This window comes from Euprymna scolopes, chromosome 6, assembly GCF_053919585.1.
Source record: "Euprymna scolopes isolate OS-2025 chromosome 6, ASM5391958v1, whole genome shotgun sequence".
NCBI lineage: Eukaryota > Metazoa > Mollusca > Cephalopoda > Sepiida > Sepiolidae > Euprymna > Euprymna scolopes.
The window spans coordinates 92,405,361-92,549,539 of record NC_136487.1 but is presented as its reverse complement, the minus strand read 5'-3'; the positions used below and the strand labels follow the sequence as shown (position 1 = coordinate 92,549,539).

At 32.7% G+C, this 144,179-nt stretch overlaps 3 protein-coding genes across 5 annotated transcripts in view; 1 reads left to right on the top strand and 2 right to left on the bottom strand.

Moving 5' to 3' along the window:
* The window catches only part of LOC145277792 (dynamin-1-like protein), a 103,510-nt gene extending 84,341 nt beyond the window's left edge, over positions 1-19,169 (bottom strand). For both annotated transcript variants that reach the window (XM_080129608.1, XM_080129609.1), the window contains exon 1: positions 18,595-19,169. In XM_080129608.1, coding sequence (XP_079985734.1) covers positions 18,595-18,696 — 102 coding nt within the window. In that variant the 5' untranslated portion in view covers positions 18,697-19,169. The remainder of the gene's footprint in view (positions 1-18,594) is intronic.
* Positions 19,170-36,053: 16,884 nt separating this feature from the next.
* On the top strand, positions 36,054-118,678 carry LOC145277793 (CXXC-type zinc finger protein 1-like). 2 transcript variants are annotated; one of them, XM_080129610.1, is made up of 15 exons: positions 36,054-36,449; positions 76,260-76,489; positions 78,034-78,134; positions 82,912-83,048; positions 88,471-88,557; positions 90,949-91,017; positions 92,223-92,335; positions 94,146-94,194; positions 94,859-94,948; positions 95,821-95,993; positions 99,765-99,975; positions 111,007-111,105; positions 112,017-112,160; positions 115,818-115,970; positions 118,045-118,528. In XM_080129610.1, exons 1-15 carry the CDS (start codon positions 36,414-36,416, stop codon positions 118,189-118,191), a joined length of 1,839 nt encoding a protein of 612 aa, XP_079985736.1. In that variant the 5' UTR covers positions 36,054-36,413; the 3' UTR covers positions 118,192-118,528. The 2 variants fall into 2 exon arrangements, with proteins under 2 accessions (XP_079985736.1, XP_079985737.1); XM_080129611.1 differs by lacking the exon at positions 36,054-36,449 and adding an exon at positions 63,261-63,395 and having other exon boundaries at positions 118,045-118,678.
* A 22,993-nt stretch (positions 118,679-141,671) lies between these two features.
* Positions 141,672-144,179, bottom strand: part of LOC145277790 (solute carrier family 61 member 1-like) — a 125,101-nt gene continuing 122,593 nt past the window's right edge. The window contains exon 13 of the mRNA XM_080129606.1: positions 141,672-144,179. This exon is cut by the window's right edge and continues 1,043 nt beyond it. The gene's annotated coding sequence lies outside the window, so the exon portion shown is untranslated.

Below are 144,179 nucleotides of genomic sequence, written 5' to 3'. Positions count from 1 at the left end.
GCACATCAACTCAACCAGGAACATCTTTTCACTTTAAATTGTAATAAAAACAAAGACTACATTTTTTAGTCAATAAAAATTAGGATAAAGACAATTATAAACTTCTTGTCTAAATAAGATTCATTGATAAAGTTTTTAATATGAATTTGAGGCATAATAAAAAATACTGACACTGCAACATATATTGGTAGCAGGTGTGTATTTGAGTTTAATTTTTTAAACTAAAATCTAACTTTATAAAATTAGGTATGTTTATACATTTGTATACACACTAGGATTCATTCCTAAACTAATTAAATGATCATTATGAATTTTGAAATACAGCTGTTAGAAGTTAATAGTCCAAATGAGGGCTATATTTAATTATGTAAAGGGGGATAAAAAAAAAAGCAGTATAAGCTTTTGTGTGAAAATACAGATACTTTTGATTATGAAATTTTAAGCATATTCCTCAAATTTCAGTTCTTTGAGATATTTTAAAGGGTTTTAACAGTGTATAATATGGGCACAATCTTCCATTTAAAAATTTGAATATTTCAAATTTTGCATTGAATTTGATTCATAGTCATTAGACATGAATCAAATAAGATTCCCTAAATTTCAATTTCTTCTAAAGACCTTTTTTAAGCCTCATATTTCGGACATTTTCTCAAATCAAAATCCTATAATGGATTTGGATCAAACAATTCTAAACATATTAATTTATTTATTGCGAACTATTATTCTCATCTTTATTAGTTGTTGTTTCACGACGTTTCGGCCAATTATTCCTCTGGCCTTCGTCAGGTGATAACCGTGACGAATAGGAACTTTGAATCTCCTAACTGCATTCTCAGCAATCACTGCCATCCGTAGTTGTTGTCGTCTCACCACGTTTTGGCCAAGTAAGCCTCTGGTTGGCAATGATTGCTGAGAATGCAGTTAGGAGATTCAAAGTTCCTATCTGTCGCGGTTACCACCTGACGAAGGCCAGAGAAATAGTTGGCCGAAACGTTGTGAAACAACCAATAAAGATGAGAATAATAATCCGCAATAAAAAATTAATATAAATACTCATCTCAATAATGAATTCCAATTAAAATAATATATAATCCTAAACATGAGGTTTATTTTCATTATAATCTAAATTTTAATCTTATTAAAGGGAGATATAAAAGTGGTGTAAAACTGTTCCATTAGAATTAATTTTTATCATTCTGAAAGAGGTATTCTTCTAACTATATAAAATTGAACTGTGAAATAAAAATATTTGCTAAATAACTTTGCAAAACAAAACAAAAAAGACTAAAGTTTGAAAGATATTTATCTCTTAAGCATATTGTTGTTATATATTTATTAGGAGTGTACCAATTAATAGACAGGTAATCAGTTTAATCGGGCAAAATTGCCAATTAATCGGCCGATTAATTACTTTTCTCTTTTCTATTAAATTTAAATAATTTCATAACTGCCAAGTAACTCATCAGATAGCTTTGACACATTAACATAGTAACTGCTAATTTAACTCAAAATTTAATTAAGTGTCTGGTCACTATTATGGCTTTTGCCTTTATTAACCAAAATTACAAAATACAAGGTACAATTTCTAATTCTTTAAATGAATATAATTAAATAAGATCAGAAAAAAAGAAATTACAAACCAATTACAAAGTAAAAATTGTAACTTTTTAAGTGAATAACTATAAGCTGAAGTTCTGCACCTGCTGCTGCTCTACTTCCTCTTCTATTCTTGCTGCCTCCTCTGCTCTCATAGTCTCCTCAGTATTTAAAGTTGAATACTTCTAAGTTGTAATGTAGAAACAGAGTTTCTCTATTCTCAGGACACAGACGGTTCCTCATAAGTTCATACACATTACCACCTGTACTAAACAGCTTACTCTCCATGAATTAGATTGGACAGCTTTTGAAAGAAATAACCTCAAAACTAAAATTGTAGGTATTATCATTAATATGGTTGAAGTCCTGTGATTTGCTTCTTTAATGATTTCTTCAAATGGACTCAATAACTGGACAATTTTTTTAACAAGTCCTCACTGGTAAGTTGTTAAGGTAGGAATCGTCCAAAATTTTTGTATGAAAAAAATGAACAAATCTCTTATTAAAAAATTTGTGTGAATCATTCTATTTCATATATATGCTATGAAAAAGTCCTTTCTGCTTAATGTTTACCAGCTAAAAAATATTCTGTTATTCTGAAAAAAACAGCTAAGTTCATTTACTTATTTTAAAACTGGTAAAGATTAATCAGAAGGGCCCTTTTCTGAGAATTCAATTTAGAGCAAAATGGTCTGCATAAACCAGAAAAAAAATCATTTGTAAAGAATCACAGCGTTAATTTGAACAAAACCAATATAAAAATAAAGATGTTAAAACAAAAAACAATAGTACTTATGCAGAAAACTTATGCAAAGAACATTTAACATGTAAAAGGGTGTTTTTCTAACTCGTCTGTACTTTCACCTAACAATTTAATAAACAAAACAAGCATTGAAGAAAGACAATTGAGGTTTTTTTCTCTGTATGTGTTTGACTGGGGAAGGAGTTGAGGGAACCACCTCAAATGGACGAATGTGATCAATGCCAAACAAAGAATTCAACGAAATACCAACTGTATAAAGAACATGCCACTCTCTCTTTTATTAAAATTAAATTGATGTTGAACATATATATTTACTTAATTACATTGCTATGGTAAACAAAGTGAAAAACACTACATAAAATTATATTTTCTTGAGGATACTATTTAAGAAGTACATAGTATAGCATTCTACAATACGTATTGATTAGGCATGCAATATTCCAGATCTGTATATTTTTAACAGTTTTTGTGATGTGTGACTTGGAAATTAGTATATGTTTACTAACTTGCCTGGTCATAAAATATGCTTAAATATGATATTCTAATTTGTCCAGATTTCGTATATATTATTATAGAGCCATGATAAAAAAAAAAGTATTTGAGTGCCATCAGCTAGAATTATTACTGAAAGCAAAACTGTAGCATTCAAAGCTGGTGACGTTACCACTGTACCAATGTGACATGCATATGAACTAATTAAAATTAAAAATAAATTAAGATGAATATACAAAATGTATAACGATTTTTTCAATTTTGACCCATTAAAAACTATTTTAACCAGCTTAAGCTTCATAAAAGAACGGTCCATAAAAAATCCAATTATTTGAGGCTCCTAGCGCCGCTCTGCGATTTTTAGTTTCAGAAGAGATAGAGTTTGAAAATATAGTCGGACAAACAGACAGACATATAGCCTTTTATAAATTAGATGACTTTGGTACTTTATTTCTGCAATCAAAATTGAACATATCAGCATTTTTATTGAGTCAGTTGCAGTTGGAATTGTTTAAAAAAAAAAATAAATAAAAAATAGGCATAATAATCATTATGTATAGAACTAGTGAGAGGGGGGAGCGCCCATTTTTGCTTGGTTGTAAAATATGCTTAAATATGATATTTTAATTTGTCCAGATTTCATATATATTATTATAGTCATGATTTCAAAAGTAAAAAAAAAAAAAAAAATACATGGGTGCCATCAGTTAGAATTGAAACTGAAAGCAAGCTGGTGACGTTACCACTGTACCAATGCGATATGCTTATGATCTGATTAAAAGTTAAAAATAAATTAAATGTATGTACAACAATTTTTTTTCAATTTTGACTTATTTCTGACCCCTTAAAAACTATTTTAATCAGCTAAAAACCCATAAAAGAACAGTCCGTAAAAATCCAGGTAGGAATCTTATTTAGCAACAGCACACAAGAGCTTTTTGTTATTAATTTATTTTCAACATTTAATATGTTGAATTCCACCATGTGGTCATATCTTGAATGTTTGTTTTTCCAACTTAAACTGATCCTGTATTTCAGTTAATTTGCTAATAGAAAGTGATTAAAGTAAATAATTCTGGATCGTATTTCTGTTAGATGTAATGGTGGTCTTCAGAGACTGAATGTCTGAATGTTATTCTAAACCACATTCCCTGACACCAGCAGCCATATTTGCGCTGAATCTTGCAAGACTAAGAAAATTTTATTGAAGATTTTATACGGATCCAGAACATTGTGTAATTCCCTTATTCTTGCACCTGCATGTGCACCAGGGAATGGAACATCTCTAAGCATAGCTCTGCACAGTTCAAAGTTATTTGAAAGCCAATGACCTGTCAAACACTGGAAAGGAGCATTATCTGTTGTAGCTGTCCAAATGTCTGTAGTTCATGAAATGTTGCTAATTTCAGCAAGAGACAATTGAACTTTTGTTTTGCTTTTGTAAATATCGAAAATTATTTTGCAGTGAAGTACTTTTTTAATGGAATGCTGTAATTTGAGCAAAGTTTTGCAATAAGCCTATTAAATCCAGTGTCAGATGTTACAGAATATGGTTGAATAGCAACAGCATTTCTTTTATCAGATAATGGAGCTTTTGTGACCTGTGATCATTAATATCCTAAACTTTCTTTTTGGCCAATATTGATTCTGTAGTAGTTTAGCATTTCGCTGGAGGCTCGTAGTTGCTGCCACTTATTCTTGGAATGTCTGTCCTTGAATATTCATTGTGCTTCTTTTTTTTAGCTGCAACTTTTACTTCTTTTGAATGAACCTTTCTAAGATGGTTTGATGTGATGGTTTGACATAACTCACAAGCAACTGTATTCTTATTCTTGGAATTGACATCAAAATACTTCCAGCAGAAACTGGTTGCCATAATGTTTGAAGGTTGTTGTCAATATTTAGTTAATTTTTGCATATTTAAATTACTTATGTCTGATATCTAATTAGTAATTTGTCTCAATAAAATATACATTATCTAAACCAGAAAAATAAAAATATATATGTAATGGTAGCAAGAGCCAGAAAATGAGGAACAAGAATATGACTGATGAAGAATGTTTTATTTTCGGTTGGCACATCGTGGCGATTTACTGTATAATTCCTCAACATGAAAACTAAAAGATGCAGTAATAATTTTCTTTGACAGTGATTTAAAGTAAAATATAATAATGTTAATTCAACAGAAAGAGAAAGGAAGGAAATTTTCCATATGCTTACATCTGTTACATATATGAATGGCTATAATCATCTTGGTTGTATAAACGGACAGTAATTTCATTTTAAAATGAATACGAGACACTTTATTGTTTATAATACAGATTTGTTTATTTACAATTTTCACTACAAAATAATAGTTATAACTCTCTTCATAGCGCAGTGGAGGTTAGGGACAAGTGTGGGTCGCAAAACTGTGTCAACCTGTATTTTCGCTTTGTGTCTCTCTCCACTGCTTTCTCTCTGCTCTTTTATTTATATCACTTTGACCTGTTGACCTTTTTCTCGCCAGATTGTTTATTGTTTTGCAACTCTCTGGGTCATAGTTCCTGCTGATTGACCTGTTAACCTTATTTCCACTAGCTTTCGTTTATTGCAATTTTTGCTAGTTTTGGTCTGACCCATTTAATATCGGTTAGCTTTCCTGGCTGATTGATGTCATGGATATAGGTCGTTTTAAATCCTAGGATTTCCCATTGTGTTCTTTTGATCACCCGGATACAACTCCATAACACTAATATAGGTCACCTTTCCTGGGATTGACTTATTGTGTTCTTTGATTACCAAGACACCTCTCCCTAACACATCTATTTACCTCAAATTTAATACAGTTGTAAAAGTCTACATGTTAACAGCGGTTTATGATTGTTATTTGATAATATAGTGTAGACCATGAATGTCTCTGATAAATTTTCACTGGCAAGCAAAAGAGGGAGTTAACTTGTCTTCGTTTACAATATAATTAATATTCATATCATTTATGACAACAAAATTTGCTGATAAATCGGTATTAAAAAAACAATTAATTGGCTGCTTTGATATTCGGTACATCCCTTATATAGGGTATCCCAAAAGAAGTAGAGTCGTTACACCACCAAGAAGCGAATATTTATTGTAAAGTAGTACTTGCAGTTGAATTCAAATTTCAAATCCATCAGCTTCTTTTAGGACACCCTGTATGTATGTATGCATATATATAGATAGATAGATAGATAGATAGATAGATAGATAGATAGATATCAATGAAAATCTGATAGTTTTCTCTTTTGTTTATTTTATAAATTATTTTCACAACTCTGCAAGCTACTTTTTGTGTTCCTAGTGTCAATTAATGGATTATGGATTCAAGAGTTATTTTTCTGTTCATTTGATCATGCATTGCCAGGAGTTTTTTTGTTTTTTTTAATTCCTTTTTTTTTTCTTTTTGCTATAGTGTTGTTATTCAGACCATTTTATTAGTTTATTTAGTTATCATTGAAGAAAAATATAAAGTGTAATTTAATCTTATTCATAATAATGCATATTCATTGTTTTTATTAAATTGCTGTTTTATTAGTTTCATTTTCTGTTACATAATTTAATGTTATTTATTTATATACATTTTTTTTCATTGTGGATATAGTATCAGAGCTAATTCTGTTAGGTAGTTGTTTTTTAATGTATATTTTTTCTAGGATTTTTTACTATCATATAATTATTTTGTGCTTGATATTAGTGTGAGAGATCTAGGACTTTTATGATCACAGTGACTGTAGTGCTTTGCTGTATGTAATGATGTGGTGTTGAATTGTGCTAGTGTCTGATATATGGTAAGGTGTCAAGAGAGAGTCATAGTTATGTGACAAATGTAGATACTGGTGTTGGGGTGCTTAATCAAAACCGGAACTTTTGGGGTATTGGAATTGAGCCTAATTTCCAATTCCAAAACAATTCTTTAATTTTTTTCTTGACAATAAAAAGATGAAACGCATTTATTTATTAGTTGTTCATTTTCAACATAAGACTAAAAGCCACAGAATAAATCCCACTCTCAGATTTAACATTTATTCTCAAAGTCTAATTTATTTTATTGGTAAATTAAACATTCCTTCGTAAAGCTTTTTGCATATATTTTCTAAATGTGTCAGGGAGTCCACACTCAATATTAAAAGATTCAAAATGTTCTGGACAAGGTTTTTCAATTTTGTTGGCGCCATCTGGACACTGTTGTCCGTTATCAGCTTCTGAAATAATTAATGTTTACGGTACTTCTTTGCTTTGGACACAAGTGAAAAATATAGATAAAAATATCACAATGCGTTTATCAAAATCTTAGATAAAATACATAAGGGGAAAACTAGACTCCCTCCCACCAAAAAATTAGAAGGTGATTGGGGCATTTTTTATTGTAACTAACAGAACAAAATTGAGATGAAAACCAAATATGCAACAAATAAATGTTACTAAAGGCAAAACTCTTCTATCTACCTAAATAAGTTTGTGTTTAAGCTTATGATTTTAAAGCATATTTTTAATTCAAAACAGAGTTTACTGTTGAGTTAAATTTTTTTTAAAATGGCTGTCCATAACCTCTTCACAAGGATCCTTGATAACCGCTCAAAATCGAAAATTAAACAACACGTAATCATCTAAAACTAAAGTAGAATCTCATTTTGAGGAGTAATTCAGTTGAATGTATTAATTTATTTGCTATTATTATTATTTTTTTTTATCTTGTTTTTTTTTTATACAGTAACACAAATCAATCTAATAACTGGGCAAATCTTTATAATTGTGAGAAAAACAAACATTTCCTCATACTGGGAACGTAGAGAATAGTTAACAAATACCTGTCATAGTTTTCTAAACAATAACATTATAATGTAGAAACTCATTCTTGACATGGGACAGGCTTCATTTCTTTTCCTAAACTGTTTTATTATTTCGCATACCAATCATCGATTCTTTTTAATCATTGATAAAAATGTCAAATACAAATGGGATTTGTTTTAATATAAAAAGTGTATTTTTATGCATCACAAAATATATTCAGACATTACACAGGACAGGCATTTGAACATTTTTAGAAAGCATTGAATCGTTAATTAAATGTTAACAAATTTTAAGAGAATTGGAATCTGTACTTTTACTGGAATCAGCAATTTAGAACAGAATCAGTAACTGCATCGAAATTGGGAAAAAATGTTGGAATCTATAATATAGAATAAACATTTTAATTGGTTTGTTTTGCCACTAACATTTCTTTATTCTCTTAAACCATTATAGCTTTCTAAATTGTAGAAAATACCATTTCAAATGTAAATTTCAATAAATAATAACCAAATATCATTTCTGCTCTAGAACTCTGAAAGATTCTCACTTAATTCATGAATTTAGAATATTCACCCAAAAGCAGAAATGTATACAATATATTTTAGATATTGTACAAGAAATTTTTCTTTTTTGAACCAACAAAAAACTATCACAACTATTCAACTATAAAATCTGACAAATGGAACAAAATAAATCTTCAAATGAAACAATGGCAAAGCTTTAAACTAAAGAAAGAAATAATTAGATAATTATTCCTCCCCAATGTCTAATACACTTATGTTTTTGTAACTGTCTATTATTCAGTTAGTCTATTCAACTTCTGAGTTTTTTTTCAAAATTAGTTCATTAGATTTTTTTCACAAAATTTTTGTCAAATTCATGAGTATAAATCAAAGTCGTTTTTTGTGTTGATTTTGGGAAATCTATAGCATAACTTTAGAATTAGTTGCTACATGTGTAAATAGGCTTGGAAAAACATCCTACAAAAATTAGCCTTTCTTAATACAATAGACCAAATACAGGTAAATAAATGTGGTCAGCATGAACCAAAAATCAGAGAGAGAAATGGGCCACATAGGAAATTAGTAACGGAGTGCTTGCAAAAGCAACCCCAATGCAAAGAGGCTCCTTTATGCATAATCCTAAAATTATGACATCAATTTTCCAAACAGCTTGTATATCAAATGTGCTTAACTTTTTATCAAAATCCAGTGAAAGTTAGGATTAATGGTTATTAATATGAAGAAAGTATTAATGACAAAGAAAACTCTGGGCTGAATACTGTTCATCCCAAATTGGCAAAACTTGCACCTTTTCACAAATATCTAAAATTATACTCATCAGCAGATTACCCCCCCCACCTCCCAATTTGAATAATGGTTCTTAATGCTATTCAAGTACTAATAACCCTAAAAAAACACCATTTTGTATCCTACAAAATCATAAAATATTCCAATTTTTAACAGGTCCTGGATATGAGGCCCCACCTTGTTAGCCTTGGGGAGTGTGGAGCCACCCTTTAATTGCCATTGCTCCCAGGTCTACTCTGACCCGGAGTGGTAGTACCTGTTAGGGTCCCAACTATGGGTTAAATACAATCCGACTTAAAAAAACAAATATACTCCATTAAAAATCGTTCCTCAAAATAATTAGATTCTGCATTAAATAACCTGAAAAAGGTTGATATGCCGTAAAACAAAAACAACCAACCAACCAAATTTTAACAAAATCTACCAAATGGTTGTTGACCCTATTCAGTCATAATTGACCAAGAGAAATAGTTTCTCATCAAACTCCAAATGTCCTCAAAAATGGACAAATTATTTACAAATATCTAAAATTATATTCTTTACTTTTTTGCCACAAATCTAACAAGGAAAAATCCATCAATAACACCTGATTTGCTTGTCTTACAAATAGTTTTATCTTCAACCTTTAGTTATTATAAAGTAAATTCAGTTAATGTGAAACTAATGGTCAGCTCTCTTTTCTGTAGTTAACTCTTCTCTTAAAATAATGAGGATGGTTTATTATATTTAACTATTTACACTTACACTATCAACTGTATTCATTTTTATGTTGAGTTTTAAGAAATTAAGGATGACACAAGAAATCTACCTTTTCCTGATGATTGAACCTTTATGCCACAAAAATCACATACAACAGGTACAATGGGCTGGTTTGTAAAGGTGTAAGGAATGTATACAGTTAAAAAGAAAGAAGAGGTTTTAAGTTTACTAATCTGAAGTCAGGTTGATGAGGCAATATGATCCCTTTGTCTTGTTTGTTTTTTCTGACGTCTCATTTTATCGTAGTAGAGTTACTGATTTTTCTTTTAATGTATCAAAGTACTAGCGCATATATATATATATATATATATATCTCCAGCTGCATATTTTTGTTAGGCTCAGTGGATGATATGATGAATGAACTACATACACTGATTCCCACAGGAGAAGAGAATTACTGAAAGGATTTAAAAATGTCTAGTCTTGGCATTTTGATTGTGATCAAAATATTCTTTTCTCCTCACACTTAGAGATTCACCTGCTTGTTTTTTTATTCAGAACAAACTGAAAAACAACAGACAGTTTATTATTTAGAAAGGGTTGGAACGATCTCACTAACATAACATTTTGTTTTTTCCCCTCACTCCCTGCTTCATTCTAATGAAATTACTGTGTATATATGCATATTTATCAACAATAAAATTTTCAAACATTTCGGATTATCATAAGCAGAACGGTTCCTGGTGTAAATATAGTCTCACTTGTGGTGACGGAGATGATTCTAGTTAAAATTAAAATAGATATCTTTAGTAATTGTGATCAAGGATAGCCAACAACTTCCATCTTCCCCACATTTTTCAATGGCCTTATACCTAATTTGTTCCAAATGTAATTTTTTTTTAAAGCTGTTTTGCAAATTATTTTAAAGTGTTGTTCTCAGCAACATCAGACGTTTTACTATCAGTGGAACTATTGCATATATATATATATATATATATATATATATATATAATGCAAATTATAAATATATATTACAGAATATTAATTTATTAGACACACTCAAAAAATAAATATGCAAATTAGGAATACACTCAGTATATATTAAACAAAACACAATTTCTATAAAATGTACTGGAATAAAATTCTCTACTTAAATAGCCTAGTTTTAACATTTATAACATTTTATTTCTCCTATAATATCTGCTTCCTGGGCATGTGACATTGTACACTGGTCATACATTGCCTACAGTTGTTGGCCACCATCAAATGTTGATTGTTAAGTAGGATCCTCCAATGAAACGTGAAGAAAGAAACACACAATCAGTGACATCAGCAATTGTGTTAATTATACAAGGCTTTCAATAAGTATGAAACAGCAGAAGTGGCATAATTTTTTTATAAAAGTTTTTGTTTCACTTTTTCAAACCTAAATGAATAATGGGAGTAACATCTTTGTTAGATTTGGAGACTAAAAATTGTTAGCTTTGGGAACTAACAGAGAGAGCCTATCTAAACGAACTGGAGAAAGAGAGTAAGCAACCATTTGCGTGTTAATATTCATTGGAACCACATCTTGATGTCTAATTTCCCACAAGTCCCCCAGGGCTATATGTACAGTATAAATATTCTTCATTTTCTTCCTTTGCTAAAACATAACTTTTATGCCCCAATGTTGATTTGGTACTTGGCCATACACAAAGACATTTCAAGATAGCCTCTACCAAAGTATATAAATTTTGATACTTTAGAGTTTTCATAGATTTCTTGGTACGAAAATGTTAAAACCATTTTTTTTAAATTGTGTTAATCAACAATTTTAAAATTGCAATTAGTCACTTTTATATTATATTAATTTTTTTTTTTTTTTTTTTGTAACACTATTCGAATTTTTTGATTTAAAATCAACCTTTTCAAATTTATTGAAATTAAATCATTTAAATCTTAGAAATTAATTATTTTTGAGAATGTTTTGTATTTTTGCAATTTATTGAGAAATACCAAAAGTTTTTTACAAAACATTATATAATTGAATTTATTTTCATTTTCTAACTACAAATTCAAGGTAAGTTTTAAAAAAATAAATAATGATATTTATGCATAAAAAAATTAAATAGTTAAAAAAAATTTAACTTTTCAGTTTTATAATATATTAAAATTTTGCTTTCCAATATATTTTGTTCAAATTTCGTAAAATGAAATAAAAGAGCATGAACATGTATCAAAAAAAAAAAATTTCCCCTCACATATTTTTAAAAAACTGCATTTTAAATATGAATTACTTGAAAAGTGTTGAGTATTGAAAATCTCATGAAAATCTGATCATTGTAATTTTTGCTAGATTTATTAAATACTATTACATGTTCATCTTCAAAATGGCAAATACATAGGAACACTGTTTTGCAGCATCGATAATGTAAACATGATCTAAGTCTTGCATTTTCATTATTTTTGCACAATGAAAAGAAATGTCAAAAAATATTACTAATTTATTTTAGGCTTCTTTTAAATAGCACGGAAATTATGATGATAATATTAACTTATAATTAAGTTACATTGTGTTATACATGGGAGGGTAATTTTGTGACACGTTTTGAAGGTGCCTATGAAATTTTATAGAAGTATGAAGTAAAAAAATGTTATAAACGTTAGAACTAGGCAAGTTTGGTAAAGAATTTAATTTTCATGCATTTCCTATGAATTATAGTGGTGTTTTTATCGGTTTACAAATTATTGAATGTTAATTATTCTATATTTTTACCCATGATCATGAATGCAAAAAAAAAAAAGATTTTTCAGAGAAACTCTGGTTGGCCCTTCATAGCAAAAAAAAAAAAGAAGGGCATTTAACTTTTTCTTCTTCAAATATCTAAATTTTTCTTCATTAATTTTACTTGAAACCAAAAGTTAAGATGATTAATTGATTTTCTGTGGACCTCAGGAGACCTGTACTCATCCACCATGAAAGACTGAAAAATACATTCTAAATAGGCAAGAATTGCCCCTTTTCACAAATATCTAGAAATACACTCATTAGTTGCCCCTCTTTCAATACAATAAAAATTTTAACTAATGGCTGTTTACATGAATCAAGCACTGATTATCACACAGGACAATATAGGTTGGTCCTCAAGTGACAAATTTTGAAAATGCCTGCAATTATAGGAAATAATTTATCTACAAAAAAAAAATAATCTACCAAAATTCGCACTTACCAATTTAATTAATTTTTACTAATAACAGGTAAAAGTACAGAACAGTTAACACCTTATATAACTGATAGACCAAAAAAACTCAATTTATATCAAACTCAAATTCTCTACCTAACTAACCTAGTTTTAACGTTTACAACAGTTATTATTTCACCATTTTCTTTTCTATAAAAACGTCTTCTCTACAATTGAAAGTACACTTATTTGCCACTATGCCTACAGTTGTTAATCGTCATTAAATGTTGATTGTTAAGACAGATCTGATTAAAGAAAAAATATGAAATAAAAAATGTTATAAACGTTGTAGATGAGTTAGATTGAGAATTTCATTCTAATGTGTTTAAATTATGACTTGTCTTTTTCTGGTTTTCGAGTGTTAACTATTCTGTATTTTTACTGAAATCAAATATTACATTAACTATTTACTTTTGAACGAGAACTAATGAATGTTATATTGTGATCTTTGTTTACATTATCCAAATAGTCATGATCACAAGAGGAGATAACTTGTTCTTTCTTTACATGTAAATACTAACTAGTTGCAGTTGAAAAGAAACAAATGTAATATTTACACTTCTCTTTTCACAGAATGGAAGGGGGGACACAAAGTTGCCTTTTTTACTAGTAGCCAAGTGTATCATATGTTCTGGTACTACCTTTTATTCTTTTCGTCCTCGGTCAGTGAAGGAGAAATCCTTCTAGACTGACACAATTCTTATTTTTGCCCCAATCCAAAATGCCTCTTTTGTGAGGAGAGGGAGCTGGATTTTCCTCCACATAAAAAAAGAAAATCTTGCATCTAACTGCCCTCATGGGGAGGCAAATAGACACATGAGAAAAATCCAGCTCCCTTATCCTCTCAAAAATGTTATTCTATATTGCTGCAAACGTGATCGAATTTGTTGGCAGAGCATCAGCATCAGACGACCAACAATAAACCAATTCCTCTTATTGAAGGAGGAGACAATGACTGGGAGGATCGTTTCCTGTGATGGCTAAATAGAGCCACACTATACTGGCATTAGCTGGAAGGCCTGTAAATTGGATAAGAATAGAAACGCAAGTGATTACACTAGAAGGGACTTTAATGATCAAGTACATATTTGTGGCAAGTGTTGAACAACACTAGAATTACTTTGATTAAAATATTTTAATGGAATTAAACCTAAAAGAGTTTTACTTCTAAAAAGAACGAGGCTAAACTAATAATTTCAGATTAAATGTTACCACAACATTTATTGGGTAGGCTACTACCACCAATTTGTTTCATTTCTTATTTTGAAGTGATTGTCGAGACTTCAAAGATGTAAAGAGACACTGTAGTCATTTTTTCTTGTTCCCTGACAGCGTTCAACAGTACTTGTTTTTTTAACCGAATAAACATTTTACATTGAATAAAAACACTAAAAACTTATTCAGTTAGGTAAAAAAGTAACGCATCTTGTCTTTGATTTGTTATATATTTGTTTTTTGACAACTTTTTCGTACCTCTGTGGATTATAAAACAAACCCTTCGTCTTCAAATAGAAATTTCTCAGTTTTTACAAACATCAATTCAAACAGAAAAAAAAACGGCGGATATGAAGGAGCTTGCTAATAATAAACTCTCTAATTTTTTTTTTTTTCGTCCTTTTTTTTTCAATTTTTTCTGCAGATTATTATCAAATGGATATTAGCCTACCAGATTATCAAGACAAAATCAATATATAAATATTGTAGAGGGTGCTCAGTTTCTAATTCAACGTTCTAGTAAATCGATATCCCCCATTTTAGAACCACTCGACATTTTTAGACAAAATTGCGCGAATTTAGGCTTTTTTTTTTTTTTTAAAGTAGTTTAGCCTTTTTTTAAATTTCCCTTTTTAAGAATATCTCTGAAAAAAAAAGCTAAACTACTTTATAAAAATATTTTTTAAAAAGCCTAATTTTGCGAAATTTGGCCTAAAAACGTCGAGTGGTTCTAAAATGGGAGATCGATTTACTAGAACGTTGAATTAGAAACTGAGCACCCTCTACAAACATTTATATATTGACTTTTTTTTTTTCATTTTATTTCATAATCTGGTAGACTAGTGTCCATTCGATAATAATCCGACGAAAAAAAATTGAAAAGAAAAAGATGAAAATAAAAAAAAACAGAAAGAGGGAAAGCTCCTTCCTTCAGTTCCATCAAAAAACGTGTTCTAACTGATTGAACTGACTACTATTGAAATGATGTATTCTTTTATGATTTTCATAATTTTATTTAAATAAAAAAAAAAAATAGAGGAGACACACGAAAGAGATGGAATAAATAACCGCTCCTTCTCGTGAAGGTCAGTTGTTATCTGTGTGTTATGGCTTGTTTTTTTTTAAGTTCGCTCGTCTTCTCCCACCACGACGAATGGAATTCGAATAAAGCATTTTTACGGCAAGTCGGTTTGAAATTTCTTGGGGAAACCTGTAGCCATAAACAATCGTTTTTGTAAGATGCAAGATCCGACACAATCAGGTTAATTACTCATTCACAACATCCTACATCATTTGTTTCTGGTTTCGATTTTCAACTGTGATAGATAATTAAAGACTTTGGATTTAAAGATAAAGACTTATTAAAATTGTACAATTAAAACGAAACTATTTGAATAATTTTTCTCAATTTTCAACGTAAAGATATTTTAGTGAAACTAAGGATAGATTTTCCGAAAATTAGTTTAGTTAAAAATATAAATAAATAAATAAAAAAATAAAATAAACTTCATTCATCAAATGACATTCAAAACTTCTAATAACACAAATCTGGCCTAAATTCTCACATTTGAAACATCTCAGATAATGAGTAAAATTGATCACCAACATTGTCAAAAAAAAAAAAAAAAAAAAAGATGAGTTTGTAATTAAAACTTTTTTTTTTTTTTTTGTTACATTCTGTTATTGACGTTGGACATTTTCTCCCTTTTTATATTAACGTTTTTCATTCGCTATATATTCCCATTTGTGTTTATTATTGTGATTATTTTTTAAATAAACCAAATTCAGTGTTGATGTATTTAATCAGTACAAAATTCCTGTTCTGTATAACTTTATAACATGACATGCTTTTTCTTTTCTAAATATTTGGCGTTTGACGGAATCACTAAAAATGGGTAATGTCAATAAATAGGGTTGAGAAAAATAAGGCATTCAAAATGTTTCTTTCTTATCTTAAACATTATTACACGAGGAGTCATTTCGAATGTGTTCAATTAAACTGAAATGTCCAAACTGTAATAATTGTGATTTTTTTTTTATTAAAAAGAAAGAAAAAAAGCAAATAAGGTACTTATATAAAAGGTACGGGGCGCTTTTTTTAAAATAATATTTTCAAGTTAAATTCAAGTTTTACGGTATCTTTTTTGTTTATTCTTATGGTACTCTTGCATAATTTGACACGAATTCTAGGTAAAAGTACAAAATAGTTACAAACCCCTACCCTCCCCGATGTTAAGAATAGGTACGTTATAATGTTCCTATTTACAATGTCTCCCCACGGGACAGAATTAGACATCATGGCGGTTGGTTAATGTGGAGAAAAGGAACAAAAATAAAAATTGTCTCAGTTGTGAAGGATTTCTCCTCCACTGACAGAGAACAAGAAATTGAAGTGCAGCATCTGAAGAACAGATACTACACTTTGATCTTGAATGTTATTAATTCAGCACAGTCAGTACCTTCTCTGCATAAGTACCAAAAATACAAGTAATTTAGAATTTAAAGTGACAAATCAGTTTCACGTATGAATTTAAAAAAAAAAAAAAAGATCCGGGTAACTACTTTTTTCAAACAGGTATGTTTCGAGGATGGGGGTGGGGTGGGGGCTTCGCCAGAAACTGACCACTAAATTAACACCTTCCCCTAAATCACCCCCTAGAACTAGAGTTAGTGGTAGGGTTAAGTTTTTTGTGATGGGGGTACCAGTCGGACTTAGGGTTAGTTTTAAAATAAAAGTTCTCTTCAAATGTTTTATTTTCTAATTTCTTTACGATACAATTATGTTTTGTTGATAACTAATTTTTTGAATAATGAAAATCATTGTTATATTAACTTATCATCATGATATTCCGTCAAATAAATTTAGACTCAAAAAGGATCTCGATTGTTGGTGGTGAATCGAAAAGACAAAAAGAAATGTACATGATTTTTTTTAATAATTAAATAAACATTAGTTTTTAATAATCAAGTAAACATCCGATTGCAATCAAGTGTGGTTGTAAAAGAATTTTCATGCACTTATCAAAGAAAAAAAAAATCAAATTTTATGACGAAGCGAGACATGTTGAATAAATAAGAGGGGGACAACTCAGTCTGAACTATCGAGATCCAACCAGAATAGTATTAAAATCGTTAAAAATCGTAATCTTTTTTCTTAGTTAAAAAAAATACTTGATTAATTTACGTAATTTTTCGAATATGATATCTTGGTGTCTGCATTTTTTCCTTAAGTGTAATTCTAAATAAGCACCGAATTTTTCAATTATAATGACAATGTCACTCATTCATAGATATTTTATTTTTAAATGATTACATGATAATACCAAGGTTTGTTATGGCTTAAAATTAAGTTATATTGAAACTGTTAGCTCTTAAGATGGCTGCCAAATTTTATTGAAATATTCTGATTTTCAAAACAGTTACATGGCAAAAATACACAATTTTAATTTGTTTTTTCGAAATTTTCTTTTGCAAATATTAACAAATAAAATCCTATAGTTTTTATTAAAATGAAATATCACAAATCAAACATCGATTTATTATTTTTACAGCAATGGCCAATGCACATTGCACCAATGCAGTTTATCAAGCAAATTTACAAAACCATTCTTAACTTGGGGAGAGCAGGCATTGAAACTTTTCTCAAATGAAAACAATTTTCGGTATGTACTTATGTTACAGTGTTAGTTTCTTTATATATATATATATATATATATATTAGTATTTTCAAGTTAAATTCTAGTTTTACGGTCTATTTTTTATTAAATTATTGGGTGAAAGTATAGAATAATTACAAAACACCCGCCCTTATAAGGTTAAGAATGGCTTTAACGTTATTATTTCAGCACGGTAACATAAGTGCATAAGTACTCAATTTTCTTGCAGGTGCTAAAGTTTAGCAAAACTGCTAACTGCACTAGTGCCTTTCTCGCAGTCGTCGTTTTTAAAGTCAAACAGAACTAGTCGATAAAATATGGCAGCCATTTGGGAGCCAAGCACTTCAATATAACTTAAAATTAAATCGATGTTGATATCTTCATTTTATCGTTCAATTATTTCATTTCACTCGATGATCATTCAATACTGGTTTGACGAGTTATATTACTTTCAACTGGTCTTATTTTTTTGTGAACGTTGTTGTTCGTTTGTTATTTTCCCCCTTAATTAACTGAAAAACCAATTATTTTTAAACTAAGGAAAATTAGATTAACTAATTTCGATTTGAGATTTTAAAAAGAAGGCATGATAATAATAATAATAATAATAATAATACATTGGCACTAATCGTAACAGACTTACAGTTAATTAAATTTGATTTTTGCTCCCTACACAATTTGAACTTTTAGGGTTAGTTTACGATTTTAACAAATAAAACAATTACGTTCAAATTCAGTGGAAGTACAGATTTTGTTTTTCAACGTGAACCAGAAAAGAAATGATATACACTTTTTATGCACATAATATATTGAATGGGTTTCATTTTTACCTGACTGCCGATCACGACAATTTGTGGTAATTGAATGGTTTCCGATCCAACCGTATTGAAGACATCCTGAAGTTTATTTATAACTGGAATTAAAGTCTCCATTGCCTTTTTTGTTTGACTTTTCTTTTCTTAGGTGAAATTTTCAAGTCGATCACTGTGAAATTCAAATTAAAAAAAAAAGGGAGGAAAAAATAGGTAGTCGTAGAAAACTTTTGATCAAAGATCGGGGTGGAAGCTAGTTTTTCTGTATATTTTTTCGTTTATTTCCTTGCTGATCTTCATATATTCCTCATCTTCCACACCCAAAGGCACGGGGCCACCGCTCCAGTGCTCCACACCGAAGGAAAAGAAAACTAAAATAAACACTAAACAACCAAGAGACGCGTTTCGTTGAATGAATAGAGAAAGGTGCACTTATTCTATTTAAACTTGTCACGTAATTATTGTCAACTGGACCTAAGTAAATTTTTACACATTAAAAAAAAAAAATCCGAGCAGGGTTAAGGAAAGTGGCCCATGAAGAAAACTAGTCGTTCTAAAAGCGTCTGTTTAGTGAGAGGAATAGTCACAGGAAGAATTATTAGAGAGTGGGAAGAGAAAAATAATATTGAAGAGTTGTAGTATGAGCAACAAATAATATTGAAGTAGGAGGAATTCAAGTGAAGGCAGCTGACAGAAAATAGAGGTCAGAGAAGATGTCGCGTTATGATTATGAACTTCCGTTTCCGGGTCAATAATAGTGGAGGTCACATCACAATAAATGATTACGTTTACACACATTTACAAATGATTTTCTATGTGGAGAATTACACATGAAATTTTCAATTTCAGTTTCAATATTAATAAATTTTATTTACGAAGGAAAGAAAATAGCAAATATGCAGATGAGCATCTCCCCAGTGTTTTTGGTGATTACGTGGAAACAGCCTGAAAAACTTTGCGGAAAGAATAAAAAATATTTTAAAATTTCGTGTGGGGGATCAGTTTCGCATATTAATTTAACATGGAATGATCCCCCATTCCCCGTTTGTAAAGGCACTTTATCATACGATTATTATTTTATTTATTTATTTATTTATTTTTGCTATGGGATATAAACTCAGTGCTTTTTTTTGTTTGTTTGTTTTTTTACATTGAGGTCATTACTTATCAAGGCCCGGAAGCCACTCAGGGATAAGGGTTATTGCATGTACAGTAATCAATGGGATAGTATTAGTATTGGAGATTTGATAGAGTGTCTTACTTAAGGGGGCGATTTGTCAGGAATTTGTTTCTGTTGGACTTGAAGACATCCAAGTTGTAGTCAGGTGGGAAACAGACAAACGAAAGAGAGTTCCACAGTCGTGCATTCTGAGAAAGAAGCTCTGCTCATGGAATCTATGTTTGGATTTAGGCACAGATAAAGAGTGGGAAAAATTAATGACAGTAGTTTCAGCTAGATGGGTGTTTTTCGTGAAAGATTGACGAGGTGGGACCAGAGATTGGAGCTCAGACGAGCACTTGCCATGGAAATAATGATAAAACAAAGATAGGCTCGCAACGTCTCTTCGGTGGGAGAGAGGTTGCAGGGAAGAGAAAAGAGCATCCCCCACTAAGCCACAAAGTCTATTTTGTACTCTGTTAAGGCAGAATAGACTGCTTTTAGCAGCTCCTGCCCAGATGTGGCAGCAGTATTCTATCCTTGGACGTACTTGATAGAGAATTGCATCAGTAGTGAGATATCTTCTTGAGCGGTAGAAGGATTCCACCATTTTCCCAGCATCCTTGGCAACAGACCTGATGTACATGTTCCATTTCAGATCAGGAGTGAAGGTCAAACCCAGAAGCTTGTCAAAACATGGAGCCTCCCCAAGACGAGAGCCATCCATTTCAATTGTTGCCAGTGGGGATCAGAGCGTTGATGATGTAAAGATAGAAGCTTGGTTTTAGATGCATTAAAAGCCACCTCTTCCCTCACTGTACCACGCGCTCAAGATCAGAGGAGAGAGAATCTGAGAGAACTTTGTCATTTAGGGCCTTGGATGTGTTGCCATAGATGGTCGTGTCATCAGCATAGATGTCAACGAATGATTTAAGTATGTGTTTTGGGAGATCATTGATGTAGATCAGGAAGAGAGTTGAGCCCAGGATAAACCTCTGAGGGTCTCTGATTTCTCATTAATACTGTGGTCTCTGATTTTTGCCCATCAACCACTACTCTTATAAACCTATTGGAGAGAAATGATTTAATAATTGAGAAAACATTTCCAGTGATACCGTAGCTGGAAATCTTGTGAAGTAGGCCCTTATGCCATACCTTATCGAAAGCCTTTCTCAGACGTATCTCTTGACTGTACTGTATATCAATACTCTATAGCTGACTGGGATAGCTTCCGTACATTTATATCTGATATATCTTTGCATTCCATGTTTAAAAAGAATGTGTTCTCTATAGTATCAGACTTGACCGAATGATTAATTGTAGGCATAGACCGATTCATACCATCCAAAAAATTCCAACAAAAACCTGACAGCCAGCCATGGTTCTCCCCAGAATGTGCTGCTGCCATCACGCACAGAAATCACTTTTTCCATAGCTACCAACATAATAGATGCACTGAAACTAAAGCTGCTTTCAGGACCGCCAGCAACCACTGCAAAAAAAGTAATAAAAAATGCAAGAGAGCTATATGCTCAGTCCGTTAAATCCAAAGTAGCTGAGCAGCAGTTTGGTTCCCACCAGTTTTAGCAAATACAAACAGGATCCTAAACAGAAGCATGCGTTCTATCCCAACCATCATCAATGGACCTAAGGTCATCTCGTCAGCATCAGACAAGGCCAAACTATTTGCCAAGAACTTTGCAGCTAATTCTACCCTATGCGACGAAGGCCATCAACTCCCAGTATTTCCTCCTATAACAGACAACACGCTATGCAACATACAAATATCTGTGCATGAGGTCGCCAAGCTAATCCAGAAGCTTGATTCCAGTAAATAACTGTCCCTGACGGCATTCCAGTTATAGTGCTGAAAAAGCTCCAACCAGAACTTGCCCCCATACTTACAAAACTGTTTAAGTGTTGCCTTAAAGAGAAGTGCTTTCCAACAACCTTGAAAACCTCATTTATACTGAAAAGTTAGAAAAATAATTACTTACCCTACCAGTAACCCTAGGTCCGATTGGCAAGCCCTTCCTAAAAAGCTTTAACTCTATCATTTACCATAAGCCCGAGTTGCAAGTCCCCATATAAAAAACTTAACCTGAACACTAACTCTTGGTAAATCACTGAAGGGCTTGTTATGTAGTGGATAAAATACTTGGTAAAATTCAGTTATAAGTTACACTCTTCTGGAGTTTGGAGCTTCAATCTTCAGTACGAGTGACACTAAAAATACAATTGTAAATTTCTTAGGATTTCTGACATGGCTGACAGAACAAGAGTATGTTACCTCCGTTGAGGATCAGAGGAGAGAGAATCAGGGAGATCTTAGTCATTTATGACCTTTGAAGTGTTACCATAGATGATAGTATTATCAGCATAAATTATGCATGATCTAAGAATATGATTTGGGAGATCATTGAAGATCAGGAAGAGAGTTGGGTCCAGAATGGAACACTGAGGGACACCAGCATTAAACTGTGAGTTTCTGATTTCTGTCATTAATGACTATTCTTATAAACCTATCAGAAAGAAATGATTTAATTATTGAGAAGACACTTCCAGATATACCATAGCTGGAGATCTTGTGAAGTAAGCCTTTATGTCATACGCTATTAAAGATCTTTGATATATTAAGAGCAATTGCCTTAGAAACAAAGCCCAGTCGAGAGATTCGCTAATCCTATGAGATATAACTGTAAGCACATCTGCTGTAGATCTAACAGAACAGAAACCATATTGCATATCACTGAATTGACCACCTCTATTTAACACAGATTTCAGCAACTTACTCATGATGTACAGGAGACTGACTGGTCTGTACTGAAAGGGAGATGACCAATCACTTGAATTTTTAAATACAGGACAGACTAATGAGGTTTTCCAGGGTGTTGGGAAGCATTTCTACTTAAGACAACGTTTAAACAGCTTTGTAAATATGGAAGCTAGTTCTGGTTGAAATTTTTTAGCACTATATTTGGAATGCTATTAGGGTCAGTTGCTTTACTAGAATCAAGGATTTTGATTAGCTTGGCAACATTACACACAGATCTTTGTATGTTGCATAACGGGTTTTTAGAAACAGGAAATACAGGAGGTTGGCATCCCTGATCGCATAGGGTAGAATTGGTAAAGAGTTTTGCTTTGTCTGATGCTGACGAGATTACCATTGAAGATGGTTGGGATAGAGCACATGCTTATGTTCAGGGCCCTGTTTGTTATTCACCAAAACTCATGGGAACCAAGTTACTTTAAACTTGACAGACTTAGCATAGAACTCTCTCACATTCTTTATTACTCTTTTACAACAATTGTTGGCAGTACTGAAGGCAGCTTTAGTCTCAGTACATCTATTTCATTGAAAGCAATGGAAAAAGTGATTTCTGTGCACAATGGCAGTAGCACATTCTAGAGAAAATCACAGTTGGCTGTTAAGTTTTTACTGGAATTTTTTAGAGAGTATGAAGCAGTCTATACCAACAATCAACTATTCTGCCAGGTCTGATACTATAGAAAACATGTTTATTTTAAACATGGAACGCATAGGTATATCTAGATATAAATGTGCAGAAGTTATCTGTCAGCCATAAATTACTGATATACTGTATGCTGGAGATGTATATTTGAGGACTTACTACATTTTGTTTTTATCTTAACTCAGACAACTGAGTGGTTAGAAGATTTCAGTGAAGACAGAACAGAGAATGAACACAGCCCAGGGCAAGTTATAAGAAAAAGGTCTAGGAAACTTGCATACTGACCATTAGTGTCGGGCACACGGGTGGGTTTGTGAACAATATGAGTTAGGTCATAAGCAATGAGGAAATCATAACAGAACCTCTCTTCATCATCCGTCTTGTGTGAGTGGGTTAATCAATCCACATTGTGAGCATTGAAGTCTCCACAGACATGAATGTTAGCCGAGAGGAGCAGTCACAATGTGGTCAATTTTCTCAGATATGCTTTGCTGGTGTGGCGCAATAGAGGGCAAATATGAACACAGTGTTGTGAGCAAATGAAACCTGGAAGCACATATAGGGCAATTTAGGGTCTTCTCTGAAGATGTCTCTACCACATTGAAAGCCATCCGTAATGTAGGCACATATTCCATGCCCATGGCAATGTTGGGAGTCAGATTTTAATGTGAAGTTAGGGTATCCTTTAATCATAAATTCATCTTTTAAATTCAATAAATTCAATGCCAGTTTCACACAGGAGCAATAGATCTGATTTGGTCTCCTGTAATTGGGTTTCAACTTTTGGAAGGTTGGAACATAGACCCTTGATGTTGGAGAAAGAGACCTGGTAGTGGAGGTCTACATTGGTAAGTTGGAGTTCTGGGTTCTTGCATTCTTTCTTGAAACCTTTCATGATGGAATATTGGGATTTGCAGAACAGGTTGACAGAGTTGGTTAGAGCTGGACAGAGAGGGATAGTAAGGGAGAAAAAAAAACAAAGAAATATATTTTGTAAACCATGATATGGTAAAGTTGTAATATTACCCATTAATATGACATCGAGAAGAAGCCTCACCAAGAGCTACTGCATGATCCGGAATCCATTCACCAAGTGGCAATACAGCAGCATCAGTACTTTGCACCTGCTGATAGGATGCCCTCTTTAGTGGTTAATCCAAAGTTCAGGCCCTGACTATCAGGTGGATAACATCAGCTCAGTTAAAACATTTACCTCCAGCAACTCTTATTAGTGACATAGTCACAAGGATAGAAATAGAAAGAGAAAAATTAGAACATCTCAGGCAACTTCTCACGCAAAAGGACTACTGTTGAAATTGTTATTATTGGAATTTATTTTTGTCAATTTGCGATTCGCTTGCTATTTTCCTGAAAATAAACACATTCCCCATTGTATAGATGGTCTGGTCACGTGTTTTAGTTTTGTAGACAAGATGGAAGACCCAATGTCTACTGACTTAGCATATTTTTGTATTCTTGTCTACGTTTTCTTGACCATGTCTAGGATGAAGTATAGAATAAGAACCCTAAAAGCCGAGAGACTCAAAAGGACACATTTCAATTGAAACCAGTTGACTGCTAACACATGTGCCATTTGTAAACAAACATACACAACCTGAGCTGTTTGTTTTATTCATTTATTATATTTAAAAATATTAAAGAAAGATTTAAAGAAAAGTGTGTATGGGGGGGAGGCATATTTTTATGTAGGGTGTGTTGCTTTTGGGGAAGGAGCGCTTTCCTTTTTTTTAACAAAACTTTTCAATAAATAAACGTAGAGATAGTGTTGTAGTTCCGTTTAAACACATCTAAAAAAAATTGTGTACGTTTTCAGCATCTTAAATTTACTAATTAACAAATATTCATAAAATCATAAAAAATGTTTGCTTTCAATTATTTTTTGTTCCATATGGACTTATTGTGCTGTGCTAATCTTTAAATAGTTTTTTCTCACATTAAATTCAAGTTTTATGCATAATGAAAAATAAAAAGTCATGTTCGACACTTTGCAAACTGCGTAACATTCATAAGTGCATAAGGACAAAAACAAATTGGCCCTCTTGCAGTTTAGAGAAACTAAAATATCAGGAATAAACATGGACATAGTTAACGGTACACCACTTGTAAGGTCATTTGATTGGCTATTGAAATCTATTGTAAAAGAATTTTTAAAAAAATTAAATTATCATTAAAGAATTTAATTATTGTTTAGTTATTAATTACTTAACATTAACCCTTTTTGATCCAATTATATTGTCATGGCATAATCACGTTGACACACAGGTTCTTGCCAGATCACCGAAGTTAAGCAACATTGAGCCTGGGTGACCATTTGGGAAGGCGAAGCGCTGTATGTACCACAAAGTAAAATATAGGTTGAGGAACTGGTGCAGTCTATCCTTCTCTTGAGGGTAGATGGGACTCTCTTAAGCCGTGGTAGGCACCGCATCTAGTGACGGTGCAATGATAAAAAATACTCTTGATAGTCCTTGTGAAGCATCAAGTATTCAGCTACCACCAAGATTTGAATTACACTACCCACTCTTGTAGTGAGTTCAATCTCGGCTACAGCCGCACTGGATGGATAGATGGATATTGTCACACAATGGAATAGAGCAATTTGAACAACCCCCTCATCTCAACTAAGTATTACTTAAAACAACTAAAAAAATACACACAAACCGAACAGCTCAGCCAGAGCTTTATACTTGGTATGTTTATTTCAACCAAAATATTCTACACTCAACCCTATCGTCATGCAGACTTTTAAATTCTCTATATGTTCTGATGTTTGTAAATAAAATGTATATAAATTAATCTGTATTCATTGTGTTGTTAGTTTATTTAATGGTATTAATTCCTCTACACGTCTGTTCTTAAATAGTAAACAATGTTTGCTAATACATATCTGATGATTTTAATTTGCTCAGCAATGTTAACACATACACAGGAAGTTGAGGTCATCATATGCACTGTTGTAGCTAGAAACAGAGTGACATCACTTGACAAAAAGAAAGAGTGAGCGAGAGTTCATTGAGAAATTTTGAAACAGACAGCACATGTAAAGAAATGACTTAAGAATCGATTATAAACAAATGGAGTTGAAGTCCTAGATGTCTGTAGCTGGAACATACTACTCCTCCTCTACTAGCAGAAGAGAAGGCAACATTAGCAACTTAATAAATCGCTTTCTCCAAATTCAAAATATTCTTTACTTTGGTTGTTGTGAAGTCTTAGTTTTAATTCCATTAAGAATGCACTCTACAGAGATGATCAGGGATGAAATGTAATAGTCACAGGAGAAGTGCACAACACAAAGTATAATTTCATTGTGGCATTATAATTTGTTGATTTGCATTCGATAGCAGACATGTATTTTATTTGATCGTGATATATAAGACATTAGATCTCTTGGAGAAGAGGTATATGCAACACTAATACTTAGAAGGTTTAAGGATAATTATAATAAGAATGCTTTAAGTGGCAGAGTAAACACACATTGAAAACTGTAGATGAGGAAAAATAATTCATATCAAAGAACTATGATAAGTAAAATATTTGAATAATGAAGTCCTTGATTATATATTGTCACATATGACGAATAAGCAAGTAAAAATATTAAAAGCAGTTTTAACTGCCCTCCACCTTCAACAAGCATGAAGAAGGAAGACCATTTAAACAAATCTATTTTTGACATTTCTGAATTTTTGAGATGAGCATTGGTTATTTGTATTATTTGGATTCATCCAACTACTGTTCTCACCTTGACTGTGATTTTCACAATGTTTTGGTCGATGTAACCTCTGACCTTCTTCAGGTGTATCTTGTTGAACTCAGAAATATTTCTGTCGAATTCAGGAATTTGGACGGAATTTCTAGCCATAACTGGGTAGAGGTCCTAAGTAATTCGCAATTGTATATTCAGTCGCCTACACTGAGAACAGTGGTTAGAGTACTTGGAAAAATCATTTGTAAAAAATGATAATCTCCTGAAGGTTGAAGGTTCAATCCTCAGTGTGGGCGACCGAAAAATACAATTGCAAATTACTTAAGACATTCATCCAGTCATGGCTGACGGAACAAGAGCATGCTATCCTCATGAAGTAAATAAAAGGTTCCTCTTGAAATCTCGTCCAAATTCCCGAGTTTGACAGAAACATTCCAGAGTTCAATAAGATACATCTGAAGAAGGTTGGAGGTTACATCGACAGAAATGTTGTGACAATCACACCCAAGATGAGAACAGTAGTCGGATGAATCCAAATAATATGAAATCTATTTTTAGCCAACAGTTTGTGAGAAAAATAATTTCATCACACCTATTCTTATCAGACAGTGTATGAAGAGGTAGGGGAACGAATTTGGGAGGAGGGGGGTAAAAGACACATTGCTGTGAAAGTCCTTTTCCACCGATCATTTATTTTTTATTTTACCTAGCATAGTCAGTTGGTGACGGTTCAAGGGAACAGGTCACTCAGACTTGATGTAACAGAAAAAAAAAAAATAGAAGTCGGCAAACATGCCAAAAGAGAAAAGAAAAAAATGTCCTTAATCTCCAAATTTGCCCGTCACAAATTTGGATCTTGTCTGATTAGATTTCTATTGTGACCAAGAACAAGCAAATTTATCATTACCTGTTCACATGAAAAGAAAAACATCTCGAGACCACCCAGAAATTGTACAGCACCGACCCTTTTACTATAACTCACACACCTCTCCTTATTAAACTTTATTCCATATTACTCCTTGTGTCGCCCAATCAATATTGTGTAAATCAAATCCTTTTTTTGTACAGTGTTTTTAAAATTGAATGTAATCGTTTTTCTTCCTTTGCTCGTTTTGATACAATAAAAGCTAGATCCCCTCCGCACTTTATATCTCACATTTATTTTTGTTCTAATATATTCTTCTAATTATTTGCTGTTAAGAAATATCAATATTTAAATTATGCCTTGGTGGTTTTGCATTGTCTCTTGCATACTTGTTCTGTTTTATCTTTGTACACTCAGCACAGTGTTTTAAACTGGAGAATCCCCTTCTCTAATGTTCTGGTATTAACATTCGAACCAGAGACCTATGAGCCAATTCCGGATTTTCTTTTTTCATCATTGTCATGTGCACGCTACCATAGTCCCCAACAAAAGCTCAATGTAACAATATATATATATATATATATATATATATATATATATATACTAGCAAAGATAGCCACACTTTGCATGAGACTTTGCTATATGCTAAGATACCTGCAAAGCAGGTAGCCGAGCACATAGTAAAGTCTCAACATTAATCTTTGACCTTGATCTTGAAAAATGGTGTGCACCATCCTTAGTGGCATGGGCTGTAGAAGAGCTGTACACACAGACACACACGCTACTACTTTTATATATATATATATATATATATATATATATATATATCAATGAAATGTTTGGTTTGTTCGGCTCAAATAAACTAGAAAACTACAGGCCTGTTTTTTGTCATATTTTGCAACAGTGATTGTATCTAATCTAACTGTGTTTTTAAATATTAAAAAGTAAAAAATATTACCATATTAAAAAAAAAAACTTTTATTCAACATCGTTTCTTTTCGGTCGACTATTTTGAAATGACAAAAAATTATGGTTCTAACTACACGTGTATTAAACAAACTTTTTTTAACAATCGTTAAAAGAATAAAACAGAAATTATTAAATTCAAGAAATAAAGCATAACTAAAAATAAAATAATTTGTACTTATGCATTTAATGAACAAGATGTAACTCAACGTTTGAGTCGGATTTCTCCAGAACATGGTGTTCACAGCTCGGGTTTAGCTGCTCCTTGACGTAACATGGTGACCAGCCAATCACAATGCCGCATGCTGAGTTTGAACTCAACGTGCGTATGTGCGCGCTGAGCATTACACGATAATTCCGATAGCAATTGGGAGAGAGAAAAAAGAAACAAACAAACAATCCGATCAGTGGATATGTGTTCCTCCCTGGCATAACAAAATAATAAATAAAGAAAACTACTCGCCGGGATTAGGCAATATATATATGGTGTGTGTATATGTATATATATATATACACACACCAGTTTTGTTTACATAAATACTTGCAAAAAAAACAAATACAAAAAAGTTTGTTTCACTTTTTCTAAACTATAAAAAAATCCTTTAACAAGAAAGTTACTGGTTAACTTTTACGACTTGCCCCAGCATATTATAAACACCCTAACCTCCTCATGTTAAAAACAGCTTTCGGATTAAACATCCCTCAAACCTTGAAAGCCGTTCTTAACATGGGGAGGTTGGGAGGGGGGGTATTCGTTTTTAACATGGGGATGTTGGAGTGTTTATAATACACTGGGGCAAGTCGTAAAAATTAACGAAGTTGCTATTATTTATTGCAAAAATTGCTTAAGATTTATTTATTTGACAAAAAAATGACATTTTCTAAAAACATTTAATAAGAAATACAAATGAATGGTAGGTTTTTTGGTTTTTGTTTTTTTGTGTTTTTTCTGTTGACGTTTCTATAGTTAAAATTATACTTCACTTTTTCTTTTACATAGCGTTTTTATTTCATCGGCAATGCTCGGCTTTATTTGGCTGTTGCTGTCATGCGCGGTGGAAGCTGAGCCGAACACAGAGAAAATAATTATAACATTTAAAATTTAATTCATTATGGATTTATTCAAATGGTCCTTGGGAAAATAAATATTTAAAATAAAGTGGCGCTTATGCACTTATGTTACCGTGCTATTTTTTAAAATAGTATTTTCACGTTAAATTCAAGTTTTACAACATGTTTTTGTTTATTAAATTGTTAGGTGAAAGTACAGATAACCCGGTTAGTTTCTAAATGTATAGAAAATCTAGCTCCCGAAAAAAAAAAATAACAAAAATAAAAATTGCCTCAATCTCGAAGGATTTCTCCTCTACTGATCAAGGAAAAAAACGGTGAAGTGTAGTTCAACCTCTTTCTCTCTCTTCCTCTTTTAATATCTCTCTCCCTCTCAATCTATCTTTCTCCCTATATCACCCTCTCCATCTCTCTTTGAGCCCCTTTCTCTTTCTAACTCCCTCTATCTCTCTCTCCCCTGCTCCCTCTGTTTCTAACTCTCCCACTCTCTCTGTATATCCCTTAATCCCTCTATCTCTATTTCCCTCTCACTTTCTCTTTTCTATCTATATAGCTTCCTCTCTATCTGTCCATCTCTAATCCCTCATCCTATTTTAGTCTCCTAAATTAATTACAGTGAATAAAGCGTTGTCAAAACATGGATAAATCCTATTTTAGTCACCTAATTTACTTACTGTGAGAATAGAAGTTATTTGGAAATTACTGCTACCTTGAACAGCATGAGGAATAACTGGTACAACCTTTCTAATTAAACCGATTTTGGCAGCCATTTGGTGACAAAATGACAGCCTTAGCCCTTGCTGCATGTGGAATACATGTGACCTTGCTACTAAGTAGAAGAACTACTTATTCTACTTTGAAACTACTATTAAACATTCAATTTTTTCAAAAATTTCATGTTCAACATCTCCAAAACATCCAGTATGGGGAAAAATATGGCAGAAATGCAAACTTATTGTTTGGAATGAATGCACAATGGCACGCAAAAAATCACTTGAGGCTCTTGGTCAATCCTTGCAAGATTTGCGTGGCAATGTCAGACCATTTGGGAATGCAGTAATATTGCTTGCAAGAGATTTCAAACAAATGTTACCTGTAATTCCTCAATCAACACCAGCAGATGAAATAAATGCTTGCCTCAAATACTCTACTTTTTGGTGCCATATGAAGGCATTAAACTTAACTCAAAATATGCGTGTCCAGTTGCAGACTGTTCGATCTGCACAGAAATTTTTGCATCACTTGTGGGAAATTGGGTATGGAAAAGTGCTGGCTGATCCGAGTTAAGGGCGAAATTCTTTGACTCTTAACTTCTGTAATTTTATTACATCAAAAGAAGAGTTGGTTAAAAAGGTTTTTCCAGATATTCAAATTAATTATACGAATTCCACTTGACTGAGTGAATGAGCTATTCTTGCAGCTCATACAAAGACATCCATAAACTTAACGCTATTATTCAACATAAAATTCCAAGTGAGGTAGTCAAATACAAATCCATTGACACTGTGGTTAATTATCCAACAGCTAGATTTGCCAGGGATACTACCGCATGTACTGCAACTGAAATTGGCATACTAATTGCCATGTTGTGAAATACAAACCAATCCAAGCTTTGCAATGGCACATGGCTTGCAGTAAAAAAAAATAACAAACAATATCATAGAAACAACAATCTTAACAGGAACTTACACAGATAAATATATCTTCATTCCACGCATTCCTATGATTCCACTGGATACATCATTACACTTTAGGAAATTGCACTTTCCAATTTTATTGTTATTTGCAATAACCATCAACAAAGCTCAGTGAACAATCTTTACCATTGTGTGGCTTACAGCTACACACTGACTGTTTTTTCATATGGACAATTTATGTTACATGTTTAAGAGTCACCAAACCAGAAAATCTCTATATCAGCTAAGCGAATGGAACAACAAAACTGTGTACTCATACGAAATGGAAAACTAAACCTACAAGAAACATGCATTTTCTCATTTTGGAACTTTTTTCATTGCTCCGATTTGAGCCACAGCAACATGTGGCAGGTTATAGCTAGTGTGTATATATATATATATATATATATATATATATATATATATATATATATTGTTAGGTATGTGTATATGTATATATATTTATATGCACATATATAAACTAACTGATCATTATGAATTTTGGATCAAAGCTGCTAGGTGTAAGGGATCATAATGTGGGCTGTATATAGTTTAATTTAATTTTATGGAAAAAGGATAACAAAGAGTGGAAGCTCTTTGTGAAAAATCAGATACCTTCAATTTTTGTAAAATTTTAACAATAGTTATTAGATGTTAATAAATAATGCCCAAATTGCAGTTTCTGTGAGGTATTTTTTAAGTGGTTTTATAGAGTATAATACTTCCCATTTGAAAATTTAAATATTTCAGATTTGCATTAAATTATATCCATAGTCACTAGACAACAATTAAACAAGTTTCCCCGAATTTCAATTTCTTCTCAAGCTTAAACCTTAAATGTTACACATTTCCTAGAATTAAAATCATGTAATGGATTTTGATTAAAATTGAAATAAGGATTTTGATTTAGTATATCTTGATTTTAATCTCCATAAGGAGATATTAAAGTGGTGCAAAACTGTTATGTTCAAGGAATTTATTTTACCCAACCAATTCTTCTAGTATATTGATAAAATTATGAGAAGACTTCTGTGTGTGCATGTTTCTTGCATCTATATGACTTCAATATTGTTATTTTATTTAGTTGCTAAAAAAATGCAATTCCATAAAATAACATTTTTTAAAATCCTATTTAAAAACATAATTTAAGTACAAAGCTAAATCTCGCAGAATGCATTTTGATTTCGATTTCTTCATAAACAAATCATCCATTTTAATCTTTTGTACATAGTTGAACAAAATAGAATGAATTACTTTATAACCTTTCAAATTTTAAAGGAATTTAGAAGCATTTAAGCTATTGAATAAAAATAAAAATCTATCTTTAAAATTATGAGCAAATCCACATTTATAACAAAACAAGTTGCTGTATTTACATCTAATAAGCAGATCCCAGATTTTCTTTCTTTTTTTTTTTAATCATTGTCATGTGCATGCTACCATAGTCCCCAACAAAGGCTGAATGTAACTATATATATATATATATATATATATATATATATATATATATATATATATATATATATATATATATATATTAAAGATACCTGCACTTCACATGGGACTTTGCTATATGTTTGGATACCCACAAAGCAGGTAGCTGAGTATACAGCAAATCTCAATATTAACCTTTGACCTTGAAAAATAGTGTGCATCATCCCTTATTAATCTGGATTTAATGAGAGTGGTTACCAAGAGTAAGTAGTGGGTTTGCTTGAAAACTAAGATCAGAAGCTTCTTTGTCGAAATAGCTCAACGTCTCTCACTCAATAAGACTAAGGCGAAGAAGCATTTAGAAGAGAAATTAACCCAGGCAATGGCTGCAAGGTACTATAGGCATAGAACTATCTAGGACCTACAATGTGAGGCTAGCAAGCATTACAAAAGCCAAGTACCTAGACATAGATGAGCATAAGAAAGTTTCCAGACTTTGCTCAGATAGGTACATTGGAAAAGTCAAACACCCAAATGGACCTACGGTAGAATTTACTCAGGATTTATGGAAGAGAGTTTGAGAACATTTCGAAGAGTGCTTCACCCAACTGCTGAGAATCATTTATTTTTCTTGAATCCACTTTTCACTCCTTTCTTCCTCACTCTCCTCAATCTTTATTATTTTCTTTATTTACACTTTTGGTTTCTTTTGCTATTTGTCTTATCTTTATGTTACTCGCCTTTTGTTACGTTATCCAAAGTGAATTGTGACACACAAGCATGCAAGTAAGATCTACAGGCCTTTAGTAACATATATATATATAGACACACATATATATATATATATGTATATATATGAAAGAGGGAGAGAGAGAGAGAGACAGACAGACAGAAATATTTGATATATATTACTACTTCCGGTTGGAAATAGTTGGTGCAGAATTAAAACTGTCTGCATTTTAGGTTTTTTCATGCACCATTTCAATGTTTTAGGGGGTAACTGGTAGTACTTTAGAGCGTGCTTAATTGAAAAAGAACAGTTTTCATTCTAAAAGTCATTTAGAGTTTAATCTACGCACATTACTTTGTTGACTGTTATATAATCTATTTTTAAAAATACCCGCAGTGGTTATATAAATATGGAAAATGTAGTTGATGCCAATGTGGAAGGTAAAAACAGAAGTGATAAGAGAGAATTGACAAATTCAAGACGAACAGCATTGCTACAAAAGGTCTAAAGGGCGCATCCTAGAACGAGATGCAATTAAAGATGTTGCCACAAAACTCGGTATAGGAAGAAATACTGTAGGCAGAATTTGGTCCGATATATCGGTGCCAATGGATTCTTTGAGGCATAAGTTTCTCTGTGGGCGAAAAAAGAAGGACTATAGTTCACAGTTGGCAAAAATAAATACCATTCCTTTGAGAAAAAGAACCACTTTCAGGTCTACTGCTTAAGCATGTGGAATACCTAAGACAACGTTGATTGCAAAGATGAAAGATGGCGAAATTCGGGCACATTCAAATGCTGTAAAACCGCTTCTCACCATAGAAAACATGAAATGTCGCGTTGATTTTTGCCGTTCGCAGTTGGATTTAAATCGAGGAACTTTTAGAGAAATGTTTGATGCCATACATATTGATGAGAAATGGTTTTACATGACGCAAAATGCAAGGAAATTTTATTTAGGCAAAGACGAACATGACCCTTTAAGAACCACTAAAAGCAAGCATTTCATTACAAAGGTAATGTTTCTTGTTGCCATAGCTCGACCCCATTGGGATCCACATCGCAAATGTTACTTTGACAGGAAGATTGGAATTTGGCCATTTGTTAAACAAGAGGCGGCTAAACGTAACCGCAGAAACAGGCCTGCTGGAACAATGGTAACTAAAGTCATGGATACAATCACAAAAATTCAGATTCGTGAATTCCTTGTTGAAAAGGTCCTCGTTTCCACACGAAACAAATGGCCAAGTGGATTGATTGCGCAACAAATCATAATTCAACAAGACAATGCTAAGCCACACATACATCCAACAGACCCGGTGTTCAAACAAGAATCGGAGAGATTAGGGCTGAATATTGAACTGGTTAACCAGCCTACAAACAGTCCGATCTGAATGTGCTTGACCTAAGTTACTTCAATACAATCCAATCCATTCAACGCCAAAAGGCTCCAAAGAATATTGATAAATTAAGCAGTTGAAACCAGCTTTCAAGAATTAGAAAAATCAAAGTTGAACAATATTTTCCTGACATTGCAGGAGACAATGGAACAAATACTTTTGGCTGATGGTGGCAATACAGGCTTCAGCATATGTCAAAAGCACAGCTAGAAAGAAAAGGAAAATTTCCCATTTCAATTTTGATATCAGAAGAATTGAAAAGTAAATTAACACAATTGAATAAATAGATGTTTTAGCTTTTTGCATTATTTTTTTTGTATATTTATTTAATCATACATTGTAAGAATGTACGTACAATTAATTGTCAATTTAATTAAGTATAATTATTTGGTTAACCTGTATTTCCTTTCAAAAGTACTGCCTTATAAAACTTGAAACTTGCATGCACCAAGTATTTCCGACCAAACTGAAAATTTTTGTGCACCAACTATTTCTGACCGGAGGTAGTATTAGTGTAGACTCTCCCTAAAAAAAAAAAAAACATTAAAAAAAATCATCTTTTATAAATGTTGCTGTTTGCATTAATATTCATATAAAATCATAAAATTTAATTTTTCGTATATAAATGATCATCACTTCCGATGACCTAAAAAAAAAAAAAAAAAACACCCACTGTTGACTTCTGATTTAGAGTTAAGGATTTCTTTCAAAATTTATTTCAGACGACGGTGTAAGGTATAGGTAGCTGTCTTTTTTGCTTCCCCTCACCACATGAAATGATTTCATCTGGAAGTTAGAAAAAGGACTGTTTTACTTGGTAACTTCTATGTGACGGGACGAATTTATATTTATGTACATATAAATACACATTGGTATTTATTATTATTCTTTCCCTTTCAACCGAGATTCCTTGAGTTATCACGTCTTAGCTTCCATAGTATCATTACGTGATTATCTCCCCTGAATATCAATCACTTGCTTTATTTTTTTCAAAAATATTGAACAAAAACAAACAACCTTTTTAAACGAATTGATAAATCGTTCGGATGTTAAAAATGTATATCTTTTATCATTTATTTTTTATTGCTTTAGAAAAATAGGGAAATAACAGCATATGTTCAAACATTATAAAAAATATATATACGTCGTATCGTCCCTGTTGTTCGCTATTTTCCAAGGAGTGAAAAGGGTTTAATATGGTTACAAGCGCCTTTTGCTGAAGATGGTTCCTATACCGTGTCCATAGCAAACAGCAAAACATTGTTATTGTTAATTTTCTTTAAAACAAATTACTTTTGTATACGCCTGACCGAACGGATATATTACAAACAAAATGAACGATTCAGATACACAACTAGACCAGCAAACGGTAAGTTTATACATAGTGTTTTTGTATACCTGGAAAAACAACGAAAAAAAAAAAAAAAAAAAAAGGTCTATTCAAACTCTGGGCGATTTGAATTTGAAATTACGATTTTGTGTAGAGTTTAGAAAAATCGAGTTTTTTATTTGACTGTTTCGGTAATGTATAATTCTATAATAATTATTATAGAATTATACATTACCGAAACAGTCAAATAAAAAAATATACATTACCGAAACAGTCAAATGAAAAAAATAATTTTATAAAAAAATGAATAAATAGAAACGGTGTTTTAATTTTATTATAAAAATCGTAAAGAGAAAAATAACACCGGTTAATGGAAAATATATGTAAAAAGATCGGCTATATTGAAGTTTTTAGCTTTAAGATGTTGTTGCGAATTATTAATTTAAACAAGTTTAACCAAACTAATTTGGTTAAGATTTTTTTTCTGTTGCAGCCATTTTAAAGCTAAAACTTCAATATAATCAAAAGGGTTTAATTAACAAAAACAAAAAAGATTTTTTGTTTTGTTGTTTTCTAGATAGACATCTAGTGATGGTAAAATCCAAAGGAAAATACCTTAATTGCATAATATAACAGAAATATAAATGCAAAATAATAATAAAAAAATGTAACAATGATTTAAAGTACGAAAACAATCATAATTCCTTAATTACAAAAAAAAAAAAAAAAAAAAAATGGTTTTAAACCTTTTACTTAATGTTTTTGTTTAATTTTAATTCTCGCCAAAAAACAGAATTTCCTATGGAGAACACAAGCCGTACTGAAATAATAATGTTATTATCTAGAAATCCATTCGTAACATGAAAAGGGCGATTTGTTAACTATTCTATACTTTCCCTTATCAATTTATACATCAAAAATTGAATTTATCTGGAAAATCGTATAAAAATAGTACGGTTCGTATTCGACATAAATACCGATTTCCTTAATGTTTATTTATGTTACCATCTGTCAATATTAGGGACACGTATGTATTTCAAATAAAATAATTTTTTTTTTAAATTTCAAATGGCGATTTTTTTTTTTTTTTTTTTTAAGTGTTGGTTAAAAATCTCCTCAAAGTCCGTGGGATTTTAGATCGATTCTCTAACAATAACGTTTTTTTTTTTTTGTTTTTGTTTTTCCAAAACCAGAACGCTCTACATCCCCATCCGAGGGTAGTGGTGATGGATGTGCAGTGTGACTGCACTGTGCACCAGATTAAAAACCAACCTAGTGCGAAACTTGCCTCCCCATGATATGAAGATACAGCCCCATCCTCCAAAGAGGGGGTGGGGGCACTCTTGATTTGGATAAAAATAAAAATTGACCCCAGTCGGAAGGGATTTATACTCCTCTAAACAAGAACGGAGCAAATACTACAGTTCATTTCGAATCCAACCCGAAATGAGTATATCTTGCTCTCTAATCAGTAAATAAATAAATAAATGAAACAATCTTTGGTGCACCCGATCTTTATATAAACAAAACGGTATAATTGTAAATGAGGATCCTCAGACCCCCCCCTCCCCTCCCATGTTTTTTTTTCTTCTTCTTTTTTGCGATTAAGTGTAAACACACACACACAAAAAAAAAAAAATGAGGGGTTGTAAAAAAAATTATCATGGTAAATTTTTACTTGCTTTCCATCACCTTTAAAATTACGACTTTTATAGATTTTCGGGTATGCTGAAAACGAATATAGCATTTCAATTTTCGCCAGTTTTCCAGATATTAAGCAATGTAATTCCTTATGTTATTAGTGGTGGAATGGTGGCCATTGTTGTACGCGCATATTTTTGGCGTAAGTAAAAAATTTACCATTATCACTATCAGACATTGCATTATTTTTTATTTGCTATTAATTGAATAGTTAATAATTCGATGTGAATTTGTCAAAGTAACATATAGGCGAGAAAGCACACATACACACACGAGATCTGATATTTTTTAAACAAACCTTACAACCCACCGTCACTATAATATATAATCGTACGATTCCATTGTTGGCATTGGTTTCCTCGATATTTTATAGCCAGAATTCTTTGTAGAAAACATTGGATGGACCAACATCGTAAGTGAAAGTAAATTTTGTGGAACGAACTGGATTCGAACTTGAACATCGAAGTCGTCTGTTCGTGTCGTTAACCACTGGACACTGATACCTCCCTTCAGGCTGTCAGACTACGAGTTAGCTCTTCTTTTTTTTTTTTTTTTTTAAATTTCCGAACAATCAACAGACATTGTTTTTCAACTTTTCCAATATTCAGACATAGTCGAACCCGGATCTTATAACCTTGCTATTCTGCAATTAATAGTATTAATCGAATATTTATTGAAAAAAAAATAATAATAATAAATACCAGGAACCTAAAAACCCTTTTAAAATCCTATTTAAAAAGAAAATGTAATCATGGGTATATTTTGTTAATCATTTTTTTCTAAGTACCCTAAGCGGGCAATACCGAGTAAACACAATTAATTAAAACAGACTGAAAGGAATACTGATACTTCTACAGAATTTGATCCGAATGGTTTTGTAGTTTGGTTCGGTACAAATTCTGGAGAAGCACAAAATACCTCAAGAATAGTTTTGTTTGTGTAACATTATTGTCGAAAATAATCATGGTATGTACTTATTCATAACTAGCAGTGTGCCCGGCGTTACCCGATCGTAAAATATGTTTAAACATGATATTTTAATTCATGTAGATTTGGTATATATTATTATAGTCAGTTCTCTATCAATTATTATATATTATATTGTACCCAATAAATAGTAGTGGTTTGAAAAGTTTAAAAAAATAAATAACGTTGGTGCCATCAGCTAAAATCGAAACCGAACCCCAAATATATAGCGCTCTAGCCTTAAGTCATTACCATCTGAACTATTGTCATTTAGATAAGAAATAGTTAATAATGAACTAACGTTAACCTATAAATGTGTGTGTGTTTGTATGTATATATATATATATATATATATATATATATATGCATGCGTACAAGAGAACTTTCAGTCGACTTACGCCTGTCAAGTTTCAATTTCCTTCAATTTTGCCGCTTAGCAGCTATTTTTACCGATTAAAAATCCATGAAGAAAAAACAAAAACAACAACGGTCCACAATCAGTTGACCCATCTTATGCCGGTGTGCAACTTTGTCTTGGAGATACAGTTTGAAAAAATAGAAACACAGGCAGACATAGTGAGTTTTATAAATTAGATTAGTGAGTGAATAATATGCAGTATACACTTCATTTTATTGATTTTTAATGTATTTTTTACTAAAAAATGCTTTCGGTAATAAGCATTGTTTTAGTGTTACTCTAATTTCTGTGATTAAAATAGGAATTTCTTGAAAATATATTCGCAAACAAATAATTAAAAAACAAAACAAAAAAAAAACAGATATTTGTAAATGAATATCAGAATAGTTTCAGTACTCTCAGAACAATCAAAAATATTGACAGAGAATTCTGAATCAGTCCCAGAAATAGCCAAAACATTTTACAATTTGTAAGGCGTGAATAAATTAACAAATGACATGCAAAGGGTTAGGTTATGGTGAGGATTAGATTAAAAAATATTTTTTAGCTTCTTAAAAAATAGTTGACGTTTTCGTCCCCCCCAAAATATGGCTTTCAAATCATAAAATGCTTTGACCATTTCCGTTAGCAACTATTTTAATCGGATAAAGATCAATAAAAAACGGTCCACACAAAATACAAGGATTTGGCATGCTGGCACGCCATTCTGCAACCTTCCGTCTCGGAGAAGATACACTTTGAAAAAAAAAAAAATAAATAAATGTTGACAGTGAGTTCTATAAATTACTTTTTACTTCACAACAACAAGGATTTTCTTTTTGGTCTCAGTATCGAGAAATAAAATGAAATTGAAAATATGAAAATTAAATTAGACAATCACTTTTTATTTTTTAATATGACATTTTATATCACATTATTTAAAATATTGTAAAATGACATTTTATATCACATATTATAAATATATTTATTTAAAATATTGTAAATATGACATTTTATATCACATATTTAAAATATTGTAAAAGTAATCAAACATTATTTCTCTACAGCAGCTTTCTCACAGAAAATGCGTTGCTAGTTTTTTTTTTTTTACTCTGTCAAGGGAGGTGCTCAACTGAGCTTGAATCCTTGGTTCTTCCTTATAAGACAGTCATCAGAATTCATCCTACAACCATAACTGAAAAGAATTTTCCTTTCTTCCTCTGTGTGCCTAGCTTTAGGCAGAATTTCCTTGAACAGGGTTTCTTTCCAAGAACTTCCAATTTGTTGAACTCCTTCCCACAGCACTGCTTCCCTGCAGACTACAACCTGGTCATATTCAAATCCAATGTCAAATACTTTTCATAAACTATCCCCATAAATAATTAAACTTTGTTCATTCCATTCAACATTTTCAATCCTCTTATAATATTCTTCATTAATCAATTGACAATCCATTCATCTCATCAACTCAAGTGGCTTTTGGTGACTTGTGAGTACAAAGAAAAAGTTCCCTTTATAACTAGTCTTTTCTTAACACTAAAATTAAACTTTAATCTTATTGCCTTTTAGAACCAAATAAAAATTTGCAACCTTTAGTAATTACGGCTATACTTATAAAGTATACTTAAGTATAATTAGGCTGCTTTCGCATTTCATGAATTCTTTTCAAAGAATCATTGATCGAAGAAAGAAATTGTCTTACTCGCAATCAGCGCAGATTCATGTACAATAAACATCCATCTGTTCGAATGATAGAGAAATAACTGCAAGAAAAAAAAAGATTCTGTTGAATATGGCTTATTTTTGATAGTGTGCTACATAGTAGTCTGCTGTGATCTACCTGTGCCTTACATCTCAGAAGAAATAGGAAATTCTGTCAATGCACTATGACAAATCGGTCACTGGAACGTTGAAGGTGTGGCCTCTTTTTTTCAATGTTGTCATGGATGCAGTCATCGGGTTTCTTCAGTTGCCTGATGCTTGGACACTTCTATATATGGACAAAGTCATTCATGCTAGTTTTCAAGAATAAACTGAGTCTGCAATGACAAATATAATCTTGGAACAATCAGCTTGCATAGTTCAACTTGAGACAGACCACTAGGAAGGCTGAGTACTTATTTTAAAATGAGCAAGAGATCATCCAGGTAGATGGCCAGAAGCTTTCCAGGATCAATTATTTCAAATATCTTGATTAAACTATCAGCAGCGACTGTAGTATGCCTAGTGAAATCACTGCTCAAATCAATTGTTGTGTGGCTGAAATATAGTATTACTGATGTCCTCTATGATTTATGGACGTGTGGTTCACTCAAGTCCAGGATCTTCTGTACTGTCATGACTTGTTTTGTACAGTTCTTGAGTGCTGGTTTTATCTCATTGTGTTAAAAAAAAACAAAAAAAAAGACAAAATTAGTAACATCATTGAATTCCTTGCAACACTATACTCTAGAAAAGTTGTTTGATCTTGAAATAAGCTCTTTTTTTATTGCATCCCTGGACAGAGACATTAGGGGATAATGTTTGACAACGTTCTAACAGCCAGAATTGGTTTAATAATAAAGATGAGAATACTAAAATATTCTAAATGGATTTTTTGTGCGTAAACAAGATTTTTCTGTTTTAAACTAAATAAATGCAAAATTTCAGATTATGCCCCCTCCCCGCATTTTATTAAATTTTGGTAAAAATCTGCAATTACAGATCAATATTAATGATTATTCAGTAAAACTTAAGCATGTACATACAATTTCCTTCATTTTATATCTTGAGAAAAAGTTAAACTTAAAATAATTAAAGAGTTATTCTGACTATAATTAATTCCTAAATGTTCTTTAAAAGAATCCAATATTATCAAGTCTCCAGAATATTGTTTAAAGTTAAACTCAACAAGCAATAGTTCATTTCAATTTGAGCTTTGTATATCAATATTGTATATTTCAAAAGTTCAAAACATGATTTCAAATATCTGAAACATGTTCCGAGAATATATATATATATATATATATATATATATAATATATATTCAGGCATTTCATTTTCATACTTACCTTAACTTTTTCATACACAAAACTTTTTTTTTTAATGGAGATCATTCAATCAGCAAAGATTGTAATTAGTGATTAATCTGATGTCGTTAAGGTAAGCAATTCCAGCTATCGATTTTAATGTGAATTGTTCAAAAATTACACTGTCATATTATCAAATAAAATAGTTAAATTTTGAATAAATACATTTCAAAAATGATGTTCATTTAAAAATATTTAGCTTATAATTGTTTGTACAGAATATTGTTTTAAAAATATTTAAATTACTACATTTTTAAACAAATGAAGTGGCATGTTCATTTTATTTATTTGAAGAATATTCAGATCACAATGGCAATTATTTTTATAGAAGTTATTTACTTCTTTAAAAGGGGATATTATCAACAGTAAGTAATACAAATAGATGTCGAAAGTATTGTGTAATTTCCATGGGATCCAACTAGTATATATGCATTTGTATTGCCACTCAGACATAAGGTTAGTGTTGAGATAAATTAAGGGTTTTTTCAGAAAGGAAAAAGAAAACATACCCTTCAGTAACCGCAACACTAACCTCAAGTTTGGGATTGAAAGTTATAGTATACTAGTTCTGAATAAATTTGAAGTTTTCATTCAATTTCATTTTAGAAAAATAACCAACATTACAAGTTGATAGTGTATTTTTGTTGGACATTGGGAAAATTGAAAACTTAATATGCCATCTTTCTCTTATTTCTGGGTTAATTTTTGAAACAATTATATGAATGGAAAGAGAATAAAATAATAATGCTAATTTTCTGTGCTTTTGTTCATTTTGTAAGTATAAAAATCATTTTTTGAAGTATAATAATCAATATATACGTTGAATAATTTTAGACTCCAAGTTAAAAATGAAAAAAAAATGGTCAAAACTGATAACAGAATTAGAAACTTTATTTAATTTTGTGAATTTCATACATTTTATTTAAAATACACAGGATTAAATTTTGTTGAATATTGCTGATGACTAGTTTTACCAAAATCTGATTTGTATTTCTATGATCACTAGAAACAAATTTATGACCAAGCAAAGTTGAGAAAGAATATTAAGTTGACATAATAGTTTCAACATTTATTTTTATGTCTATGTAAATATGTATTAATTTGTAATAGTGTGTAAAAAGTTGCAAATTAAATGTGCTCAAGTAAAATACTGAATGTAAACAAAACTACTAGTAGTAATAACTGCAGCAAACAACGGCCATGTTTTAGTATCTCTTGCTCTTAATGAAATTTAAAGCATATATATATATATATATATATATATATATATATATATATATATATATGTATAAGACACTAATTCAGAGTTTTCCAAAACTTCAGTTTCTGTTATAACTATATTATGAGGCAAAGTGAGGTAAGGGTGGAGCTAGTAAAGAAAATGAATAAATAAAACAATGGTGTTATGAACATAGTGAAAAAGAACAGTGTTCCTCAATCAATCCTGGGCAACATCGAATTTTCCTGCTAGTTTATTATAAACTGTTTTAAAAATAATTATGCAAATTAGAGATACAAATAACTACAATTTTGAACACCTCAAAAGACAAACATTAACAATCATTAATCATCAGTTTAAGCAAATCTGAAGCAAAAACTAATTAAGTTTGCGATATTTGCAAATATTGAAAATTTGAAGGGCATTTTCCATTCTATAAAGACAACAAAACTGAAGCTGACCTTCCAGGACACTATATATACAAATGTAGGCAAATTCGGCCATATTTTATTGGTTTAAAAATATAGATTCTTTTTTATCAATTGTCAGAAAAATTTTAACGATAGAATACAGGATTGCTAACCTAGGATGCTGACTCCGACACCTTTGATATCTTCGACTGACTCCAGACTCCTTGACCTCTATGTGGAAATCTATTCTGCAGATCCATATACCAGCTGTTTATAAAATGCATGCTGAATAGCACCTATTCAGCAAGCATTTTATAAATACTTTTCATGTATATTTTTTATGTTTAACATTCACTTGTATGATAAATATATTCACATATAAACTCAACCAGTTTTATAGAATAAGTTAAGATAACAAAGGGATAAAAAAATTTACAATTAAATTTTATTATGCTATCAGCTCAAAACGGAATACAATATTTAGAAATAGGGAAACCTCTTTAGGCCATGGCCTTTCGAAGCCAAATGCTTCTCATTAGAAGAGGGGAGTAAAGACATATTATACAGAGAATAAATTTTTTAAAAGATGATGTTGCTTTATAGAAAGAGGATCAAAGGAAAAACTATGAAGCTATAAAAGGCTATAGTAGCATGGGTTGCTTCTTATTGATTTAGGCTGTTTTTGGGGGGAGGGGGGATAAGATTGTAATTCCAACTCAATCAATCCCGGACTAATCCAATTGTTATCTGATGTAATCCACAGTGATCTCACTCAGACAGAATTTTCATTGATTCTGTGTGAAGTCACAACCAAAATGAAAATAGCTGTCCAGATAGGATTTACAGTGATCCGATGAGCCAAAATATCTTGATGAAGTAGAAGCATTGCAACACCATACAATATATATCTCCAAAAATAAAAGCAAAACCATACAAAAACTGCTAAATTGTGCATTTGGTAAAACCAAACAGGAAAATCATGTAAAAATATGAATTAATTGGGCTTAAGGAGTCGGAGTCTGATAAAAAAATTTTGACTCTGACTTTAGCTAAAACCTCTGACTCCAGCAGACTAGTATTATAATCTTCAAAAAGCCTGCAAACTTTTATGTAGTTTTGTCCCGTAGAACCAAAGACATGAGCATTTCAATATTCAATTTGACTACAAGTGTAATATATATATATATATATATATATATATATATATATATAAAATTAGAGTTTATATGTTCATTGAAAAAGAATCGCTTTTCAAAATAAAATTTATTATTTGAACCAAAGAATACAATGTTTAAATTAATGTCCTTAATCCATAGATTTTCAATGTAAGTACATCTCCTCAGAGGAAATATTCTAGCAAAATATTAATATTGGTTTGCAATTATTTTGCTAAATAGCACATGCAGAGATAATATTAAAGATGAATGTCCCTTAAAGGCATTTCATCTTTAATATTTTCTCTGCTTGTGCTATTTAGCAAAATAATTGCAAAAACCCAAGAGACATTCCCTCTACTTGCAGATAGAAGGCTTTTTCAAGCGAATGTGAATAGTCTCCAAGATCTTTAGGTGATAGGTCGAATAAGCATGACTCAGAATAGTGAATGAGTCGGTGCTAAAGTTCGTAGCACATGCCGGGTTTTTAACCTGGCATAATAATGTAATTTATAAATTTAGATGTAGTTGCAGTGCTGAATACTTTGGTTTTCATACATAAATAAATTTCAGTGTATAAGGATTATTTGATACTGGAGATATTCATAACTGTAGTCTATTTCCAAAAGAGGGAAGATATAACATATGAGCAATATTTGGAGTCAAGTCTCCCCTTGCTGTTATTTCAGATCATTTGAAACCATAGCAGCAAGTTTTAGCCTCCCCTCCATCAAGGCTGGAGATTTTGGGGAAATATTTATAGGTGACGATTCCAATAACCCCCCCCCTGATACAATTACTAATTCTCTAAATTCCTGATTCCGATAAGAAAATTGCCCAAAAGAACACTGCCCCAACATAAAAATAATATAGACCCCTGATCTCTTAAGTTGAAAATTTGTCTATGTAGTAATTTTTCAATATTTGAAGCTGTAGTCATTCAAACTTTTTCATATTTCAAACTGATTTTTTAGAAAATTAACTAATAATTTGTTTTATGCCAGTTTATATATGTAAATTTTGTTCTGGAACAAAATCTAAAAAAAAAAAAAAAAAAAAAAAAGGACCCAAAACAGCTTTGTTCATTTTTTTTGTATCTTTTCTACAATTTATATACATATATACTAGCATTTCAGCCCCACGTTGCCCAGGTGTTTGGATGTGTATGTTGAGCAAAAAAAAAAAAAGTGGTAGTAGGAAGGCAGGCTCGAACCCGTACCGCGAAGGAGGAAAAGAACGGGAAAAAAAAAAACCCCTGACTTCTTTGCTGTTATGACCACCGCCAAACCAGAAGTGATGTAGGTTTAAATTAAGGCTAGACAATCGAAAGGAGGGGATGACTTTGAAAAATATTGGCGAAAAAAGCTAACCCCCCCCCCTTGTAGAAAAGTGCCCAGTTGCAGGTGAAGATATTAATGTTTTTAGCCAATTTTTCGATATTTGTTGTCTGAAAGGTCGAACTTCAAAACGACACTGATCTTGGTAAAATCCGTCGTCTCTGTCAAAAGTTTTAGGCAGACATGCAAACATACATACATACATTTATATATTGGTAACTAAAGATTTTCGACCCAAACCGATTAAAAAGCTTGCCCTATCTCTGAATACCTTTTATGTAAAATTTCAAATATTTAGACCAGAAATTGTCTGAGTAATTTGGTAGAGACCGCAGAGATCAAATTTTTTAAAACTTTGACCCCTATTATGACCCCTTAACATTTATTGTTTTGGGCTCAAATCAAGTTATTAAGTTAGATCCATGCCCAAGGAACCTATATCTAAAATTTCAAGTGTTTAGATCCAAAACTGTCGGAAGAGTTTGGTAAAGTTCTCAAAGGTCAAATCGTTGAACTTTGACTCTTTAACAGCCAAATTTCTGGCCGAAAATCAATGACAAAGATTTTCCCAAATCTCAGTACCCTGTATATCAAATTTCGAGTCTGTAGACTTAAAATTGACAAAGTTATTGCGTAGGGAAATGTACACAGACACGTTCACTTTTATATATAAAGCACACACACACACACACACACACACACACACACACACAGTGGAGAAACTTGTAAATACAAGTAAATCAATTTCATTTTATGTGATAGGAATTTATGCATTTAAAAACAATGTTATAAGGGTTTTTCCTACGAATCTGTCACCGGAAAGTTTATTCCGTGACCCCCAGATAATTCTACCCCAAAGAATTTCAGCAACCGATATATTTTTTTTCTGTGGTTCCATGCATTTATCTTTCTTTCTTTTTTTTCCTGTGTTCCATGCATTTATCTTATCTTTTTAAAAATCGTATTTTCAAGTTAAATTCGAGTTTTACAATATCTTTTTTATTAAATTGTTAGGTGGAAGAACAGAATAGTTACCAAACTACCTCTCCTCCCCATATTAAGAATGGCTCTCTAAATGTTAATTTTTTAGCATGGTAACATAAGTGCATAAGTACCCCCCCCCCATTTTTTTCTTATCCTGAGAGTTTTTAGGAAGGGGAGGGCAGATATTTTTTTATGAATTTTAAGTCATTGATTGGATATCTGACACTAAATACATTAAAGAATAGATATCCTGTAGCAGACGACGCCGCCTGGCGGTGCCCGGCGCACATTTCAACTAACACCGGTGATTCGACCATGACATTGGCACAAGCACATGGCGTCGGTTGTTTGTAAACACGTCAAATAGCATACATGCTCGAATATTCGCCAGCAATTTTTTAAAAAATATATTTACAAAACTTTTGAAGATTTAAAAGAAAAAGTATATATTTACAAAACATTTTTTTTAAATAAGTAACAAAACGAAAAAATAAAAGATATTTCAATAAATGGGTGTTATTTCCGTTTCGGATTTTTGCGACTAAGATTGATTTTTATGTACCGTGTTTTTTTTTGTTTTGTTTTTTTAGGGGGGGGGGTCTGTGTGCGTTTTTATACAATTCAATATTTATTCTTTAAAACATTAACTTCAGCGACAATTAATATATTTTGAAAATAATATTTTTAAATATTAAATTTTGACGAATATTCGCGAGCAAGATTTTTTTTTGTAAATAAGATATTTCAATAAATGGTTGTCTTTCTGAGTGCGTTTCTAATATATTTACAGAACTTTTTAATAACTGCTTGAATTGTCTTAAAAACACATGCAGACCCACCACCCACCCACCCACCCAAAAAAAGCACGGTACATAAAAATCAATCTTGGTCGCAAAAATCCGAAACAGAAAGAGACACCCATTTATTTAAATATCTTTTATTTAAATACGTTCGTTTTGTTACTTTAAAAAATGTTTCATAAATATATACTTTTTCTTTTAAATCTTCAAAAGTTTTGAAAATATATTTTAAAAAAATTGCTGGCGAATATTCGAGCATGTTTGCTATTTGACGTGTTTACAAACAACCGACGCCATGTGCTTGTGCCAATGTCAAGGTCGAATCACCGGTGTTAGTTGAAATGTGCGCCGGGCACCGCCAGACGGGTATACATATACAGGGTATCTATTCTTTACTTGGTCCAATGATTCTAGCTAAGAGTAAGGTAAATAGAGGATGAATTCCCACTTTGTCATAATTTTGATCACCTTATTTCATGTTATATGCTATAATTTTTAGCAAATAAATAATTCAAACCGTAGTATCTATTCTTATACTACACTTTATCTTTTTTCCTCTGTCAGTGGAGGAGAAATTTTTCTAGTATGAGGTAATTTTAATTTTTCTCGTTGGAGCAATAGATTCTGTACATTAAAACCCAACCTTGTGTTTAAATCTGCATCCATGATAGTAAATCGGATAAAACTTCATCACCTCCAAAATGAAGTTCTACTTTTTAGGTGATGCCTTGAAAAACTTAGCAGAAAAAAAAAAAATTATTTTAAGAATTTCGATTGGGAGATCGGTTTTGTATATAAATTTTATTTTAAGGGTATGTTTTATAGACAACAAATCTAAAAAAGTAAAAAGAAAAACAAAAAAAACAAAAAAAACAACAACTATGTATAAATAGACGACTGCCCAGCATTGTCCGGTCGTAAGATATGCTTAAATATGATATTTTAATTCATGCAGATTATGTATTTACTATTCTGGAGACAATTCTCTATCCATTATTATATTAAACCTAATATATAGTAGTGAGATCAAAACTAAAAAAAATATATATATCTGACTTGGATACCATCTGCTAGAATCAAAACCACAGCATACAACTCTCCACCCTCATTCCTTAGCCTCTGAACTACGCCCATATATATATATATATATATATATATATATATATTTGTAGTCATCGACATACAGTCCTGTTTCGTTGTATCACAACTCATTAGTGCTGCTAGACTAGCACCTCTCCCAAGCCAAGGATCGAACCTAGAACTGTCACGAAAGTGATGCCTGCAAATAACCCGTTCGAATGTTTATTTAAACAAACATCCGGCCGCCATTTACTTGTGTAGTGCTCAAACCGCTTGTTTGTAAACAAACTGCGCGAGCTTCGCTTTTTTCAGCCAATTAAGTAGGAGAATGAGATTTACGACAGTGCTCAACCCAAAGTGGGAGGGGGGGCTTTAAAATATATTTGTAGTCATCGACATACAGTCCTGTTTCATCAGTGTCGCTAGACTAGTAGCACCTATATTTCACCTGTCATCTTTTTTTTAAAAAGATGGAATCATCTGATCATTGAAGACAAGATGTAATCAAGTAAGGTTCAGAGTTTTATAATTGTATAGATAAATGTTATCAAAAAGATAATGGGTTCATTATATTATGTGATCATGAATTAATAAAGACTGAAAAGTTCATTAAAATTGGAGATTTCCTAAATTTTGATGAATCTTTAAGTGAAGGAGGGGTCAAAATGATTATACATTTTGGGGAACGACCGTTTATTTTGCACGTACCTAATATAGAAATTTCAAATGTGTGTGCGACTTCTTTAAAATATAATTCTTCAAAGAAATAAATTAGAAGTAATCAATTATAAATGAACATTATTTTAACGGTTTTCTTTTCAATAACAATGCAACAAAATTTAAATTGTAATGTGAAAACGTTCATTTTGGACATTGCAGAAAGCTGTTGATATGACGTCACGTCAATTCTCCGGAAACGAAACTTAGTTGAAAATGAAATAGATACTTGAAGTAGAACGAGAAAAAGAATTTCAATAATCAGTATTAGATTTCTAATGGGGGGGAATGAGTTACGTCCAGATCACTCTTTGCATGAGTACGAAAATCGTTATGAAATCAACTAAACATAAATAACTTGAGAGAGAGAGAGAGAGGGAGGGAGAGAGAGAGAGAGAGAGAGAGAGAGAGAGAGCGCCTTTGCAGGTAGATCATAACTCTAATTTGAAGTAAGGAAAGATAACTCCAAAAGTAACAAAATGATCAACTTAGTTCGGTGAATTATCCGATTTCTATGAAAATTTCCAGTGCATATTCTATTAATTTAATTTTTTAGTCACTTTGTAAAACTCAAATTTGATTTATCGTCGCTTTATTTTTATTTAAAAAATTTTTTTTTTTTTATTACATTTTCACCCCAAACAAGGCACATTGCCACTTTGGTGTAGGGGGCTACTATCAGGGGCAACAACTACTGGGGTACTATGTTGGGATTTGGGCAGCAAGATGTCGGTTCACGTTACACTTGAACTTCTGCATGTCAGTACAGTTGGGGAAGCAGTGGCCTGGAATGGAATTCCAGAGTTTAGCGGTTCTGGGGAAGAAACTACTGGAGTAGAAAGATCTTTTACATCTAGGGATCTCTACTGTGTGGGGGTGGAATTTAGCTGCCGTCGCGTTTGTCGAGGGTGTCTACGTCGTGGGGGCACAAGTGTCTGCAGTTCGCCAGAGCATTCACCATTAAAATACTTGTAGAACAGGCAGAGGGATGCAACATTTCATCGATGGGACAGAGGCTAAAGCTTAAATGACAGTTCAGGGCCTATCAGATTTGCGACTCTCTTTTGAACCTTGTCTAGGAGCGAGAGACTAGTAGCAGATGCACCAGCCAAAATGTGACAGCAATACCCCATACATGGGCGAATGGTGACCTTATAGAGGTACAGGATACTTTCGGGTGTTAGTAGTTTTCTAGCATGGTAGAGAGAGCCTACCTTCTTCACAGCGGCCCTGGCAATGCTTACAATGTAATTGTTCCAACTCATGTTTCCTGTGAACGTTATGTCAAGCAGTTTGAAAGATGTACTCTCAGATAAAGAGTCACTGGCCATTGCTATTGGTGGCAGAGAAGGTTTCTTGTAATTATTGAAGGAAACCAGTTTAGTCTTGGCAGCATTGAATGTGACCATCCATTTTTGTCCCCATTCCACTACAGATTGGAGGTCATCCTCTAGTGTTTTTGCCATTTCTTTAGATATATGGTCATTTGTTTTCCTGTCATGCCTGTTATAGAGTGTGGTGTCATCAGCATATATACTCATCTCAGAGGCAATTTTGTTGGGGAGGTCATTAATGAATATTAGGAACAATAGAAGTCCAAGGATAGACCCCTGAGGCACCCCCACATTTATATCATATTGTTTAGATGTACGACCGTCGAAGACAACCTGGATTTTTCTCTTATCTAAGAAGGATTTAATTATGTTAAGTATTCTACCAGTGACCGTATGGATCTAATTTTCCTGAGGAGACCCTCATGCCACACCCTGTCAAAAGCCTTAGATATATCTAGAGCTACTGCTCTGCCCTCCCAGCTTTTTCCAGTGAATGGTACATACGTTCAGAGATTACAGTGAGGATGTCTGCTGTAGAACGGGCTTGTCTAAATCCATATTGTTTGTCAGTCAGAAGTTTAGCATCCTTAGGTGATGGGCTAGAGCATGGTTTATTAAGGTCTCAAATATTTTGGCGAAAAGTGGAAGGAGGCTAATGGGGCGATAATTTGATGGGTCAGTTCTTTCGCCAGAATTCATGAATACTGGTATCACAGAAGCGGTTTTCCAACAGCCCAGAAAGCAAGATTCATTAAGGCATTTGTTGTAGAGTTTGGAGAGAACTGGAGCTACTTCGGTTGAGCACTTTTTTAATAGCACAGCTGGGATGAGATCGGGTCCACATGCTTTTGAAGTGTCAAGGTTTTTTATGATAGCATGCACCTGAGCAGGGGTGATTTTTAGATCATCTAGCGTGGCGTCTGTCCACAAAGGAAAGTCAGGCAGGGGGTGGGTGGAAGGGTCCAGTGTGGAGTTTGAGGCAAACCGACTGGCAAGCATATTAGCCTTGTCAGTTGCTGAGCAAACAACCTCGTGATTGTTGGTTAGTGAGGGAATTGTTGATTGCCCATTATTTACTACACTGTTGTAGATTTTCCAGAAGTCATGTGTTCCTAATTTTTGTGCTTCGATGCGTTTTTTAGTGGTTTCCGTAAATTCTCTCTTAGCTGTCGCTATTTCTTTCTTAATGTTACTTCTAGCTTCTATGTACTTCTGTCTGTTTAAACTGGATTTATGTCGGTTAAATCTGTGGTATGCATGCTGCCTTTGAGCAATGGCAGTTGCGCAAGTAGAAGTAAACCATTGGGGAGAGTGGGGCTTGCTATAAAATTTCCGCATGGGAACATGTGCTTCAATTGCCGTTTTGAACCATTCAGTGGTCTCATTTGCGCACTGTTCAGCAGGAAGAGAAAAATTATTACAGTTTGGCTAAATTAATAATTTAATTAACTAAACAAAACCGTAAAATTATTAATTGAACAAAATTTTGATAACACTAGAAGTAATTTAGTTAAGATAATTTTGTTTTAAGCCGCCCATTTCAAGCTGCCCCCCCCTCCCAATGTAAACAGAATTTTTTGTGAAATTCTAAACGGTATGCAACGTGGTAAATGTCGGCACGTTACTTACGGAAAATCGGTTGGTACTTGTACAGTTTAGTCAAGGCATTAAAAAATGAAAATATCGAAAAAAATGTTTAAATTGTATGTATCCCTTATGGAATGAAGTTCGATGAAAAAAAAATTTCACTTAATTTCATCAAATATTTTTTTTTTTTTTACAGCGAAAAAACAATTTGTTATGATAACCGAGCAAAAGATTCGATTTTTCAGAAGAAAAGCTAGTATTAAAGATGGGAAGAGTTGTCAGCGCTTTAACTGGAGTTATCTCCCTTTGGCATTTCTAAAATTCAAACAAAATTTTTTTTTTTAATCCAAGATGGCTGCCTTCAACGCGCTCTCATAAAAACGTGTTTTTCCGCTGTAAAAAAAAAAAAAAAAAAACTACTTGATGAAATTAAGTGAAATTTTTTTTGGGAGAACTTCATTCCATAACGGATACATACAATTTAAACTTTTTTCGGTATTTTCATTTTTTAATGTCTTGACTAAACTGTACAAGTACCAATCGGTTAATTAAACTGCAGCAGCACCTGTTAAACTACACAAGTTCTGTAATTTAATACCCCCCCCCAAAAAAAGAACGAAAAACATCACCTGTTAAACTATATAAATTTTATAATTGAATACCCCTCCCCCAAAAAGAACGAAAAACATTACCTGTTAAACTACATAAATTCTATAATTGAATACCCCTCCCCCAAAAAGAACGAAAAACATTACCTGTTAAACTACATAAATTCTATAATTGAATACCCCTCCCCCAAAAAGAACGAAAAACATTACCTGTTAAACTACATAAATTCTATAATTGAATACCCCTCCCCCAAAAAGAACGAAAAACATTACCTGTTAAACTATATAAATTCTATAATTGAATACCCCCCCCAAAAAAAAGAACGAAAAACATTACCTGTTAAACTACATAAATTCTATAATTGAATACCCCTCCCCCAAAAAGAACGATAAACATTACCTGTTAAACTACATAAATTCTATAATTGAATACCCCCCCAAAAAAAAGAACGAAAAACATTACCTGTTAAACTACATAAATTCTATAATTGAATACCCCTCCCCCAAAAAGAACGATAAACATTACCTGTTAAACTACATAAATTCTATAATTGAATACCCCTCCCCCAAAAAGAACGAAAAACATTACCTGTTAAACTATATAAATTCTATAATTGAATACCCCCCCCCAAAAAAAAAGAACGAAAAACATTACCTGTTAAACTATATAAATTCTATAATTGAATACCCCCCCCAAAAAAAAGAACGAAAAACATTACCTGTTAAACTACATAAATTCTATAATTGAATACCCCTCCCCCAAAAAGAACGATAAACATCACCTGTTAAACTACACAAATTCTATAATTGAATACCCCTTCCAAAAAAGAACGAAAACATAAAATGTTTGATGCTTATGTTTTTGTAAACCGCTCGTGTAAACTTTATTTTTTTTAGATCGATTAAAAAGCATTAAAAACTACGTAAAACAAAAAAAAAATTTTTAAATATGAACCACATATTTTTTTTTTTTTTACTTTCTTTTTTCAAATGGCCGCTTAAAGATTCCTATGCGAAGACACTTCACTACGCCCGTTCGCACGCGAACGTATCATATAAGAAAAACACTACCGAAAGCGGTGAAATGGCACAAAATAGTCACAAGGTCCAGGGGTTCATACCATAACAAACAGTAAATTTGCGACGGGTTTGATTATCAGATTCGTTATCAGCGACCTCGAATACCCCCTAAAAAAACTAAATTAGAGTGGTCGGTGTTCTGTTGTAGCGTAAGGTAACATTTCCCAATTAAATTATTGGTACTATGCACTTATTGAACCGTGCTGAAATAACGGGGTTTGTATTACTGTACACATAGATTCGAAAAAGTTGTCAAAAAACAAATATATAACAAATAAATGTTATCAAAGGCAAGATAAGTTACTTTTCTATGTAACTGGATATATTTTTCGTGTTTTTATTCAATGTAACATGTTTATTCAGCTCGAAAAACATACAGTGTTTACCGATGTATTGGAAAATTCAAGATGACGCCTCCGCCTCGCTCCCTCTTTAACATGGTAAGTTTGGGAAAAGGTGTTATAAATAAAAAACTAGAAAAATACTATTAAAAACCCGCCAAATATATGTCAAGCTATGTCACGGTAACATATTTTGAGCGAGTTTTTAACAGTATTTTATCCAGTTTTTTATTTATAACACCTTTTCCCAAACTTACCGTGTTAAAGAGGGAGTCAGACGCCATCTTGAATTTTCCAATCGGTAAACACTGTATGGTTTTCGAGCTGAATAAACATGTTACATTGAATAAAAACACGAAAAATATATCCAGTTTAGTAGAAAAGTAACTCATCTTGCTTTTGATAACATTTATTTGTTATATATTTGTTTTATATTTGTTTTTTGACAACTTTTTCGAATGTATGTGTACAGTAATACAAACCCAAATAACGTTATTATTTAGAAAGTCATTCATTCTTAACATTCTTAACTGTACTTTCACCTAACAATTTAATAAATCGATATCGTAAAACTTTAATTTGACTTGAAAATATTATTTTAAAGATACCGTGGTTCAATAGGTACATAAGCACCAAGTTATTTAATTCAAAATGGCTACGGACTATTCATGAGTTGTCTGCTATTTGCAACCGGTGCCCTGAAAGTTGGTTCCTTTTCCCCCGGTCTATTTAGTAATTTTATTATTGTTTTGTCGCGATATTAGAAAATCATTTTTTCAAATTTTATTTTGAAAATAAAATCCATGTCTTTTATAAATGGATTCGAAATAAAATAAATAATTATAATTTTAACCGGTATTCTGCAGTTAGCAGGGTCAAGATCAAAGTGTAGTATCTGTTCTTCAGATCTACACTTCAATTTCTTGTTCTGTCAGTGTAGGAGAAATCCTTCATGACTGAGACAATTTTAATTTTTGTTCCTTTTCTCCACATTAAAAAACGACCCTGGTGTCTAACTCTGTCCCGTGGGCGTGGGGAGGCATTGTAAATAGGAGCATTTTTTTACAACCTAATCCAGCATTCCAGCATAGTATAAACACCGGTCGCGATCCCAACATATGTCATTAAAGTTAATTACTGAAGTCATTCCATTTAATTACACATTGTTTTCTTTTAATAATAAATAGGCACCGCAAAATAATGGAAGAAAAACTAAGTTGTCTTTTCTTTTTTTTTTTAAACGAAAATCTTTTAAAATCCATTATTCTTGAGCAACTGTTTTTCCAGAAAGATAAAAGCCTAAATTTTATCATATGAAAAGCAGAATGATATAAAAACGTTTTTTACTATTTTTAAAAGAATTTAAACTTTTACCCCCCCCCAAAAAAAAACACCACCCCATTGCCATTTTTATGTCGATGAATTTATTTATTTTTAAAAGGTTTTTGAACCAATTTTTTTTAATTTTTGTCAAACACACACACACACACACATATATATATATATATATATATATATATATATATATATATATATATATATATATATATATATATATATATTTATTTATTTGTTGCCTACATAACCTCTGAAGTTAAGCAGCAATGAGGCTTTTCAGTACCAGACGGGTGACCGTTTTGGGAATGTTAGGGGCCGTATATGTTGGAGACAACTCGTGTATCTAGTATCATACTTGGTTGTCTTGTCATCAGGACCAAGTGTTTCTGGACGAGAGAGTGCGATAGATGCAAGTCTCCTACACTTTAAACTAAGTCAAGCACTAGTAATATCAGAAATGAACATTAAAAATACGTGAAAAAAAAAAAAATTGAATAATTCGACCATCTTTCCAAGCTTATAACTACTTGAAAAATGTAATTCAACCCCTATTTTTTTTTCAATTGAAGAAGCAAAGACCAAATTTAAAAAAAAAATAGGTTCAATAGCAAATTATGCAATATTTGTTTTATAAATCGTTTTTTTTTTTAAAAAGATTTAAAGAAAATCCATGTATTTTAACTTGCTTCGATAAATATATGTATATATGAATTCCAAAAAATCACTTACCTATAAAAAATACTATTCAATGGGCACTTCCATTCTTCTTTAAGAATTTATCCATATTTATATTTTAAATTCCATGTATTTTTTAAATAAAAGAATTTTTTAAACAACTATTTGAAAAAGCCGCCATTACATAAGCATTGTTACGTGTTAGCAAAACGCCGGAAGTAGTGTTTCTTGTTTTGAAATACTGATGGACAGAATGACGTAAAAACCACACGTTCGCGTTATCCGTCTAGCCTTGTGTATGAAGAAATGTGTCCCCATAGAGAAAACTAGTCACATTTTACTTATACGTTTTTGCCTTTAAAAAAAAAAAAAGTCAATTTTTTTTTCTTTTCTCAAAAAAATACATGAATTTTTAATTTAATATATTTTAATTCTACTTTATCGAGTGAATATTTTTTTTTAAATATCTAAAAAAGAAAACATTGAATGAAATAGAAAAAATTGTCCTCAACGTCCAATATTTACTTGACAATGTAAGCAGATCATAAGCTTTCACTTAAAAAAAAAGCTTTTACACTCTGGACTTTACAGGTAAATTTCCAAAAAACACTTTTTTTTTTTTTTGTTTTAAATTAGAATATTTTATTTATTGATCTTTTATCTTCAATTTGTGATATATAAAACTTTGGTGCGTAATTTAATTATTTAAATTTTAATAGACATTTCAAAATGGGGGGGGTGAATTTAAAAAACCTTTTGTCTAAAATATATTCGGTTTATTGGAAAGAGCATAAAATTTCACATTGACCCTGAAAATATCGTAAAAATTAACCCAATAAAAAAATTTTGATAGATTTTTAAAGTTTAAATATTGAAAAATATTTAACTTGTAAAATTCAATTGATTTCATTACATAAAAAAATGGCTGCATGAAGGCACGCCGGCATTTTGTAAACACTGTTTTTTAAAAAATAAAAAATAATATTTCTATTATTTTTTAAACAACTAATAGTTTATTTTGGAAGTATAATCCATAAAAAAAATAAACAACCCACTTTAAACAGAAAATCACGAGTTTTTTTTATCTTTTATTCGCAGTTTTGTGTTAGGGGTGTCAAAAATTCCCCCAAAATTCTGATACACCTAGTCAAGCACAAGTCACAGCAAAAAGGAAAGGGGGAAGATAACTGTTTATAAATACGAACAACTGTTTGTAGGCTTTATGGTCTACCATGGGTGAGGTAATATGACGTAACGACAAATTGCTGAAAGAAATTATTGTATTTTTAGCAAAATGCGCAATTATTTATGGATTTTTTTTTTTTTTTTTTTTTTGGTATCGATTCGTCAAAGTATTTCCTATTTAATGGTATATTAGCAATATTGGGCTCACTAAAAGAATTAATTCATTTTTTTCAAAGATTTAAAAGTAGTGTTTTTTGTAAAAAAAATATTGAATATATATATAAATATATATAATTTTTTTTTTTTTTTTTTTTTTTTTGCTAATCTGAAAGAATAATTATTATGAATTTTACACTTCTAAACACAAAAGATGAAAAATTAAATTATTCAAAACTGATTTTCAACCTTAAAATCTGATATGTGCAGTTATATATATATATAATCCTCACCCACCCCACAATACAATATATTTTGTTCAGGTTTGGTTGAAGCATATTTGTAACCACAAATAAAGAAGGGGGTTGTAGGCAAGGCAACACACACACATATATATATTATATATATATAATTTTGATTATGAAAATAAAAAAGTACACTGTTATAAAGTTCATTGTTCACTTAATAATCGGTGAAAATTTCGTATTGATTCAATAATTACTTGATTTTTGGTAGATTTTTAAAGAGAGGCTCCGTTAAAAAATATTTACTCCCTCCTACCGAGTACGATTACACAAACGAATACTGGGGTGATTGTATAACTGACCTATAAAAAAAAAATCCAAGCAATTTTCTCTAAAATAACCAGTGGGTTTTATACGTTATTAATTAGTACTGAAAATTCCATTAAAAACAGATGTTTGGTGTTTAATTTAGAAAACAAAGTTCAATGTTTTTTTTTTTCTTTTAATTTTATTTTAACTACATAAGATTACATGTGTCACCATGTTTAAAGTATGACATCACAACACGTTCAGGTGCTCTTTTGCTGGCGATCAGGCTAAGATTAGTGTAATTGATGTACTATGCTTGGTTCTTAAGAGGTATTACCTTCTTTCGGAGGCAAAGAATTATACCCTATTAGTGCCGGGGGTGTTACTGCTTGAAATCCAATTGAGATCCAATTTCGACAATTTTTTATGAATACTCGATAACGGTCGTATGGTCTACCCCTGGTCAAGTTCAACCATGTCTCACATCCAACTCTCATAGGAAAGAGAAGTAGGAGAGAGCATTTGGTGTGAACCTAAACATCACATACTAGTATAGTGTGATGCCGTAATTTTAATAGAGGCACAAACATATATGTTATCGAAATACAAAGTCCATAAGGTTATGATCATTAAGTCTTTAAAAATTTAACTAAAATTTAATTTAAAAAATAAAATATTAGCAATAGTGTAGTGTACTATATTGTAGTTCAGTGAATTATAATACAGGACCACAACGAAAAAAAGGAGGCTCTCTCTCTCTCTCTCTCTCTATATATATATATATATAGAGAGAGAGAGAGAGAGAGAGAGAGAAAGAGAGAGAGAAATAATACTATTTCCATTATTTTCATCATATATATTAGTAAGTTATGAAAATATACATGGCAATAAAGCTACATAGAATATTCAGCGTTTCGTTCTCATGAGAATTCGCAAGGCTGTAATAAGCCTGACGAATTTTAACGAGAACGAAACGCGGAATATTCTGTGTGTAGCTCAATTGAATATTTTCATAACTTACTACCCAGCTCCACCTATGTATCGAGCAGTCGAGCACTGATGAAGTAAATATTGAAAAAATTACGCATAAATTATATCTTCGTATATTAATTTATGTGATTAAATTAATATATGTGTGTGTGTGTGTGTGTGTGTGTGTGTGTGTGTGACAAATAACTGCCATCAAACGAAAATATACTTTTCTACCTAAGTTTTAGACGCTAGTAAGATTTGTTATTGTCATTTTATCATTAGTCATTTTCTAAGATGGCGCTTGATTTCATGGGTTGATGTTCATTAATTTCAGACCTAAAAGATAATTATTAAAAAGGTTATACTAATTCGCCTGACAAGCAATCCGAACTTAGGCTTACAGTTCCTCTCTCTCTCTCTCTCTCTCTCTCTCTCTCTCTCTCTCTCTCTCTCTCTAACTAACTAGCTTTAAGCCCGAAATTAGCAACCCAAACTTCCCCAAAAGCCGCCCGTCATCTTGGAAGATGACTCTTACGATAATGCGGCGATAATAAATTCATATATAATACTTATTACAATAGGTGTTCACTCGTAAAACTTATATAGGTAGATATAAAGGTAACTTTTCTTGCGTTTGGTAACAGTTGTTTTTCACCTTTCTTAGATTTAAAATTTAAAACTCAGTTTTGATAAAACTAAAAAAACAAACATAAAAGTTATCTCCCTTGATGATGCTTTTTACTTTACTAATGTAAAGTAAAAAAGTTTCCACACATTTCAACCGGTGTCATAGGTTCATTTATGACTGGAAAAATGAAATTAAACTATAAAGCTTTGTCTAAAGAAGTCATCCTCCCAGGCACACTCTTTTTTTTTTCTTCTTCGAACGGGTGGGTTTATTGCTTTTCACTTAAGGTATCCTCGTTCATGAAGGAGAGGTGTGCTTCTTAGACCTTAGCTCTAACTTTGCCCGCATGGAGAGGCAGGCATTAATTAGATAAAAGAACTGATAAAAACTTGATAATTTAAAGTGCTTTATTTTTCTTTTCTTTTTTTTCAACGGTAAGGGATACTTAAAAAAAAAAAATTGGGCATTTTTATTTTCTACAAAAAATACTGAAACTAAAAACCCACTCAATAAATGTATTGGATGGGTTTCTACCAGTATTTTGTTTAATGTTCTATTTTTGAGCAATTATCCAAACTCCAAATATGTGACCCTCTCATGTTGAACATTTTTTTCTTGTTTTCGCGTAACATTTTACGCTACTTATTTTTAGAACCGAATAAACACTTAAAATAAGTTAACTTATCCAGTTAGGTAGAAGAGTAACTTATATTGCCTTTGATAACATTTGTTATATACTTTCTAAAACCGCCTTTTAATTTTGTTGTCTATAGTAATAAAAAATAAAAATAACTTCCATACTTTTTAGGGGTCATTTTACATTTTAAATTTTAATTAGTCTTAATTGTAAAGCGAGTTTGGTAATGATTAAAAGTCACTACTGATCGATCCGCCGTGCTATTTTTTAAAATCGTATTTCCAAGTTTAATTAAAGTTTTATGATATGTTTTTTATTCAATTGTAAGGTTAAAGTACAGAATAGGCACAAAAAACACTCTCCCCTCCCCATGTTAAGAATGGCTTTTTAAATAATGTTATTATTTCAGCACGGATCAATAAGTGCAGTGCAGTGCACTAATAGTACTAAAGTCACTAATGCAAATTGTATAATAATCATTAACTTTTAAGGAAAAGTGTTTTTCTTGTATTTGAGTTTCACATTTTCAAGAAAAAAAAATATTCGGTTATAAACTGGAACTATGCGAAAATAACTGTTCTAAATTGTTATATGAATATATAATTTTACGTTACTGAACATGATTTTACGTAAATTTTAATATAAAAGAAACTTAATTATCTTCAGAACCAATAATGTTTCATTATTGTAGTCTAAGAAAAAATATTTTCAAAAGATAGCCTTCTCACTATGTTTTTGTCATTGTTTAAAAACTTATTATATAACACTAGTAAACCCCAACAAAAAAAAAACAAAAACAGCCCAACACCAACACTTGATGTCACCTTTCCGATAATTAGTAATTTTTAAACCATTACATAAGGTTAAAAATTAGATTAATAGCGAAAAAGTAAAAGGATCTCTTTCCTATCTCGGTTTGTGGATACGAAATCATTCTAGCCTTAGGCAACCTTTATTTTTGTCCCAATTCAGACTACCTCTTTTTGTGGAGCTAGCTTTTAAAAACTGACCTTGCGTTTAATTCCCCCCCCCCTCCCAATTCTTGGTGAGGCAAGTATGGGCCTGACATCACGTGTTTGGTTTTATCTTTTCTATAACAACGCCCATACTTGGCCTTCCGGCCAAGATCACAGTATAGTATCTGTTCTGATGCTACACTTTATCTTTTCTTCCTCGGTCAGTGGAGGAGAAGTTCTTCATAACTGAGACAATTTTCATTTTTGTTCCTATCCAGAGTGGAGTGCCCCTTTTTAGGAGCTGGATTTTTCCCACATTAAAAACCGACCGTGTGTCTAACTCTGCCTTCGTGGGGAGGAGGCAAGTGAATTGAAACATAGTTTTACAATTGAAATCCAGCCAACTCATACTAGCCAATAGATTGGCTGTAAAGTAGGGTTTTCTTTGTTTGTTTTTTTTACATTTGCCAATGATGTACCTTAAAACCCTTATTCCCCGAGAATTGGGTCCCGTTGTTTGATTGTACCTATTTACTATGCCTCCCCACCCCACGGGACAGAGTTAGACACCAGGGTCGTTTTTTTAACGTGGAGAAAAGGTACAAAAATAAAAATTGTCTCAGTCGTGAAGGATTTCTCCTCCGCCGAAAGAGAACAAGAAATGGAAGTGCAGCATCTGAAGAACAGATACTACACTTTGATTGTAGTTGACAGGTGATGTTCTTGGTTTTAAGCTAGTCTTTAAAGACATTGAAAAAAAAACTTTTTAAGGTATAATGAATGAAGAAAAAAAATTACATTCGGTCACGGAAACGGGATTAACTCCTTCCTTTTGCTGGTGCATGAACAGTCAGAAACGTTATGCTGTATTTTCTCTCGTGATCCAAGAAGAAACAAGAAATGAAATTTCTGACTGTAAAGGATTTTTTTCTGTTGTTAAAATCCAATTGTTGAAAGGAAAAAGCAGCAGCAGCTCATCATTTACAACTTCCTGTTTTTTTTTTTTTTGTTTTTCACCACACTTGCGGAATTTTCGAGTTGCAACATCTTTCCTCTTTGACCATCACGACACCCCTTACGTTTGTATAATTAACAATCGAGGTATGTAAATAAGACGTGCTACTCTGGTTTTTAAAAGAAAATAGCTTTGTAATCGAATGACAACTAAGGTCCCGAAAGAAAGTTAAAAAATGAAAAAAAAAAAAAAAAAACTTCGCTAAAACTTCCGGTGTATTTTTTTCTTTTTACCGGTGCGTATTGTCATGCCTGTTGTTTACGTCATTGCTCAATACAGATTTATTTATTTATTAAAACATTTTTTTCTTAAAAGTAGACCGTGAATATTAAATAATTTAACCTTCTAAATTTTAACTTTAAAAAATTCATAAAATCAAATATAAATGGCTTTTGTCTAATTCAAAAGTGTAATAATATCTAACTTGCCCGGGAGTCTTTATTTTTACCCCCACCCTCATCCCTTTTAAAACTATGCCCTTATTTTTGCTTAACTAAATAATTATTTGATTCCCCCCCCCCTAGTCGTCTATTGACGTCTGCACAATCTCCAATAAGTATATATTTCTAAATAGAATTGTGAAAGTTAAATAATTTATATAGTAATCGTTTGGTTATTAAATCAATTGAACTCAATTGCTATCAAACTCTAGCCGAATTTTGATAATGTTGTTTCAATTCTCTTATAACATTATTGCGTGGAAATAGCTGTCAAATTTCGAAAGGTCGCTAGTTACATTCATCTTTTGTTTCAACTAACCAAAGATGGCTGACTTGTTAATGAATAAACTGGGATATTTATGATTACATAATTAATAAAATAAGGTGCTTACTTATTTACATTGGCACTTATGGCGGCAATTACAAGTAAAGAAAATACAGAAAAGGACGCACCAGTCACGGAATGAAGATGAAATATTCCAAAAATCATGTAATTTGATCAAGTAATTTTTTTTTTTTTTTAAATTCAAGAAAATCAAGGGTCAAGTTTTACAACTAAGCGAGTCGTAGTGTTTTCGTCCGCCATGATAAACAGTGTAAACAACTTAAATCGAAGTTGAAAGGTGAAAACTTTGCCTTACGTTCACTGCAGTTTTAGTAGTAAAATTGTAAATTTTCATTTTCTTAGTTTTAAATAAAATACTTGATCGATTTACGTAATTTTTGGAATATGACATCTTCATTCGAGTACGTACATCATACAGACGTTTCTGTATTTTCTTTACTTTTAATTGCTACCATAGGCGGCAATCTAAATAAGCACCGAAAATAAATTATAGAATTTTTAAAATTTCGTCTTATTTTACGCTATTACATTTTGATTTCTATAAACATTCGATTAATATGTAGAAATTTGTTCGATCAGATTGTTTGTGAAAGCATGTACGGTTTTGGCGATCCTAGTTTCATTTGAGGATTGGTAGTGTCAACTGGAGCTACTTTGACAATCCTATATAAACTGGTATTTTTCACTTTTAATTAATCAATTTTTAGAGGATTATTATTCATTTTGTTGTAATGCATGCGGTGTTACTATGTGTACCACCGCCACTACGTGTGAATAACACGCCCTTATATTTCTTCTGCTATCCAGATACCCAATGAACACTTGGTCATAGATAAGTACAGATTACTTTTTAGCGCATCGCAATGGCCAAGGGTTCATTGGGTATCTGGATAATAGAAGAAATATAAGGGCTTGCCAGTCGTGCCTAGGCGGCATCACAGTGTTGCATGAGATGGGTCTGAAAGTCTGTGACCTCATTCCATGCACAATGAAAATATCAGTTGCAAATGACAAACCTATTGAAATCGTAGGTGCCTTTTACATCTGACAATGGAACTATTCGCAGCACACGGCAGCTTGTATACTTCACACCATCCACAGAGTACCTTTACCTCTCTAAACATGCGTGTGTGGCTCTCGGTATGATCCCTACAAACTTCCCATCTGTTGGCACTCGGTATGATCCCTAGAAACTTCCCATCTGTTGGCACAGCCTCACAATTTTCTTCATGTGATGCCACAGATCCTCCTGCCGAAGGAAGCAAAAGATCATGTAGGTGTCCAGATTGTGAGCAACACCCTCCTCCTCTAACCACGATCCCATTCCCACCAACGGAGAAGAATGAGCAAGCTAATTTCAGCTGGCTCATTCCTACAGCATATGACAACCACAACACCTACTCAGCCACATAATAAAAGTCATCTCCCCTTTGGTTCTCCAGTGAATATCCCTACGGAACGGGGCACTACATCGGAGAAGGGACCCCACCCTCACAAGAAACTCCCTCGTTCCTTGGCCAGATTACTCCCTCACAACAAGGCTGGTCACCAAGAACTTCAACCCCTGCATCCTCGACGATGTGACCCGATCATGTAACTTTTCAAGACAAACTTGAGCTTGAGTAGTGATTTCAAAATTTTAGGAGGAATGTGACTTGGGTACCATTGGCTGGATTTGAAGCTGGAACCTTTGGCTCTCTAGTGATGTTCACTACCATCTGAGCTAATTACAAATGCATATCAGAACTTTAGAGATGAATACAGATATAAATAAATGCATATTTGTTTGACTTATGCCTGCCTGGTTCAAAATTTTCAGTTTTGACCCCTTGCCAGCTGCTTTTCTGATTAAAAGCCAAATTGACTTCAAGATGCATTCAAATGTAGGTTCATGTGCGTGATAGCCGTGATAGTCTCACATATTGGACAGTGACTGTAAATTTGTACCAGTGATGTTTGTGTACTTTTTCTCAATTCAGTCTTCGTCACTTGCAGTATCAAAGACTGGGGGGGGGGGGTTATTATTATTTTGTTGTAATGCATGCAGTGTTACTATGTGTATCTTCACTACACGTAAATAACACACCCTTATATTTCTTCTATTATCCAGGTACCCAATGAACCCTTTGTCATTGCGACACACTAAAAAGTAATCTATACTTATATAATTTTGATTTGTTTGATCCTTAAAACTGAGCTGTATCATGTGTATGGTATAATTGTAACATATCTTCTGCTTCCTGCCAATGCTAGAAGTTCTTGGAAATGCGGTTATGAGAATTCACCAAACATCACAAAAATGTAAACCTGAGATAACTCCACGAACAACCGTTTCATCGTGAGAATTTACTGATTTTCATGCATTTACGTCTGGTGTGAGAAAACACAAAACTTCCACTGATTACTGCAATTGTGTCTAGTTATGTTTTTCTGCTTGCTTACATTGGTGAGCTTTGTAAGCCAACGCATTTCGGTTGAAAACACTATTACGTACTTAAGTGTCATGGCGAAATTAGTATAAATTCCAAAAATTACGACAAGTAATTCAGTAGATGATGTGCTATAAGTATTTAAAAAAGAAAACGAAAATCATTTACAATTATGTTCCCAGATATCATATTTATGGCGAACCTTTAAGTCTATTTAAATCAAAGGTTATCTCCCTTGGTTGTCATATTGAGTTGGTCACACAACTCTTCCACATTAAAACATTTGATAAAGCTTGATAATTCGATCAGTTCTATTTTTACTTGTAATTATTTTTCTACTCAATCATTTTTTCATAACTTTGGAAATTTATATTAATTTCGCCATGAAACATAAGTATGTAATGTTTCACCTGTGTGATGAAAACAGTGAGAGTTTTTGAAATTAGTAATCATTGTGTTAGTAAACCACTACTTTTTTCAAATGTGTGTATGAAAACTGTAAATATAGGCTTAGGATCTTGTAATGGTGAATTTAATATGCAAATGAGTTGGAAGTGCATAGATAAATAAGCACTAATTTTGGCATATGGTGCAGTTTTTAAATTCAGCTCGTTGGAATGTGTATTGAGGATCATGTAAAGAAGGAAAGACGAAAAGACGTGTCTGTCAACTAATGATAAAAAAGAGACTTGCACTTCGATGGTTCATCAATGGACATATCAATTGTAAAATGGTTAGGAGACTTCGAATTGTGAATTATATGTTATCAAATCAATAAGATTGAGTGTGCCCCTGCCACTGCGCTTTAAAAGTGCTCCGAGAGACCAACTATCTAAACAACAGCGGAAAGATGTTGAGGAGATAAAGTAAACTATGGGTCTTTCTTTACTACTTAAGCACCATCTCTGGCCAGAAAAAAAATGTTGAATTCTTAACAGGTTTACAGTGTTTGATGGTACTAGTAGAGAAAATACCACAGGAATGCTGGATTCAAGGTGCATTACTTAGCAAAGTACTCTGTCATGTCAGAGGACTTCTCTGATCTTCAGTCAGAGTGGAAGCTCTAATTCTGGAGGAGTTATTGGACAGAACCAGGGATGTTCTAATTGAAGAGAAGGCTCTAAAGGAACCTATATGCGCAATGCACTAACCGTAATATATTTCTGATAATACACTCTTAGTGATGTGTCAAAACAGGAAACCTAATGAAGAATTGTGTGAGAAAACGATGACGGAGACAACGAATTAGTGCCAGCCTCTTCCCTCATTTTATATTGACTACCATGGCACTACCAGTACTCGAAGTGAAAGTGGATGGACGACAGTGTCTAGCATTATTGAACAACAGATGCTCTCAGACCTTGATAATTGGCACCCATGAGACACTAAAGTGATAATAGCGGACAACAGCCCGCTGCATTATGTGGGAATTGGGAACATTGAATTGACAGTAGAGAATATGCAGCCATGGATACTGAATGCACTAACTACTAGCAACAGGGTGCCATGGTTTGATGTGTTGCTTGGATTTGATGCTATCTAGAAGCTAGGAGGAGTTCAGATATTGAAAGCAGAGTAGTTAACGAACTGGGTTTTGAGGTCCTGTTTGATCCTTATGACTGTGAATGCTAGCTTAGAAGTGGTTTAGATGCCGGTCATCAACTCAGCTTAAAAATTGCATGGCGGAATAACATATGCTGAATGATATACGATGGGCATCCGAAAATGAGCTGAAAGTGTTATTTGACAGTGGTTGGCTAGAAGTGTACCCTTAGGGTTTGCATAGGCTTGAAAAGGCCATGAATTTTGAGCTATATCTTGAAAAGGCCATGAATTTTGAGCTATATCTTGAAAAGGCCATGAATTTTGAGCTATATCTTGAAAAGGCCATGAATTTTGAGCTATATCTTGAAAAGGCCATGAATTTTGAGCTATATCTTGAAAAGGCCATGAATTTTGAGCTATATCTTGAAAAGGCCATGAATTTTGAGCTATATCTTGAAAAGGCCATGAATTTTGAGCTATATCTTGAAAAGGCCATGAATTTTGAGCTATATCTTGAAAAGGCCATGAATTTTGAGCTATATCTTGAAAAGGCCATGAATTTTGAGCTATATCTTGAAAAGGCCATGAATTTTGAGCTATATCTTGAAAAGGCCATGAATTTTGAGCTATATCTTGAAAAGGCCATGAATTTTGAGCTATATCTTGAAAAGGCCATGAATTTTGAGCTATATCTTGAAAAGGCCATGAATTTTGAGCTATATCTTGAAAAGGCCATGAATTTTGAGCTATATCTTGAAAAGGCCATGAATTTTGAGCTATATCTTGAAAAGGCCATGAATTTTGAGCTATATCTTGAAAAGGCCATGAATTTTGAGCTATATCTTGAAAAGGCCATGAATTTTGAGCTATATCTTGAAAAGGCCATGAATTTTGAGCTATATCTTGAAAAGGCCATGAATTTTGAGCTATATCTTGAAAAGGCCATGAATTTTGAGCTATATCTTGAAAAGGCCATGAATTTTGAGCTATATCTTGAAAAGGCCATGAATTTTGAGCTATATCTTGAAAAGGCCATGAATTTTGAGCTATATCTTGAAAGGGCCATGAATTTTGAACTATATGTCTTGAAAAGGCCATGAATTTTGAGCTATATCTTGAAAAGGCCATGAATTTTGAGCTATATCTTGAAAAGGCCTTATTTTTATTATTACCTTGAAAATATGAAAAAGAGCTTGAAAATCGTATTTATGTCTAGTAAAAATTTATGCTGAAATATTAGAAATAAAATTGAAATAAATACTATTAAAATATTTTTTAAATATTAAAAATAAAATTGAAATAAATACTATTAAACAGAACATGTCAGTCAATTGATCCACTAACAATACATCTCAGCGTGAAGAATAATTGGAAAAGATTTGCTATAAACATTATGCATTACAATGGAAATCTCTTTCTAATGCTGATTGATTGTGGCCCATTGCGATGCACGATTTGGCGACAGTTGCGTTGACAGGATTTAGCCAGTTAGAATTGATCTTTCTTGAGTGAATCCCACCCATGGAATTGTTACTGGATAACAATACAGCATTTACCAGCAAAGAGTTCTGACAGCTTACAAGAATATGGAGTATCAAACCCCATTACCATTGTATTTAGATATTTGTTGTAAATGGCATAGTGGAGTGAAGCCACAGGAGTAGAAACATTGTAGCGAGGAAACACTGCTACGTACTCTGTCTATTAGTACAATATAATGCCTAAGGATGTTGTGTTCTATTGCCTCACTGATTCAATTCATAACTACCCTGTACGAATGTGTTATTGATGTGGTCCCCTTGTCAGGTGTAATTGAGAGCTAGCAAGCGCCCTTCTCCATCAGTAATAAAGTATGAATAAAAACTGGTAGAAGATACACAACTCCTTTAAGAATGGGTTGTGTAACTGACGTTTGTGATGTACAGATGGTATGGGTTGATAGGACTCTGCAACACATCAAGGACTTGTGGCCTATTGTAGAGTCAAACAGTCAAACCAATTGTGAGAGCGACAGCACTGAGTCATTAGAAGGTGAATGATTGATCTCTTTCCCACCAAGTTCAGATAGACAATGCCTCTCCGATGATACTGCTGATAACAATGTAGAAAGTTTTTGTCACCGATGTCTTAATTAACAAAGGAAGAACCTCGCCCGATGCTGCTCAGAAGTGTTCAGACCAGGATGCATTGGCATCCTGTTCTCTATGTGATCATGAGCTCAAGAGATGTTGAGATGAAAATGTCAAGAATTTTTTAAGTTAGTAATCATTGTTTTAATGAAGCACTACTTTTTTAAGATGTGTGTATGAAGACAGTGATTAGGATGCTACAATGATGAATTTAATTTGAAAATGAATTGAAAGCGAGTAAGCATTAATTTTGGCATACAATGTAGTTTGAAATTCGACTCATTGGAATGCATACTGAGGATTGTGTAAAGAAGGAAAGACGAAAAGATTGTGAAGCCACCTTTGATGGTAACCTGGCACCGGAAATCCTCATCTGCCAGATTGACATCCATATCAACATGGCCTACCCTCCGCCTGTGCCTGCCGTAGCTACAGCAGCACCACTGAAAGCAGAAAAAGTCAAGCAACCCATGATATCGGCTGCAGGTTCAAGTGAGGACTTTGCCTACTTTGAGCAGAGATGGGATGGGATGATTATTAATCTGTCTGCCACTTACAAGGCACAGGCATAGTCTTCCAATTCCTCGAGTGCTGTGATGACCCCTTGAGAAAAGACCTCACAAGGACGTTCGGGTTCCTTGCATACTCAAATGAGGCAACCATCCTGCAAAAGATAAGGACTCTCACTGTACAATAGGAGAGTATCATGGTAGCAAGAGTTCAGCTACAAAACATGAAGCAAAACAGGGATGAACCAGTTTGTGCATTTGTTGCGAGACTCAAAGGGTAGGCTAGTGTGTGACATTACCTGTTAGGCTAGACAACTTGTGGAAACAAAATTAGCTACAGCAACAACATAATTCATGATTCTCTCATCCGGGATATTTATGACTACGATATCCAACTGGACATACTGGGGCAACCCCAGCTAGCAAAGCAATCACTTGAGGAGACTGTCTCCTCTATTGAAGACAAAGAAAGTGGGAAACGCTCTGCTGGCCGCCTCCTCATAAACAGCAATGAGCCCACCACCTCTGCTGCAGTTGCCAGCTCATACAGGAGACAGGAGCGAAACCACCTACAGGACCGTGGATCACATGCTATCTCCAACCAGAATTCTGACAATTATAACTTGAACCCTTCTTCAGGCAACCCATTCTGCAGTTACTGTGAGGACGATCTCACCAAAGGCCTACTTGAGGAGCAGACAGAATAAGTTTGCCTGGCATATAATCACATATGCTCCTATTATGGCATGTACTCCATCACTTTGAAAAGGTTTGCCAATGCAGTCAACAAAAATGCAGTCCTGCCGCAAGTGATAGGATGAGTTGTTAGGTTCAAGGTGATCCACGGCCATTTTTTGTAAATTTGTTCAGAATTGTTGTGCATGGGTCACTGTGATTTTCTGTATAATGCAGGCCAAAAAAGAAGCTGGCCAATCTGACTAGAGTGAAACTGTTATAATAACAACAGCGGAATATTCTTCTAGAATGTTGTGAGACATTCTTACTGCTTAAACTTCTTAACTAGTCTGCTGACCTGTTCAAAAGCTGGTGATGTTGGCCACTGATAGTGATATCAGAGCATAATATATCTAATGCTGGAATAGTGCAAATTGATTCCCTTAACGGACCTAATTGTACTTATCGCAAGGCTTTTGATAGGCAATCTAAGAATAAGATAAAAATAGATCATCCTGAATCCAATATAGTATTGTCTGAAACTTTGATGGTAACGATATCCTTAAATGGAGAACCTTTGTCTGATGGAAGTTGAATATGTGATATTTCTAATGAAAGATCAAAGGAGGAATGATCACATTTTGCCTGATCTTCTACAGGAGGGAAAATTATCCGCAGTGTAGTTGTGTTCAATCACATGGATGTTGTACCTGAGTGAACTATGGATGGGCATAAGGGCGATTTTGTTCTTGGAAAAATTGGTGGTCTCTAGCATGATTTCTGTATATTGTTTGCGTTATGTTCGGTTTGTTTATTTTTGTGAGTCATTACCTTCAAAATGTGCATTGGATAATTGAACTGGAGAGAGTTTCTGATACCTAATTGTGACATCTGGTTTGAACACGGCCACATAGATTTTCATAGTTGTTAATGGAATTTGATATCTCAAAAAACTTAATGAGCAAATAAAGTATTCAAATTTACTTAATTTACTTTTTCCTTTTCCGTCTCATCATTTTACATTTACTGGTGTGAACATTTATCAATTGTGACTGAAATATTTTTTTTTTTCTTTTTACAGTTATTCACTCCCAAACAAGGTATATTGTCACTGAGATGTTAGGGATACTGTGATATAGGCAAGGTTTACATAAGGGCATCATTAGGTGGGAGTTGTGTAATCAGATTCATTACATTTAAATTTCTGCATGTTGGTAACGCCGGGGAAACAGGAAGCAGACAGGGAATTTGAAATGCAAGCTGCTCAAGGAATGAAGCTTTATCTGCTTGTTCAATACGATTTTAACTTCATAGACTAAAAATAAATTGCCGATCACTGAAAATAATAATCCAACTTTAAACAGTCTGCGGAAAAAGTTAATTACAGAAGAGAAATAATTGTATATTTATAAAGAGAAAAGATTAAATTTTGTTTACACTTAAATTTTAGAAAAATAATCCCCAAAATAAATAAGAGGGATTTCACTATATTTATCCATTTTTGCATTTTAAGCTAGACTATTTTGTATTTTTTTTTGTTTGTTGTTTTTGGAATGCTTTGGGATGAGGCTTTATTGGGGCCTGTGGCACAGTGGATAGAGGTGTTGAGTCTCTATGGTTCCAGACGAGCATTGTTAAAGATAGCAGTTTCAATCCTACCCAAGCAGGCCAGAGGTTTAGTTATCCAAAATGTGATGAGACAACAATTATGAAAGGCAGGCGTTACAAGACTCGGCATTCCTATCTGGTTGCAGTTAATCACGCTGATCGTTAGAGGATGAGTTGTCCGAAACATGGCGAAACAACAACTATGGAGATGAGGACAAAAGTCTGCAAATAAATGTTAGTTTGTGGTACCTAATTAAAAACTATCAATCCATCTCTTCTGAACTATCTACACAACCTCTCAAGAGGGAGTCCATTATGAAGTTATTACATAAACCATTATCCAAACGGTCACAGTAATAGTATACTAGACAAAAAAAGATGAATTCTTGGAATCCAGTAAGACTAAGAGATGGATATATTATAATTATGTTTAACTGGTAACAGTTAGTCTTCTAGATGGACTGTCTAGACCCTTCGGGTCTAGTATACTATTAAAATTCTGGCAATCTTATTTGCTTGTGTCACTGTGCACATTAGTTTCAATTACTTACTAGACCCCATCCTGAAATGTATTTGGTCTCTGTACAAGGGTTTATCAGGACAATTTGAGGATACTTCACCTGACAAGTAAACCCTGACCAAATATTCAAAATAACATAGTATTCGAAACTCAAATAAGATCCTCTTTACATGGCTATATGCTGACTCATACAAGGAATTGTATACCTTATCATAGTGGTGCTACCTTAAGTAACAGCACTTAGCTGGATACTCCACCCAAAAAAGATGAATTCTTGGAATCCAGTAAGACTAAGAGATGGATATATTATAATTATGTTTAACTGGTTAATTAGAGGGAGAAAAATTACTGTGCTTCACTTTTTTACTAATTCAACGTTTGAAAGGTAGAGGAGAATCTTGATTAAACACACACACATACATATATAAATATAAACCAAGTGTTATCTATGTGAACTTGCTAAAGTAAAATGAAAACAAGGAAAAATCATTGTCATCCATTTTCATAATGCTTGAGAATAATTCAGAATAGAATGAAGAAAAGAAGAGAGTAGGGGGTGAGATAGTTAATATATATAACAAATACTGACCCAACAATCCATGGGTGGTCTAGTAGTATGGTATAAAAATAAGTAGAAAATATTTCATGTGAAAAAGGCTTTATTGCATCTATCTTTATCCGGAAAAGTGAACATACATGTGTCCAGTTCGATTCATTTTTGTTTTGTCAATATTAATAGTAATTAAAGTGATTTAGTTTTATTTTTTTTTAATGTGAAAAGATTAAAATATTTGATTGTGAATTTTTTTTAAGGTAATTTAAATTAAACTAACATTGCTGGCTAAAAAGAAAGATTTCTTAAAGAAGAGTGACTATTTGCTCTCTCTCTCTCTCTCTCTCTCTCTCTCTCTCTCTCTCTCTCTCTCTCTATCTCTATCTATCTATCTTTATCTCTCTTTCTCACACACACCATCACTAATTGATTTTATCAGGCTAACTGATTTCTTTTTTTGATTTCTTTGCAGTCTTATTGTAAAGATAAATTTGTATCAAAATTACCAAAATTTTAATAATTATCTATTTATATGAATAAATGTTAATGTTTCTCTCTCTCTCTCTCTCTCTCTCTCTATCTCTATCTATCTTTATCTCTCTTTCTCACACACACCATCACTAATTGATTTTATCAGGCTAACTGATTTCTTTTTTTGATTTCTTTGCAGTCTTATTGTAAAGATAAATTTGTATCAAAATTACCAAAATTTTAATAATTATCTATTTATATGAATAAATGTTAATGTTTCTCTCTCTCTCTCTCTCTCTCTCTCTCTAAGCTTCTGTCTCTCACTACAAGAAACTTACAAATGAAATATTTATTTAAAATTTTAGTTTTGCAAGCTGGCAAAAATATGCATCAATAGAATTATGGGTAATAATAGTTGAATGAAAACAATCTGTGAATAAGAAAAAATAAATAGTAAATCAATGAGTTGGTTTTATTTATTTACTTTTTTATAAAGAAATATGCAAATTAGTTAATTTTTTGATGTCGTTCACATATCCACGACTGAGAATGTTATGAAACTGTTTTTCTTTTATTACAAATAGAAAAGTATCCTTTTAATCTCAAGCAGGCAACGATGTTCAGCCATTGCAGGTTGAACTGGTTTGCTCTAAAGAATAAAGTTTCATAAACTGTCCACAGTTGCATGTATATCCCTGTCAAAGGAAATACCAATGTTAGGTTTTTGCAGTTTTTGCAAGAATGTGTTAACGTCCTCTTACATACAGCATCTGGTATTTCCAAATGGTTACCCATCAGTTATTGGCCAGGTTCAACATTGCTTAACTTTGTATGTCAGCAAGATTATTTTAATCTCACTATCAATGTTAAAAATATATATTTATTATTATTTATATTTAAATTTTATTTTATATTTAGAGATTATTGATAAAGTTCTCTCCAGTAGGATATAATGTACTTTGTTTTTGCAGGCTCTGCTGTATCAGTTTAGTTTTTGTGTTCATTTTGAGAGATCCTTTCTTGCTTGCTAAATATGATCTTGATAATATCATTTGAGCCTCCTCTTTTTTCAGTATTGTACTAATATTTAGTATTTGAATTTAACAACTGGTAACAAACGTCTCTGAAAGAGGTGAATATAGATTACTCATTAAAAGACATACCTGTACATAGTCATTATAGTTATTAATTTAAGTTGAAAAACATAATAGATTTGCATTGAAGAATGTAACATTTTTTTGTCATTTGACAGAACAGGTACTCCAGTACATTAAGATATATATAAAAGAAATTTATTGAACATGTAAACTTCTCGGATTTTCAAAATCGGGCCTAAATAGCATTTAAGCTAACAAATTAAACTTTGCTTCTGATTATCACAATTTTAATTTGTTACTGTTGTACCATGTTATTGGCAATATATACGTATAATGTATTTTGCTATCATTTATTTAAAAAATATTTATTAATATTAAATATAATCACCTAAAAATAAAAATCAATAAGGAGAATAATTCATTTTAAAATTAATATAATATAAGTTGTCTACCTTAAGTTTGAAATTGGGCAAACCAATTAATATTAAAAACTTAACTGTATCTCAAGCAACCCCAATTTGATACAGGTAGTTTTTAATGAATTAAATTTTTTTTTTCTTACTTTTTACTTTTTTACTGATTTCTACAGAACCTATCTATAGAGCATGTATTTCTGTTTCAATTTCAGGGAGAGATTGCCCACCAGTTCCAGCTCCCAGAACGCCAGGCAAAAGTGAATCAATTGATAAAAGCAATGGAACAAGCATCTGGTGGAATGGCAACTCCTATGGAGGAGGAAGAAGAAGAAGAGGAGGAGGAGGAAGAGGAGGAAGAAGAGGTGATGGAGGAGGGGGAAGAACAGGAGGAACCTATACAATATTGTATATGCAGGTCGACTGATTGCTCACGTTTCATGATGTAAGTACAAGCCAAAAACATACATTAAGAAATTTGGGTTTGTATTACTAAACACATAGATTCAAAAAAGTTATCAAAAAAACAAATATATAACAAATAAATGTCATCAAAGGCAAGATAAGTTACTTTTCTACCTAACTGGATAATTTTTTAGTGTTTTTATTCAATATAACATTTTATTCAGCTCAAAAAACATAGTGTTTACCGATGTATTGGAAAATTGAAAATGGCACTGGACTTTCTGTTGAACACGGTAAGTTTGGGAAAATGAGTTAAAAATAAAAACTGCACAAAATACTGTTAGAAACTCACTCAATATATGTTACCATGACATAGGCTGACATATATTCAGTGGGTTTTTAACAGTATTTTGTATAGTTTTTTATTTTAAACTCATTTTCCCAAACTTACCGTGTTCAACAGCGAGTCTGGCGCCATTTTCAGTTTTCCACTACATCGGTGAATAAACCTGTTACATTAAATAAAAACACTAAAAAATTATCCAGTTAGGTAGAAAAGTAACTTATCTTGCCTTTAATAACATTTATTTGTTATATATTTGTTTTTTGACAACTTTTTTGAATCTATGTGTATAGTAATACAAATTCAGAAATTTATCCTAATAAAAAAATCGATCAATAATAAAATAAAAACAAATATTATCCCCCCCCCCCCAAGTGTTAGGAAGTTTTTATTTGAAAGCTATGTTTAATTTCAGAAGACTTTCTGATGGGTAGCTGATGTTTCAACTGAGAGAATGAAATGATACACTGTTTCATTATGTTGGATTGGAAGTGTAAAAGTGCCATTGTTGTGTAGTATCATTGCGGTTTCTATGATCCAGTTTGTCTCGAATAATAAAAACCATGTGTATTGCTTGTAGGTTAATTTGCAGTTTTTAGTTTATCAATACAAATAGTGTCATTTTAAAAATTTTATTATGTACCAAAGCTGACTGAATCAGTGTTTGCTTCTTTAAAGCTTTTTCTCTATATATTTTAATCATGCAAAATGTATGTTGAAATATTATTTGATATTACATTTGTAGAGCAAATATCTATTTTAATTATTCTAATTATCCTTAATTTTCAATTAATTTACCAAATGACTCATCTCTTAAGTTTCTGCCTATCACCCTCTTCCTGTTTTAATGTATGTTGTGTGATCCTCTCATGAACCCACCCTTATTTTATAATACCATTTTTATCACTCTTGCTTTCATGACTCTCTCTCTCTCCCTCTGTTTATTAAGTAAAATGTCATAAAGAAAGGAAAACATAAAAAGATTAAAATAGTTTATTATAAACAAAAGAAAATCACAGATATTTAACCCATTGGCAAGAGAAAGATATAACAACCAGATAACATAATTTTGGATTTTGTCATTTTATTTTTTATATTTTAACTTTTTAACCGTTTAATTTTTTTCTTATTTAAACAATCTAACCCAAAGTAAATGGTTGACCCAATAGATAACATTTTTCTTGCTATAACTAATATTACTGTTTAATGACCAATATTATACGTTTTCATTGGTCTTTTAGTGGCTGTGATAATTGTAATGAATGGTACCATGGTGATTGCATTGGTGTAACACAGGCAGCAGCTAAAATAATCAAACAATTCTTCTGTGATGCTTGTCGAGGTAAGTAATAAAAATGAATCATTTTTCAAACTATACCTTGTGTAAAAAAAACATTGATACAGGAGTCCACCCATTGAACTGTTAATCAAATTCACAATCCTTTCTGCAATTCAACCATATTTAGCATAAATAAACTTCAGTCTATGCCTAACTTGTCCACCAAGTTTCATTCATGAATGTTCAACAGACTTTGTTTTATTGCTGTTCAATGATATGAAAGGACACTTTTTTTAATCATCTCATCAGTAGGAGGTGTGGTTTTGAATAGTCTTATTACCCCCCCCCCACACACACACACTAAATTTTTTCTGTGGGTTTATTTCAAAGATAAAAAAATCCCTAGCTTATTTTCCTGAACTGAAGAGGGCTATCCCCACCAAAATCTGAGTAATCTGAGTAATACCAAGAGAGAAGTGTATCAGAGTTATTGACAATTTTGCATGTTGTACCCAGGTGTGCTTATTGAATGGTGATAAAATATCATGAGACAGTTATGATTGAAAATGGTTTTCTATTAAAATTTTACTTTTTTAAAAAGAGAACGGAAAGGGAGTTTGTAATATATTCTTTCATTTGCGTAGTCATATATCTTTTTAGTACTCTTTTGCCATATATCATTGTTTAAGTAATCTACTTGCCCTACATGACCTACATGACAGCCAGTGTTGATGTAAGCCAGATACAGTGCCTCCTTCCGCCAAATATAACTCATGGAATCGTTAATAAAATTCTACAATCTAACCATACTTAGTATTTGTAGCGGCGTTCACCCGGGGAAGGTTAAGTCGGTTCCAGTGGAGTTAACAGCATTACACATCAGTGCCACCCACCATTGATGATCAGCAGCAGAGTCAGTGGCATGATCTAGCCATTAGCGACTTCAGTGTTGAACATCAAAAACACAATGACTGGATACAAGTTCTCTGTCTGCCTTTACCGTCGCAAACCAGTGAGTATAAATAAACTTCAGTTTATGCCTGATTTATCCAAGCTTTAATGATGAATTTCCAGTAGTCTTTGTTTTATTGTTGTTCGGTGATAAGCACACCTGGATGCAATGTGCAAAATCAATAACTCTGACACACTCTTCTCTTGTCAAGATGTATTTATAAAATGTCCTTTAAAGCAAAGAAGCTTTAAAAAATAAATTTCACCGTCTGCAGATTATTCAGTAAATACATCAATTTAAAGAAGCATGTGAATCTATTGCAATCATTTTCAATAAAGAATGAGCTAAGTCTATTTTAATTGTTAAAAATGTTTAGTAAAATAACAGTTGAATGAAAAAAAAAAGAAAGTTAGTCGGAATCAAATATTGTTATGTCAGACAGATTGTGATTTCGATGTTATTTGGAAAATCGAACAAAATAACTTTGTTTTAGATGAGTAATATCATGAAAATTTCTTTAGTCTATTGATACTCACGTTTTCAGATGTGTTAAATCTAGTCTATTTGCTAAGAAATAACTACAACTATATATACCATCACTAAAAAAAATACCAAATAGCACTATCAACGATTATGCCATGAAACTAAAAATAGTAAATAGAGCACTACAACTAGCTTTTTTTTTTTTTTTTTAAATTACATTTTCACCCCAAACAAGACACATTGCCACTTTGGTGTAGGGGGCTACTATCAGGGGAAACATCTACTGGGGTACTATGTAGGGATTAGGGCAGCGAGATGTTGGTTCACGTTGCACTTGAACTTATGCATGTCAGTACAGTTGGGGAAGCAGTGACCTGGAATGGAATTCCAAAGTCTAGCTGTTCTGGGGAAGAAACTACTGGAGTAGAAAGATCTTTTACATCTAGGGATCTCTACAGCGTGGGGGTGGGATTTTGCAGCTTGTCGGGTCTGTCGAGGGTGTTCACGTCGTGGGGGCACAAGTGCTTGCAGTTCTTCAGAGCATTCACCATTATAATACTTGTAGAACAGGCAGAGGGATGCAACGTTTCGACGATGGGACAGAGGCTGAAGCTTAGATGCCAGTTTAGGGCCTATCAGATTTACGACTCTCTTTTGAACCCTGTCAAGGAGCGAGAGACTAGTAGCCGATGCACCGGCTCAAATATGACAGCAATACTCCATACATGGGCGAATAGTGGCCTTATAGAGGTACAGGATACTTTCGGGTGTTAGAAGTTTTCTAGCACGGTAGAGAGAGCCCACCTTCCTTGCAGCGGCCCTGGCAATGCCCTCGATGTAATTGTTCCAACTCATGTTTCCTGTGAACGTTAGGCCAAGGAGCTTGAGAGACGTACTCTCAGATAAAGAGTCGTTGGCCATTGCTATAGGTGGTAGAGAAGGTTTCTTGTAATTATTGAATGAAACCAGTTTTGTCTTGGTGGCATTGAACGTTACCATCCATTTTTGTCCCCATTCCACTACTGATTGGAGGTCATCCTCTAGTGTTTCTGCCATTACTTTAGATAAAATCAGCTAAACAGGAGGTTTTGTTCATCTTTAAATACGATAAGGCAGATGTTATCAACAGGCCTATATATAGACTGCCAAACACGCATATTTAAATAAAATGATACATACTTGCAGTGCTGGATAAACAGGGAATTTATTATCAACAACATACCTAACAAATGTTTGTACATTTATACAATGTGGCATAAGACTTTTACCCTTCTAAAGCTAAGACTATCCTAAGTATGCTCGTAGACTTCACTTGCAGATATACAGATATAAGCAAGACAGAAATAGAAACTATGATGCATACCAGATTTTAATTTTATACAGACAAAACTTGTATAAAAAAAAAACTAAAATCCTGAAGACTCATTTGATGTCATGATGGCACATAATATAATGCCAATATCTGCCATCTAATCAGATTGTTTATCCTAAGCTCACTAAAAGATAGATTTTCTCGTCACATTTTCTTGTTATACCTTTAAATTACAATGAACATACATTAGATAAACTTTACAAACAATTAACCACAAATATGCATCAATTAGAACTTATAAACATAATAGATACTAACCTGTCTAAAGTTAACTTTCTTTGTGTAAATCTAGACCTAAGTAATGGCACACATAAGTCTAATATAAACCAAATGAAGAACTAAGAGATCTTAATATAGAGTCATCCTACCCACTGTTAGTATTAAAAATGTCATATTTAATATTAACAGGTTTAAAATTCTGTAGTTCTTGAACATAGATGTTTTTAACCAGGCCACCTCTTACTACAATAGCACACTGTAAAAAGGGTTTACAGAACAAATAAGATAAACAACAACAAAACAAAGAAGTATTATTTGTTCCCTCCTCCCACAATTTTCACTTAACTTCATTACAAATATGGGTAAATTATTCTTAAAACTTAAACATTTCCGACTGCAACATAGTGTTATATATTCGTTATCATCGAGGTTATCCTTGAGGGTCACTTTTTACGTTTGGTGTATAACATCAAAAGGCGAAGGCATACATTTACGTTTCTTGTATACACTGTATAACATCAAAATGTATTCGTGTGCGTATGATTGTCTCTAATATAAATTGTTGTGTGTTTGATTATCATAAAGGGAATCGTGTGTGTGACATGTAATTTCTGAACCTACCTCTGCTTCTTCTCGCTGTTGGACCATCTGGGAATTTCTCATCCTGGAGGGAGACTTGATACCTGTTTGACGAAGATTTATCACTCCAAGACGATGAATGTGTTTTATAGTTTTTTATTTCACTTTCCCCAGAGGTCCTGCAGCAGGTGGAAGTGAAATCTGCTTGTGTGGGTTCTTCTTCACACACGTCAGCGTTCGTCTCCCCCCTCCCCAGTTAAGAGGGGGAGACCACGGAAAAACGTCCGTCTTCTTCAAAGCTCAAATCAAATCTCCCAGATCTAGCCAACCTGCCTGACCACGTCACATATACGTAATCTGGTCAGCTGACCTTTGGTTCTGGTAAACGTGTCTACCTCCACGTTTACTCACCTCTCTCTCTCTCTCTCTCTCTCTCTCTCTCTCTCTCTCTCTCTCTCTGTAACAATAGCATCCATAAATTATTTAATAGGAATGTTGTTAAAAATAAGATTACCCTGCAGTCGACTTATGAAAGCTAAAATCACCTCCAGATCTAAATTACCAGCTACTCTAGCATGTTTGGGCAGAAATGAAAACAACTGCTCTTTGGAAGGGAGGTGCCGCTTGAAATCTGTTGTTTATGAGGCTAAAATTATACCTACCACACCAAACTCTACTAGTGGAATATACATAAGAATGACATCAGGGATAAACCACTTAAGTAATGGGTTAACTTAGAGATCCAAAGACACTGAAAATTTGAGGATATACATTTTTTGAACTTTGTTGATTCCAACCAAGTTCAAAAAAAATCTGTATCCTCAAATGTGCAAATACATTAAAATTTGAAATAACATTATTTTTTCTACACTTTTAAATGTTTAAATTCATTTATTCTTTCTATAATACTTCTATTGGTGATTTATGCAGTTAGAACTACTACTACTACTACTACTACTACTACTACTACTACTACAACAACTACTAATGAATGCTACACCATGGTGTTTACATATATATATTTATCAATGTTTTAGATATAATTCATATTTACAGGTTTATTTTTACATTTTTTATTCAGAGTTAAGAAGGTGAATACTAGAATAAGTAATAAAATTAATTTGTAATATAATTTTTTTCTGACTGAAGTATTTATAAACAAAGTTGTTGTTGTTGGGTTTTTTTTTTCCAAGTGACTTTGATTATATAAGTCTACTCAAATATTTATCTTGCAGAGAGAGACAAAAACTTGGATATTCTATATAAGAACAAAAAGGTTGTGAAAGAGAAAGACAAAGAGAAACAGCACCGTATCAATGACTCCAGCGACACAGAGAGGCAGCAAAAAGAAATTCCTGTAAAGAAATTAAAGGTATTTTTTATGTTGGTTTTTGTATTGTTCAAACTTGCCACTTAATTTTTTAATAAATGCTTTCTCGACCATTTTACTCTGCATGATTCCTATTAAATTGCTATTATTAGATTTACTTTAAATGTTATGCTGTAGCAATATTTACATCTGCAGCCAAGTAAAAATAAGGTTAGAATCAGAAATTTTGCGCATAAGTTTAAAATTTAAGAGAATAAAAAATTCCATTAGAAGTTGGTTGATTCCTTGATAGCTGGAAAATTGCCTCTGTAATATCAGTTTTTAAGAATTCTGAAAGAACTGACCTGCAAAATTATAGCCTTATAAGTCACTTTCTGCTCTTCTTTAACCAATCTAGCCATAGTCCACCATCTTGAAAATGAGAAACAGCATGGATTTAGGCAATTTTGTTCTATTGCAGATATCCTAATATTCATCTTTGAATGCATATACCATACACTGGATAAGTTGATATATTCAAGGCCTTTGACAAGATTGACAGGAAGATTAATTTGCATAATTTTATTAGACGGATATTTAATATAATCAGATCCTTTTTAGTTAAAAGAAAAATTCAAGTTATTCACGATGGCTATATATCTAAACATTGTATTAATGCGGATGTGTTTTAGAGGTGACACATTATTTTCAACATGGACAAATCAAACGTAAAGATAATGTGAACAAATATCTTTCTACCCCACTGAATGCACTCTTTAAATCTGGCCCTTGATCACAATAGCTCTTTACAATGTGTCATGTGCCTTGTTTGAGATGAAGAAAAGTAAAAGAAAAAAGAAGTGAAACTAGAGCTACGTGTACAGGAAATTGCAGTAAAGGACTTTTTTTTCTCTTTGGCTGATGAGCTGATTCAGTTTGGTTTTCCTTTTTTGTAGCTACGCCTTCATTCATCCCTCCCTCTCAGGAGGCAAGCCATAGGAAACTTATGTGTATGAGAGTAAAACATTAAAAAACGAGAGTCATTGAGCAACAAGATTGTTGAAGTTTGTTTTTGTTTTATGTCATTACTAGCCTAGGTGCCCGGTGTTGCTCGGGTGTTTGGAGGTGTGTGTTGAGCGAAAAGAAAAAAGTGGTAGAAAGTAGACAGGCAGGCTTGAACCCATACCGCGAAGGAGGAAAAGAACGTGAATAAAAAAAATGTGCCGTTTTTTTCGTTGCATCCATCGCCAAACCGGAAGAGGCAAAGGTTTAAATTAAAGTTAGTCAATCGAAAAGAGGGGATGACTTTTGAAAATATTGGCGAAAAAAGTGACCCCTCCTTGTAGAAAAGTGCCCAGTTGAGGGTGAAGGAATTAATGTTTTTAGCCAATTTTTCAATATTTGTCGTCTGAAGACTCAAGCTTCAAAACGATACTGATCTCATGAAAATCCATCGCCTCTGTCAAAAGTTTTCGGCAGACATACAAACATACATGCATACATACATTTAAACAGACAGGTGAGAATTATATTATAGACTAGCCTGGATGCCCGGTATTGCCCGGGTATTTGTAGATATATATAAAAAAAAAGTGGTAGTAGGCAGGCAGGCTTGAACCCGTGACAAAAGCGGAAAAGAAAGTGGAAGAAAATCTGACATCTGACTCCTACTCCATGACGCGACCGGAAGTGTAAAGCGTTCAAATTTAATGTAGTCAATGAAAAAGATGACTTGTAGAAATGGTGTTGCTTTTAAACCTCCCACAAAAGTTTTTAATGTGGGGATAAAAGCAGCTAGGGCAAAAAGGGGGGTACTCTGGTAGTATTTAAATAATTGTAATTGTCTCAGTATGAAGGGTTTCCCCTACATTGATCAAGGACTAATTACAGAACAGATACTACCTGGCCGGGAGGTTGAGTTTGCATGCGATTTGTTTCGTTTTATTTACATGAAAAAGACAAACAAACACTCAAAACGGGAATTTTTTAAAACTCAATCAAAAAAAAGATAGACAATATCCATTTGCAAATCCTAGATATTACGATCTAGGAAGTATAAGAAAACTTCTCCTGGAATCTAATCTACGCAAGAACACCAATGAAAAAAGCCTTTCATGAACATACACAAACGTGCGCGTCCATTTTGCCTTTTACATATTAGATTATTGCTTACTTACTTGTACTTAAGATGGTTATTATCCTGGTTGGATTGAGCCGGCTTCCTCCTGTGCACAAACTGCATCTCTAACCGTCACAGACCAGTTTCGACGATCCTGGGTCAGGTCACAGAAAATGGTTACCACTCCCGATTTCAGTGCCGGAGACTAACTATTTGTGTGCCTAATAATACTGCCAGGTTGTCCTTAATTTTTGTGGCCCAGGTTTTCAACTGCCCACCTGCATGTTTGTGCCTGCCAAGCAGAGAGAGGGAGAGAGGATCTTGTGGGTAAGCTTTTCCTCTGGTCGACAAGCTGCATATTCAAACCACCAGAGACGTCGTTGGAGAAGGACGGACTGCAGAGAACATATGGTCAGTCTTTGGCAGAGAGTAGAAACTAGAACACGATCTCTACAACAGCATTGCAGAATGCTGCAAAGACGGTCGTTGTCGAAAACTTCTAGTTTGTGCAGATCTGCCATTTTCATAGGCCACATCTCACAGCCAAGAGAAGGATGGTTCTCACTATTGTCTGATCGATGCATTCTTTCTTGTTCAAGTGTCTTTCCTGTCAAGACCACAGAGACCAGTTGAGATGGAAGAATACGGACCATGCTGATCCTATTTGCCATCCGATTTCAGCCACTGTCTGCCCAGTTAGTGTGATAGTAGAGCCAAGATAGACAAAGGAATCCATATCATATAGGTGAATTCCATCCAGCGTGAGCGGCAAGTAAATACTCTGATCAATCAGCAAGGACATGACCTTTGTTTTGGAGGCATTGATAGGCATTCCTAATCTGCGAATGACAGTTTTCAAGCAGTTGAGTACTGTTTTCACCTCCTTGTCAGTTGATCCAACCAGGACAATATCATCTACATAAGCAAGGTCGGTCACTATCACGTTTCACCCAACCGCAACCCCTTGTGACCTTGCAGGGCTTCATTGAGGCTATAATTAATCACATAGTTGAAAAAAATGGAGGAGTGGGCACAGCCCTGTCGAACGCTTAACTTCACCTCAAAGTCTCCGACTCTTCACCATAGGCCCATACTCGGGCCCTAGTAGACTGATAGTAAGCTTTCAATAATCCTCAAAAGTTTTGCTGGCATACCATCTGGCTGCGAATATGCCAGAGTGAATCTGGATCAACAGGTTCAAATGCAGCTGCAAAGTCAACAAAGCAGAAGACTGGCTTGCTGAAATGCCCAACAATTTTCCAGGATGAACTAAAAGCTGAAAATCTAATTGGTATGACCCCCTGCCCAGTCGAAAGCTGCATTAAGAAGGGCATGTACGGGAGTTGCGGACACTTTGGAATCTACACAGGAGAACCATAAAGGCTTTTGCCACAACATCAATGAAGCTTATCCCCCAATAATCTGAGCAGATTTTTCTGCCGCCCTTTTTGAAGAATGGAAGAAGCACTACCTCACTCCAATCAGAAGGGGACGTTTCAGTGTGCCAAATTGCCTCAAAGGCTTCTAACACCCACGGGACAAACATCTCAGGCAAAGCATTGTTGATTTCTGCTGTGATCCCATCCTCACCAAGAACCTTGTTTTGCAGGTGGTGCAATAATCTCTTACTTCATTCAGTGTAGGAGGCATGGTGTTGCAGTCATGTTGCTTAGCTTGGGTCACATCCACATTCACTTATTAGCTAGAAAGAAAAATGAAAACTTATAGAAAGAAAGAAAAACAAAAACTTTGTCTGCCACATCTCTACTGCGAATTTAGAGAGATGATCAGCTAGTTCTGTTGACAAAGTGAAGTAGGGACAAACTATGTAGATAGAAGAAGACCAAATACTGTTACAATGCTACAATTCTTTTTTTTTTATTTCTCAACCTTGATATTGTTCCAGCCCTCTCCCAATTTTGATTTCTCAACCTTATCATTTGTTCCAGCCCTCTCCCAATTTTGTATCATACCCAGCACAGTTGTGCACAGTTGTGCTGGGTATGATACAAAATTGCATCCAGTGATGTTGTTCCAATTTGGGAGCCCAGTTCAGTCCCTTCCTTTAAAACAAATCTCAAAGAAACCTTTTCCATAGCAAATACTTCATGAATGGCTTGAGATATGGTGAATGCCACTACAAGTAACTTAAACTTAAAAATTTTGATGATTTAAAAAAGTAAAAGAAAATAATTTTCTTGTACGAGATTAAACCTGGTTTTAAGCAGTACCATCAGCTTGCAACGGCCACAGAACATTTGTCTAGGGATTGTCAACGAACATACACTGTAACATGAGCTAAACAATTTCCTCGAAGGTGAAGAAAGTCGTGAGTATCCATTTGTAGTTAACCATAACAAATTGAAAATGTTAAATGGAGCAGATCCTCACATATGTTTAAGAACTTTGTGAAAATTTAAGCAGAAGTCATCCAACAGGGGAAATCAAAGAAGCTTGACAAATGAATCTCACACCAATTTAATGAAAATCGGCAAAATTACAGATAAAGTATCATCATATTCAATTTTATGTCCATATTACATGCTGGACAGCTTTAAGAAATTGATTTCCAAACTAACCTATCTCTGGTAAGGTCTTTATTTATCCCTCTTTCTCTCAAATCTATTCTTATCACTTCCTCATATATTTTTCTTGTCCTTCTAAATGGACTCTGCTACCTCAACTGTTCTATATCTACTAACTCGAACTCTCATCCACTCTTTCAATGTTATATCATTGTTGTCTTCTGTTCTGAATACTTCTCGCTATACTGTCCACATTTAATCTTCTTTTCAGATCTAAGCCTGGCATAGATTCATGTTATACATCCATCATATCATTTTTATGTCCTTTTTCTCCTTGCAACGCATGTCCTAAATCCTCACGGGCCAGGTTTCGCTTTCATACGTCATCACAGCATACACATACCTGATAGACTCTTTCTTCGCTTGGTTAACGGTGGTGACACTCTGTTGGTTAGTAATAACAAAAGTTCCCTGAATTTACTCCTACTCCTAATTCTTATAACCACGCTAGCACTTGCCCCTCCCTGTACTCCAATGGTATCTCAAAAGTAATAAGACTTCTGAACATTTCCTAACCCCCCCCCCCTACACACACACGCAAAGAACATCAGAAGGTGATGACTGTTGGTATATAGGAAAATTAAACAACTGGTTTTCTTAATCCCAGTGAAATTGAAATCTCGGGTAAATATTCTCAGCAAATGCACAAAAAACTGCTATGTACAAGTCTGACATTTGTCAATGGTATAGGTCTAATCGTTTTTGTTTTCTCACAAAATAAAATATTGCCTATATTCTGACTCTGGATGATAAAGTTTAATCTTTTTATTTTACTTTTCAGGAAAAGAAAAAAAAATCCTCCCGGAGATGTGGAGAGTGCATATCATGTCATCGGCAGGAAGATTGTGCTCGATGTGATTTCTGCAAAGTATGTTGCAATTTTGATTTTTAATTTGAAAATAAGTAATAACTATAATTGTATTTTTGTTGTTTTTTTTAAAGAAAAATCATTAATGGACTTTTATTTCATCACCCTCCTCCCTATTATCATAACCAACCATACAGAAGAACAGGTATGACATTGGGTCAATTAAAGTGGTCTCCCCTGCTGTTACTAACCACTGATGAACACTCTCAAACACCTTGACTGCACTTCTTTCAAAGTTGGCTTAGTCAACTGACTTTTAGCTCTCTGGCGCAATAGTAAAGTGTTGTCTTGGAGCAATTTATTTTTCTTGTATCCTCTGCTTACTTCACTTTCACTAACTGATACTTCTTAGGCCAGCATTTGGAATGTTTACAGCAATTAAAAATCTATTATTAAATTAGTAATAGTGGTGAACAGTGATGAAAGTATTCAGTGTTTTCTTGGAAATCTGGATTTTAGCATATCAAAGATATAACCAAAGAAAAAGAAAGATCTTAGAAATGAACAATAGTAAATAATAAATTTCCAACAAATAAAGCAGATGACATGAGAAATTAAAACCTTGAAATCTTCAGTCTGAGGTTCTATCAACTGACCTGTTTGACTTTCTTATAAATAGAGCTTAAAACATTACCTGAACAAAATAATTATAACTTTAGCATAATGTCATAGATTTATTATTAAAATCCTGTTTCAAAGTATGAATTCATTTATTTATATATTTTATACAAACATGAATTTATCCATTAGGGTTTGTGTTCCTTCATAGAAGCGCTGGTTGAGTTTGAATAAAACAAATACGTATTAGATACGTTTGAAGCCAAAACAATGCATTATTACAAAATAAACAGATATTTATTTTGCTTGAAATTCATACTGAAATTCATAAATATATTTCGAAGATACACTTCATCATCAGTATTTCTTTCTTTTTTTCTTTGCCATGTTTTGGAGCACAGAATCAGTAGAAGTCCATTTGCTGTTTTAACGGCAGTCTTTTCAAATATCGGAACGGTGCATTAATCACGTGGAATTCACGTTAGGGTTTGTGTTCCTTTATGGAAACGCTGGTTGAGTTGGAATAAAATAAAAATATAAATTTCAATATAAATTTAAAACAAAATAAATGTTTATTTTGTAATAATGCATTGTTTTGGTTTCATACATATTTATTTTATTTAAACTCAACCAGTGCTTCCATGAAGGAACACAAACCCTAACGTGAATTCCGCATGACCAACGCACTGTTCTGATATTTGAAAAGACTGCCGTTAAAACAGCAAATCGACTTCTACTGATTCTATGCTCCAACAACAACATGGCAAAAAAAAAAAGAAAGAAATACTGATGATGAAGTGTATCTTCGAAATATATTTATAAATTTCAAACAAAATAAATATCTGTTTATTTTGTAATAATGCTTTGTTTTGGCTTCAAACGTATCTAATACATATTTATTTTATGAGTTTATGCATTTAAATATACTAGAATTAATGAATCTGTAGATTCCATTATTACTAGTTTCCAAAAATATATTTGAAGCTCAAATATCACCAGAACTTACCACAGTCTATTTTAGATCAAATGTTTCATTGTACCAATTTGTTATGAAACTAGAAATAATTTTAAGTTAATGTTTAAATCTCTGTATAAAAGTATTGGATGTAAATAGCTTCTAAAACATTTCATATTTTAATGATAATTTGTTAAGAAGTCAGAAATAAATTTTCACTTAACAGATTAATTGCTCAAAAAATGTGAAGTAATTTAGTTGTATTCTAAAGCTATTAACATAAGCTGTTACATAATCTATATTTATATACCTATTTTTCTAATAATAGATAAAAGTGTCATCTACATTTGCACTAGACATGTTCAACTCCTCACTGATTATTGTTTTGTTCTTCTTACTTGCTGATTATTATTATTACATTTCATTTCAATTTTGTCTATTCTCCTGGATCGTCATTGACACGCATATTAGTTAGTAAAGGATGCTGCTGACAGATACAAAAATGTTTGAACAGATCATAAGATTTTGATGCAGTTGATAACACACAAAGTTAGCATACTGATAGCCATGTAGGACATTCTTTTCAAAGTCTATCCAAATAAGAAAATGTCAGCTCTTAGGAGCTTGTGACACAGCCAACCTAGTTATTGATTGTTAAATTAATAAATTAATATTCGAAATATTTTACATCATTCATAGTCATTGATTTATGCTAATGCAAAAACAAAACAACAATGTCATCACCACTTTCATGGTCGACATGTTGGAATTCAAATCCACAATGATGATTACAGAAACGAATATATAACAAAAACTGATACACTAATAAAGTAATTTTTATACATTTTTTTAAACATTTTGTACTTTTTTCTTTACAGGACATGAAAAAATTTGGTGGACCAAACAAGATCCGGCAGAAATGCAGACTCCGACAGTGCCTAAATTTTGTAAAGAAAAATCTTTTTTCATTTTATTTTTAATCAGTATATCTCTGTATAAAGTAATATATGTACATATATATGCACAGGATTCATTCCTAAACTAATTAACCTATCATTATGAATTTTGAAACACAGCTGTTCGTTGCGGTCTATATTTAGTTTTAGCAAAGAGAATAAAAAGAGAGGGGAACCCCTTGTAAAAAAATTAGATATTTATACATTTTGTGAAATTTTAATAAGTATTAGGTATCAATTAATAAATACTCCTCAAATTTCTGTTGCTTTGGAGTATTTTAAAGGGTTTTTAGCGGGCATAATATGGGCACAACCCTTATTTGAAAATTCAGATGTTTCAGATTTGCATTGAATTTGATTCATAGTCATAAGACACAAATTAAAATTTTCAAGAATGCTTAAGCTTAAACGTTAAATTTCAGACAATTTCCAGAATCAAATTCATGTAAGGTTTTTTGATCAAAATTGCAGTAAGAATTCTGGATATGAGGTTTAGTATCGTTATATATTTATTTTAATTTTTGTAAGGAGGTATAAAAGTGATATGAAACTGTTTTGTAAGGGGGAATTAATTTTACCTGTTATAAAACATGTATTTTAGTTATACATAAGAGGCTCAAGAACAAAGCCTTAAAGAAAAAATTAAGCATGAGACAAAAGACGAAAGATGTAAATGATAATAATAAAAAAAATACAAAAGCTTGTTTTTCACTGAGTGAAAAAATAGTGTTGCTAAGAATGGAAATTATATTGGAAAATGAACTTTTTTATTTCAAATGTTTTAGCTTATCTATTAAATGAGCTACATATTTTAACTTATTCAGCAAAACCAACTTGATTATAGAGATGCCAACCTCATTTTTTTTTGTCCATGATTAGAGTTTTAATTCTCTCTTCCATCTCATTCTGAATATGCATAACTCTTTTGGTTATCTCTTCTGGTATTACACTTTAACTGTTTTGTCCTCTATCAGTGAAACAGGAATCTTAGACTGAGACAATTTTTATGTTTTGTCTCAATCCAAAGTGCCTCTATTGTGAAGCTAGATTTGCCCTTCACATCAAAAACTGACCTTGTATCTAACTCTGCCCTTGTTAGGAGGCAGTTAAATAGGCATAACTTTGTTATTGATTGCCAAGTTTGTTCAATGTTAATCATTTGCATCTTCTTCAATTTTACTCTTTTTTTCATACAGGGACTTATTTTATCTGGCCAGAAATGGAAACCTCGTCCTGGTGACAAGGATCGAGACAATCGTACAGTTACTTCTATTACTGAATCCGTTTACACAAATGTCAACAAGCGCAGGTCAGTCTGTTTGTTTTTAAATTATACTTGAGTAGAAGATCTTTCCTCATCACTAACAATAATAAAAAAAATAGTTATTACTTATTAAAAATTAGCAGATACCTCCATATTGTTCTTTGGCCTTTTTGGCTAGGAGCAAAGTGTAGTATACGTTCTGATACTGCACTTCACCTTTTCTGACCTCGATCAGCAGAGAAGAAATCCTAGATTGAGGCAATTTTTATTTTTTTTCCTCTTCAAAGTGCCCCTTTTTGGGGAGCTGGATTTTCTCCACATTAAAAACCAACCGTGTGTCTAACTCTGCCCTCATGGTCAGGCAAGTAAATTGGAATCTTCATGAGTTTTTTGTCTGCGTTGGTGGTCATTATAGTGTCAACAGGCGATTTCTATGATTACCAAGGGGCATATTTATCAGACTATGGTGCAGACAAACCTTCTTAAAGTTGTGGAAATGTGGCTAATAACAGTTGTGGTCTGCAGTCTTCGACAACGGCTGTCTTTACTGCATTCTGTGTTACAGCCATGTAGATCAAGTTCCAATCCTGATAACTTCTTTCTTTAGACTTCTTTTCTTTGGAATTTCCTCCCTGCTCTTTGCTTTTTGGACATTACAAATATATAGAAATTTAAATATAATTCATACAAATATCTTCCTGCTCAACTCTTTACTCAAATTGCCCCTCCCCAAATCTGGTCCCTATCACAGCTTCCCCTTAAACTTTAATGGTAATATGTTTTGATTGGAGTGAATAAAAGTTATTTTAAAACTTTTGAGAATTCAAACTTTCCATCTCCTACTCCTGCCATCTGTCCTTCTCTAACACTGTTGTTTCGGTCATGCCATGCAAGGAAGAGCTCATCCATGATGTCCTTCTAGCCTTTCTCCTTCTGGTTTGTGTAAACGTTCATAAACAGTTGAAGATCTACGTGGGTGCAGACAATGAAAGACTACCTGGCAGCACTATCAGGCCCACAAGTAGTTGGTCTTTAACTATAAAATTTGGATTAGCTAGCTATATTGTGTGATATAGCTCAGGATTGGCAAAAGTCATGGTTAGAGATGCTGTTCTGGGGAAGCTGACTCGACCCAATCAGGGAGATAGCCATTACAAGTACAATCAAGTACTCTTGAATGTCAGGATTGAAGAAAGATGCCTCTGTATTCCTGAACCCCACATGAGTATTTTTATTCATTTTTTTTTTAATCTCTATTTTTAATTTTCAAGTTATAAATAGAAAAAGAAAAATGTTAATAGATATCTGTTGCATATACAAACCTCCATAATATTAGTGAAAACCTCTAATACAGAAGGAATACTTCCATTGTATTTTAATTAAAATTGTGTTTGGTTTTGGTATAGGGCTTTGTTTTAAATTATATTCTCAGGTAGAGTGATAGATACTGCAAATACAATTTTAGTTATAACTGTCACTTTCGTATGTGAAAATAGGTAAATTTAGTGAAATTTCAACTTTTGATAACAAATTTTGAACAGTCATAATTCAATGGCTAATTGTGTCGGCCGAAATAAATTTTGTATCATTGTTTATATATTGCGCACATTAAAAAAAAAATTAGATGTGAAAATTAAACTTTGGTTTGGAATACCTACTTGAAATTTTTCCCCCACCCCTCCATTTGCAAAAATGTCACTTATTCAGAAATATCTAGAAGTATGCTCATTAGTCCCTCAATCCATCAAAAGTTGACATTTTTTTCACCTTATTCGAATAGTAGTGACTACAAGTTTTACTTATTTTGATCTTGTCAAATGAGTTTAAACCGCATTGTTGTTTTTGTTTTCTATAGGGAGATGTTGGATAATGATGTTAAAATTAGAGGCAAGAAAAGTAAAAAGGTAAGCATAATTTTTTGCTGTTAATTGCAAATGAATTGCCAAACTAGTTTATTGTTTTCTGGGTTTCATTTCATTTAAAAATATTAATGGTCCAAAAATTTTTTTAATCTTTTGCTAAAGAATATATTCTACAAGAGGATTCAAAAATGGCTCTTGTTATTAAGTGCTTGTGATTTATTATTGAAATGTGATTCTTACAAGACATTAATATGATATGAAAAATGTATGGCACAGTTCTGTTTAGAATTCAATGAGTACCGGCATTCACCATCATTCAAAAAGCAGCTTATAACTCTCCTTTGCTCCATATTTTGTGCATTGGTTCTTGCATTCCATAACCAATTACATTTCATAACCAATGTTTATGGTTTATGACAAAGGGGAATAATTGCTGTTTTTTTTAGGGCTGCTGTTGTTTAAGTGGGTGATATGTGGATATTTTCAATTATCTCATAGTATTCATCATCATTCAAGTGTCAGTTTATCCATCTCATTAACCTTTATCTTCAAGTTGTAAAGAGGATACTAGAAAGAACAAAGCTGTAAATTTAAAACTTTATTTGATAACGTCTTCAATTACAAAACATACTTCTGCAGGTTTACATATTTATTTTTATATATTTATTTTTCATTTTTTTTTTTTTTTTTTTTTTTTTTTTTTCAGTCCAAAGATAAAACCTCTGAGTTTTTGGAGACAAATACACCACAAAAATCTAAATCTGGTCGTCGACATGGTAATTTAAGAGGCAGAAAAGTAAGTTTAAGAATTTTTATCAAAAGGCTACTCTTTTTAATCTATTTTTTAATTTCCATCCTCCACCACAGCCTTGAAAAATTGTCTCCAAAGATGACAAATATTGCAAAAGAACCTTAAAATGTAGAGGAGATGAAAGTTCTTGTGTGAATTTATGGACTGGATGTCTACCAACTAATATTTTAGGGTTTTAGGTGAAGGAAAACCCTGAAATAATAGGTTCAATGAGATAGGCCTACAACACATGACAAACGGTGCACCTGTATAGACATTACTTACCTGGTGAAGAAAGTACGTCTTCTCCACAAAGCGTGGTCAGCTGTAATCCTGTTCATCTGTTAATCCGATGCTCACATGTCATTCTTGGCAGAGTCCCTCATATCAAAAGCAGATTATAAAGAAAGTTTTGATTTTAACTATTAATATGATTACAATTTGGTTATCTTTAAATCCAATTTTAATTATGATTAACTATTAATATGATTACAACTTGGTTATCTTTAAATCCAATTTCAGATTTTCTCATTGCTAGTATTCTCATATTTCTCATTTTTCGGCTGTCAATCTATTCTCATATCTGTAACCCTATTGAGTAGCTATTCATTAATGGTGACCTCTCGCCCCTCCAATAGTAAAAGAAGGAAAGAAAAAAAGAATAGGCAATAGAAATTATGATAGATCCAAGAAGATGTGGCTCCAATGTGTAAGAGATATGACTGCATGCAACTTGAGTGATATCAATTATTTGGACAAGACTATATGAAAGCAGATGTGAGATATCACCATCTTGTGTAGCAGCATCCTAAATACCAGAACCAGATGAAAAAAAAAACGTTTTGTGTTTTATCATTTTATTTACTTTTTAATTTCAGAAATCTAAAAACAAAACAGATAAGCATCATTATGGCGATGTAGAAGATAAACACTGTGTGGAGAAAGTAGAGGAGGAAGTGCCTCGGCAATGTTATGGCATTGGTTGTCCAGAACAAGCCTGGCCAAATTCTAAGTATTGTTCAGATGAGTGTGGAATGAAGATGGCGAAAAAGTAAGTCATTCAACCTACTTTTTTTAATTCTTAATCCTTCAACATTTGAACTTAATTCATTAAATCAGTTATTTAAGAATAAAATTCTGTAATCTTTGCAGCATATAATCTTCTGCAGAATTCTGATAATATAAATCTATATTGTAAATTATCCATGATGAATTAATATAATCACTTAAGAGATTTCTTTTATACACACACACACGCACACATATATATATATATATGTATATATATAATTATTTACTATAATAATTATTAAATACCTACAGACACTAGTGTTTCATCCTTTTGGGAATCAGTGCAGGGTGTCACGATTAACACCAATCGATAGATTCAAACCCAGTGACAGAAGCCATTCCTAATCCATTCAGTTAGCATTAACTACGAGAAATACTGTTTAATTTAAACATTTATTTTTTAAAATGCTTTTTAACATCTGTCAGCATGATCTAATCATATGATGATCTGTGCATAAGAGCTAAATTGACCGACTTTAATTCAACTGAAAGTGCTCAATGATAAGAAATGAGTTTCTTAAAGGTGCTGACATAATTACTTACTATAATAATTATATATATATTCTGTGATCTTTGCAGCATATAATCTTCTGCTACAGAATTCTAATAGTATAATATATATTATAATGTTAGAATTCAAGACCAACTCGACTAATTATACTAATTCAAAATAAAATTCATAAATGCTATCTCAGAAGTTATTTTGTAGGTTTATTTTGCCTTCAATTTTGTGAGGATCAGCAAACCTCACCTATTGATCTAATACTGACCATTACCTGAGACTTGTGTGTCGCAAGCCCATATCCCTTGGAGTAAAATATTTTCTCTCCCTACTGAACAAGCAACTAAATGCATCAAAGCAGCTGCCATTGAACAAAGGCATAAGGTATTCCACAGGTTCAACTGCAATAAGTCAGATACAAACAGGCTAAAATTTATATATAAGCTAGAAATCGTAAAAGTGAAATAGCTGCAGCTAAGAGAAAATATACTGAATTGATCAGAAAATCATTGGGTCACAGAAATTAGGGACTCTTGATTTCTGGAAAATTTCTAATAGTGTAGTGAATAATGGTCAAACAACAATTATATATCAATTAACTATCCAACAACAATGATGTCGCAGTTCTTCATTATTGTAGCAAAATTTAAAAATTGAAATTGAAAACAATTTTTGCTAAAATTGGCAAAATATTTTCCGTTTTCAGAAAAGATTTACCTCCCTTTTGTTACAATTCGAACTCTCCACGGTTTCTTTTTTACAAAACTCAATCTTTGCTAATCGTCTTTGAAAACTATTTTCATTAATAGTTAATTTTCTCCCTTATCGTTTTTCGTGATTTTTTAATATGTTCATTACTGTGACATAACATTCAGTAGAAACCATTAGTTTCACTTGAAATTCTAATGGAGAAGAAACAAATCGCTTGCATGACAATTGAAAAAGCTGAAGCACTTTCCTGGCGGTTCATCCCCAGTTTCACCTCACAAACCACTCCCTCCAAAATTTCCTTTTGTGAACAGATGCCACACTTAATGATCTGATGATCATTCCTTCCCATATCCATTATATAAAATCCCTAGACACCTCCATGGCGTGTAAGCCTGATCTTTGTTATACTAATAAAATACTCTGCTGAATTAGCCATGTTTTCTCCAAACTCTACAACAAATACAAACACATATAGCATACAAGGCAAGGGAAGCTGGAGTATTAGCCCTTGATATACTCAAAACCTTTAACAAGAGCTTGCATGTAGGTTTTCTTATGAAAATTAAATCGTACAATATTACTGGATGAATACTTAATATAATTAGATCCTTCTTGGACAAAAAAATTATTCAGGTTGCCCTTGATGGCCATACATCCAAACAACATAACATTAATGCATGTGTGCCTCAGGGGTCAATCCTTGGATCTTTATTATTCCTAATTTTCATAAACGACCTCTTTAATGAAATCTCACCCAGTCATTGTAGAGATTTTTAAATACTGGAAAGCCTTCTACTGGAATAGTTTCTTCCCTTGAACTGCTTTACTTTTAAATTCCATCTCTATTCCCTAATTGTGCTAACATGCAGAAATTTAAATATAATGTGAACAAACATCTTGCTGCTCAACTCCCTACTTAGAATGTCCCTGTAGACATGGTTCCTAATTCGCAGTAGTCCCTTACATCTCAGTAGCAATGTTTTGAGTTCAATATGAGTGAAAAAAATACAGGGTTAATTTTAAGCTATTTGATAAACACTGATTTTTCTTGCAATGCATTTATTTTTTTTACAATGTATTTAAAATGTATTTAAAAAACTTGTTTTTAGTTGTGTTGCATATAGTCATGCATATTTGAAATATATTCTCATAAAGGTAGTGTGAAAAGTTAAGGAAACGCTTCTTCAGCCATATCACGCCTTTAATATCTCTGAAAGAAACCAGACTGCATCTGTGGACCAAAGGGCTGACATGGAAATACCCTTCTCAAAGGCCCTCCCTTCTGGCTCAGAATCATTCTGGGTTCAGTAGAAGCTACTCAACTGCTCTAGAATATGGATGGAACTATTAAAAGTTACTACAGCTAGATGAGGCTGCAAAACTAGTCTGACCATCTGCGAATGTGGAGAGGAGAACGATACGATGTGGCAGTGTTTACTGTTTTGCTTACCCTCTACTGCTCAACTAGTGCAGCTTGAAAGATCTGGCAGAGTACAATAATAATGCAAAGAACTTTGTAAAAAAGTGGGAAACTATTGTATAATCACATGCTTTAAAGATATGCGAAGAGGCACAGTTTCAGAAAAGGGGGTTTATTGTATCTAAGGAGGGTACAATGTACCCCTTTCTCTAAAAATGTGCTGCACTCACACAACTCTCTTCTTCACATCCTCCAAATATTTGGAAATTATACCAATTGCAGAAGCCATTTTGAGGCTACATGAAATCATTATTTTCGTACATATTTCTTCCTAGAATTAATTTGCAAGCAATGGTTCTGTTGAAAAAAAAAATGTTTTAAGTTATGTATTATTTTTTTCTTTATTGGAATCCTTTGAGATGAGTAATTTGTGTACTTTTTTATTTGCAGACTGTTATCCTCATCTTCATAGTTATTGTTTCACAACGTTTCGGCCAACTCGGCACGATGGATAGAGACGTTGAATCTCTACAGTTCCAGGTGAGCATTGTCCGAAGATAGCAGTATCAATCCTACCCAAAGCAGGTCAGAGGTTTAATTGACCAAAACATGGTGAGACAATAACTATGGAAGGCAGTAATTACTGGGGATACAGTTATGAGACTTAGCATTCCTGTCTCGTTGCTGTGAATCACTTGAGGAAGGCCAGAGGATGAGTTGGCTGAAACGTGGTGAAGTAACAACAACTATGAAGATGAGGGTAACAGCAAATAAATAAAAAAAATGTTTTAAGTTGTGTTCACACAAAAAAGTAAATGTTAAGTTTCTTTCTCTACATCCACAACAATAAAATCTTGTATCAAGCTAATTTGTTTTAACTTTTTAAAAATTACAATTGTTCATTTATCACAACTACAACATTCAAGATTTGTGATTATCAGTACTGTCATTATGTGGCGATGAAGAAACAGTTGTAATCTTTTTATTGAAACTAATTTATTGGATACAAGATTTTGTTCTTATCATAATGTTTCAATTCATATATATTTAAATTTGAATTATATGCATAAAATAATTTAATTATTTAACTTGTATTTAATTTTTTTCTTCATATCAAGCCGCTTGTGTGACCTTCTGCCTCCCAAAATCCAACAATGGCAAAGCAGTCCGTGCATAGCAGAGGAATACAACAAAAAGTCCCTTGAGAAAATCCGACGCCAACAACAAATCTGTCAACAACGTCTCAATGAACTTTATGTCAAGCACCAAGAATTAAATGCACTTATTGAAAAAGCAAAACAATCCGCAGTTGTTGAAACTGAACAAGAAGTAAGTTGAACTGTTGTCATTTTTTTCTTTTAGTTTCCTTTTAATTTCTTTTTATATTTGTTTTAGTCCCCCTCCTTTCCCGCCTACATTTTTAATTTAAAATTATTTTTATTATTATGTCTCTCAGTTTTTTCGCTCTTATTCCTCTTATATTATTTCGATTAATAAGAATATGACTTTATAGTAGTAATGCCACAAACAATCTTGCCTCAAAGAAACAGAAGGTGTGTTCTCTTTGCTACCAGCATGTGGAAACCAGAAGATGCAAGAGGGGTGACTTGTTTTATGAAGCCAAATGTGATAAACCATGTGATCATGTGAAGTGGCAAGATTTAATGAGCATAAAAGGAACCAAACGGGGGAGGGGGGGGGGTTGTGTATGAAATTAATGCCTGGTGAAGGAATTATGACAGCACAAAGCGATTTGCAATTATATACTGAAGAAAGCTTATGAGTTAAAGCGAAAATTTATTCCCCATTAATGTAGAGATTGAATGTAGAACTTGTGAAACATGACTTTAGAGACTAGGTGATGGAGTGTTTCAGCTATCAGATCCACTACAGGAAGTATGGAAGAACAATAGAAGACACTGAAGGATACACTGTTGACGATAACAGACCAGATTTGTGGGTGGATATAGTGACATGGTGGTTGAAGTGTATTTTAAAAAAAAAAAAAAAAAAAAAAAAAAAAAAGCAGAAATAACAAAGTCTGTGAAAGGTTTGTGAATAAGGATATGTATTTGAAGGCTAAGAAGAAAGCAAGGAGGCTTAGAAAGCCAGTTTTCCAGATATGCTATGAAAGGATAACCAAATAAATGAAGTATTCAGGATAGCTAAACTGATAGCAAAGATAAATGCGGATATTGTAGGTGAGAAGTGCATTTGAAATGACAGCAGATGAACAGAACATGAAGGATGTTTAGAAATGCCATTATGAAAAATTGTTGAATACTGAGTTTTTATGAAACTGTGAAAATCTAGAAGTTGTTGAAGCAGTATCTGGCCAAGCTATAATTAAGAAAGAAATGGTACAAGAAGCTGTAAGATGAATAAGAGTTAGGATTGGATGACTCTCAGGCATTGTTGTAGCACTGTTCAAGGCTGCAGATGAAACAAGCATTGAGATAATCACAGACTTCACAAATCAAATCATAAAAGAAGAGTTTCTCCCAAAAATGATTATCAGAGTAAAGGGGAAGCACTAGATAAAGGCTTCAGGTTCATGTGATTGAGAGAATAATTGAGTGACAAATAAGAAATTAGATAAATATAGCTGAAATGCAGTTTTGTTTTATACCTTGGCTAAGTATCACTGATGATATATTTATCCTGAGACAAATGTAAGGAATGTACCTTGGTAAGAAGAAGAACCTGTATTTTGCTTTTGTGAAAATTATTGATAAAATGCCAAAAGAGGTTTTCTGGTAAGCATTGTGTAAACTAGGGGCAAATAACTTGTTGGTGATGGTTGTTCAAGCAATGTACAGAAATGCTCAGTTATATTAGCTTTAACAGCACATTTAGTGACAGTTTTATTGTTGAATAGGAGTTTTGTACTGAGTCTATTGCTTTTCATTTATACCTTAAAAGTATTGTCCAGGGAGTTTTGCTCAAATTGTTCGAAAGAAATGCTGTATGCTGCTGATAATTTAATACTTGCCTGTAAAACAGTCATCCGTCATTAAGTTAAAGACTTGGAAGAATGGAATGTAAAATAAGTCTAAGAGTGAATGTTACCAAGACCAAAACAATGTTCAGTGGTTGTAGTCTTGAAAAGCTTCCCCAAAGAGAAAAGTTTCCCTGCTAAGTTTGTGGAAAGAATCAATTTTTTCTGATACTTGTAAGTATTGGCTACACAAGAAATGCAGTGGACTTACTGGTAAGTTGATAGATGATAACCAATTTGTGTGCAAGAAGTGTAAGACAATGGAAGTAAATGAGAATTGAAATGTGGATAACACGGATGTGATGGCAAAGTTGAATGAATGAGTTCTTGAGTTAATAGATGTAGAACAGTTATGATAACAGATTCAATTCAAAACTGAAGACCAAATAAAACATGAGAGGAAGTTATGAAAATAGACGTGAGAAATAAAAAACCTGACCAAAGATAGGTGACTTTGGAAGTCAATTTCTTCAAGCTATGCAACACATGCCAGCATGTAAAACATGTTAAACCAAATATGAAAGTAATTATTTTTTATTTTGTGTTTACTCGCAATTAACAAAAACCAATATATTTTCTTTTTTTATCCAGAAGCAGTTCGGAATGGTCAAAAGGATGAATTTTAAAATAATAAATCGGGAGAAAAAAAATTTCATCTTCTAACATGTCAAAATTTTAAAATGAAGTATATTAAAGCTTGTAAAAAAAAATTTAATAAGCATAAATATTTCTACTATATAATAAAAGGCAATGTATAGTTGTGTATATATAATATCGCTGAGTCATACAAAAGTTAGTGGGTGTAAAAAAAAACAAAAAAAACTGCCGGATGAATCCATTTAAAGTATTTAGAGGACTTGAGAAAGCAAATCTATTTCCATAATGTGACATTTTCTTTTTTCATCCTGCTTTCTAACCTCCCCCCCCCATTTTTTTAACTTTGAAATGTTTTCTAACTACATCGATTCAAATATTATTTTATATGACTATCAGTGCAAACACTGGGGAAGGATAAATTTTTTCATCTTTTTTGACAGGTTGTAAACTCGTTCAATGTGGTTATTAATTGCATCCCACTAACAAAGAAAACATATTTCAATACTAAATGAAGCTGAGGGAAGGGTGAAATATTTTTTTATTTAAAGAAATGAGTTATGTTTCTATTTCTTGCCTCCTGATGAGGACAGTTAGACATAAGGTCGGTTTTAAACGTGGGGAAAATCCAGCTCCACAAAAAAGGGCACTCTGGATTGGAGCAAGAATAAGTTGCTCCAGTATAGGATTTCTCCTTCACTGACTGCAGACAGAAAATTTGAAATGTAGTATCAGAACAGATGTTCTGACACTACGATCCTGTCTCAATCTATTCAATTTAAATAGATATACACAGCAAAATCCCGGTTCACTGAGTAATGTTATAGTTAATTAACTTTGATTATTTAAAACTTGTTTTAATAAATATATTACATGTAATCTTGATTTCTTATTCTTTGCGTTTTTTTATATATATCATAAATTTGTCAAAAAAAAAATTAAAGAAAAGCAATGATGCAAAAATTTCAGTAAATACATATTACAATGGAAGAACCAATAATCTGAATTTAAATAATAGAAATTACCAAAAATTACCTATATCCAATCTAATAGATTTCGTACTATCAACTAAATTCCAACCCCTGTCTCATCACTGCAATGTTGCATCCCTGTGCCTATTTTACAAGTATTTTAATGGAATGTGTTCTAGTGAAGTCACTGCATATCCCCTAGACATATATACCCCTGACAACCCTTCACTGGAGAAGTCCCTAGATTCCAGAAAGCCTTTTATTCTAATAGCTTCTTCCTTTGGACTGCTAGACTTTATAATTCCCTCTCTGCTTCCCTGACTGTACTAACATGCAGAAGTTTAAATGTAATGTGAAGACATCTCACACATCTCCTCATATAGTCTTTTATAGATATGGTCCCAAATAATATCCCCCTTACGTCCAACTGGCAATATGCCTTGTTTGGAGTGACCAAGAGTTAAAAAAAAAAAAAAGTACTATCATCATTATTTATACCTGTGTATGTGTTTGAATATACATCTCCACAAAACAGTTGATATTTAAATGGGAATAGAAAAAAGGTGCTATGAATTTGGAAGTAATTGATTATTTGGAGAAAACAGTACTTCCAAAATGATAAGTATTATTCTTTGATATTAAATATTCCTGACTAAGGATAAGCCTTAAAACAGAGGCTAATCAAGTAATAAATAATTAATTTCTGCATCAAATAACCTAAAAATATATATAATCGGCCAAATTACTACTACTACTAGTACATAACAATTTGCAAAGCGCTTTTTAATCCACTTTTCTTTTTTTCTTTATGATTTCTGTTGTGTCGTAGAACAACAGTGAAAATAAGAACAATCAAGTCGAGGTTCGGTTAAGTGTATTAATAATGTACAAAGATAGGAAAGCGTGTATATCTGCTGGGCACTCAGCTAGGAGTTGAAGTGCAGTCGCATCTATCACCGGTGTTGGAACTACTAGCGCTATTTATAGTGCTAATCGGTGTAAATTCCTCTGTTTAAGGAAGGCCGGTATAACACCCCTCTTTCAAAATATGAAAATATCTCGTCTGGGATTAATAACGTTTTTGTTTTGGCTTCATCCTAATCAATTCTGTTGATTTCTGTTTTCTGTTTGATCTTCTCCAGAGCTGTCTCTGATATGGGCACCTGAAAAGTATCAAACACTGTGTCCATGATGTCCTCCTCGGGCGATCTACTCACCTCACTGTTTGAGTATCTTTTCTGAATTTGGTTAGTGTGACGTTTGTGCATGCTGTCTGGTCCCTTAATCATGTTGCCTATTTGTTTCTCAACAATGCCAGACTCCCAGAAAGTCTTATTATTTTTGTGAATCTTGTAGAATACTCTTTCGCCAACTTTATACCATTTTTTTGTTATCATTTTTTTGAGGTTTGGCCTATTCTGGTTTGGTAAGAACTTGTGAAAAATCGATCTAACCTTGTGTCCGAACATAACCTCAGCAGGTGTCTTCGACATTTTGATGTTTGCATTCGAAGTGACTGTAGACTTGTAAAAACTGTTGGATTGACTTATCCGTTGGCGACCCACTAGCTTTTTCAGAGCTCTCTTGAATGTGTCAACAAATTTCTCTGCTTGTCCATTACTTCTTGGGTGGTATGGCGAATGGTTATATGCTCGATTAGATGATCCTCGCAAAAATGTTTAAATTCGGTAGACATAAATTGCGTTTCATTGTCTGTAACAATGCAGTCTACTACTCCAAACCTAGTGAATAGTTCATACAGGAAGTTGATAGTTACCTCGGATGTGAGATTCTTACATTTTAATACTTCCGGCCATTTAGATAGGCTGTCTACAACAATGAGATAGAACTCATCTAGCGATCCTGCAAAATCTAAATGAATCCTAGACCAAGGTCAGTCCGGTTTTGCCCACAATCCGAATTGGGTCGGAGGAGCTTCCATAGCTAATGCACATCCTCTACACTCCCTGATTTTTCCTTCTTTCTCCTTATCCATGTTTGGCCAATAAACGAAAGAGTGCATAAGGCTTTTCATTCTTGATATAACTGGATGTCCTACATGGAATTCCTTGAGCATTCTTTTCCGTAATGTCGCAGGAATTACGACCCTGTCGCTATATAACAGGATGTTATCGTAAATTGAATAAATTTCTTCGTCCAGTTCGTTATTGTTGATCCTTTCTTTTGTGCGTATAATAAATTTGTCCACCTCTGCCTTACTCTTAATCTCATCAAGCGTTACTGTGTGGCATAACATATTTTTTACTTCAACTTCCGCTTGAATGCCTGCTATTACCATATCCTCCAATGGTTCTGTCTGCTTAGGTATTAACCTCAATAACCCGTCTGCATGACCAAATTTTTTAGATGGTACATACTCCATTTAAAAATTGTAATTCAGAAGTATGGTAGCCCATCTTTGGAGTCTATTTGCCGTATGTTGTAGTAGTGACTTTTTCGATCCAAAAATCGTTAATAATGGTTTGTGGTGTTTGTAACAGAAATTGCCTACTGTGCAGGAAACAATGAAATTTCTTTACTGCAAATATAATGCTTAGCGCCTCTTTTTCAATTTGTGAGTAGTTCTTTTTGGCTGGCAATAGTGATCGGGATGAATGTGCTATGGGTTTCACTTTTCCATCATCCATTTTGTGTAAAATGCATGCTCCTATGCCATAGGAGCTGGCATCACTTGCAACTATAATTTCACGCTTGGGATTATAATGTTCCAGAAACAAGTCAGACGTTAAAGTCTCTTTAATTTCCTGAAATGCTTTTTCACACTCTTGCGTCCAGACCCATTTTTGGTCTTTCCTTAACAGTTCATTTAAGGGCGACCTTAGTTTATGCATATTTGGCACAAATACATTGTAGTAATTTGCCAAACCTGTAAAGACGCAATATTTTCTGGAGCAGGCATATTCTTTATTGCACTCGATCTATCTGGATCCGGGCTTCTTCCATGTTTATCGATGATTTGTCCCAAGTATTTTATTTTCTCCATGAAAAATGTACATTTTTCCTGTTTTACTTTAAATCCATAATCCTGGATCCTTTTGAATACTTGGTTTACATGAGCTTTGTTATTCTTTGCTAGCGCTTTTCATTAACACATCGTCCAGGTACCCTACTGCAAAATCCAACCCATTTAACATAATGTCCATAATTTGCTGAAAAATCGCAGGGGCGACTTTGACTCCAAAAGGAAACTTGTACAATCCCTTATGGGTATTATACATAGCAGCTTTGAACACTCCTCATCGACTGGAACTTGTAAGTACGCCTCCCTGAGGTCGATTTTAGAAAAATATTTCCCTCCACTCAGTTTCGCAAATATCTCTTCAGGGCTCAGGAGAGGTCAATGGTGATCTTGTAATGCCCTGTTTAAGCCTGTCACGAAGTCGGCACACACCCGAATCTCCTTACTCTTTTTTTTTATGTAAACCATTGGTACAGCCCACTCACTGTGATCAATTTTTCTGATGACACCCTTGTTTTTGAGTCTTTTTAATTCACCATCTATCTGTTCTATAGTGGTGTATGGAACATTTCTTTTCTTTCTGAACACTGGCTGTTCATTTACTTTTACATCAAATTTTGCTACCGCTTTTGTACACCTTCCCAAACCGCCTGAAAATACATCTGGGGAAATTCTCTTTTAACTTAAGTTTTTCTGCCTCAACATTTGAATCCTCAACCTTTTGGCAAAATGAGCTTAAAGGCAAATCCCATAGTCTAAACTTTTTGAACAGATCAGTTCCAAAGAGGTTGTTTGATTTTCGCATGACAAAAATTCTTGCTTTTTTGGCCCTGTTCTGGAAAAATATATTCGTCAATAATTTTCCTTCAAAGGTAATTTTTTATCACTGACACTTCTCGCCATTTTATGTGATTTAATCATAGGGGGTCTCCCAAGCCTCTTCCATGTCTATACATTAATAGTGGAAATGTCAGACCCACTATCAAGCTGTAACCTAACTTTCTTTTTAAACATTTTGACCTGTACATATTTCCGGATATTTTGTTCCTCAGGTTCAATTTTCATAAGTTTAATGGATGTCTTTCTACCAGATTTTTTTCTACAATGCGATGCTTTATTCCCTTTCTGGTTGCAGTTGTCACATTGTTTGAATTTGTAGGGACACTCATTGTACCAATGTTTATTTCCACACCTCCAACATGGTCCAGGTGGATCTTTTCTCTGTTTCTTTCTCTGGTTATTTTTTGAAGTCGAATTTTTCTTTTGATGGATCTTTTTAATATGCGACACTCCGCTTTCCTCTATGTCACGACTGTCTTGTTTCAACGCAATAAACCGTTCAATCTTCCGCTAAGTTTTGTAGTTTTAAATATGGTTTGTTTTCGAGTTTATTTAAAACGCGACGCCTGATTTCAGTATCTTTACAAACCTTGCACAAATATCAAACATTTAAAATTATCTGGTGATAATTCCTCCAGTTTAAAATCGTCGCAATGCTTGTTCATTATACTTGCATAAGTAGTGCAGTCGTCTTCCTCTCTTCTAGTAACATTCATACATTTATATCGCCTATGGAAAAGAGACGTTTTTGCAGAAAACAGTTCTGTAAGTAGCGTAACTGTTTCTTGGAAGTTCAACTCACTGGTCTTTTTGGGAGAATAAAATTCACAAACTTTGTATGCTTGGCTGTTCCCAATTTTCTTAGCAAAAGCCTACCTTTTTTCGCGTCTGACCAGGTACCACAATCCGATATAAAAATATCCTCATATTGTCTATAGTACTGGACGAAATTGATATCGTCCTCTGGATTATAATTGAAATTTTCAATAGCGGCCCACACAGCTGTTTGATAAAATGTGTTATGATTATCATCCGCTTTAGTTAACTGTGTCGCCTCCAGAATTTTTCTTTGTTCCTCCTGTGTTTTCATCAATGTGTCCTCGAAGCGTTTCTGTTGTTGAAGCATTTTTTCTCCAAATGCTTGTTTAAATCTCTTTTCTCTTTCTACTTGTTGTTGAATTTGCTGCTTTTGCAACGCGGGATTTTGCTCTGCCTGGAATTGGAACAATTCCAACAGTGAATCTTTGAATTTCGCATCCATCATACGAATTCAGTTTACAATTTACGCTTGTATTAAATAAATATTCCTTAGTAAAAAAATCAACCAAGTTTTCTTTCCCAATTCTTTTGTTTGAAGAACAACAGTTTAGCAGTTCTTTTGTAACTTAATTTGTTGAATGCTATATTTCTAGTCTTACTAGAAACAATCCAGCGAAATAACATTTTTTTATTTGCACACGTTTTTACATAGCAAAAATAAAATCTATCGCTTTAAATATCCGAATTCGTATAGGAAACTTTTAGGTTTTTTTTTTGGTTTTTTTTTAACCCTCTTTGCTTTTTGCAAAAAATGACTTGATTCTTTACGTGTTTGCTAAGCACAAATGACGTACACGAATAATTATTTTTCACGGTTTGTCTCTTTTTCTCTTGACAAAGTCAAGCATGTTTTCTTTCTTTTTTTTTTTTTCAAATCCAAGATGTTATCGAAATAACAATAAGCTTACATGGTATTTGCTAGTTGGTTTTGGACATTTAACTTTGCAGAAGAAAATTCTTACCATAGGAAAAATGGCTTCTAGTGAAGAAAAAATGAACCCTTTTTCCCCTTTCTAAAACACTTAGTGTGTTCAATTATTAAATAATTGACAACATTCGCGTTTTTCGCTGTAGATTTTGGTAGCAAGTTTTTTCCCGTTGCCAAATTAATATTGTAGTAATTAATTCGCTGTTAATCCTTGTGTATCCAAATATCTGTTAAAATGACGAAGGTGTTCTGCCGTAAAGATTTTAGGAATCTTTATTTCAATCACTTTTGGTGATTCTCTGCAGTGATGGTTGTTTTGATTCCTTGTCGCAAATCTGTTGTGTCAAAAATAAGAACAATCAAGTTGAGGTTTGGTTAAGGAACAAGTGTATTAACAATAATGTACAAAGATAGGAAAGCGTGTATATCTGCTGGGCACTCGGCTAGCAGTTGAAGTGCAGGCGCATCTCTCTCACCGGTGTTGGTATTACTAGCACCGGTATAACAATTTCATATTGCTTTTTGTCTTCCTCTTTATTAATATTTTCATTTTCTTCATTCAATGAAAATTCCTTCAATAAACTCATAAAAAGGAAAATGCTCAAATCTATCACCTTTGTCTTCACTTCATCTTTCCTCTTCTGACAGTTCTCTCTAAAAACTGAAAATTTTCATTTTTGGCATGATGGCTAAGACTTTAAACAATTAATGGGAAGATAGATGATTTTTGTTTCATGAAAGAATGACTTCCTGTCTGCTTTCCTCTACATAGATACTCAATATTTTTCTCTTAATTTTCAGTTTCTTAGTTCAAACTGATTAGAGGACTAGGAAAGTTGAAAGCTTTCACCTCGCCATCCACACACACACACACACACACACATCCACACACACACACACACACACACACACACACACACACACACACACATCCACACACACACACACACACACACACACACACACACACACACACACACACACCACCTCTAACAAAAACAAAATTGATTTGTCAGCTTAATAAATCTAATGATTAACTTATTTGTAAATTTGCCTGTTTTATTTTTCTTTTGATATTAAACATTTTGCAAATTATTTTAAATATTATTTTATTACTTATCACTCGTAAATCATCCTAAGTTGCTTGTCCTCTCTCTTCACACACACACACACACACAAAGGTGCTTGAGATGTGGAGATCTATTTATCCATTTATCTACCTATTATTATATAAAAGGAATTTTGTGTGTGCGTGAGAAATTTCCTATGAACTCGAAAACATCTGGGCCAATTTTTATGAAATTTCACACAAAGGTACTTTATATGCTTGGAGTGTCCTTAAATAGGTTCTGTATTAGAATGTCTTCAATAAGTATCGATAATCCAATGAAAGAAGGAGCAGGCGATTTTGACCAAAATTAACACAGCCTAACATCATGCGTGCATTTGAGAAGTTTTATTACCACACAAACCGAAAGGTCCAACATATAAAATCAACTGTAGGTTGTTTGATGTCAGGAGTGCGTTCAAAATGAATGTTTCTGTTTAAAACACAACTGCACTATGATACTTGACTTTTTCATTATTTATCTTAAATTCAAGTCATTATCACCACACAAGCAGTAAGGCCAGGCATATAAAAACAACAATAGGTTCTTTGATATGACAGAAGCAGGTTCGAAATGAATGTCTGTTTAGAGCACAATTTCACAATAATACTTGACTTTTTCATTTTAAACTTTAACTAAAGCTATCATATAAAAAAAATTATATAAAATCAAGAGTAAGTTCTCTACAGTGCAATGTAAACTACACTGTATTCTAGACTAAGTCAGTGTGGGGAGGCAAGTGAAGCTTCCTCCTGATGCACTGCGATGAGTCCCCTGCTAAAGCAAGCATCAATCAATTTGAGTGAATGATGAACAATTTCACCGATCTCGATGACAATAAAAATATAGGCGTGTGAAATATTTGTTGATTATCATTCAGCCTTGAGCCACGTCGGGTCTCCCTGCTAGTATAATAATATCAGAAATACTAATTATGTCCTTAGATAAAAACCTCAACAACTCTGGAGGAACTTTTTGCACTGAAAAATGAAGTCTTGTTCCAAAATATAAAGAATGTATTGTTGGTATAATTACTGAAGTTTTATGTGAACCTCTAAAACCACTATTTTTTCTACATGAACTAAAATATATATTCCTCTTTTTCTTTCTCTACTTTTTAGGATGATGAAGAAGGAGAATGGAGCATTTATTGTGTCACCTGCGGCAGTGAAATCCAAACAAAAGGTGCCCTACGACACATGGAGAAATGTTTTGCCAAGGTAGATAACTCTGCATTATATTTAAGTAGTATTTTTTCAAAAAACCTATGTTCCTTTTTGATATTTGTTTATACAACGTTTTGGCAATATTGCCTTCAGTTTTCTTCTGATTCTTTTAGATCTATTATATTTAAATTCTAATGAATACATTTAATATAGTATACTACAAAGTTTAGGTACTTTTTTGCTGTTTCATCGTATTGTTTTAAAACAAAATTGAGGGAGGGCATACACACACATTACCCACATGTGTGTGCAAAACAGAAGAATACCTGTTCCAGGATAAGTAAAATTAATTCCCCAACACTCTTATGTCCTTCTATGAAGGTTAAAATCGAAATATAATGCTACTTAACCTTATATCTAGAATCCTTATTCCAATTTTGATCAAAATCCATTACATGATTTTGATTTTTAAAAAATGTCTAAAATTTAAGTATTAAGTTTAAGTAGTTTTAAGAAGAAATTGAGATTCTTTCTTAATTCACGTCTATTGATCAAATTCAAGGCAAATCTTAAATATCTGAATTTTCGATTGGAAGTTGTGCCTATATTATTATTCCTTCTAAAACCTTTTAGAAATACTTTGAAGAAACTGAAATTTAGAAAATCTTTTATCATTGATGGTTAATATCTAGTGTTAAAAGTTCACAAAAATTGGAGGTATCTAAATTTTCACAAAGGTTTCCACCCACTTTTTAACCCTTATATAAAACTAACTTGAACTAAATATAGCCAACATTACAACTCCTTACACCAAACAGCTGTGTTCGAAAATTCCTAATAATTTTAGAAGTGAATCCTGTACACAGAAATATATAAACATGTATACATACCTAACTTTATATATAGAGGGATTGATTTATTCTTCTTTGATTCCACTTTTTTTAAATCTTTGTTTCTGTTTTTAGTTTGAAGCCCAGACTGTGTTTGGTTCTTATTATAAAACACCAGTGGATGGCGACTCCATGTTCTGCGATGTGTATAATCATCAACAGAAGACTTATTGCAAACGATTAAGAGTTCTTTGTCCAGAGCATACGAGAGAACCAAAGGTAAGATTAGTGAATATTCACCAACTCATATCAAGGCATAAAATTAGTCCATATCCACTCTGAGCTTGAACCTGCATTGAGTAGTGGAAGTGACCCTGGTTTGCCTTATCCCTGTCACTAAATAATCTGTCTTTCCCTAGCATGTAGTTTAAGGAAATGTCAAAATGATAGGCTGTTAGTAAGGATGGAACTCATGACCTTAGAGAAAAAGAATGGCTGATTATTCCACTTCAATAAGCAAATAATTTTCATTTGAAAGAATTGAGATTATTTAATATCTAGAATCTGCTGACTTGAGAGAGAGAAGTGAGAGAAAATGTCCAGTGATTTTTATTGATTGCAGCAACAATGTCCATTATCATTTACATCCAGTGTAATTGAGCTTCAATGTAATTGATATCCTGATTGATTTTCAACACTTCCACTACTTTATAGTACTTCCATTTTCTTTCCTTAAGTTACCCTAACTTGTGCAGTTTTAACTAAAACAATTGTCATGGTTTAATCCCTGCCATGTTACATGTGAATGGATGTTGGGCTCTTAGTAGCTTGGTCTTTTTGAGGATGCAGTTAAATGACACAACTATGATTCAGTGGATTTGTAGTGAGCACCTTGGGCTGGTGGATCTGCTGCTTGTCTCTCACTTGTGGATAGGGTTCAAAAGAGAGTCGCCAGCTTGATAGGTCCTGAACTGTCATCTACGCTTCAGCCTCTGTCCCATCGACGAAATGTTGCATCCCTCTGCCTGTTCTACAAATACTTTAATGGTGAATGCTCTAATGAACTGCAAGCACTTGTACCTCCTCGATGTGACTACCCCCAACAAACCCGACCAGCAACTAAGTCCCACCCCTTTACAGTAGAGATCCCTAGGTGTAAGAAAACCTTTTACTCCAATAGTTTCTTCCCCAGAACTGCAAGTCTTTGGAATTCCCTTCCGGGATACTGCTTTCCCAACTGTACTTATATGCAGAAGTTCAAGTGTAATGTGAACAAACATCTTTTTACTCATCTCCCTTGATAATGCCCCCGCAAATTATGTCCCCGATAGTAGCCCCCCTGCTTCAAAGTGGCACTTGCCTTGTTTGGGGTGAAAATTGAAAAAAAAAAAAAAAAAAAAATCTGATTTTACTGTAATTAAGACTGCGAGTGCCTAGACTGAAGTCAATTTGTTGTTGTAACTGTGATGATGTGGATGAAGCACTGGTTGGATAAAAAGATGTATCTACATCCTAATTAATGATTAGCGAGTAAAAGGCAGATCAACATGGAAATCAACTTGAAAAAAATCACTGCTGCCAACATACAACCTACATCTGATGTGGAAGAGACATTAAATGGAGAAGAAATGGCAGAAAGTATTCGCCATTTTGCTTTGTATTTGAATGAATGGTACATGCATAGGATGAAGCACAGGAAAAAGACACTTTGATATACCACCATTTTATGGTACAAATTACTAAATGTTGATCAGCTAACTTTCTGTGAAGACTGTATATGACTTTAAATTGCATAACATTAGGCGCTTCTGTTTGTCTACCTTATTCTCTGTACTCACATAGGTTTTTCATACCAGGAAATTTCTTGTTCATAAAAAAGTAAGATTGTTTTATTTCTTCATGGAGTGCATTATCTTTTTTTGAATCGGGGAAACTTAAAAATACATTTGTGTTTTGTCAATTAGCATGCAACCTGGCTATAATATATATATATATATATATATATATATATAATTTGTTTTTGTTTGCAATATTTTTGAATGAATTCAATTATTTGTACAAAAGTGCATTTTTACATCAATGCGAGTTGGGAATAATTTTCCCTTTTACCAATTTGGTATCCCTAAATGGGGACCGGCATATATATTATTTTTAAAACATAATTATCCATTGCCACTTGTTTTTGTCATCTACGACTCATCAGAGTGGCTGAATCTAGCAAGATTCAAAATTAGGACCCTATATTTAGAAGCCTAAACCTGGGCTATCTCTCACGATTGCTGAATGTATCGCGTTTTATATTGATGTTATTTGTTTTTGTTTGCAATACTTTTGAATGAATTCAATTTATACAAAAGTGCATTTTTACCTATATATATATATAGTATCCTTCACTCTATAATAAAGATCAATATGTATTTATTTGTATATGTATCCACCCCATCACGCAAAATAACCGAGAATAAAAAAAAAAAGAATAAACTACCAGATGAAACCATTTCAAGTGTTTAAAGGAAGGAAGAAAATAGCAAATTTGACTACTTTCCACCAAAGTTTTCTTTTTGTCATTTTGTCTTATACTGATTAATATATTTAAACCTTTTTTTTTTTTTTTTTTCAAACTTTCCTGTCTGAGATATTTCCTTTTTTAACTTCACCAAGATATTATTTTATATGAATATTGGTACAAACATTAACAAAGCATAATTTGTTTTCCCATCGTTTTTGATGGAGGTTGTACACTCCTAAATGTAGATAGTATATGCAAGCCATATACACTGAAACCCTAAAAACCTTCGCTATTGAACAGTTAATAAACAATCTTTATAATCGTATTCAATATTTCATGATTAAGAATAAATAAGAAAATAAGAAAAGCAACCATCTGATCAATCCTGTTATTTGTTGCAACATTCACGCAGCTTGGGTTGAGCTGGCTTCCTCTCTGGCATGCACCACATCTTGCACCATTGATGTAGTTTATATTTCTTTGGACATCATCATAAAATGCTAAGTAATAATCATTTTTGAGTGACACTTTTCTCAATGTTACGGGTTTAGTCTTCATTACAGGCAATACTAACAATATAATAAAAATACAATAAAAATGACTTAAGACTACTATGTGCTAATAGCTGATGGAATGAGAACAATCTACTCCCACAGATTAAACAACGAGTTCAGTTTGAAATTTTGTACAAATTTTTGCGTTCAACAAAACACACTTGAAGAAAGTCGAAATGTTATGGGAATAACATCCCAGATGAAAACATCAGTTTGAATAATTCAATACAAAACTAGTGTCCCCACTCTCAAGGTTATCTTTAAAAATTTACATCTTTTTTTGCAAAATTTATCAAAAGCTAAGATTAGCGGTTATTTTCATGAAGCAAATCTTGTGATTACAGGAAAATAGAAAATTCCAGGGGCAACCTAGGTGGGGAATTGAACAACAATTCACATTACATTTCAATGTCTACATGTTCGTATGGTCAAAACAAGAATGTAATTCTAAAGACAAGTGGTCCTAGAAAAGAAGTTATCACTAGAAAATCTTTCGACATCTAAGGGGTGAGATTTTGCTGCTAGTTGACTATTTTTGCTGAAGGGGACCACACATATCTCACTTGTTTATTTTAAAGTCAAGGATTGAAAACCAAAAATTCTTACAAATTGAACCACTTCCATATACCCATATGTATATAAAAGCATAATGTTTTATGGACATCTGTGTGCCTATACAGTAATTATAGCAAGATCTTTCATTCATAATTTAAAAAGCACATCACGAGAGATATGAAAATAACACAAATTAAAAAAAAAAATGAAATTGTGAAAGAGAAATGAAGTTGTAATTGATAAAAGATGCTGATTTTAATGTTGTTTGTCTTTATTTTATATTTAAACTTTTTTTGTTTTCTGACATCTTTCTTTTAGGTGAGCCATGATGAAGTTTGTGGCTGCCCACTCCTTTCCAATGTATTTGAGGAAACTGGAGAGTATTGCCGTGTACGAAAACGGAAATGCAACAAACACTATTGTTGGGAAAAATTACGAAGAGCACAAATAGATATGGAACGTGTTCGACAGGTAAATTCACATTCCATTGAGCATAGCAATTGCATTTAATTTCTACAGCTGGAATGTAATCTCCCTTCGATTGAAGTTAAATAATTTTTTTTATTTCAATCACATTTTGTTTGTTTTACAAATATTGTTTGAAAGCAAATTACCTTAAAATATTTCACTAGATCTTTCAAAAAGAGAATATACAAAAATAACATTTTAAATAAAATTGTTTGTCTTTGTGTCCAGCTAAAAGTCAAAAATTACACACGCACACACACACACACACACACACACACACACAAAGCTGTTATATTTTATTCAGCATTGCTTCAGACAAATAATATTTAATTAAAAAAAAATCCATTCTTTAGGGTTCAACTGAAGCAGAGTTCATTTAGGGAGTTGACATTTAGAATGCCCTTTTTAATGTAATCGTGTAGTAATTTGGGAAGAAATTACCAAGTCATTAATGTTACTCAAACATTTCAGAAACGCTAATTCCCTGGATGTCATTTAATTTTCTCAAGGTTCTCTTTGGATTGTTATCTCATCAACATCATTTCTCTTCAGATTATTGTGAGAAAGCCGGGAGTCAAGAAATTTGCAATAACTTTGTGTTTTATTATGTGTCGTATGAAAAGGCAAGTTATTCAGCTTACTCAGGAACATTAATAGTAATAATAGGATATTACATTTGTTAAGTAGTATATGTTTATCCAAAAGTGCTGAATATCATAGATAGAGCAGGTGTGTTTGAATGCTGTACATTGCTCTTCAATGTGTTTTGTTATAATGTTGTACAAGAAATTTGGGCGTATTGTACAAGAAATTCGGTGAAATCCATGAGCAATAAAATAATAATACTGTATTATATTTGGTAAGTGGTATATGGAATATGTTTCATAACCTCTTCTATTTTGTTTTTTTATTACCCTGAGCAACACTGTGGAGCCATACTAGTTTATCATATTAAAGGCAAAACGTTTATCAATCCAAAAGTAGAAACTAGAACAACAAATATACTTACAAACCTTTCATCTTAAGGTTCAATATGACTCCGATCCGGTTATGGCTAAAGGAGGGATTGTTTGTTTGTTTTTTTTAATTCTTAAAGATGTTTCAAAAACACTAAAACTAGGTCAGTTTTTTTTGTTTTTTTTATGCTTTCTTTCTGTTATCTCTCTCCGGCAACTGGTTCAATATAAGTGGGGAGTAATTTGAGAGCATATAGAGAGGGAGTAGGGATGGATAAAAGACGTTACACATTTTTAACTTTTTTGTTATCCATGCCTCGAGACAATATGAGATATCTCTGCTAGTACTTAAATTTTTTAATGATTTGTTTACAGTATATTAAAAACTGAGAGGAATGCTATGGAAAGTAAAGGTCTGAAAGTGAATGTTACCAAGATCAGTGATGATCACGTAATAATATTGGAAATCCCCTCAGAAAAAGGAAAGTTTGTGGAAAGGGAGTTAGATGCAATTCAATTTTTTGTGGTACTTTAAGAAGCTTTGTTACCTCTGTGATATCATTGAAGCACAGGAACTTCAGAATATTACCACTGTCGACTAAGGGAAAAAAATCTATCAGGTGTTTGTGTGATAATATATGGAAGCGAAACCTAGCCAGTGAGAGTTGAGATGCATCGCATAGAAATATGAGAACGATACAATGTAATGTGAGTGTTATAGACAGGCTTAGATCTGATGGCCTCAGAGAAAGGCTAAATCTGAACAGTATAGAAAACTGTGTGAAAAAGGAGACTTTGTTGGTATGGTCATGTTGAAAGAATGGATGAGAGTTCTTGGGTTAGTAGATGTAAAACAATTATTCAGCTCATAATGGAAAGCCAAGGTAAACATGAGAGGAACTAATAAGGATGGACCTGAGAGTAATAGAGATAAAGATCTGACCAAAGATAAGTTACTTTGGAAGTCAATTTCTAAAATTTATTTAACACATGCCAGCATGTGAAATGGATATTAAACCAAATATGATGATGATGATGATATTGAATTTCCACTTTAAATAAATGTCAAAATATGAAGATGAGAACCAAACTAAGCTGATAACTTTTTCTTTTCTTTTCAGTGGATGAAGTTGGATGAATTAATTGAACATGAACGCAACATTCGAACTGCTATGTCCAACAGAGTTGGTGTCCTCGGCTTATTACTACACCAAACTGTTGACCACGATCCTTTGACCCCAACGAAAGCCCCTTTTTTAAATGATTGACAGTTTAATGTAAAAACAGTTTGTTTTATCTTTCTTTTAATTCATGTTCATTTCTTAAAGAATTTGAGCAAATTCTTTCTCCTGTATTTTGCCAAACATTTGGGGTCTGCATCAGGAGTGGACATGTTAGGAACTTCACTCAATATCCCCTGACCATAGGTGCTAAATAGGGCTATATTTGGGACAAGCAATTATTTTGGCATCATTTGAAGTGAAAGTGGCACAAAATTGTCCTTCCGTTTGGGTCTTTTAAAAAAAAATCAATTCTCAAATATTTTTCTTTTTTTTTTGTGCCTATTATGGAATATTAAAAATGTCCAAAACTATCTGGAACCATATCAGTTTGTGTTCAAATGTTGGGAAATGATACATTTTCACATGAAGTTTAATAACTAACCTGCAATCCATACTTAATATAACATTGGTGCTGCACATTTTTCTCAGAAATCTATGCAAAATTTATCCAATAAAACATTATTGTAATTGATACTTTATTGTATTTTTAGAAAAGGGAAAATGCCAGCATTTTATTAGTTATCAAATGATGGTTCAGTGCTTTAAGATGAAATTTTTTTTGTTTTTTAATTAGTATATAACAGATAAATCAAATCACATTTTTGTTTCATAATTTACAAATTCCTAAGCAAAAATTTGTTTTTTTTTGTTTATTATTTATTTTATTTCTTAGTATAGATATCAAATACAAGAAAGACATTTTCTGATTACAGTTCCGATTTTCTGAGATGAGGAATGATTGTTTATATTATTTGAATTAATCAGACTAATGTTCAAATAACACTCGAAATGAGAACATTAGTTCGATTAATCCAAATAATAAAGACATTTTCTTATGAAAGCTAAAAGGAAAATTATTCATTTTATCTTTGAATCTTGTGTCAGTTGTCCTTTACCAGAGAAGTATCGTCAGAATTGAAATTGACATAAAATCATTAAGTACTAACTGAGGTACCCATTTATGCTGGGTTTCCCAACGTTTCTTGAATTTTATAGCCCAGATTAGAATATATATTTATTTAAAAAAAAAATATTGAAGTTTAATGATGATGATCGAAATAGTACACATGCACATATATATATAGAGAAATAAAAAGGAACAAACCATGTTATGTGTTCATCAACGTTTCGTCTTTATTTCTAGACTTCCTCTGGATGAATCAAATAATCAGAAATAAAGACGAAACGTTGATGAACACAACACGGTTTGTTCCTTTTTATTTTTTTATTTTGTCCGAATACTATTTCCATTATATACACACACACACGTGTGTGTATATGTATATATATATACTTACTAACTGAAGTACTTGTCTATGATAGGTTTCTCAACTTTTCTTGAATTTTGTAGTACAGATTAGAATGTTATGGACGTCTGTTAAATATTAAAAAGAAAAAAATTATCATTCATGTTTGTGATGGTCAATAGGAAATGACCAAAGGTGAACACTTTATCCATAAGGCCAACAAAAATATTTATTTTTTTTTTTAATTCTTTTTTTAGTTGCTTAAATGAGTTTAGCATAAGGATTATTATTTTAGCTCTATGCATGGATCTAAAATAGTTTGTCTAAAATAAATATAAAATTTTTTAAAAATCCTTATTAAAATATATTAGTGAACATTTATCAAATAACTTTTATCCATTTTTAATAAAAAAAATGTTTTCTCTTCAAAGTAAGCAATATATCAAATATAATAATTTAATAATAAAAGTAGTTTTGTCAGCTAAAAGAAACTGCTAAAATGTTGGAACATTAGTTTCTGATGTTATTTTTACATTCTTTTAATTTTGAGTAATGAGTTTAAAAGAGTTCAAGAACGTCTAATATTGAAAAGATTAAAGATGCTGATTTTTGATCTGCAGTTAGTTTTGCTTTTAGATCAACCATTTAACTGATGCCAAGACGCATACAACTTAATATAAATAAGATGATACTTTAATTTCTGCTTCTTCTGTGGTTTTATGTCACATTCTACCAATGTTCTTCTGATGAATAATGCCAATTTAAAGATCTTCAAGAAAATATAATTTCATCAATATTAATCTGCTTCTTCTTTTATTAGCTTGTTTGCTAAGAATTCTAAAATGAAAATAAAGGGTTGGAGGATGCTTTCAGAAATTTGATTTTTGACACCAAACGAAGGAAGAAAGAAGTAATGCATTGTTTTTATAAAAATTGTTAAAAAAGAATAAAATAGATAAAAAAAACACATCAAAAGATTCAGCGTGATTTGCTGACAAGTCTTCCCTCATCATTCAAGACATACTCATCAGACATTATTTACAATAATCTCTTTATCAATTCATCATCGTTGTTCAGTTCTCCACATATTGTTTCAAGAATTTCACATCTATTTAGAACTTTCTTTCATTTTCCAATGAAAGTCATTCTGTTTCATCTCATGGCTATCATAACATTGTTTTAATAATCTGATACACAAAATTGAAGCTTAACCACCTCCTTCTCATCCTCCTCTTTAAACTTCATTCTTAACATCAGACATTTTCAAAGGTTTAAAATTCAAAGAATAAGCAACAAAAAATGTAATATCAATCTAATTCCGATTTGTGCCATCCAATTTGTGTGGGCGTGGATGCTGCTAATTTCTATTGCTACATCCTCCCTCCAAATTCCAGTTAAAAAAAAATGATTCCTATTCTAATGAACAATTTCTATACATGAACACTGGATTTCTCTCTAGATGAAACTATTGCACTAACGCAAGGTAAGTGAAGAAAATATTGCATCCCTGGTCCATCCCCTGTCTACAAACATCTCATCTACATCCAACATGTGGACTTCGATTTGTAAAGATAAATCATTTTTCACTTTGATTCAATTGTTGTTTGTTGTTTATCTAATTTTTTATCAAAGTTTATTGTTTAGTACAATCATCACCTATCAGAAAAGAAGAATACTTATATATCTTGAAAAATGAATCTCCAATGTGTATAGCATACACATTTCTTGATAAACTTAGGTTAGATGAGGCTAATCTGTCTCAGATCAGATCTTGTAAATAATCCAAAGAAATTATTCAACATAAAGAAAATTAAATATTATATTTGAATGCATAAGAAAAATCATATTAAGTAATCAAATATAGTATTTATATACATAAACATGATTTGTGTATATATATATATATATATATATATATATATATATATATATATATATATATATATATATTTTACAAGGTGGTCACCACTTATCAAGGCCTGGAAGTCACTCAGGGATAAGGGTTATTGCATGTACAGTACGTTAGTGTTCAGATTTAATAAAGTGTCTACTTAAGGGGACGGTTCATCAGGAATTTGTTTACGTTGGACTTGAAGACATCCAGGTTGTAGTCAGGTGGGAAACAGACAGACGGAACAGAGTTCCACAGGCGTGCAGTTCTAAGAAAGAAGCTTTTTTTCATGGAATCTACGTTTTGATTTAGGCACAGATAAAGAGTGGGCAAAATTTACACAAGAATAATACCCATCCCAGGATAGATGAAATTTTTCAAACACAACAGTTTTGTACCACTTCTATGACCCCCTTACAAGCATTTAAATCAAGATATAATGATACTAAACCTTATTCTAAAATACTTATTCCGATTAACATTCATTACATGATTTTGATTCTAGAAAATGTCTATAATTTAAGACTTAAGTTTAGGAAGTCTTAAGAAGAAATTGTAATTCAGGGATCTTATTTACTTGGTATCTAATGACTATGGATGAAATTCAATGCACATCTAAAATATTGGACTTTTCAAATCTGAAATTATGTACATATTATGCCTCTAAAAACTCTTTAACATACTCCAAAGAAACTGAAATTATGGGAACATTTATTGATATTGTTAAAGTATTACAAAAATCAGAGATACTTGAATATCCATGAGGGTCTTAAATTATATATAGGAACTGTGTTCCAAAATTCATAATGACTGGTAAATTAGTTAAAGAGTAAATCCTGTATATACAAATATATAAACATATACAGATACCTAACTTTATGGAGATATTTCTTCTAAATATGTTTTGTCTTAAATCCTTCCTTTCAATATTTACCTACCACAAACATCATACATAAAACACAAGTATTTATTAACTAAAAAGATTTTCTAAAAGTTTGTACCAAAATGTTTCATTTTAACTATTCTCAGCATTGAGTGACCCACTAGAGTTGACTTCACACTATCAATCAACCTTTTTTGAAGAAATAAGATTCTACTATGAATGCTCTTTAAAAAAAAAAGTCTTAACAGAAACTAATGCCTTACAAATCTCAAAGAAATACACCAAGTGTAACAATATCAGCAATGCCTCACTATGATCACCTCAAGGATGCTCATCTTGCGTTGTCTGACTTTAATCAATTACTGAGTGAATGGCTAATACAAGCAGGGTTGATTTGGACTGACGCAAATTCTAGCAGACAGAACAAAGAACTTGCGTTTAAAAGAAAATACACAATGGAACATCCCTAAACTTTAGCTTTGACTTCCCCGTCCACTCTCAAACCATTATCTTATTCGTATGGAAGAATAAACCACCGACTGCTACAACTGTCTTGGTTTTTATTTTTACAATGTTTTAACCAATGTAAACTACAACCTTCTTCAGGTGCATCTTTTAAAACTTGGGAATTTTTATATCAAACTAAGGAACCTGTACAGAATTTTGAACCAAACCCTTTATTCAATCTATGGAGGCAAATTGTTCTATCAACCATGACCGGGTAGAAATATTAATGTTACTCTTAATTATTATTGTGTGTAAGCCTGACAAGTCTATTTATTTAATTGTAAAATTGATTATAAAAACCATGGCTAGGAATGTATATTCTTCCAAAATGGTTGGATTCATTTGCAATTTTTTAAATCTTTGATAAGTTATAATAATGTAACCAAGCGGTGCACTCTTATTGTAACAGCATCGACACATGAGAAAAGCAACAGCAGGAGCCACATTTAAAGCACTTATGCAAATTGGCAAATGTGTATACAGTGACATCACAAGAAGAAAGAAAATAAAAAATACATCATGTGGTCAAGAAAAGGAAAGTGCATGTTGGGAAGATGGACATGTGAAAACGAGGACAAGAAAAAACTGGGTATGGCCGGCATCTGGTGACAGGGAGAGAGACTTTTAAAAAGCACGTTATATGGCAGAGCATTGTAAAACACGTGTGTGTGTGAAAAGACTTTTGAAAGATAATGAAATATGTTATTTTGGAACAACCACAAATACATGCCCTTTAGAAATAAATAAAAATAAACTACTGAAAAATACAGTCGCAAAGGAGACTTAAAAATAAACTAGGCCAAGGGAAAGAGCTTAACAAAATAAAAGTTGGTGAGTACAATTGTTTGCTTCTTTTCCTTCTTGTCTGCTTACTTTTGAATTTTCTCCTGTCCTGTCAGTTATGTTTTGTTGCTCAAGAATATTTTGTGGGGACCGTGGTTTACAGTCAATGTTGTTTTAATGTTAAGGAGAAAAGTCCTAGTCTTACAGGTCGGTTATGCATTATTATGAAGGATATTGTTTCGTACTCATGACATAGTAAATAGCTTGTTTTATTTTAGAGAATAATTTAGAATAAACCATTTTGACTTGGACATATTTTTAAAAGTTTGTGTTTGGACTGTTTAAGTGGTATCTCCAGTTTTATTTTTATGGATTACTAAAGTTTTAAAATTTGAAAAACTTGGAGATTTTACAAGACTGAAATAGAGATTTAATCTATTATAACATGGGGGGGGGGGAATATGTTTTACTAAGTACTAAAAAAAATCTGACTTGATTTGTATAAAGAGTAGCCATTTTTATTTTGTTCTAAGCTTATGGGTTGTTTATAATTGATTATTCATCCTGCCATTGTGAAAAAGAATTATTAAATATAATAAATACAAATAATGCATTTTATTTTTTAAATATGAAGCTTAACAAAAAAAAGACATGCCCATTTTTAGCATGAACTATGATGAGCGACTTCTAAATAATTTTGTTTTATTTGTGAGTTTTTTAAGCCATGCCTGTGCTTTTGTTTGTCAGTATTTTGTTACTTGGATTCAGATAATATCAAACACAAAAATATTAAAATTTTAAGTCATTTTTATTTTGAAATAATTGGAAAGTAAAACTGCATAGTGGTCAAGTAAGACATTTGACATGTAGGAAAATAATCTTAAAACTGAAACCTTTTATGAGAATAAGGTGCAGCTGCTTGTATTGCCGCTGTGCTAGAAAAATAAGTATCTACTAAACATTTACGGTGCTCAGAGTTTATGTGATGGAGGATGTAAATAGCAACAAATTTTTCTGTAGATGGTCCGAACTTTTCCGAGAGAATGAATTAAATTTCCTAGTGTTGAAATGTTACTTAGCCATAAGAGATGATAAAAGGTTCTAAAGATTCGGTTTGTGATCAAAGCTTAGAGGGTAGTGGAAATTAGAAAAGTAGTGAGTGAATAGACAGTGCCCACATTAGATAGCAGAACTGCCGATACTTAATTATAAAATTAAACTGTATTGTGACACAAAAAGGGGAAAATGCAGTAATTGTAGAATGTTCATATCTTAATAAGTCGCGGGCACTGATAATGCCTCTGGCCCATTGGGTCAGGTGTCAACTGTAATAATCTTGCCTAACAGGGGCTGAGCACGTAAGAGACAAAATAGGTCGAAATTGCCTTGAATAATCTTGCCAAACAGGGTCTGAGATTAAACTTTGGGCTAAACAAAGGCTTAGATGAACTAGTGTTCTCTCAAATAATTGTGTTAAAAGTAACTGAGCAATAAAGAGATCATATGAGTCATAGGACTAGGAAAATGGTTATAATAACTAATTTGGTCAAAGATTTCAAAGTGGAAATTTTAACAAAAAAAAAACTATTTGAACTGTTGGTGTAAAAATCTATCAAACGAGCAAAAAGAGATATTAATGTTTTGACTGATAAGATAGTAGAAGGGAATCAAGGGTTGATGTATGAAAATAAGAAAAAAGCTGCGCAAAAAAAAATAAATATGCATAAATGTTTTATGGAATACAATTAACAGTACGACGTGTTATGAAATTGTCAGGAAGCAATAAACTAACTTTATTACCAAAATAAAAATACCCCATTTTAGTTTGGTGAATTTACAGACACAGGACAATAAATATCAGACTAACAGAAAGCGGATTTGCTCTTGCCTAAATTAAACTGGCTTTGTAAAATATTAATATTTAAAACTTTATTTTTGCACAACCAAGAAAAATTTCAACACTGATTCTATGAAATTTCTGAAAAAAAAAAAAAAAACATACATCCTCGCTATTTAAACTGTTAACTGAGATTTTCTCCTTTCAATGTATTCTAACGTTGCATTTAAATATTTAGAAAAATATGTCGGAATTTCGTTATTTTTACAAAAGAAAAAATAGAATAAATAAAGGAAGGAATTTGAAACAAATTATAAATTGGACTATATGCTGAGACATTCTATTTGGATTTAATTATTCATGTTTTATTGTGTGAACTTGAGTTTTCTTTTATTGTCTCAGGCAGATTTAAATAAAATTTTTGTAAAGAATGTATGTAATGAAGCGGTGTGCTCTTATTGTAACAGAATATTGACAAATGAGAAAAGCAGCACCAGTCGCATTTAAAGCACATGCAAATTGGCAAGTGTGCACCAACTGACGTCATGAGAAGTAGAGAAAAGGAAAATAAAAAAAAATAATCCATGTGGTCGAGAAGAGAAGCAAAGTGCATACCGGAGAAGAAGGATGTGTGAAAATGAGGGCGTGAAAGTGCTGGCTATGGCTGGCGTGAGGTGGTGGGGAGAGAAACTTTAAAAAAGCATGTTATAAAGCAGAGCATTGTATAGCGTGCGCAAAAAGACTTTTGAAAGATAATGAAATGCATTATAGTTGGAAGAACCACAAATAAATGCATTTTATTTGCACTTAAAAAAAATGCTGAGTCGGATTTTTATTTTTATTTTTTGTTGTTGTTTGTTCCTTTGTGACAAAGTCTCAGACAACGTGCAGATCCGAAGTCTGATGTGTAGCAACATGGCTAAAGTGTAACAGTCATGTCATAATAATAATAATATATGGTAAACAATGTTTCGGTTTTGTAAAAAAATTGTAATGTGCTAGTGAAGGAAAAGTATTAGTAGGGAATTGAGAGATTATATCTATATATATTTTTATGCCTATGAAAATGTGTATCTAGCAACTATATTGTGGAACCAAATGAAATGGTTTAATGTTGTATAGTATTATTCAGAACTGAAGCGAATTGAGGTTCATAGTAAATAAAAATATTGATGCTAAAAGCAAAATTTTGTTTTACACAATTACTTTTAGCGTATAAAATAATTTTAAGATTGCTGAGGTGTTTTTTAATGCCTATAATTAAAGGAGGTTTCTTGTATTTTATTGAGTAACTCCTCTCTATCTTTAAATCTCGTAATGTATAATTTCTCAGTGAGACATAAATAACAAGGTGAGACTAGGGAGGAACATGTAGCTTTTTTTCAAGATATTCCACTTAACAGTTAGTGTTAAATATATAGAAAGTGATGTTTTACCTTTATATTTTGAATTCTTGAAGGAGCATTTATGACCAGAGAATCTTTCCTTGAGAATGTTATCAGTCATGCCAATATAAAATTTATTAGTATTTGTGTACTATTCGGATATTGTGGCTTTATATACTACAGTGCTTACTAAATAATTCCTATAAGTGAATATCTGCTTTATTCAAGCAGTTACATGATGTAGTTTATCTATTTGTATTCGATTCATTTGTATTGTTCAGAATTTTTGTATTGAGTTTTTTAATTATTTGTTTTCTAAATTGTCACTAGAACTAACTCAATTTTACTATTTTTTTGTTAAAGATTTTATATAATATATTATTAGGTGAGAAATATAGCATTATAAGATTTAGAAAATTTTTTTGTTAAGTTGGTTTTGACATTCAGATTGAAAGGTGGGTAAACCAGATAACATTTCTTTTCCTACTATTTTTGAGTTTTTGAACTTTTTCGTACAGGATGTAGGTTGAACATATTCTAGTTGTGTTTTCATATTCACTTCAGAGCTTTGCTATAGAAAGTTTTGTGGGAGTTAGAAGAGTTGTCTCTAATTCTTTTTCTGTTTGATTTAAGAATATGCATTATCATAGATTTAGAGTGATTGGAAAATGGATTTACATAAATTGGATAAGTGTTATCCTTTTTGATGGTTCATATATTTTTTCTTGAAGTCTAGAGTTACATGCAAGAAGTTAACTGTTTTAATATTTGAAATAATTTCGAATTTTAATGTAATTCTAAATTCTTTGAGGATTAGTTTTTTATATATGTTTACATTTTAGGTTGTTCGAATTTTTTTTAATGAGTCCATATAGATTCCAATATTTTCTACTCTAATGTCCTTTGTTAGGCTATATGTAGACACCTACAAAATCTGTCATTTCTGCTGAATCCAGTACCCATAGAAATGTCAAATTTGCTTACCTGTGCATTTTTAGTTCCATTATTCATAATTGCTTAACAGTACAGTGGTTTGGTGCCTTCTAATTTGATTTCATCCTTGGAAATGTCCAAAAGAAGTGTGGCAAAGTCCATTACTTTCTCAAAAAGTTCTTTGGTGATTGATGGGTAATAACTTTCTATGTTGTATGAAAGAGCATTTTTACTTTTATTTAAAAAAAAAAAACACAACTGAGTATTTCAGCCATGTTAACTCGTAGATCCAGTTTATGTCTTGATTTGCATTTTAATTCTTTCTAGTATGTTTTTACTTATTTTACCATTTCTGGTCTGGTGTGGTTTATAAGTGTACAGTTTATTTACAAAGTCGAAATTATGATCCTTAAGAAGTATGTACACTTCTTTTTTGTGCAGTTTATTTACTCTATTGCTTATTGCAAGTTTGTCAATTATAAATTTGCTATCTGAATCTATTTTACCATGCCCAAAGTTTATTTTTATAGTTTTTTGTAATATTTTTTTGGAGTAATTTATGGTATTTTTATTTTGTGGGTTTGTAAACGTTGTGTGTTTTGTCTGCTTTCATGAATAAAGGTTTTGAGTTGTTAATTTCTTTGACCTTGCTGTCTAGTTTCTTTTGAGATTTTTTTTATTGTGGAAAGTAATTTGGTTTATAACATTCGTTAGACCATTTTCTCTCTCTCTCTCTAATATATATATATATATATATATATATATATATATATATATATATATATATATATACACACACTTTATGGCGGCTTTTAACTTTCACATTCAGATGAATATATCTCGGTAGCATTACAAGTTGATTTTTTCTTTTTAGATAATTGTTATTTTTATCAACTTGCATGAAAAGAGCTATGTAAAGGAGGCTTAAAACCGTTTGAATTATGCAAATACCATCTTAAGTGCCAAAATTTATGCTTTTCTGTGGACATTTTTCTTTAGAAAAAGTGGGCTAAATTACGGACCTTAACATTTCAAGAAATTTGGTAATTTCGCCACCATATATTTATTTTTCAAGCTATTATCATGAAACTTGGCACTCTTATGTGAAATTGTGTGCTCTTTCTGATTATGCAGTCAAATCTGATGTATCTCTTTACCATAAGCCATGAATAATAAATTCAGATGTACAAATTTCAATTTTTTTTCAACTGGCGCATGGTATCGTACAGTGGGTATCTATTTATGAACAAAACTAAGTATTATAGTAGTATTTAAATATAGCTTTATTGAGAATAGGCATTTTCCTGCCTCCTCACCAAAGGAGAGCTTAATTTGGGGTGTAGCCATTGAATGCCTAAAGAGCATTCATGGCCAGTATTTACTACTCTCCTCAAAGAAAAAAAAGTGAGTAGATATGAATTAATCTCAGAAATAAATCAAAGAAAATTTTTCATATAGATTTTGGATTTCTGTAAAAATGGAAATTCTCATAGTCGACCAGAACTCATGCATTTTGGGACCAGTCCAATTTTCAATTTTGTAAATCCTCTCTATCTAACTCAAAGTATACCCCTATTTTCTGAGATGCAACCATAAATCGTACTCTATATGAATCATCAATGTAATTTTGACAGTACCAGGATACCAGGAATCCTGATAAGCAACAACTATATATTCACGAGTTGATGGTAATTTTTGTCATTTCTATTCTGTTGTTTTACTGAAAATTCAATTATATAAACAAAGAAATAAAACGATGATTTTTTTTACCTTGTTTTCATATTAACATTTAAAATGATTACTTCTATAGGTTTTAGGGTATGCTAAAAACGAATAGCACATTTAAATTTTCTGCAAATAAGTAGTTTTCCGGATATAAAGCAATGTCATTTCTTATGTTATCGCTTGTGGCCATCTTGGTATGCTCAAGCGCGCAAATGCAACCCTGAGAAACTATGCACAAATGCACATACCAAGATGGCCACCAGCAATAATGTAAGAAATAACATTGTTTAATATCCGGAAAGCTACTTATTTGCGGAAAATTTAAATGCAATATTCGTTTTCAACATACCCGAAAACCTATAAAGGTAGTCTGTTTAAAGAAAAATGTTAAGGTGGAAACAAGGTTGTGTGAGCCCTTTTCTAGTCTCACACAAAAACACGCGCTCACATTTCAAACCACGTTTCTTGTCATACACATACGCGCACACAAACATACGTGTGCACGTACACACACGTACATATATGTTCACGTACATACACTCACATTCATGTGCATACACACACACGCTAACGTACACACATGTATGCACACATATGCGTACACGTATGCACACATGGACGTCACTTCCCTTTAAAGGAAATGCACACATGCGCAAAAGATCACCGGAAACAACTACGAAAGCAAGAGACCTGAGCTGTTACTTTCTTTTCGATTTGGCTCTCGACCTGGGCAGTCGACGGACCAATCGCTCCCTTTCGGGGCACGCGCCCCCTGCTACTATGTGTGGGGCAAGAGTCAACTGACAGTACGTACACCTTACACGCTTTCTATCTCCATGGCCTGGATTGACTTTCTCTCTCTCTATATATATATACAACAATAGACTTTCCCTCTCACCAGCTAACAGTGAGAGATGCGCACCAAACTGGATTGACTTTCTCACACTCTCTCTCTCTCTCTCTCTCTCTCTCTACAACAATAGACTTTCCTTCTCACCAGACACATGCCAAACTAAACACGTGGTGTACCCTTTTATTTCATTTGTTTATTCATGAAATAAATTTTAGTTTGTTTATTTCAATAAACGCATTGGTCGTTTCTTTCTCAATTCAATTCATTTTTCCTATTTTGTACGACTGGGGGATATATATAATATATCCACCAGTCCACCACAAGGTAAAAATTTACAAAATGCTTCACAATGAAATTCTTTATCGAACCGCCTAATTATTATTATTATTATTATTATTATTTAGATATCCTCAGTTAAAAAAAAAAACGGGTTTGTTTTACAGAATCAAAAAAATGGTCTTGACAATGAGTTAAAAATAAATTCAAGTTTCACGATATCCTTTTTACTTAATTGTTAGGTGAAAATAATAGTTAACAAAAAACACCCTTCCTTCCCCATGTTAATAACGTTATTATTTCGGCATGGTAGCATAAGTGCACAAATACCTTTTATTTGTTATATATTTGTTTTTTTTTTGATCCCTAAAAAACACAATTCTACCTTAAGTACAAATAAGAAGTTAAACGCATGTACTTAGTACATTTTGTTGTTTTTAACGCTTTTAGTACATGTGTACTAAAAGCGTTAAAAACAACAAAATAGTATTATTTAAAAAACTTGAAAATAATTTTTTTTAAATTAACGAACTCAGAATAAAAAATGTCTAGTAAGACAGTTTTCTATTTTTAACAGAATACTTTAGTAAGCTCAGTGCATGACGCACTTAGCGACCGTTTTTCTGTAAGCGGATTTGATTTCTATAAAAGATAACATTTTAAAGAAAATTCCACGCAATTAATAATTATCAAATATTTACATATTATACATGAAAATAATTCTGAAACTATTATCTATATGAAAATGGATGATATATACCGATTTATCTTATCAATTTTGAAATATTCTTCATCAACTTTGCTTGGTTTTAACTTTGCTTCCCGTGGTCGTAAAAATCAAAATCAAACACCAGTAGAGATGAACATCTTTGTTTATATAACCTGTAAAATTTCAACCATATCCAATCAAATTTAACCCCGCGCATATGTATCCAAACCTAACGTATAAAATGTAAACATTGAAAAAACTGTTTCCCAATTTGTTGTCGTCATTTTTTATCGTTTTTTCATTTTTAACTTAGAGCATAAAAACATTGAACGCATAAAAGAAAAATAAATTAACATCATTGGAATGCTTATTTTATTCTCTTTCCATCAATGTAATTCTTTTAAAAATTGACCAACAAATAAAAAAATAAAAAAAGATATGACTTGTTGAAGCACATTAGGTATGTAATATTGCCGATGTCCATGAAAATACAGCATATGCTTGTAATGCTAATCTCGGTTCAAACAAAAAATTATTGATCGAAATAAGCACCATCAGATTCAACACACTTTTATCAATACAAAATTAGTGTATTTATGCCAGCAATGTAAAAATCCTGCATTCTGGTGGCGATTAAGTCGCTTAAGGTGTTTTTGATATTGCTTAGGTTTTTGAAGCATTTCTTATACAGAAAGTTGTCGAAATGCTTGAAAAAGTGGTAGTCACTAAGTGAGATATCTGGAGAGCTGGATGAGGCAGAGTTTGTAGCTCAATTCATTCAGCTTCTGCAGGGTCGGTTTAACAACATGCAGTCATACTTTGTTGTGGAGGAGAAGTGGACCTTTTCTGTTGACTAATGCGGAGTGTTGTTGTCAAAGTTTCTCATTCATTTGTTGACAGTACTTAGCCGCCATAATAGTTTCGTCTGCATTCAAAAACCTGTAATGGATGAGACTGGTTGCAGACACCAAACAGCATGACCTTTTTTGGTGCAACTCTAGCTTCAGGAAGAGTTGTGGAGCTTCATTGGCATCTAACCACTAAGCTGAGTGTCGCTGCTGTCATAAAGAACTCACTTTTCATCGCAAGTCACAATCTGGTCAACAAACAGCCCTTCTTCTTGCATAAAAGAAAGGAAGATGACACTTTACAACGACATTTCTTTTGGTTGTTCAATTCGTGGGGCACCTATTTATCAAGATTTTTTTGTCTTTCCCATCTCTCTCAAGTGGTTGGAAATTGTTGTATACATTACGTCTAATTCAAAAGCAAGTTTTCAAACAGTTGTGCGTGGATTGGCTTTGACTAAGGCTCTTAATTGATCGTGTCAACATCCGATGGTCAATCATTACGCTCATCATCTTCAAGACTCTCAGCACCGCCACAGAATTTCTTAAACTACCATTGTGCTGTGTGTTGAATAGTGGTTCCTGGGCCAAATGCTTTGTTGATATTGCAAGCTGTTTATGCAGCTTTTCGGCCTAGCTTGAATTGAAATAAGGAAATTATGTGAATTTGCTTTTTTTCCATCTTGTATTCAACGTTCTGAAAAGCAGACATAGTTGTTTTAAAACGATTGTAATTTAAACGATTAGATAGAGCGAAAAACGGCCTTTAAACGATATATGAAGTAACGGTATTATCACAATACTTATTTGAAATCAAAATTAAAAATTCTTATGATTCAGTTTTTATCTCTATTTGTATGAAGTTAATTTATATATTTGCATTTACAGGATTCACTGCTTAATTAATTGTGGATTTTTTAAAACACTCATAGGGTGCAAAGGATCCAAATTTTAGCTATATTTCTGCAATGTGTTTACAAGAATGTAAAAAGCATTTTGTGAAAATTCAGTTACGAATGATTTTTTTTAGAAAATTTTAACAATATACAAAATGTAACAATAAGTATTCCTTGGATTTCATTTTTTTTTTTTTTTTTAATATTTTAAAAGGTTTTTAGGATGCATAAAATAGATAAAACCTCCTATTTGAACATTCAAATATTTCAGATTTTCACTGAACCATAATCATTAAATTAGGCAGAATTTACTTTATTTTAAGACACCTTTAGCTTATGCGATAAATAAGACACTTTCTAAAATAAACATCCTGTTGCTTAAAGGAGGAATGCTTTTCATCACTTTGGAAGACTTTATTAGTCTGTCCAGTATTTAAAAATAACTAGAGAATAATCCTCTGCATCCCAGTACAGATCAAATAGTCCTTTGTGCATCATGATTAAGTTACTTGAATCTATACTAAATCAAGTAGTTGTCAGCCATTTCAACAAAAACAATTTTTTTAGAGATAGACAATATCGATTTCACTCTGCAAAATCTACAGCTGAGATGCTGACTATAATATCACACAGGACCAATAAATCTATTGATAAGGACTTTGTTTCTTTGGAAATAGCTCTTGATATATCAAAGGCATTTAACAGAGTAACTGTTGACAGGCAAATGTTCAAAGCATATAATATTAATGCAAGCGTTTCCCAAAGATTTCTTCTCGATCCAACTCACTTCCTGATTTTCATCAACAGTCTTCCTAATCATACTAAGATCATTCATTGAAATATGTGCAGATCACAACTATTTATGGCAACCCTTTGATGACAAGATCTTGCTGACTCTCTCTTTTTCGAGTTGGAGTATGTGGTGCAACGGGGAAAAATGGCTTGTTACTTTTAACGACTCTAAAACCAAGCTTCTATCTTTTCACAACTAAAACTTGGATCCTCACTTCTCCCCAGTCGAAATAAATGGTTCTTTTTTTGATACGCTTCTAGGACTGACTTTCATCCCAAACCTGAAATTGAAAACTTACATCAAATTTGTTGCTAAGAAAAATGGTTGGACCATTCTACCACTCCAGAAGGTACTTCAGCCATGGCATAACATCTATAAGAACCAGGCAATATTAAGATGGAGTATTGCTGTCATATCTGAGCTGTTATTTGGCACACTTTTTCTTGTCCTAACAAACTACAAAATTGACTTGCCAATCTAGTGGAGGATGATCTCTTGTAGCTACAGCTTCTTTTACACAGAAAAGATGTTGCTAATCTCTTCCTACTATATCATTATGTTCATGGTAGGTACTTGACTGAGCTTCTATCGCTGGTACCCCCCCCATCATATAAAACAATTACAGCAGAAACTTGTCTCACACTTTTCCTTTCTGTTTCTCCTTACAAATAACAATATGAAACTTTCAACAAAGTTTTTTTCCTAGAATATTCCATCACTGCTATCACAAGTTTGCTTCCCAACTGACTACAACATGGTTCTTTTCAGGTCTAATATGAACAAATACTTGTTCTACGATCCCTTGGATTATCAATTCCTCTAAAGTTATCTTCTATCTATCTCACCCATTTGAGTTTTGAGCATTTGTGGAGGTGAGCAGAAGTGATTAGAGTTCAACTGACAATCTCTTTTACGCTTAAGTTCGAGTGATAAGTGGTGACACATCAGTAAAAAACAAAAAAACCCTCATGCTCCCCAAAACTACACCTGATATCACTCTTCGTACGCATGCACCTTTGATGTTGTAGTACACCTGAGCACTGTACACAACGATTTCATGACATCACACACACACACACACACCTGGTCTGATAACTTGCACCGGAATATTTTGCTAGAATATATGATGTCAGCATTACGTTTGCTTATGAATATTGATTGTAACAATTTTTGCTAATATACATAAACTACACTACCTCATCCCTCTCACCTGAATTAAAAAGATAGTACATTAATAGAAGTAATAGTATAATTCCAGCTTTAGACAGACGGATACTAAATTTCCATTAGTAATAGATTATAAAAAACTTATTAGCTTTACAATATTTTTAGCTGTTTGTTTATTATCCATATTACTGTTTCCATTAATAGTTTTCATGTTAGAATATTTGATAGCAAGAGACATGCTATATAATTATAGAAATATTCAATAAACTTTATGAAAACATTCATTCCAGCATTTAAAATGATAAAATATATAATCTTGAAAATTATATCTCATTTAGTTTTATGCATATTATTTCTACTTGATTCACGGAGTACGTGATTGGATTAATAGATAGCTTCATGATCTATGGAATCAGATCTGTTGTAATTTATCAGTTGATGATGGCAACCTTAGCTCGTAAGACAATGGTGTTCCACATCTAGTCTGGTCTATACAGTTGTCTATAGTCAGTGTCTATACAGTTGACACTGGAGTTGCCTCTCCAGATGCAGGCCTGGGTGAGTGTTAAGAAGATCTAAGTCTGCCCAGTTATAAGAATCCCTCCCTTAACATTGCAGAGAAAGTCTGATGAAAAGGCAAGCCAATACAGTCTGAGTCAGTGCAGCTGCAGGAATTGCTGGAAAGATGTTGCAGTGTTTCACCATCCGCCTATCAGGATTCCAAACCGGATTTCTGTCAGGATGTACTCCCTTAGCCTTTGCCTTTCCTAAGATATCCACAAGTCAGTGGAGCTATTTGCCCATAGCTAGTGAAAATTTTAAAATGTTGCCAATTTTGATGAAAATAACAGAGATCCTCATCATAGGTATGGTTGTATCAAAATAAAAGTGAAATCCTTAAATGACCCTTTTTAAAAAGACTCGGGTGAAAGAAACACAAATTCCATAACAGTGAAAATTTGAAAATATTTCTAATTTTGATGAAAATAACAGAGATCCTTATCGTAGATATAGTTTTACCGACTAATATAATTGGAAAAGGTAAGAATCTGTAACCCTTTCTGCTATGCATTAAATAACAACTCTAGTTCAATCATTGTTTGGCATTAACTCTTCTGATTAATGACAAAAAAGAAATCAGCGAGGGAGGTTTTTTTCTTTGGGTTATAACTGATGTTTTTATTCCAGAGTTAAACGCTCTCGTAAATAGACAAACAAGTCTCAGATCTGAGCAGTGACTCCACTTTTACACCAGTTGAGCACTTGTTAGGTCCTTTCTGATCTCAGCATGCACATTTCACATTAAATAACTTTTGTTTATGTCACCCAATCTCATCTCTGAGGCACATAGCTGACCTATTCTTGTTCACTTACTCGAACAATATCATCATTTGCTGGTCATGTTCTCTAGAAGTGTAAGCCACTTTGAGTTTCAGAACAGTTTCAGATGGTTCGCTGTTGCACACAAGTCCTGGGAGGTGACTTGTTTGTAGTAGACAGTTCCACAGAACAAAATATTCTTACCGTGTCGAAACCCGGGAAAAGAACATATGAAATTGCTCCAGAAAGGGTTTAATATTTATGAAGCAATTCTGGTTTTTGATTGGTTGGTAGCAGAACATAGTTAATTTGATTCGTCAGTTCTTAGCAGCATCTTTTATAAATAGAATCGTCTGACTGTGTGGGATCATACCCCATTATAGCTCCAAAATATTGCAACATCCTCCCTATTTTTTATAATGGGGAAGTCCCTTGTGTTTGTTCTGCTTAAAAATAAATATATATTTTTATATTTACTTAGACATAACAAAAATTAGAAATCATTTGGATCTTAGAATTTTAGCATTTAATTTTTAATTGTGTTCAAATGTCAAAAAGGAAAATTACAAAGATTTTTTTTTTTTTTTTCCTAAGCAAAAAGTATTAGTAGGTTAAAGTGTTAATACAAATAAAATGGATACAGTTTAACGTCTTGTCCAGGACCATTTTTTTTTTTTTTTTTTTTTTTTTTATATATAGAAATCTATATACTCTGAGCATTACCCCTAGGGGTTTCCACTGATATTCATGCAAAAAAGTAAGAGCCTTCTCATAACTGGAACTTCGCTGGTCTGTATTTTTAATATATAGAAATCTATATACATACAGGGCAGTGAAAGAAAAAAAATTATTCAGTCGAATTCACCAACAAGTTTTGAGAAAAAACGCTGTAGCTTTATCTCGTTTTCTACGAAATGGCATTTTATATCCATATGCCTAGATCTTTGGTTGATCACCGTGCTCTGTGCTAAGACTATACTGGCTTGATTATCACAATTAATTACCACGGGGTTTGTAATCAATTCTGGCTCTAAAATAGTCTTCAGGATATTTTTAAGGTAGAGTGCTTCCTGGGTCATGTGTGTGATCGCGATAAATTCTGCTTCACACGTAGAGAGATACAATCTATTGCTTTTTAGATTTCCATGAAATAATAGGCCCATTTTCTGAGAGTCTGAAACAATATCCAGATACACTCCTGCGATCTTCTTCGTTTGCCCAGTCTGAATCCGAAAAACCTTCTAATTTTAGGGGATTTCTTGATTTTCTAAATACTAACTTCTGCTCCTTAGTTTCTTTTAAATAATGTAGGACTTGTTTAGCTCTGTTTAAATCCTTCATTGTCGGTCGTGATAATTTTTGTGACAGCTTCGTTACTGTATAGCATATGTCGGGCCTGGTTGCAGTCATCAAATATATAAGACTACTTATAATTTCGCGATATTGTGTGTCATTTTATTATTTCAGATTCTGTGTGTATATTTTTATTAATATCATTTTCAACCGGTGTAGAGTGTTTCTTGCACTCTCCCATTCCAAATTTTAATAGTGTTTTGTCGATGTATCTCGATTGAGTCATCGTAACAAGTCCTTTGCTTTGAGTAAATTCTATCCCCAGAAACCAGGATATTTTGCCAAGATCGGTTATTTTGAATCTTTTACTTAATTTGTTCTTAACATCAGTCAACATTATGTCACAATTTGATGCAATTAAAATATCCTCGACCCACAAAACCAAAATCAGTAGTTTATCGTCTTTGTGTTGGGTATATAAACAGGGGTCTACAGCGCATTGTCTAAATTGTTGTTTAATAATATAATCATGGAACACTGTGTTCCAACACTGAGCACTCTGCTTTAGACCATATAATGACTTGTTAAGTCGCCACACGCTATTTTTATTTTTCATTATAAATCCCTCTGGAGGGGTAATATAAATTTTACAGTCTATTGGGGCATTCAAATAAGCATTTTTTACGTCGATTTGATGGATGTTTAGGTCATATTGTGATGTGACTTGCAGTAAAACTCTGATTGTCGTTAGGTTTGTGGTCGGCGAAAACGTAGAAAAGTATTCTTTACCGTAAATCTGAGAGCACCCCATAGCAACAAATCTTGCTTTGTACTGTTCTACGCCTGATGCTGTACTCTTTTTTGTAAAGACCACCTGGTAGAAATAAGATGTTTATCTCTTGGGAGAGGCACTACTGTATAGGTATCATTTTCGGTTAAGGCATCTATTTCTTTTTTCATGGCAATTTTCCATTCATCACACTGTTCTGAATTAATTGCTTCGTTGAAGCTTTTTGGCGCATTTTCCATTGAACAGCAATAGTCGATTTGATAATCCTTTATATTGTCGACCACAAAATAATCGGGTCGTCTTCTATTTCTTTCGGGATATCTCGACTTTATCATCATCATCATCATAGACACTCTCGTCTTCGTCATTTTTATTGTTTTCGTTTATTCTAATTATTTGAGGTAATATAATTCCATCCTCTTCATATGACGGGTTTTTGTCTTTACAATTAAACGTGTCTGTGAATTTTACACATCGGATTCTTTTTATTTTATTTTTTTTTTCGGGAAAAAATATTAAATTGGCTAGACTGTTTTTATCGTATCCAAGAAATATACCTCTGTCAGCTTTAATATTCAATTTAATCTTTTTCTCTATATATGCGAAGCAAGTTGAACCAAATATATGCATTCTGCTTAGATTTGTTTTTTTACCGCAGAAAGATTCATATGGAGTTTTAGATAGTGTTTTGTTAAAGCACCTGTTGCATATATAGGCTGCTGCCATAAGTGCATATGTCCAGAGGTTTTTAGGGAGTTTTGATTCAATGAGTAGGCATCTTGCCATTTCAAAAAGTGTCCGCCACGCACGTTCAGCAGTCCCGTTTTGGTGTGGCGATCTAGGAGCTGATGTTTCATGCCTAATATGATGGTTAATTAGTAAAAGTTCAAAGTCTTTATTGGTGAATTCCATACCGTTGTCAGAGCGAATACACTTGATTTCACCGTAGGGGGCCATGTCGGCTAGATATTTCTTAGTTGCTAGCAGGGTATCAGATTTGTTCTTTAAAAAGTAAACCATTATTAAACCTGAATGGTCATCTACGAAATTCAACACGTATCTATAATGTTCTCTGGCCATCGGTTCTACGGGACCGTTCAAGTCACAATGCACCATTGATAGGATTTTTTTGGCCTTTTTGTCTGGTATCTTGTTTTGATAGTTTGTCATTTTCCCTTGCGTACAGACGTCGCAGTTGAAGGTTTTTGATGTTTGTATTCGCATTCCATCAACTACAGTCGGCAACTTTTTGATATCAGGAATATTGCAGTGTTCAAGAATTTTATGCCATGTTTGTAGATCATGGCAGGCGGTTTTTGATGGGACTACGCTATTTAAATAATATAGTCGTCCATTTTCTTTAATGTCGAAAACAGTTCCATTCGGGTATACCAGTTTTGATTTATTGGGGCTAAAGTTTATATTTGCACCTTGTTTTGTGGCAGCTTGTACAGAAAATATATTTTGTTTAAATTTTGGGATTAGAAAAGCGTTTTCTAGAATACAGAAACACTATTCACCTTTATTGTTCTTTAGCGAGATTTTCGCATTGCCTCTTTTCAAAACGATATCATTGACTCGACTCCCGTCAGCTAGTTCTACAAAATGATTTTGTGGCTTGAAGTTGGGATCAAAATTGATAAAATCAGATTCCTTTGTAATCACATGTGCCGTGGCCTCACAATCGACAAGAAAATTATTGCTTGTTGACACATCAAATGTACACGAAAATAAAAAATGTATGTTCGCTAACAGAGCTCTCTACATTTTTAATGTGTAGTCGCCATTTTGAGTCCTGTATCCACATTGGAAACTCTTGTGATTAGGTCAGTTCAGTGTATAAAGAAATAATTTTGGGTTTTCCTTTCGATAAATAATGCTCTCTCAATATGTTTAATGCTTTGTAGCCGTCGTCCAGGGCTTCTCTCATTACCAGTGATAGACTTCAGTCATCTAAACACTGTATTAATTCCGCAAAGACAGTTGCGTTCTTTTCAATGAAGTCGGGGTCGTTTCTGTTTTAAGGTTGTGTTTCTAGTTCTTTGTGTAGCTTTGGGATTCGTAGATATCCCAGAAATTTAACTTGCCACAATCCGAATTTTGATTCGGATCCATCGAAATAAAGACGCACGCTGGGCGCATAACCTCTAGAAGTGTAAGCCACTTTGAGTTTCAGAACAGTTTCAGATGGTTCGCTGTTACACACAAGTCCTGGGAGGTGACTTGTTTGTAGTAGACAGTTCCACAGAACAAAATATTCTTACCGTGTCGAAACCCGGGAAAAGAACATGTGAAATTGCTCCAGAAAGGGTTTAATATTTATGAAGCAATTCTGGTTTCTGATTGGTTGGTAGCAGAACGTAGTTAATTTGATTCGTCAGTTCTTAGCAGCATCTTTTATAAATAGAATCGTCTGACTGTGTGGGATCATACCCCATTATAGCTCCAAAATATTGCAACATGTTCTTTTCAGCTTATGTTACAGACCAGGAATGTTTTTCGCTTTATTCATTTTTTTTCTGAAGTCTTATTTTTTGTACTCAAACCTGTCTACAAGCTTACTGGATTCAAACTTGGCACTCTGCCTCATAACATTACAAAATTCTACAGAAATAGAACAAACAATAAAATGGTGAAACTACTGAGAAAAATATTAATTGTATTGACCAGACTATAATTTGAAAAGTTGGGACTAGCTGATCAAATATGGAAAGAAAAGGAACATGTTTCCCATTGTGGAACAAGGGCAAAATAATTTACAAAGATGCAAGGTGGAGTGTCAAGCGACTCAAGGAGGTAGCAGATATCCTAAAAAAAAACAAGAAAAATTACTAAGCAGACCAAGCCTAGAGTTTAGTAACATTTAGGAGCCTCTAATTGTAGAAAAAAAAAAAACATTGTACACCCGTAAAATTTTGCGATGGAAGAGAGATAATCCCTTGTTGATCTTTATTAGAGTTGCCTTCTTTTTCTCAACTAATTTTTTTCACAAATTCGAAATAATAACCATAAAATAGAGACTAACTCACATAATACGAAAATATCTATGGAGCCAATAACTTTTCTCTTTTCTTTTACAAACAACAACCAACATGCTCGAGGACGGTTGAAAAGCCATTCCAACTGAAGCATTGCACAAATAACACTCAAGATGAGAACAATAGTTGGATCAATACAAGTAATATAAACAATCAGCTCTCATTTAAAAAATCCAGAACTTGAAATACTGTAATGCTGAAATACTGTAATGCTGAAATACTGTAATGCTGAAATACTGAAATACTGTAATACTGAGAAAAAGTTTGATTAATCAACAAAAAAGACAGAAATATGTAAAATAGTTTATTAAAACAAAATTTCAATATTAAACGATTAAATGTTAATAACAAAAATGTTCACAATTTATCACAGTTCATTCATGTCATTCAAATATTTATTCAAGTTTTGCCCATAGAAGGAGACAAGCATCACACACACATGAACAAAGAATTATTGTCTTATCAATGTGACTATTCATTTAGAACATTAAATCTTTAAAGCAAATAAAAACTTGAAATAAAATAAATTAAGCATACCCCCATCTTCATGCAAAGTTTATACATATCGGTTCAACATACCAGCACTTTCCTATATCTTGCTTATACTAAATGGTCAATAAAATTGGTTAATTTGATATGATTTTTATTCATAAATAAATCAAAGGACATAAGAAAAAAGAGCTTTAGATGTATGAATTTTCAGAGAATTAAGATATCAACTATATATCAGTAATAATCATTCGATTTTATTTTCTCCTGTTATTTAAACTCATGATTTACACTAAAAATGGAAACTAATTTCTCATTTAATGCTCCTTCTTCAAGCTTACTCATGTACTATTTTTCTAACTTTGTCTCTCATGTCAGACTGCTGTTAGAGTATCTTTAATGGTCAGATTCATTTTAAAAATTCACTATCTCTTCAGCATTCCTCTCAATTTGGTAGGTACCAAATGAGACATGATCAAATATGAGTACACATATTACACTTTGATCTTGTGTTAATTTATAGTTAGATATGCTTATATCTACATGATTCATTTCTAAACTAATAACGTTATCATTGTGAATTTTGAAACACAGTTGCTAAGTGTAAGGGTGAATAATGTGAAGTGTATTTAGTTTAATTTATGCACATATGCAAAGAGGAAGTGGAAGCCTTTTGTAAAAATTTTGATACCTGTGATATTTATAAAATTTTAAGAATAGGTATCAGACATCAATTAATACATATTCCTTAAAGTTCAGGGTTTTTTTTTTTTAGTATTTTAAAGGATTTTTAGGGGGGCATAACATGAGTACAACCTTCCATTTGAAAATTCAAATATTTCAGATTTGCATTGAATTTGATTCATAATCATTAAATACCAATTAAGATTCTCTGAATTTCAGTTTCTTCTCAAGTCTCTTTAAATTTTAGACATTTTCTAAGATGAAAACCCTGTCACAGATTTAGATCAAAATTGGATTAAGGATCCTAGACATAAGGTTTATTAACAATATATCAGAAATGAAGAAGTGTAGTATCTTATATAAGCGATTCAAAGCCGTTCTGTTTGGGTCATTGCCATATCTTACGCTCGCTCTAAAATTCCCTCTGACAATATGTGTTTCTGTGGCATCGTGTAAAAGAAGTTTTTTTCAAAATGAAACTTCTAAAAAATTACCTCCGGTCAACCATGAGCCAGTCGAAACTAGGATCTGGCTTTTCTGTCAATTGAAAACGAATTTACAAGACAAATAGATTTTGACGATGCCATTGACCCGTTTGCTACAAGGAAAAGACGAAAACATTCTATGACTATGTTATCGAAGGTACATTCTTTTGTGAATTGCCGTGTTTTCCATTTAAATGTTCTGAAAGTAAACACTTGCTTTTAAAGACAATCGGGTATAGCGTTTTATGTAATGTAACGATATTTAACAAAAATATTTAATGCGATTGTCCCTCCTTTGTGACACTCTATTCTATCTTTTTTTTGTGTTGTTTTATATAAATACAACTACAAACCAGAATGAAAAATGAAAGAAACGAAAATTTATTTTTCTTTTACTCATGTCTATTTCCAGTTTGATATGATGAAAGAAAACTGTACAAATAGCATAAAAGTTTTTTTTGGCACTTATGCAGTTTTTTTACTGCAAATTCTCCAAACTTTCACAAGCGTTTCCGAGCAGATATCAGGAAGAATCGGGATATGCCGATGCAGAAACACTATGAAGACCAAAAACCCAAATAACGCAAAATAGTTGCTAATATATGTTAAAGAGAAAATAATTAAAACACCGCTGGTAATGTTAAACTTTTATTTTAACACGAAAACAAAAACGAAGTAAAAAAAATATAAACAAAAATTTTTTTGTAGATGTCTTTTATAAAACCTTTTAATTAAAAAATTTTTTTTGTAGATGTCTTTTATAAAACCTTTTAATTAAAAAATTTTTTGTAGATGTCTTTTATAAAACCTTTTAATTAACAAAAATTTTTTTTAATTATTGTTGTTTGGAGCCATTGTTTATTTTTTTTTGGGGAGGGGGTTTATGAATTTTTTTCTTGTCAATTTTGTTATGAATTTTTTTCTTGTTAATTTTTTTTTGTTGATGGTTAGTAGTCATGTTTATGTTTTTTTTTTGTTTTTTTTAATGATGTTTTTTAATGTGGTAGGGTGGTTGGCAAATTTTCTTTTGTTGCAAGAGCAGATGGTAACTGTGACGGTAGAGAAGAGGGCGTAGAAAAAGTGGAATGAAGCTGAGGGTAATATTGAGCTACCTGGTCCATTATGCAAGCGAAAGGATCTT

Bases quoted from the DNA above. Each gene is read 5' to 3' on its own strand.
- LOC145277793 (XM_080129610.1), top strand. From the start codon at position 36,414: ATGAACGATTCAGATACACAACTAGACCAGCAAACG. The intron at 36,450-76,259 runs GTAAGTTTATAC...TTTCAATTTCAG, and splicing joins CACAACTAGACCAGCAAACG to GGAGAGATTGCCCACCAGTT. The intron at 83,049-88,470 runs GTATTTTTTATG...TTTACTTTTCAG, and splicing joins TTCCTGTAAAGAAATTAAAG to GAAAAGAAAAAAAAATCCTC.